Consider the following 122,821-nt stretch of genomic DNA (forward strand, 5'->3'; position numbering starts at 1 on the left):
CACATGGATAATTGTGTTTATACACTGTTGGGATATCTGAGCCACAGTTTGTGCATTAAACAGGATGAAGCAAGTGGAGAAGGCAATAAACTGCAGGAAAAGTCAGACTATATTCTGTCCTATGTATGTCCTCATTGCTCATAAAACACAGTAGACTGTGTACTGGAGCCCCTGTGACTGGCAATTAAGAGCAGGAAACGGCCTTGTAGTTGCTCAATTTGTATACAATGTCTCCCTTATAACGCATTGTAGAAATGTATTCGTTTGAAAAACAGCTCTCAAGGGCCAGGAAACAGTAAAATTGATCTATAATGCTTGACACATTACAGCCTTGTGTATCCTTGGAGTCTCCCCCATCAAGATGAGAGAAGACAGTAGAAGAAGAAGAACTATGACACAATGTGTAAAACAAAACAATAGGAAATGAATTTAAAAAATGGGACTTACTGGAAATTGTAGATTAAGATGTTACTTTTCTCATCCAATGAGTGGTGGAACTGGTACTGATGGACACAAGTCTCACTGATTATAGGCCATTTTTACAGCAGTGTGAAAGGTGCAGGAACACTGATGATGGTTACATTTCAATGAAATCCTCCAGGGTCCAAAATTTCTACCAGGTGCACCATATAATGAACCATTATGAATAACCATGACATGGCTGTGTAGCCGATTTTGTTTATTACCAGTGTGCCATTTTCAGGGCAGTCTGTGGTGCACATACACCAGCTGGCCTGCTAAAAATGAAACCCATCAAAGTTACCTCAACCAATGTGGAAAAACCACAGAGTGCAACAAATATAATTTCTGATTCAACCAAGTACACGTCGTTTATGAGAACATTCTGTCAGCAGCATATTGTTAATTCTGTCGTGTTCCTTGTATTGTGTAATAGACCTTTTAACCCCGTACGTCATTTACCAACAAAGGATTGTGATTGTTACTGTGACAGAAAACATGTGAAACAGACTTTTTGAGCAGCGTAGTTAGCCTAGTTGTTCAGTGTTTGATTTTATTACCAGTTTACAATAAATAAACTTATGTAAAATGGTCTATTAATACCTCATGCTGCACTCCCAGATTAAATGAGACTAGGCAAAAACTATATTTTCTCATGCTGTTAGAGACATATAACATCAGTGGGCTTAACCTTATCTAAACCATGGTTTTGTTTTTAATTATGATGAGCTGAGATACTGGATGTCAAATTGATGTGGATACAAAATTATAGTTTGAGCCTTTGAGGCTTCTAAACCTTTTCTGCTTTTATGTAATTTTGCTGTCTGAATAATCGCTGCTCCTCTGAATCTTGTCCTTGTTTCTTTATCGTTCCCCAATGAATCAAATTCAAAGAACCTTTTTCTCTGCTTGTCAGAGCTGCAAAAGCACAGGTGGAACAAATAACATTAATGATGTCTCCATTGCAGCAATTATTGCAGTAATTGACGTTATTAGTTACACCTGCATTCGACAAGTTGAGTGTCTATTCAACTTTATTCTACATTTTTCTTTTTTAATACTGTTTTTATTGATTATATATTTATTTTTTCCATGACACAGCCTCACTGGGTGATGGCTCCTACTTACCATTCACATACCCATACATATTTATACTACTGTCCATCCATTTATCAAATCTATAGTTTATCCATATACCACAGTTTATACTGCATATCTGATGGGCGTACTTCCAGCTGTTTATCGTGTATGTGCAATCTCACTATTGCCATTACTTGTATATACAGTAGCATATGTTACTGTATATGTTAGTATTTGTACTACTCATATTACCTCTTCATTGTTTATTCTCACTCTCTTTCTCTCTCTCTCTCTCTTTGTTTTTTATTGTGTAATGCAAGATTACAACATTGTAATTGTAATATTAGCAGGTCTCGAGCATGATTCAGATCTTTGCAACACACACAGTCCATTAAAATAAATGGAATCGGTAGCTGTCTAGGTAAAAATACATAAATAATATCTGAATAGATGGACCAAAACATTTAGAAACAAATAAGGGTATGGTCCTTTAAATGTAACTTGAAAACGTTCAACACCTGTAGCAGATATTGGCTTCATGATTTAAAAAAAAAAACAAAAACATAATATAATCAAACAAAAATATCAGACTTGTTTTGTATTTGCCTGAAAATTTCCCTGAAAATAAATTCTAAATTCTTCTTCCCTGAAATAATTGTCTGTGCCGCTGCACCATATGGTCAGCCCCATCATCTGACCAAATGAATACGCAGTTAAAGGGGTTTGACGGGATGGAGGAGGTAACTTGTTCATAAATAATGCACTGCTTCTCATACATGTGAATGATGTAATGGTTCAAGTCTGCTGCTGATTTGGCGTAGATCTCTGACTTGCCGCCTTGCGCCATGTGCTCAGTCACCGGTTCCCCAACGATGCGAGGATAATCCTAATTTGGGGGAGAAAAGGCACACAAGAGTGAGTATACAAAACCGGATTCTAAAAATGAGTGAAAATGTATCTGACGCAGAGCTAGAAGCTATTTTCCTCCAGCTATTTACAGCGAAAGGCAGGTGGAGTAGTGCGCTTTGGGAATGGAAGGGAGGAGAGCATCCTTCCCCGTTGTTCTCGCTGCGTGGGCAAAGTTGCTTATTTGGACACACTCCTGCTGTGATCCTGGTCTGGGTCACTGCTGTATATGTGTGTATGTTTGAGTATGAAATGGGATGTGGTCTGGTGATGGGCTTACAAGTATCTCAGTCTGTCAGGCGAACACCACGCGTCCAGGCGAGGTGGAGAAAAAAAAAGCAGAGGAGGAGGGGGACAGCTGAGGCAGACAATGCGGTTTTGCGATGCGTTTATTCCTCCGTACAAATGACACCCACGTCCACATCCACGAAAACATGGTGTGCCGAAGATGTGTGAGAAGAAGTCTTCGTGATTTGTCTATTTTTTCTGTATTTCTTTTGCCGCATTGAACAAATTCCTCCACGTTTTGACTGAGAACAGAATTAGAGATGAAATTTCCAATAGAAAACCCGAGGAAACAAGTTAACTGGGACCCTGAACAAGGTTGGTAAACACTGCCTTATTATTGTCTCATGATTTTGGACATTTGCCATTTAATAGCACTCCAAATCTCAGCAACATCTCATGGAGATGCCTGAGACACAATAAATTACACCAGGCTACCCTATTCGCCGGCTTTAACAGTTTGCACATTGATTATTGATTATTTTGCTTATTTCACTTCGTGTTTTCTCTCATTTGTGTGTTTATAGTTTGCATAAATTCGCCTTAACATGAGACAAAGCGTTTTGGGGGTTATTTCTTTGTTTTTTTTTTGTCTTGCTCCATCCTCCCTGTGCTCAGCTGTGGCGGGCAGCGCTGCTGGAAGCGGAGCTACTACTGCGTAAAGCGCGCAGGAATATCCAGCGTGAAACCGGAAAACGATCAAAACAAAAGGATGTAACGTTGTTGCCTAAAAAATAATGTGGCACGAGATTTTAAGATTTCTCGACCAGGCAAGAATTACATGCAAAAAGTAAATTAGAATCGAAATGAATCTTCTTTGTTTTGAGATGTAGTTTGATATACTTTATTTTGAAATTGATTTCTTCCGGAAGTCCTCTGTTATTCAAACTGACTTGACACTTAATTTTGAGGCTCAGCTGGTGAGTTAAACGCCTACAACCTGCCACAGGGAATAAATGAGCCAAGGGCCAACCCAAAATTCAGCCTCATATTTATTCTTACTACACTTAGTTTTACATTTTGGAGCTTTTGTGCAGCTGACATACTGAAATGTTGACAAACTGAAGTCCCATCACAGCTGTGCCCCACTAAAGAGTTTGTTAACCTAAATGGTTGATGCAAGATTTCATGGCCATCATCAATATCCTCATCATAACTCATATAATTTATCCATTCTTTTTTCTTTTTTTTAAAGGGTAAATTGAGGGATATATATTTGATGCACCTGATTCTCTGGTGAACATTTCCTGTGCTTTGGCCAGACATTCTGGAGACAGAGAGTGTTAGCTGAGAGAGGGAGAGAGCGAGAGAGAGGATCAGATAGTATCTGATAAAAACTGCTGCTTTCCTCTCAGGCCTTATTTAATTTGCAAAAATCAATATGGAGCATATTCAGTGCTGGAAAAGCATTTTAGATTGATGAAATTTGAAACGCAAACAGTTTTGGTTTCACCTCTATGGTTTAAGATGAAGATATAGACTTCGATCATAAACATTATTTTTATCCTGTTGGGTTTTTTTTTTATCACTCGGCTTTCACAATGTATTGCTGCTGCCGACCTGCTCCACAGAGCTGATTTATTCAATTTCACTCACTCACTCAAGATGAGATGGAAATAATGTCTTAATAAGGCTAGTTATGGACTTTGCAGTTCATTCACCAGCAGGCGACTGCACATGACTGCACCAAAGATGTCAGCGTAGTGTCATAGTTCTTAATTTATCAAATTCATCCCATCTTCTAAAAATAGCCACAGCCACCGCCCCTTAAATGCAAATACTGTAAATTGAAAGTGGCAGTTTTGCGCCTTCCCAAGCACGGGACACCACTTTGCTGTTATTGATTCACTCATGATACAGGAATTAAGTAACAAGATTCATAGCTCCTGGATGATAGAGAGAGAGAGAGACACTTCCTGGACGTCCTTGACTCATCAGGGTGGGGTGTGTGCGTGTTTTAGTGCATACATTTTGCTCAGCATATCCCATAAGTGATACTATCCCATTAAACAAAAGATTCCATCCCCCCAAACAAATCAATTTCTTATTCGTACCTTCTAGAGTTGCAGCATTGTAGACAACAGGCTCCACCCATGGCTCGGAGGCACGCCATCCGATCCGAGAGAGACGGGGGCATGAGGGGTGAAGGCCAGAGCTCTGAATAGCTTATACAATACTTCATACACATTGGAATCTAAATTTGGCTACCTCCAAGGTGCTGCTTGCCACTTGGTTGACCTGCCCCAGCGCACTTGCATTTATTATAAAAACCCCATCCTGAAGCCAATGACTGAAAGTGGCACTTATCCCTCTCTTACAGTCTATTAGAAAAATTGAATTCTAAGAGGGCAAAGAGGGCATTTCAATTTTCCTTCACCCAGCAGTATTGTAAACATGTATAGCTGTGAAGTGGTGTGTGTCTGTGAAGTCTTCAGGAAATCATTTGATTAATACCCCGAAATCAGGATGGTTCTCTTTGTTTTTCATTCATCACATTCATTTAATCAAAATGTTTTCTGCATTAGCGATTAAGCCAGTAGCTGTGGACTTCTGAGGCTCCATTTCACAGGACTAATGGCTTTTAGGAAACAGAAAATAAATTCTCAGCATGGCGAGATGTTGAGATGACAGAGAGTCACGGTGCAGCTTTGACACCGCTGTAGGCTGGATAACAGATAGCGGATAACATTTTTGCTGATAGCTTTGAGTGTCTGCTTTGTGGAGAGCCCTTCATTAGCTCAGAGTAATCGAAGAAAATCACCCTTTAATGCTTTAATGCAGGAGGTCATAGATTTTCGATGTGTGGATGTGTGGTGTTTGCAAAGCGATGTTCGGGTGCTGAGTCCAAAGCTGCAGAGTGACTCGTGCTTCACAACCTGGGACTTGCAATGCTGTAATGCTGCCTTTAAAATGAGTTTCTTTATTACATTTAGAAAAAGTACAATTTCTTGAGCACTTCCTCATGTATATACTGCGAGTTGGTTATTAATTTAAATACCTCTGTATCTGATGAAGAGCCAGTTTGGGATTAAAGCACTGAAAATATGTAGTGTTGTACTTCTCTGTGTTAGTCTTTAGGAAGAGGAAATCTTCTACAAACTAGTTTCCCTTTGCTGTTACTGCATGAAAGCCACATGAAAGCTTAAAGGTGGGAGAAAACAATGAAATGATCTCGTTGATCCATGTATTCATATTCATCATTTTCTTATTATTGCTACAGACTGGTTATCACAGACCAGGATCTCAAAACCCATTAGCACTGGAAATGCCTTGTGTAATTGTGTCAAACCAGGGAAAACAACATTTCAGAAGATTGTTTGTCACATTTTTTCGGAGCCAGTTTGTCAGTTTTTTATTTGCTTAAAATGATTTGAATCACGTCCAGAAGGCAGACTTGCTGCCTCAAACACTAAGCTAAATAAAACATGAATTAATCTCCTTTTTCCTCTCACTCTTCCCTAGTGGCGGTCCAGACCAATTTGGTCCCTCCCAAAAAGGTCCAGTCTGGCATGGCGAAGTCCAGTCTGGTCCAGGCCAGCGTGGCCACCATGCAGAACCCCATGGGCTATGACCCTAAAGCAAACGGTCACTGCCCCCTGCCACGCCTATCCATCTCCTCCCGCTCTGCAAGCGTGGTGGCCAGCATGGATACCAGCTTCGACGGCACGGCTGCGGCACTCCACTCAGTGATGAAGTGGAAGACGGTGCTGGCAGTGTTCATCGTTGTCGTTCTCTACCTGGTTTGTGGAGGTCTGGCATTCAATGCACTGGAGCAGCCGTTTGAGAGCGACCAGAAAACCAGCATCACTCTGGAGAAGGCTTCGTTCCTGGAGAGACACCCCTGTGTCACTCCTAATGAGCTGGAGGCGCTGATCAAGGTGAGTTATGAAAGTGAAGATGGAGTTTTAGATAAAGTGAGACATGGTATTCACATTTATTTAAGTTATGTCACAGAGTTATGGCTCCGTTTTCTCCTTCCAGCTGCCCAGACAGCCTTGGAATAGTACATCACTTTTGTAGAACCTATTCATCACCAACAGATTAGTTTGTAAGAGGATAGGAAGATTAAAAATTAAACGAAAACGATCTGTTGAGTAATACCAAGTGTCATTCAATTTGATTGGGTAGATAGAAGGAAGAAAGTCAGTGAACTGACCTTTATAGCTGCAGTTTTCTAGATGGTGATTGCTATCAGGGGTAATCATGGGTTTTCCGTGTAATTAATTCTGGTATCATTAGCTTGTCACATCATCTTGAAAAGATAATGTCGGAAAAGAACCCTTTGATTACAGTCCATGAAGTGGCCAGTGTCCATCTGTATTTGTATTTTACTATTAAGTTAAAAAAACTCAACTTAATGTGGGTATTTTTCAGTTTTACAGAGCTTTATAGAGAGTTTTAGTGTATTGTTTAGCTGTCTGGCCAACTGCTTTACCATTTTGGTTCACCCTTACTGCTCACAGACAGATGTTTTCAAAGGAAATCCATTGTACATTACATTCTCAGCAGCAAACAGCAGACAGATACCGGAAGGAAACAGCTATTTTCCTCAGGAGTTGGTAGAGACCAAAAACTAAAGCTAAAATGAGTGAATGTTCACCAGGTCGCCAGAAACACGACTCCAGATGAAATATAATATTCGTACCCCATAAGGGAAGAAAAAAACAGTTATAGCAGGTGTCATTACATCACTGAAGTGTGGCACCTGGTCATATATGGATGCTTATGACATCTGTACCAGTTCTGTTCATTAATAAAGATAATTACATGTGGTTAAAGCTCTGAAAAAACTAGTGGACCATTGAGCATTTGGCTCATTTACTGTACCCAAAGTCACAAATGAACTCCCATGCTCAACCTCTTGTATTGGTTACCTGTTTTCTCCTCATGAATGTGTATTCATGGTTCTAGGCATCATAATTAAAGATTATGTAAGCACAGCTGTTTAGTTATTATTGCTGCAGAGACAGATGCAAACTTTTTAGATGCTGCTGTCAGCTTCAGTCATATTTAATACAACTCAGCCACTCTGCACCCCTGTTCAAAGTTTGTACTCTGGACTCGATACATATGCATGTGGGTGGGTTGGATTCGCCCACTTTTCTTTATTTACTTTAAATTTTACTGGGTTTAAGCTAACATTGAACCAAGTCACAACATTCTTACTAAATGAGTGTTGTACATTACACTAATAATGCTAATTTAAAGCTTTTTTTGTTGCTGCAATCTCATTAGGTTTCTTCACGCTGTGTTGACGAGTCAATGAATCGATTGTATAATGACTACAGCACCATCAGAAGATACACCCCCTACTTCCTGCCCCCTGGTTGTTGACAGTTGATGGGTAAATGTCATGAGCAGACTTAGAGGCAGGTCCATCCTTTAGCAGGAAGTACAATAATACCTTCAGGGTCACCACAGACATACCCATAATTCTCAGTGACACTTCGCACATGGTGGCAAACACACGACATACTTGCACATGCAGGTTTATGTTACATAACGGTGCATTAAAGTAATCTCGTAGAAAAGGGCAAATAACTCTTTGTCCTAAGATGTTTATCCTAATAGAAAATGGTCAATCACTGAGACCTTTATGTTGTATACGCAATTACTTAGAGTGGAAAATAGTGAATTGTAAGCTCTATATTGATTTTGTTGTGTCTTCAATCCACATGTAAACAAATAGTAATGGCAGCAAAAAAAAAGAAGACCTACATCTTTAATTACAGTAGCACAGTAGGTTGTTTAGAGCTATAGATTTTGTAACTGAGTATATCTGAATACCCTTAGTAATAAATGTTTCAGTGCAGTATAAAATTCCAGAGCGATGCTTTAACAACACCCACACGTTTTAAATAAGGAAACTAGCTCACGGACACAACAGCACTGTTGCTTTTACTGTAAAAAACATCTGAAGCCAAGTTTATCTGTCAACATTGTGTGTGATATATGTTCTATTTTAAGAAGAAATCCAGTACGACTTAAGTAACTGACCTGATCTGATATTTAATAATCGGTATAACACTCCATCAAAGACTGACCGAAATACATAAAATTAATTAAATGAAATGCGGCATCTATACAAATGAATAATTTTGTGGCAGAGCTCTCACGTGTGAACCAGGATAAAATGGCCTGTTAGTTGATTCAGCATTGTATTTCAACCAATATCTGGGTGAACTGAACCAGATAATGAGCAAATTGTGAAAAAAAATCCCATCAGATCACGACTTGACTGTGCATTTTACAATGTCTTTTTTTTTTACGGTGTCAGCCACTTTATAACGCAGGGTACGGCGACACTTTACACCGCTCACTGATATTACATCTAGAATTACAGGTCAAGACTTAGGGTCACTACATCAAACTGACATGTACAACTAGAAGCGGGATTGGAAAATGATTTGAGGCGTGTCAGTGTGTTGCTGGCTGAGTGGAAAGTTTGATTTGTGAGGGAGAACGGTGATATAAAAAAAGGGGGCGACTAAGATCAGTCAAAAATTCCATTGCAGAAGATGTTGACAAAGAAAAGAGAAGGACATTATCTGTCAATATGAGTTATTTTCTTTGGAGTTTAAAGATTTATAACATGAGGACCAAATGTCAAATACCCATCTCAATAACAAGATCACCTATTTAGCAGTATTCTACAGAGAGCATGAGGAAATATAGTGGATGCAATGCAAACTATATGAACCAAAAAGAATCTTTTTGGGATAATGTGCTTTATAGGTTTTTCTTATGTAATCAGAGAATAGTAAATAGAACATTCACAGTAGTGCCACAGTGAGTTGCACTGGTTCTGTTTAGCTTGAAATAACCCCAAAGAGAGAACCAACCACATGGCATTTGGTGTGCTCCATTTTCCACTAGAATGGCTCCATTTGATGTGAGCTTCTTCAGCACTGCTCCAGTGAATATTGGACTGCCTATCTGTCTCTTTCTCCTCCTCCACACCCACCTCTGTTATTTTATTCCTCCTCAGACTCTCATCCTTTCCTCTCCCTCTTACCTTGCAGTGTTCAGCCTTTGAGCCAAAAAAGTGCTATCATGAGTACGAAAGAAAAGAAATCAATGGCAGTATTTCCTAAGGAGATGTGTGGAAATAAAAACCTTTAGCATGGTGTGCCAGGGGTCCGGAGGGAATCAATTATTCATTGCACAGGCCAGCAGTCACAGACCTCCTTCTGCAAAGTAGCACTAGTAGCAGCAGCTGAGTCATCTGTGAAGACCGTCTCCTGGACAAATGATCAGATTCAGAGATGAGATAATGTAGCGTGTCTCACCAGCAACTGAAGGCTAGCAACTTATTTGACCATATCAAGTTTCACAGAACCCATTCATGAAATTTTTATTATTTAAATACAACTTTCATGTCCATACGCTAAATACTAAGCTACCACAAGCAGTTAGTTATCTAACTTTGCATAAAGACTGGAAACACAGGGAAACAGCTCTGTGCAAAAGTAACAAAATCCACAAAATGGCACCTCTAAAATGCAAAACATATACTATTATTTTGTTTGTTTCACACAAAAACCAAAATATAAAAATTACATTTTTTGTTCCATATTATTTTTTTGGGTGGGTGCGGTGAGTGTTGCTGAGTGTAGTGTGTCCCAAAATTCCTAATAATTTCATTAAATCCGAAGAAATAATATTGATCTCTCAGTCTACTTAGTTTGTTATGGTGGCACTTCACCCCCAAGCATTGCAAAAACACTGAATATCATGGCATGTGTGAAGCTCATACTGATGAATAGCGCTATTTTTATTCGGGTGTCACAAGAAAAGGCCTTCAGGACATGCTGCTTCACAAGTACTCCATCAAAGAGTCTGTCCATTATCGGTTTGTTCGTGCTATGTCAAGCTTGTCACTCAGACAAAAATCTTCTGTGGCAACACAGCAGTGGTTACTCACTGTTTGGTGGAGGAGTTGACAGAAAAATGGCAACCTTGGGAAGTGTGTGTGCGAGTGAATAGGACATGTGAGACGGAAGAAGACGATGTATTGGAGAAAAGTTTGCTCCACAGCATGTGCTGGCTTAATGTCTGTGTCCTTACTCGTCTGTTGACCTCTTCGTATCTGCTTCAGCATCTGTGCTGTCCACCTACCCACTGTGCGCCCACAAAGACTGCAGACCTAATTGGCTCTCCCTACGCTGTAGGAATGACTCACTCTGTGGCACGATGCGAAGCCATGCTGTTATTGACACCAGTCAAGCCTCATTTATTGATGATTCACTTACCTTCAAATAAACCTTTTTAAACCTTTATGAGCTACCTGCAGTAAAAGTACGTCAGGACACGCAACCAACACCGTCATCATGCTTTTATAACATGAATTACATGATTTTTAGTGGATTTAAAAGAAAAACGGAAATGATTTATAGCTGTTTGTGAGAAGAGCTGTCAAAGTTAGGCTGCTTTAATTAAATGCTACAGTGACTAATGATGACTCAGCTCCTCAGGTGTCCACACAACGTGCAGCAACTAATGAAAAATTCTATAAATATCGACAAACATGTACAGTCTGCAAATGTCTCAACACGAGATACTGTCAGTGCAGTGGTGGAATATAACTAATTTAATTAATTACATTTTCTGTTAATTTATACTTCTCCACTATGTGTCAGAGGGAAGTTCTGCGCTTTTTACCCCACTTTATTTTTTTTTCTGTGGGATTTATATACAAAATCAACCAAAAGTTGCCTATTTAAAATTAGATCCTCCTTTGACGCAAAATAAAAATGCAGCTTACATGTTAATGCATTAGTAATAACACAATACTGTAATACTAACATGAAAGGGAAATAATATTAACACCACCTCAAGTTACAACCTCCATAGTTAACATACAGTTCTTCACTAGCGTGTTCTTTAAAACCAAACATTATTATGTTTGCAAAAATAGAATTAATGGTTGATCTGTTGTACTGGATTGCATTTGATTTTAATGATTAGACCTTAATGTCAAAACAAAACCACAAGCAGGCAGTGCTCACTTCACAAACAGTTCTCATCAGCCTTATATATGATGACCCTGAGTCTTCCTCTTTGGCAGCCATTTGTGCAGCTTTAATGTTTCAAGGTGGTCGGGGTAATGCTATGGATATTACTGATGGTGAAAGTGCTGCAGAGGAAAGCACTTGGCAGAGACTCGCAGTGAGGGTGGATGAAGGAAAGCGTGAAGCACCATGCTGGCTGGATTACGGCTGCCGCCTGCTGTGGGGTGGAAAGAAACACTGAGAGGATAAAGATCTGCAGTAAGTTAACTTGCTCTCTAATGACCCTGCAGTGTGGAAAATAAAAAGACACATTAGAGGAAAAGAGTCCGTCACGATTGTGTGTCTGCAAGAATGTGCAGAGCCTGCACGAAACAAAAACACCATTTGTCGTTCTAATTAACAGGTTGCAACACGAATCAGAGTCACCATCCTCGCGCCTCAAAAGTGCACGCGGAGAAGGAGGATTTTCCACATCTCTAATGCAGCGTGAACTTGGCTGTGAAAAAGGCGAGAGACAAAAATAGAACTTCAAGTATTCAGAAACATTGTGAGACTATTTATAGCTCTCCCTTGACTCCAGAATTAGGTTATTTGGGGTTTATTTCATAATTACTTATTTGATTTTGCCCCTATAAATGAGCTGTGTCTGCTGAAATTGATGAAATAGCATTACTGTAATTGGCTAATTTTGGATACAAAAATCTGTCTTATTAGAGGGGCTGGAGATGAGGTAGTCACATGCAACATTATGAGTAGGCATGTGCATGGATGCGTATTGAAGTGGTCCTTCACTCTGTCTGCTTTGAAATGTGTGTCACAAGTGTTGATACATATTTTATTAGATGAACGTGCATCTCACTAACAGCTTGCATGGATAGATTGGGGGGTTGCTCTGAATGTAGAAACTGCACGTCATATCCCATCAGGAATGTCGGTAAAAGCTCTGAAGCTACTCCTTCACAATGACTTTTGTACCATGAGCACAGAGGCAAAATTAATACTATACACTTCCAAGGAGATGAGAAAAAAAAATCACACAAATAAGGAATTTAGAAAGAACGCAAATGGCTACATAATGGAGCACAGAGGGAGATCAGTGAGAATAATGATGCAGTAAATGTGGAGCATTGTGGCTTCTTAATGTTTTCCCACCACTACGCAAATGTCGGGATAAAGAAAAGCATGGGGGACTAGAGAAAAAGGCTGACACTGAAGAAAAGAGAGATAAAGGTCTCTCCGCTGCGAGTGAAAGTCTATGTAGATTTAGTCATTGTGAACTGTAAAAACATGCAAATTGGGTAAGAATGCTGAGTGGAGAAACAGCTACGTGAAGAAGCAGACAGTGAATAATTTGAGCAGATCTTGTGCTGGATGTTGTGCATACACTTACTGTACCTTATGTCCACAGGAGGAGTGTTTACACATATTGATATTATAATGCTGTTTTTTTTTCCATGTGCATAATAAAACAGTGGCCATGTATTGCAGAATTTTTACTCGCATTTCATTAAATATAGAAAACCATGCTTGAAAATAGGGATTCCCAACTTGGGAGTAAGGAAATACAGTCTGCTCCAAAATGCTATACACATGTTTTTCTAATTTCCTTTTATTTTCGGCTATTTTTCCTGAGAGTTACTGCAGTTTTACATCGTTAGAGCTCCAATAAAGCAAAGAAAATGACACTTTGGTTGAGCTAGTCTCAGCCGGCAGCCGGCAGGCTGAGACTAGGGGGAGACGTGGGTTTGCTTGGAGACATTACCTCATTTTAAGGGGTCACAAGCCAACTTGAAAGTGAATACTGCTCTGGATATCTATGGCTGAAACTATGTATACATCATAATATAAACGTATGCATAGTGTTAAAATAATCAAATTAAATTAAAGTTTTAATTAAAGGTTATTGGTGTAATTAATTCAGACACAATAAGATGATATGATTGCAATATCATGATATGAATTCACTGCAAGATACAGTAATATTAAACTGATTGAGTTAATAAACTCCATCCACTTCCTGTGTTATTACAGCTTCATGAGTCCAGGGTTAATTAAATTCTCTTCTCCATTACTCATATCCCCGTCCATTACTCAGGACCCTCCCAGCGCTCTTTCTTCTCCTCTCTCAGTCTCTTTTCTCTTTTATCAGATAGCATGACCTTCCAGGTCGATCTGGAGATAGTCACACTCAATCCATTCGCAGTTACCGCACAAGTGTTATGCAATCAGTGGTGGTGGGGAGGTCGCACACACACGAACACACATAACACCTGTACACAGAAACCCATAAACATTGGCCGGAGGTGGGTTAACGTGCTCACACTCTTCATGCTATCACGACACGTGTGTTTGTTGTGTTGCCATCAGCCGAGCTGGCACGCAGTCATGACCTTGAATTCCTCTGTTTACTGTTGTAATTCATACGTTTTGCTCTTTTCAGCATGCCATAGATGCTGTGAGTGCAGGAGTGAGTCCGATTGGAAACACGTCCTACAATTCCAGTTACTGGGACCTGGGCAGTGCCTTCTTCTTCGCTGGAACTGTCATCACAACCATAGGTAAAGTTTCAAACAATCCACTTGTTAATACTCTAATAACAGTTAAATCTGTCATTGATGACAGTCAAAACAACAACTACAACATCCAGTCTATTGGATAAAGTTACATTAAATATAGCTTTAGTCATAGTCTAGATAAAATGAACTAAAATATCAAATTATCAGTTGTATTTCGAGCCACGTCTGCCCTGTCACTCTGCCACATGAGGAGAGGAGAAGGGGATGCTACAAAAAAAATTCTGGAAATTATCACAGTTTCTACCCAATCAAATAAAAATGTCCCCATTTAGAAAAAAATATATATATGGTTGCTTATGTTTATGAATGAAGTTCAACTCATTTATATTAAATGTAATTGTTAGTTTCATAATTTAATGTAATCTGATTTTTTTTCCATTTAAGACATTATTTCTTCAATGATAGTGTTATTTTTTTTAATTAAAAAATATTAAAGTATTAAAAATGATTAAATAGTACATCACTATAATGAGTTGAGTTTAAATACTTTTGTAAAATATTTTATAAATAACTCTTAAATGATCATTTAATTTATTAATTTGATATCATCTGTTTGTGTAATACTGTGTACTATTTTTATTATTTTATTTATTTAGTATATCATATTGGACACTTTGAGGCTTCATAGAAACCCATCCAAACTGGTAACACTTATACAAAATTTGTAGTCTTGTCTACAAGGCAAAATGCTTCACCAAACCACAACATGAATTAATAAATGCAAGATTAACGGACTTTAGAGGGAATTTATGCTTTCAGTCTCTTCAACAATGTTTTCAAATTATAAATCTTTATTAAACTGTGGATATCCTTTCCTCTTATTGCTGGCATAAGGTGAGTTTTACAAAGCAGTGAGCTGGTGATAAATGAAGCAAAACAGTTCAATTCAATTTTATTTAGATAGCGCAGAATAATAACAGAACCTGTCTGATCACACTTTGCTTATAGAGCAGCACAAGGCCGTACGCTTTATAATATTATTTACAGAGACTCAACAATTCCCAATCCAGAGCCACAGTGGGATTTAGCAACCTGTGAAGCATCAGCATCATTAAGGATGCTGACAAAACAGATACCGCTGACAGAGATAATGTGCTTTTATCTTATGTCAAAGTCTGACTACAGTAGTTTCTCCTTTCCACTTGTGAGGCTTTATTTGCTTTTATCTGACACACATGTTATTAACAATTTCCGATACTAAATAATTTTTAAATGAAAGAGAAAAACCTGGAAGCTTTGATCAAATTACACCATTTACAGTAGGCTCAATTTAGGAGCCACAGCTCCAACATCAAAGCCGGTGCATTAAAATTTCTGATTTCTCTCTATTAGCTGAATGTTCCTTCATTTAAAGTGAAAAAATACAGTGTCCCTGGTGCAGTGTTGTTATGGTGCAGTCCAGAGATTAATTAACTATGCCGTTTGCTAATATGCTGCTGAGGAGTGGCTTTATTTACTTCACTACCCTCATATATTATTAGGAAACATCAGAAGTTATAAGACAGACCTCCGTCTTCAAATGACAAAACATTCACAAATACTGCATTTGTTTTGTAATCACTTTAAATAAAAATGTTTTTTTTTTGTGAGTCCTATTGTGAGAAAATCAAAAAACAGCAGAAGAAAGAAAGTTGAAGTAAACATGCTACAGATGCATGATTTTAATATTTAATAAAGAATAAGAACACGCTGTATGCTTTGTCCCCTGCCTTGCTACTTCATTGTATTGTCACTGTAGGGCCATAATTAATGCAATCATCTCTGAGGGGAACCTAATTGTTGTCTCTCTAGGAACTTATTTACCACTGCCCCCTGTCACGGGTACTAAGAGGCATTACATAAGAGCTTCAGTTAATTACGTTGCATAAGAAAGTCTTCATTGTCTTCTTCTGTTTCACATTTTAATCCTCCACATCCCCTGCCTCCCCCTCACCGCGTCTTCTCTGCTTTCCTTCGCATTGCTCGTTTTTTTGTCACTCATTCGCTTGTTCTCTTTATCTCATTTTTCTTTTTTTTGTGTGTGTGTGTGTGTTTTCCTTGACATGACAGGTTATGGAAACATAGCTCCGAGCACGGAGGGAGGGAAAATCTTTTGCATCCTTTATGCCATATTTGGCATCCCTCTCTTTGGTTTCTTGTTGGCGGGGATTGGAGACCAGCTGGGGACCATCTTCGTGAAAAGCATCTTGAGAGTTGAAAAAATATTCAGGGTGAGTTTTAAGAATTACAATTAATTGCATTTTCTTTGTTTATGTTGTAATACAGTAGTACTCCGTCTTTAATATATACAATTTTTTGCAACTGGATATTTGGACATATCGGATTTGTTACACTATCACTCTGATATGACCTTGTTTAATTCCTTTTTTTATTAGCAAAAACACAAACAGATCAGCCAGACTAAGATCAGAGTGACGTCAACCATCCTGTTCATCCTGGCCGGCTGCATCGTTTTTGTCACCATCCCTGCTGTCATCTTCCAACACATCGAGGGCTGGACCACACTGGAGGCCATCTACTTTGTTGTGATCACTCTAACCACAGTGGGAATAGGAGACTATGTTGCAGGTAGAAAGATGGTTGTTCTGTCTGCACTGTAGATGAATCATTTCATGATCACGACTTAGCTTTGACCATACTGGTATTTTTTCCACTTCCCCTCCAGGTGGAAACAGTACGATTGACTACAGGAAGTGGTACAAGCCTCTGGTGTGGTTCTGGATATTGGTGGGTTTGGCGTACTTTGCGGCTGTGCTCAGCATGATTGGAGACTGGCTCCGACTACTGTCTAAAAAGACCAAAGAGGAGGTGGGGCTCATTTAATTACACCACTCAGTATTACATTAGAGAGGTAGAAAATAAAAGGTCACTCAGCTGCTGCCTCCCCTCTGTTTTCTGTTTACATTGTATAATTGCTCTGTGTTCAAGGTAGCAAGGTGTTCAAGATGTGAAGCTCTTTCACAGAAGTACAAAGAGACAATCAATTGATGTATAGGTGTTCCAGGCTAAAAAAACTAACAAAAAAAAATGTACGTATTTCTCTAAAGCACTGATATCAGGACTGTGTGGTTATGGTTTGAACACATTTGCCCAACATTGCTGCATACGTAAGCAAACAACCTCACAACTGGCATTACACTAACATCACCTTTTCCCAGATCACTTCAGAACTGAGAGAAAAACTGAAATCTGTCATGCGAAATCAGCAAAACTGTTCCAGCTTTGTCAGAACGTTTTGTCGTCATTGAGTGTGTTTACATGCTCGATGATATCCTGGACTTATCCTGAACATATTTGGGATATTGCATAACTTTGTTACTGAGTTCCTTAAATGTGATCTTAACAATATCCAGGTTTCTGATCACCTGCCTGCAGGTGTGTCACCATCTCAGCTACTATTCTCCACACCAACAAAAAAACCTTCTGAAACCAGAAAGAGGTGTTTGCATCTTGCAGTTTCCTGGTTACTCCAGGGTGAACATCCAAGTTTCTGAAACCAGAATAAGCTACATGCATAAAGTGTAACAAGGATATGCAAAAAACCCAACCAGGACCCCACTCATGCTAAAAAAGGTGATTGATAAATTGGTTTTTCAAGGCCTTTAAGAAAGTGTAACACAATAACATGATGTCTTACTGCTGCAGATTGTACCCATATGCTTGCTAATCCTCTCCTTACCGTGCTCTTGTCACAGGTTGGGGAGATTAAAGCTCATGCAGCTGAATGGAAAGCAAATGTTCGAGCAGAGTTCCGTGAAACGCGGCGGCGTCTGAGCGTTGAGATCCATGACAAGCTCCAGCGGGCTGCCACCATCCGCAGCATGGAGCGCCGTCAGCTTGGCCTGGAGCAGCGAGCTCACTCCTTGGACATGCTGTCTCCAGAGAAGCGTGCCTTGTTTGCCAGCCTGGATGCTGGCCGCTTCAAGACTTCGTCCCAGGAGAGCATTGACACCAAGCTCAACAACCTGAGGCAGAAGGGGGCTTGTGAGCCATACGAACAGGGGAGTGAGCAAACTCAACAGACAGCGTCTTCCTCAGAGGAGAATCTCTTCAACCTGCGCTTTGGATCCCTCAACAAGCTGGCCAGACGCAACAAGAACCGTGAGCTGCGGAGGAACATTACTGAAGACGCACGACGGGCAAGCCTAGGCATAAACAATGGCAATGTCATGCTGGGTGAGGAGAGGACAGAAGAAGAAGAAGAAGACGGGGAACCAGATGAGGAGAGCGGAGAAAGAAAAGAGGGAAACACCAGTCTGACAAACCTGTCACAGTACACGAAGGAGCGCGCCAAGTTGAATGGGTTCATATCAGTAGAGGCCAAAGATGAAGAAAATGATTAGATACTGAATGGAAGAGCACTTCAGAGACAGAAACAGAGTGACAGATACAGAGACAGATACACAGAACAAGAGTGCATGGTCCTTTGAGATGTCAAGAAATGTGCCTTGCTGTTTCCTATGCTTAGATTGGAACTGCTCCCAGGAAATTCAGTCATCGTGCCATAGCCATGGGAAGAAAATGTGTTGCCAAAAATGAATGAATTGAAGAGACAGAAGAGGCTGTATTTAAATACCTCATATTGGATGTTACTGTGGAACGGGCTACTTAAGAACTTTTCTACAGGAGCCATCTTTTCAACCCAGATGAATCTTATGAGACACTTGGGCAACAGCTGTCCGCTAATGTTGGATCTTTTTTTTAACAGTGTGGGCAGGACTTCCCGAGAGCTAGCTTCATGTCATCCATCTTCAGAAACATTATCGATCTCCGCCTTGTCATCTCATACTGTGGTAGCTATTTTTAGCTCAGTGGCCTCTTTGCTACAAAGGGATTTCCACGCTTATTGAATGGAGGGTGGGAGGTTGTGTTTCTGCTGGATCAATAGACAATACGAGCATTTACCTTGCTGACATGTACAATTATTCCTACGTGGTATGTGACTTTGAAAATGTAGCCCTAGGGCATAAACTACTGCATACTAAAAGCTTATAAAAACAAACTACTCTCATTTATTGTGCATGGTTATTAAAACACAACCATAGCAGTTAATTGACATAAACTAACCCGAAAGCTTGGAATTACAGCTGTACTAATGTTCCTTTTTCGTTTTAATAAAATCAAATGTACTGCTTTCATTCGTATTTGATGAAAAAAAAAAACTGTTAGTGTCAGTAATGATTGGCATCATTTTCTGAATTGTGTATCAACACTGAATTCACCTGACAGACACACGTTTAATCACCTTTGGCCATGAGATTGTCAGCAATGTTTTTTTTTATATGACATTTATTTTTTATCACAAATGTTTTGACACTGCTTAAATGACTTTTTAATTCATGAATGTGATGATGTTTGATTTTGTACTCACCAAGCATGTTTGCATCTGTGTTTTCTCCTTTTTATATCAGCCAAGCACTTGAGTTGAATTTTCCATTGAACTGTAAAATACGAACTATGAAATATGTCATGTTTTTCTTTTTCCTTTATGTTTTCTCAATGTGTTTTCCTTTAGTTCCAGGAGGCAGGGGCGTCTGACTGTGGGTTAAAAATGGACTGAGTATACAGGGCCCTCACGTGATGATGGCCCACAGAGATACTAGAATGAATAGCCATTGTACAGAGTTCAAAGTATTGTGCTACGCTCCTGCCTAAAGTTTTACTGACACATGACCATTTTTAAACTTTATTTACATTTTACAAACAGGCACTGACAATACTAATTTAAGTTTTACAGAATTAAAAGACATCACTAGCGTGCACTGCACTGCATGCATTTCTAGAGCTGAACTAGACACACACACACACACACACACACACACACACACACACACTGGTTGTACTTGTAACCTGTTGTTTATCTGATATGAATATCATTAACCTTTCCATGACCATGACCTGTGAGCGATTGTGTTGTGTACAGTTTATTTTATGAACAGATCACATTAAATGTAGTGAGTGCCTTTTTCCAGATAATAAACATGAAAAAAAAAGAAATTTAAAAAGGTGGTAGTTGCTATATTCCTATACCAGCATTAACATAATATGTCATTACACAAAGGTGGTGTATTGGAAGAACATGGAAATTATATTCCAGAATTAAAGCCATCATATGACTTATCATAATAGAAAAAGCACAGGTGTTACTGATAACAGTCACATTAATAACATTCATTCGATTTAATTGGCCAGTAAATCTTGACTGTGTGACCTCAAACCGAAGAAGCTAAATGGAATTCATACATCATTAATTTTATTATTCATGCATGTACGATTCTCACTGTGAGATGTCATGACATGTCTCCCGAACATACAGGCTTCTTTTCATTAAGAGGCCAGTTGCTCTTCATGGGGTTTAAACACAAATTCATCAAAGTCTTCTGGAGCATGTTCAGTAGTCAAAGATGTTTTTTGATGTTCTCACTGAACTGTGTTTGTAAGGGTTGGCCGAGCGGTGGATGAAGAAGGTGCCACATGTCCTTGGTCTTCAAAGCTAACATAGCCTCAGATACGGCTACACAACACACAATAAAAGAATTGTGCAATTGTAAAATGGCCTAACCACAAACCTAGAACATACGGCCTAGGTTACATTTACATGTAGCAATACGTACTACTCACAAGTGACAATTCTAGAGGGGAGTAGATTTAGCATGTCCAGGTGTTGGTAGTTTCATGATCCAAACTATTAAAAATATGCTAAATACTACTACGTACTACGTGGTACTACTAGCCCGGGAACCAGATGAATCTGTAAGCTTATTTATGAATTGATAAGTACTTAATGATGTCACAATGTTTCTAATGGTCTGAATTTGTCACCAATTATGTGACCAAAGCATCACCTCTCTCACACTTTAATTTATTTTTATCCCTTTCCTTTCCTTTTCCTTTTCACTCCTCTCAAAATTTTTGCCTAACCAGTCTTTTAAATATACATCAGTGTGAATTTGCCTTGATGCAGCTTTTGGGTAATTAAATGACAGAATACATTATTATGTGAGTGATTCCCAGCGTGTTGCCCCAGAGCCTAAAGGTTTTAAAATCTGTGCATGGCTAGCTTGGAGCCACAGTCACGTGTGTCACAGTGTGTGTATGGCACTCAGGAAAAAGACCCAGCTGACGGCACCACAAAAGAAATTAGTCAGGAAGGCAGGTCAGTAAAAGCAGAGCTATAAATTGCATGTAATGGAAAAGGTGTGTGTGTGTGTGTGTGTGTGTGTGTGTGTGTGTGTGTGTGTGTGTGTAGATTTTTCCTTCAAGGTGGATGTGACCTCCACCTCCCTCCTCTCTTTTCCTTTTGTCTGTGTCTCAAAATCTTTCTGTCCATCTTTATCTCTGTCCATCCCCTACACACAATGAACCAACCTGGGATTTCATCCTCACAGATTGGTTTACAGTCATTAAAAGTCTGGTCGAGCTGGCCTTACTTACAGGATACCGAAAAAACAATCGCTTGACAAACATGTCTATAAAGCATTGAGTGCTGCATCTAAATGTTGTAAAAGTATTTTTTTTTACCATTTAAATTACAGCAATATTCACATATACAACCGAAGAACTATATCTTGATGAAAATAAGCACTTTTGTGCCTTAAAACTAATTATCATTTAAAGTATCTGCCTCATTATGTGCAGTGTGTACAGTTATCATGGACATACAAAATAAAATTGCAAACATATTTCAATATAATGCCATACATCATCACTGAAAACAGGCCCCGAGGTAATCAACACCTCAATAACACGGTGTCAGTGAAAACTGAAAAAGAAGCTGTTGCAGTGGGTTGCACAGGTGCATCTAATTAACTGGTATCAGCGTGTGAAGGAGCTGATTTTAGGTTCATGTTGCTTTGAGGCAACAGAAAACCCTATTTGACCCCCACACATTTCACATTGTATCATACCTGTTCCTGATTGTTTTAATAAGGGGTTGAAGTGGGTATAATAATATGGCATTTTGGGGTAGGAGTAAACTTTCAGAATAAGAATGTGTGGGAATCTTTAAAGATATTTTAAAACACGCTTTTTTCCTTTCTGTTTATGTACTGTGATTATTTTATTTGAATCTGTGTGGAATTTATTGGTAACATGTACCAGTAGACTGGAACAGCAAATATACTTATATTTGGCATACATGTCCACTTGCAACAAAGTTAAAGTAAGAAACTTGGAGGCGTCAGATCACTCTTTGAGACTCTTTGCAAACTGCGCCCACATCTGCTGCTCTCATTGCACAATTATCTCCCACAGGACCTGTGTCCTTCTCTTTGCTGTTTACTTGTTTGCGTTCCTCACTTTCTGTGTACTTTCACATCATCTTACTCCCTTGTCTTTCTTCCCCCTAGTGAAAGACGTTTGCTTCCTTCCTTTCCAGTGATTTTCTGTTATTTCCCCTCCCCTTGTGTCTCTATCTGTCTTGTCTGTCTCTCTCTGTATATGTTTGTCGCTGGGCATGGCCTCCCATTTCCATCACACCTGCCTAATTACCTCAGCACCTGTGCCTCATCTACCAATAAACCTCTGCTGCATAAAAAACAGATTCAACCTTCCAGACTCCACCAGATAATTCAGTCTCTCTTCTTGCAACAATGCTATGGGCAGCTCAGTAGCCTATGTTGTAACTTTGCTCTTGTGTGACTTGTCTAATTGTGATCTCCTTGTGCTCCAGGAAAAATGCTCTCTGCCATCCTCCTACCACATTTAGCTCTGTCTTGTCTTCACACCTGCACCCTTGGACTGTGCCGTGCATGTTCCCTTTGTGAAAGCAATAAACTGCTTAAACATGATTAATTCTCCGGTTGTTTGCACACTGAGTCCAGTACATAACAGTTATTTATCTATCTCTATGAAGTGTCTTATTGTACATCCTGCAGAGCTGAAAAGTAAGATGGAAGAGTTTGACCTTGATGGCTGAGACTGCTGTATAAATAAGTGGTGTTTACTTTTCTGTTCATTAACTTAAATGATCAAAACCTTCAAAGTTAGCTCAGACTGCATCTGTCTGCATTTTTAAGTGCAGTTTTTCCTGAGAAAGCAGGGAATTAGAGCGGGGGATGACATGGAGCAAAGGGCCAAAATCGAACTCTGGGCTGCTGCAGCAAGGACTAAACCTTCATACGTGGGTAGCTTAAATTAAAACTGAATATACAAAATGTATATCCATACCTCTCTGATGCTGAAAGGCATCTCTTTTGGCTTTTTTTCCCCGAGCATGCTCACAGTTAAGGAAACATTAACAGGAGTGTTGTAGCTTTACAGCCCTTTCCCCCATTAGAGAATGGTGTAATTTACCCCAAAGGCATGTTGCAGAATGACAAATCCATCATATTGTTTAAGAATGTGAATGAATGAGAACGAAAGCTTGTGTGTCCAGCATGAATGGGCACACATCCTAATCCTACCATGTCTACAAGTGATATTAAATAAAAGCAATCTCAGTGAAGGTGGCCACAGCCACAACAGAAACTCATCCCCTCTCCTCCTTTTATGTTGAGGGATGAAGGGCTTTAAACCAATTTGCTGTTTGCTGTTTCCTGTTGCAAATAGTGAATCCTGCCCACTCTCACTTCCCTTTTTAAACAAGTTCAATTTGACCATGAATCACCAATGAGGAAGGCTTCTGTGCAGGCTAACTCATCCCCTGTGTTGGTGCATCTCCAGTCATGCATAAAGCTTACATGTAGCAGTTAAATTCTTAGACAGAAATTGAACTTGGCTTCCTCTTGTTAAAATTAGATCTCACACCATTACTCATTTGCAGAGAACTTTGACCTACAAAGTAGCGTGACTCACAGAGGCTAGAGGTGGGATTGACGTTCTGTTTTCTTTAAAAAAATCCAGATGGAGGAAGTGTTGGAGGACCTATTTTAGGTAAACCATGAAACTGAAAAAACTCAGTGCCTTTCAAAGGTTTACAAGAAGGAGAGCAGAATGGAAGTTGTGTGATCTAAAGATGTTCAGACCCTGCCTATGTGCCATCACCTACAGTCTGCTAACAATCCTATAACTTCACCAACTGTATCAGTAACACAACTGAACATGTTTTTGGGTTTTTCCCTCTGATGTCCTCCAGCTGTTCGCCCTCAGCTGTCAGAGGCTCTTGCTGGATGGTGAAGTAAACTGCTGCTTTAGTTGTGTGCTTGCTGTGTGTGCAGATGGAGAATGACACCAGAATGGGCACCAGAACTGGCGCTTGGTGAGCAACTTTTACTTCAAAAATCCAAAATATTCTTTACTCCTTTATGAACCATGATGTCACCTTTTAGAAAATGTAATGTCATCTAATACATCCAAGTTAATCTCAAACATCACTGCATTATAATGCCAATAGGTCCTATCCTCCTTTAAGTGATTAGAATTTCCTCACATTTAAAATTTTGAGAGGCTGTTGCCAGAACAAGTTCTTGTGAGGAAGAGGGAGAAGTGTGAAAGTGCTGAGAGCGATAGGGAGGATAATGAAGAGGAAAAGTTGGAGAGTGTCAGACAGTCATCCGGAGGAGCGCAGCATGCTTCACATCAACAGGAGACGGATGTAAAGACTGCCTGACAATGTTCCTGACAGTTGAGATAGTGAAGTGAAGAGAGGTGTGATGTGATGTCATCCATACCAGTCAAGAGAAACTGACAAATCAAGTACATCACATGACAGTGAAGTACCACAGAGGGCTTCAGTTCAGACCAGGAGTTGGATTTGAAGAAGATTACTAGACTACAGTAAAATTGTTTTATTAAAAATTAACATTTGTAAGGGTGTGCCTATGGGTCAAACACTGTAATTGCCACATCTCTAGTTCCATTCTGGCTGGAGCTTATTTATTTATTTATTTATTTATTTACTTATTTATTTTCCTTCATTTCCTCCCCCTAAACTGTGCACAATTAAAAAAAAATAAATAAATAAATAAAAATGGAGGAAATAAACGATTGACAAAGATGCATTACTGACATTTACTGTATTTTCCTCCACATTGATGCAGATTTAAAGAGGAAATAGGCACAAATTTGCTCTGGAGCTAAATCGGACCATATTATATTGTACAGTTATCATGAAACTGTGACACTGTTTTATAAGCTACAAGATCTGTTGCCCGTAGTGTAAAAACAACCCTTGGTTAATTATTTAGTTAAGACACAAACAAACTTTCCACCTTTCACTTCAAAAATGAAATGTATTCTTTGGTCTAAATGTAATATAAGCTAACCGTTATTGAGACAATAATTTTAGGAAAATGAAACTCCATTATGAACTATGATTGTTTTTTTTTTTGTTACGTTGTTAGAAAATTGAAAATATCATCTAATACATAAGACAAAAACTTCCCATCTCAAAAATTACACTACCTACGAGCCTTGTCTTAAAAGTTTCAATATGAAACAGCACTAAAAACAATTAATTTACTGTACACAGATTAATCATATTGATGGAGCGATGCAGCAAAACTCTGCAGTGATCTCTGCTTGATGTTGTTATGTCTGAGTCAGACAAGTGGGAGAGACACAAGTGAAAGGCAGTGGGACAGTCTGGATTATATATATTGTAAAATAGCTGGGGAGAGAAGTGGGTTGCGGAAAGCAGATTTAGTGGCAGGAGGAAAATCAGGATGGAAATCATTACTGTTACATTTTTACTGCAGCAAATCCAGTTTATAGTTAGTAGGAGGAAATTGCCCAGTGTAAATAAAACCATACTGTCAACCTGCTTTATTCACAGAACTACAGTAAATACAGTAAAACTATGAGTGATACAGTGATTCTATTCTTATTTACATTACAAATTACTTATGTAATGTCGTTACCACACAACTGCTATATTTGTTCATCCGTTTCCATATTTAGCACGTGTCTGTGTGATTTTTCTGTGCAGCACGTGTACAGTACTGTATGTGTACATAACACTGTCTGTTCCCACAGCCTGCCTGCCAACATCCAGCACCGGTCACAGCTGCCAGAGCTGGGATTGGCCAAAATGTAGCTGCATCGTGAGCTTTTATTGACAAGATAACATGAATAACCTGGTCAAAAGATTGAACTTTTATGTTGTCCATAACCAACAATTTGACTTTGAACACAGACTCACTCTTGCACTATGCAAGCTGAGGATCTATTATGTGTGTGAATACAGTGGGATCACCAGTGTAGATTACAATCTTATTCATTCATCACGCCTGAGAGGGAGCAGACACTCACACACGAGCCACTGCTGATACTTCAACGTCCAGATAGAGGCTAGAATTGACTGACTGACAAAACCTATTGATCCTCAGTTACTTCTATCTCCAGAATCGAGTGTGCTTTACATATAAAGAAGTCTGTCTGTTAAAAAGTCAAGGACAGTGGAAGGTGAGAGGTGAGAAGACGGGTGTTTAGATGGGCTCTAAAGTCCCTATGTTCTGCTGATGCAAGTCATTCAGTGTTAGGTGATGCATATTATTTGACATGGATGGATGGAGGTAAGAATGAGGCGGGACAAGGACTCACATGGAAGAGCACATGTCCTTCCCAGCCTTAACGGAATCACGCATTTTAAATACCTGAGGGGGAAAAAAACGTGACATGCAAAATCTTGCATGTTTGCCCACCCTTGAGGATGTCATATTGTTCACCTGCACTGTTCTCACAGTTACATATAGGGACCTCCTCACCTAAAAGGTTATGTGTGTGTGAGTGTGTTTAGCACACACATTCAGCCGTCCATCAGGAAATAAGCAAGAGTTGAGGCACAGCAGCTGCTGGAGGACATCAATGGGAAAAAAACAGAAAACATTTTCGCAATAAAATATGATGTATTTTCACCAAAATGAGTGAAATATTTGCTGTGAAGCATTTCATACTTCTTGCTGGTGATCGTATCCGGGGTTCATTCATACACACATTCGTACAGTCAGGGCACTGGCTGCCATGCAAGGTGCAAACTGCTTATCAGAAAGCAGCTAATCACATTCACACACACTCACACACCAATGGCAAAGCCTTCAGGAGCAATATGGGGCTCAGTACCTCACCCAAGGACACTTCAACATGCATACTGGAGGAGCTGGGGATTGAAAGACCAATCTCCCGATTAGAAAATCACCTGCTCCACCTCCTGAAGCCCTTACATGGTTACATATTTCAAAGTTACATAGAGTAAGAGGGCGCAGAGTAGGAATGACTGACACCATTCATCTGATCACAATGATTTTATTATCAAGTTTATTGTAGAAAAGTTAAACAGTGTTGAACTTCAAACTAAAGACAACTTGGTTATGGCATACATGAATTTCTCTGTTAGGTGTAGGCAGCACAAAAAAGTTAAACGGTGAAGACAGCTTGCTGCACTTCCATATTTGTCCACTAGAGAGCTTCAGATATCTACCTTAGACCAGAAACTCAAAGCACTTGATATTTCTGTGAACATATGACAAGACACAACCCCACAGATACACTTTTTATCAGCTTTTTAAAATAATAGTACTTCATGCAATAATCATCAGAATCAAAAGTCTGTCTCTTATGACTTTTATTCCTCCTCGAGGATAAAGAACATTTTCTTCACAGAAAACACTGAACTCAAACATATTTATTTTCTACTCAAAACTTATTCAAATGATTAAGGCATCACATTTGATTAAAGTCCTATATGTTCTTTTTTTGACATGTTTAGAGAAGGTTTCACACACACTGTCAGTGTTTGACAAATACTCTTGGAACAGGCCTTTGAGGTTTAACATTGTGAAAACTGATTGGTACTGTATGTGCCTACCACATTGCTATTAGTTCATTGTTGTGGTTTGTTTACAATGGTTGCTCTAAATCTTGATCTGTCTCTTGTAATACATTACATTTGAGCCCATACTGTAGCTGTGCCTATCTGCTGTTTGGTGCTGAGCAGGTAGTATACAGTTTTAAGTGTAACTCATAGACCGGGCATCTAGAAGTAACTATTCACATTGTTACATTGTTTCGAAATATAGATTATAGATGCTTTTAAAGTCCTCCGCTTAAAAATGTGTTTCACTTACTACTGACTTGGCCCCCACTGTGCAAAACGATATGCGTGATAAGTTTTACAACAAGGCTGCTTGTCTGAGTTTAAGACTTGTCCATACAAGAATGATTTTATGGCCTCACAACTATTTTGAAAACAAATTGAAGCTGTGCTGTAGTAGCTGAACTTTTAAAATGAACGTTTGCATTTTTATTTTTATAGATTTGGGACTTTCTGAAAGAATCAGACACATATTATTATTCAAATCAAAGAGTATTTTTACATGTTAAACATCCATGTGTTCATTAGCTCTGCTTGGGGCAGAGTGCCACAGACAAGGTATCATAAAGCTTTGAGAGACAGACAAACTGGCCTTTTAATGAGAGTTGTTGTCAATAAGAAGAACATAGAACGCAGCCTACTTTATCCTATAACAGCAAATAACTTTTGCAATAACTGTAATGTTTACCACAAAGTTATTGCAATATATAGACCTGTATCTTTTTTTTTTTTTTTTAACTACACCACACCATCTTTGCTTCTCTTCTTTACCTGGAAGAAGAGCACAACCTGATTGACATTTGCCTTCCCTGTTCTAGTAATGAAGCAATAAAGGAGAGGGTCTGCAAGACAGTTGAGGGTGGAGATCGCTATGCTGATCTTGTATGGGTATAGGAGCCACGCAACCTTCCTGCAGTCATCCAGTAGGGTGCGGAGAAGTATAACAATGTGGATAGGTCCAAAGCAAAACAAAAGGGAGAGCAGAACTACTGTCAGTATCTTTGAAATCCGCTTACGTTCCTGTTCCTCTGTGGCCTGGTTGGATTTCACTGCCTTACAGATCCCCCAGGTGGAAAACACCACCAGGAGAACGGGAACAATAAAGCCCAGGATGACACGTGCTACATTAACCCGAGCCAGGTTCTCTGACACCGGGAGGAATACATCAAAGCATACTGAAAACTTGTTGTTCTCATAGTATGAGTCCTCCCAGGTGATGGTGGTGGCATTGAAACAGGCCACCAACACCCAAATGGCAACGCTAACCACTGCTGCAGTGCCAAGTTTCCTCAAGTAAGCATATTTTAATGGGTAAACCACCGCCAAGTAGCGGTCAACAGCAATGCAGCAGAGGAGGGCATCGCTGGTGTAGAAGTTAGTGAAAAGAAGGTAGACTGATAGCACACAAACATAGCCTCCGTGGTCCCAAACTCCTTTCCACAGGAAGTCCAACCACAGAGAAAGGCCGATAGTGAAGGTCAGGTCGCTCAGGGCCAGGTTGAATAGATACACGCCAAGCTCATTCTTCTGTCTAATGTGCTGCCAGGACACGTACAGGGAAAAAGCGTTGGACGGGATGGAAGTGATGATGATAGTCAGGTAGAAAAACAGAAATGGCTTCCTTCTGGATGCGTTGTCAACCGAGTAACATTCTGAATGATCAGTAGCCAGGGTTACGTTTTCCATTGCAGATGTGGTGTTTATTTGCTCACACCTTGTAGAGAAACAAGGAACGCAATAAGGAAGGGATACAACAATGCATAGAAATACTTTAAAGGGGCACTCATGCAACACATTAAGTATAGTTTTCTTGTAAGGAAATGCTATTCTGCCTGTGAAAACAGTTAAATGATGTATCATGTAGCTGCAGTTAAAGAAAATCTATTCAAAGAAGTCTAGGATTAATTGTTTTTGGGGTTTGACCTATGTTTGAGACGTAGGGATATCTCACAAAAACAACTAGTCTAAGTCTAATGAGAGCATACCAACTTTAAGTGACATACTTTACTGCTATCCCTTTTAAAGTACCACTTTAGTTTAGAGTTTTGCTCTTTTAAGCAAATGAATCCCACATTGCTTTAACTTACTGTCAAATCTTGAGATTTGTTTCCACTTTCCAGGCAACTTTTTGTTTGAAAATTGGCTTGCAACTAACTTATTAACTTGTCCAGATTAGTAAACCAATACTGTGGGCATATAATCTACTTTATTTTGTGTCAACATATGATATTTTCTTACTGTCATCGCTCAGAATAGTTGGCCTAAATTTACAGTGTATCTAGTCCCAAATGTCTGATGATGCACTTTTTTTGAATTCACCATCCAGGAGGTCATTTCACAACACATCCTGCTAAAAATTCGGTACCACATGACTGCAATGTAATGAAAAGACTTCAACCACAAACACAATAAATATTTAAGGAAAATAATAAACTCAGTTTAGCACATAGGAAAGGTCTACTTACATTTTATTGAGTCAATTCAGTCCAAATTCTCCATTACATCCATTATACTGACATTAAAATGCAGAGAGAAATTACACAGTAGTCATCCACTGCCTAAATCAACCAGCCTGAAAAAACAGGAAGAGTCAGCAGCTGCCTCCTTGTTGTCCCTGACTACCGTATGTCATTTACTGGGTGACAGGCCATAACAGAACAAATTATCAGTGTTAGGAGATGTCAGATTTAATATGGGTGCTGAGTCTATATGAGGCTGATTGACTTTATGTTTGGTGTGTAAATATAGTCATGAACTAGTAAAGGTGATGCTGATTATTGTCTGATAAAGGAATATGTTTCCATAGCGTAGTTATGATGTTATGGCTGACCCTATATGCTCATAAAAGATAGGTACACACATATTTAATCTGTCTGCCTTTAAAAACAATACCTACGTGTCCATATGTACATTGGAAGAGTTATTTGTTGCTGTAATTGTTCCTCCCAACCATATGGTCACAGAGATATTTTCATGTAAATGATTGGGGACTAAATCCACAATCCTCATTCTGTGTAAAACTGAATTCAAAATTCATCAAAAGTTAATGAGTCTTCAGCAAAGTCAGACAAATAAAGTTTTACTGTCCCTCTGCCATGACTCAGAAAACAAAACACTGTCAGGAAATGCTGTGCTGAAAAGACCAATATCCCTTTTTAATTTACAAAACAGTGCTCCAGAAAGGACAAAGTAGATACATTTATTATTGTTATCATTATTACAACTCATAATTTCTTCAGTAGAACTTAAACATTCAGTAAGAAATAAATATAAATGTAAGCTTATTTACACCACGGCTGATCATAGTAATAACAATATAAGAGAGATGATTTGTCCAATAAAACTTAAACACAAGATTATTTTTGATATTTCTTGTCAGGCAGCATTCAGCCCCAGCAACCTTAATAAAGGTAGAGCAGTTGATATGTAGACGTGAAAAACAGACAAAAAACAAACAAACAAAAAAAACACTTGCTTCTAAGCTGCAACTCAGATGAGTTTATCAAAACTATAAGTCTGAAAAGTGAAGCAAAAATTACCTTTCTAAATCATTTTTTAACCATTTGATACAGAGGTTATCTTAGCAACAGTAAAGAGATACCAGCAGTTACTATTCATCAGGCTACTGTGACTTTGAATAGTAGTGAAAAGCAACAGATTATAGACACATGCAAATGAATGTGTGTAAATACAGATGTGTGAATATCAGGATTACATTAGTTCAGCATCAAAATATCACAGTCAGATGAGTTTATCAAAACCTGTTTGTTAACCATTTGATTTGCAGGTTTAAAATGAACATTCAGTTGTTAGGAAATTGACTTAATTCTATTTGAACTCTCTGCCGACTCTCTGCTCCATCTCAAACTCATAAAACCTTGCCTACCTTTGTCAAGAGTTTTCCTAACCTCTTTCTTAGCACTCTCACTGATTAAGCAGTATATTATAGGATCCAGTGTACTGTTCAAGGTAGTTGTGGCAACTGTGACCAGGTACGGATCTCTGAGCCTTGCGGCCCAAATGCAGGTCCCGGGCTCCAGTATAGCCCTGAGCAGCATGACGGTCTGATAGGGCACAAAAGCCACTATGTAGGTTAGAAGAAGGAAAAACAACAGCAGTCCCACTTTCCTGCGCTCCTCTGCCAAGATGGATGGGCTCTGTCGGAGTGAATGCATGATCTGCTGAAAGCAAAAGGCCATGATGAAGACAGGGACCAAGAAACCCAAGATGACTCGTATAAAGGCAAGGTTGGCATCTTCTCGTGTCATGGGTATTCGCTCCTGACACAGGTTTCTTGAGGAGAAAGCTTGTAGTGCCCCTGTGTGGTGAAGCAATGTAATGTGGATGAAAATCTCCAAAGTCAAAACAGCAATGCTCACACATGCTGCAGTCCGCACCTCTCGGACACAGTGGAAGTGGAGAGGATGGACCACTGCCAGGTAGCGATCAACAGAGATGCAGCAAAGGAGGCCTGAGCCAAAGTAAAAGCTGTTGTACATGATCACAGCAACTAAACTGCAGAGACCATTTATAGGCCTGTTCAAGGCCAGCTCAATCCACACAGGCAGAGTGATTGTGTAGAGCAGGTCAGAGATGGACAGGCTGATGAGGTAGACCGCAATGTTGTTCCCATTCCTCATCAGCATCCAGGCTACATACAGAGACAGGCAATTAGCCGGAAAGCCCACGATAAAAAAAAGAGAATATGCGGTTGGATACATATTCTTTTCCACCGAGGATTCCACAGTACAGGAGGTACTTGTGTTTGTCTGGTTAAAAAGAGCAGTGTCCATCCTCGCTTGGCGATGACCAAACCACAAATGTGAATATGAATGAAAGCTCTGTGTTGTGTTGAACTGAGAGAAATGCAAATAGTTTCAGTGAAGGCCGTACCAAAAATGAAAATGACAACCAATGAAATTTGAGACATGATGTACCCAAAGATGAAACTTTTTGTAGGAAATAAATAGGGAAAAAAATACTTTCAACAGGTGATTAGATCTACATGTTCCTGTAAACATGAAAACACAGCAACATCCAGTGTAGGTGATAGGTGACTATTTTGCTCAAGGGCACACACTACTACTTATTTCTAGGATTAACTTAGCAGTGGTAGAAAGTATCTAAGCAAATTCACTCAAGTACTATACTGACATTCAATTCTGAAGTACTACATTTTACTTCTTGTTACTACATTTCAGAAGAAGCTGCTGTACTTAACAGGAAAGTCACGAGTGGTTTCCAAACTAAAAAACTGTCAATGACTAAGCTGTTTTTGAGTTGCCAACTTTTTGGCTGGTTGGTTGGTTTGGTTTGACCCAACCAAGAGAATGGCTAAAATATTACCAAAACACTCGGTTATTCCCTGTCACATTGCCTTGCTTCTTTTATATTGCTGTTAATAATTGTATAAATGTGTATCCTCAATAAGAAGGAACTGTTTAACTGTAAGTTCATTTGTAGGTCAGCAAAAGATGAAACCATATATTTTTCCTGTTAAAGGTTCTCAGTTGATACACACAGGTTATTTTAGCAACAGTGACGTTCACACTGTAACGAGATACCGGCAGTTATTATTCATCAGGCTACTGTGACTTTGAATAGTACTGAAAAGCAACAGATTGTGTACACACATGCAAATAAATGTGTGTAAATACAGAAGAAACAGTGTGTAAATATCAGGGTTACATTTGTTTAGCATCAAAATATCACAGTCAGATAGGTTTATCAAAACTTTAAGTCTTAAAGTGAAGCGAGAATTACCTTTTTAAATAATTTGTTAACCATTTGTTTTTAGGAAACTGACTTAATTCTATTTGAACTCTCTGCCAACTCTCTGCTCCATTTTAAACTCATAAAACCTTGCCTACCTTTGTCAAGAGTTTTCCTAACCTCTTTCTTAGCACTCTCACTAATTAAGCAGTATATTATAGGATCCAGTGTACTGTTCAAGGTAGTTGTGGCAACTGTGACCAGGTACGGATCTCTGAGCCTTGCGGTCCAAATGCAGGTCCCGGGCTTCAGTATAGCCCTGAGCAGCATGATGGTCTGAAAGGGCACAAAAGGTAGGCTAGAAGAAGGAAAAACAACAGCAGTCCCACTTTCCTGCACTCTGCTGAAAGCAAAAGGTCATGATGAGGACAGGGACCAAGAAACCCAAGATAACTCGTATAAGGGCAAGGTTGGCATCTTCTTGTGTCATGGGTATTCGCTCCTCATATAGGTTTCTTGAGGAGAAAGCTTGTAGTGCCTCTATGTTGGCAAGCAATGGAATGTGGATAAAAATCTCCAAAGTCAAAACAGCAATGCTCACACATGCTGCAGTCCGCACCTCTTGGACACAGTCAGAATAACACCATGCCAAAATACGGAGAATCAGATTCAGACAAATATCCACATACATGCATGAAGATCTTACCATTAAAGTGTCACATTAAAACGTCCACTGTGTAACATTAACAGGCTCTCATTGTTGAGCCTTGTAATGTCATATTTCTACAGTAGCCCAAAACAGACTTTTTGTTGTTGTTAATACTATAGGCTAGAACCTCACTGTTCAAAACCACTAAATCCCATACTAGACCATTGTGGTTACACAAAGACACTAAGTCTGTTTCCATCCCTTTTGAACATTACTTCCAATAACACAATCTCATAATGCTGTCTAAATACGGTTAGGGCCTATGTTAGGGAGTGTTATAATGGCATATCCAGAAATTACAGTCTCATATCCTCTAAAGTTGTGGTACAAAATGTCAACAGGACTCCGGCAATATCAATTTTATTTATCAAGCACATTTCAATACATAAAAAACTTTAAGAACAGTCTAGTAGAGATGGAATCATGGGAGGAGTCATAGGACTAACGTTAGCTTTGTTGTGATACAGAAGCCTACAGTATGTTGCAACTATATGTAAAGTAGACATGCCCTGATGGTAACGAAGTACTTTTTACTTTTAGTACTATCATTGCAGTTCCAGTGTAAAACCTGCTCATATAATCATTCCCACCAACCCTCCATCACTTAATAACAAAAAAGGGAAAACATAGCGAGGATGACCAGGATGAGCAAAGTTCTGACCTGCATCAAAAGACCCCAACACAGTAAGAAGTGTAGTGTGTAGCATACACCTGTGCTATAGCTACAATATAAAGGGGTATATTATGTCTTAAATTCACCCATGGCAAACGGTGGTTCAATGTGTATACAAGCACAATGTGGGTATAACGTTTTTTTTTTAATTTTACTTCCAGAAAACAACAGTTCCTCATATAATTATAATAAAAAACTTGCTTTAAAAAAAAATCACAATCCTGCAGATCAGGTTGAGACATCCACAGATTTAACACTTCTCTTCAGGCTTGAGTGTGCAGAGGTCATGTTGAAAGTCACTCAACTGCACCACTGCCTGAAGGTGTCTCTGACTGTTTTCCAGAAGTTCTTTCCTACAAAGACGTAGAGGATGGGATTGAGAACACTGTTGAAAAGGGCTAAGTACATGAAAATGTGGGAGCAGATGCTAAAGCTTTGGATGTTCAATGACAGGATCCCAGCTCTCCAGAGCATTCCTGCCATCCTAAGCAGGTGGAACGGCAACAGGCAGATCAGAAAAGCCAGGAGGACTGCTAGCAATAGTTTGGTGGCCTTGTGGTCTATTCTCTGGCCGTTTAACTCCTCCAGAAACTGATTATTCAGAGCTTTAATAATCCTGACAGTGCAGTAGGAAATAATGAACATGGGGATGATAAAGGGCAGAGTCCTTATCACATTAAACACCAACCGTGTATGTTCACTTTCATATTTAAGAATGCATGAAGTACATTCATTCTCATATCTTAGTCCCCTGTAGTGTATTGTGGGGGCACTCAGGAGTAAGCCCAAACCCCACACCAGCAGACAGCCCAGTTTAGCACATTTTCGGCTACGCATTCTGTTAAGGGACATTGTATGCACCAGTGCCAAATAGCGATCTATGCTAATCAGAACGAGGAAGTAGATGCTACAATAGACATTCATATGAATGCCCGTGTTGACGAATTTGCACATGAACAGACCAAAAGTCCATCTATAGTTCCTGGATACGTTGACAGCCCAGAAGGGCAAACAAGTCATGAGCATAAGGTCAGTAGCAGCCAGGTTGCTCAAGTAGATCTCAGCCACGGTGCAGGGCTTCTTAGGGAGGCAGAAAACCAGCATAACAAACACATTAAACACAATCCCCAGCACAGAGATGACCAGGATATAAACCGGCACGGCGGTGATGATCCATCCTGATTCCGGTCCTGGAGAACAATTAGTTATTGTTGTGTTGTTTTGGGCTCCATGTATAGCCTCACTGAAGTTAGTGGGGATGCTACGGAGAAACAAAGGAAGGCAAACAAGATAAAACATTAAAAATACAATTAAAGGTAACATTTTGTCATATTCATACATTAACACTAAACACGATGAAATACTAAGTTAAGGCTGTGAAATATTGAATTCTGAGTCACGCGTGATGCTGAAATAGTTTAATGCAGTTCCCAGGGAAATTGATGGTGGTACAGTAAAATGTTGGCTGGTACACCACTGTGGTAGTACTTGTTTTGCATGTCTTGTTGTTTGCTGGTTGTTTGTTTTTTTGTTTATTGTGTAGGTTGTAAGATACTTCCGTCTGTTTGTCGTGCTTTGCCCTTTCTACTCTAATTCTGTAGTATATATTACACTTTTCTGCTGCTGTACTAAGTGGATTTCCCCGTTTGTAGGATAAGTAAAGTATAATCTAATCTAATCTTAAATTAGACAGGTTTAGACAAGATTTGAAATAGTTTAATGCAGTTTACAGGGAAATTGATAGTGTACAGTAAAATGGTGGCTGGTACACCACTGTGGTAGCTCATTCAGTACTTGTTTTGCATGTCTGTTGTTTGCTGGTTGTTTTATCTTAAATTAGACAGGTTTAGACAAGACTTGAGTTCTCATGAAACTCTGCAAGTCAAAACGTGACCATAACGAATCCTAGGTTTAGAAGACACTTATACATTTATATTTATATTTTATTTATAGACATAAATTCAGTTGGGGAGGCATGAAAACTATCTGAGTTATGTTTTTGTAAACAAAAAAATGAGCAATTCCTGTTGAGCATAACACTGAATGCTCTGGTATTTATTACTTAAGGTACTTAAGACATAATATTAAAAGCAGTTGCAGGAAAGGCTGTTCTTTGTCTACTAGTAACACCACAAAATAATTTTTCCACCTTTTTCCACTGAATTTGTCAAATACAGCATTTTCTTGTGTTTTACTATATAGCACCTAAACTTACTTAATATTTACTTATTTACCAACATTTGCAAACATTAGTGTTCTAATTCTTTCTTCAATTCTCTATATTATATATTATACAGATCTTCCTGCACTAAACACTTTGAGACAAATAACAGTGAGAGATCTGCAATGTTGATTTAGACATGTTGGAACAACAAAAGTATTTGGTTTCAGTTAAGCAGGTTGTGTCTGTATAATGCCTACATTCAACCCTTTTCTGTTTGAGATAGCCTTTTTAAAGTATGTTTTTATTCAATAATAAAAAAGGAATATACAAACCAAACAAAGCTCATGCATACCTTGTAGGCAGAAAAGTCATTGTTCCTTCAGATATAAGTCCATGTGTAACATGTCCAAGATACAGTACACCGTTCCAGTGCCTTCTGCTACTCTTTGACTCTGACTTACTGTCTGTAAGGAACTGATACTGACAAGCATTTAACTGGCATCACTTTCATGTGCTGTATTGCCCTCCCCTCCCTTCTCCCTGTCCCTATCTTCAAGTTAAATTGTCACATACACTGAACAAAAATATAAAACACTTTTGTTTTTGCTCCCATTTTTCATTAGCGGAACTCAAAGATCTAAAACATTTTCTATATACACAAAATAACAATTTCTCTCAAATATTGTTCACAAGTCTGTGATATCACTATCACTTCTATATATACATTGATCTAGAGTATCTCAAACATGCTCAGTGGGTGGCATGTCCGGTGAGTATGCTGTTCATGCAGAAACTGGGATGTTTTCAGCTTCCAGGAATTGTGGACAGATCCTTGCAAGATGGGGCCGTGCATTATCATACTGCAACATGAGGTGATGGTCGTGGAGGAATGGCACTACAATGGGCTTTAGGATCTCGTCACGGTATCTCTGTGCATTCACAATGCCATCAATAAAATGCACCTATGTTCGTCGTCCATTATATACGCCTGCCCATACCATAACCCCACCGTCACCATGGGCCACTCGATCCACAACATTGACATCAGAAAACTGGTCACCCACACAGGCTGTCTGCCATTTGCCCTTAGTTGGAAATTCCACAGTAAAAATTAGAATATGTGTTTTTTTTCTACTGAGAGCTATTACAGGGGTAAACAATTTATCCACTGGGATGATGATGTTCTGTTGAAATGTCAACAGTCCCTGGGGACAGCTGTGCTAAAAATGAAGATATCATCCAGTGCTTTTTTTTTTTTTTCTTCAGTGTTGAATTTTGACACAGGATCAATCCAAAGATTAAAGAGTATCTGAAAGTTTGTAGGGCTGATGAGATCTACATGTTCATGTAATCAGGAAAATGCTGCTCCCCCAGTGATATTAAGACAGTCACGGTATCTGTGTGCATTCACAATGCCATCAATAAAATGCACCTGTGTTCGTCGTCCATTATATACGCCTGCCCATACCATAACCCCACCGTCACCATGGGCCACTTGATCCACAACATTGACATCAGAAAACTGGTCACCCACACGACGCCACACACACTGTCTGCTATCTGCCCTTAACAGTGAAAACCGGGATTCATCCGTGAAGAGAACACGTCTCCAACGTGCCAGACGCCATCGAATGTGAGCATTTGCCCACTCAAGTCAGTTACCCCGAGATCGAGACCCCGATGAGGACGACGAGCATGCAGATGAACTTCCCTGAGACGGTTTCTGACAGTTTGTGCAGAATTCTTTGGTTATGCAAACTGATTGTTGCAGCAGCTGTCCGAGTGGCTGGTCTCAGATGATCTTGGAGGTGAACATGCTGGATGTGGAGGTCCTGGGCTGGTGTGGTTACACGTGGTGTGGTTACACCACGTGTAACCACACCACTGCTTGGGATTCTCACTTAGTCAGTTTTCCCCTGCAGTGAAGGAGTGTCCATAGTACTGACATAAAGCAGTGTGTCCTGAATGAGAAGAAACTCTAAATGTATTTAACTTTATTGAAAGAGTGGTCAGAAGTAAAATCATTTTGGGAAAGTATAATGCAGGCCATTTCCTGGATGGTGGGTAAGAATCTCCCCCTGCAAGTGATGAAAGACTGACATGAATACACTGTCACCTCACAGCAAGAAGCTGAACCTGTGTGCAGTTTGCATATTTTCCCCGCGTCTGCGTGGGTTCTCTCCGGGTAGTCCGGCTTCCTCCTACAGTCCGAAAACATGCACTTAACAGGTTAACTAGTAACTCTAAATTGATCATAGGTGTGAATGTGAGTGTGAATGGTTGTTTGTCTCTATGTGCCCTGTGATGAACTGGCGACTTGCCCAGGGTGTACCCTGCCTCTGGCCCGGTGTCAGCTGGGATCGGCTCTAGTCCCCACGACCCTAGTGAGGATAAGCATTTACAGATGATGTATGTACTGTATGTATTTATGTATGTAGTTTCATTTTTATTAAAATCTGAAAAGCTTTTCTAGAAATGTTAAAAGATGAGAACATTGCAATATTTTGAAAATCATCACTATTGCTGCTTTTAGTTATTTGATTTTCAATTTATTTAATTTATTATATTTTATTTCCATTTGTATAATCTTTATTTAATACTTTTATTGTATAACACTTTTCTGCATTAATTTTTTTTGTATAAGATTTTCCATGGCTTTTGTTCTCCTTTACATACATTATTTATTGTTGTTGTAGCCTCAATAAAATACTGTTAACAAGAAAAAAACTTTATTGCAAAAGGCAAGAAAGATCCTCAGCCACACATCATGAAGTCACACAGCTGTACGTTTATTTGTAGGTCAGAAAAAGACTTTTCCATTTATGCCACTCCATTAAAGTTTCACAGTTGATATGCAGAGGTTGTCTCAGCAACAGTGACATGTTCACACTGTAAAGAGACACCGGCATGACTGTGTAAGTCACTATTCTTCAGTCTAGTGTGACTTTGAATCATAAATATAGTGGGAAAGCAATAAAATCTACAGGCATGCAAATATGCAGTGTGATAGTAACTTAATAGATAGGCTGACATTTGTTTAGCATCAGACACATAGTCACAGGCACACAGACGAGCATGAACATATTACCATGAAAGTGTCATACTGAAAGATATACTGTATAATATTTAGGAAGATACATTGGTAGAAATTCAATATATATTAATTTGTATGTTTTCAGTGTGTATAATCACCAAGCCCTTTATCTACAGAGAGCAGGTCCTCTTACATAGACTCTAGATTTCACCATAGTAGTTTCTCCTACACGCTTGGAAGAGATATTTAGATGAAAAAAAATCAGTAAAAGCTCACTGCCACAAAATTCTACACTAGACTTTTACGTCTGTTTCCATCTCTTGAACTTCCATCATCTTAGTTTGTGTTCATAAAACACAATCTCATAGTGCTGTCTAAATATGTAGCAGTGTAATTATTGTGTTAAGTCTGAAAGCATTTCTGATGAACTGATTAAACAGTTAGGTCCTAAGTAATTGAATGGCACATCCGGGACTTTGAGTCTCATATCCTATAAAGTTGCTCCCTATGTGGTACAACATGTCAACAGGATGGTGATGGCAATTCTATTTATAGAGCATATGTCATTACATCAACGCAGTGTGCTGTACATTATAATCCAAAATGTACAAATATGAGCATAAACATGTCAATGTATGAAAAAAAGAACAAAAAAACAACAACCAAAAACTTCAAGACAATGAAACAGAACCCCCCACCAGATCCCACATACACCCACAGATACATAGTAGCTAATAATTTGCCTGCATTTTTAGCCTGCCTGAATGTGGACATAGCTGTGACAGACCACAAGCAGCTTGAGAGCAGGAAAAGCTAGTTATACAAGCCTGCAAATGTAGGAGTGTAAATTGTTGGTTTGTATTTGTTTAGCATCAAGATATAACAAGACGGTCAGAGTAACACCATATGAAAACACACATCAAACCAGACACCATAGACATGCACACAAAGCACGAACATCTTAGTAAATATTTGCAGTTACACAGAAACACTTTCCTGTCATCACACATTTCCATCTCTTCTTGTACATTACTTCCTTAATTGTGTCATTAGTTCAGCAGGATAATACACAAGCTGTTAGTGCTTTTAAATTATGTAGCAGTGTTATTATTGTGTCAAATAGAGGTAAGAGAGGCCAGATGCAGTAATTTGAGCCTCATATCTGAATATATGAGCAGAGAATGTCAACAAGATGTCAAATCCATTTGCCATCTAAATATGTCCATACCAGTGCTATAGCCGTTGTATCATTAGCCACTGTCACTAGCTACAGTCATGCTGAAGATCTGATCTGGGCAATCGGCCGTTCATTTTTGTGCTTCTCATCAGGCTTGAGCGTACGGAGGTCATGTTTAAAGTCATTTTACGTCTTTGCTGCTTGAAGAGTTCCTTAACTTTCTTCTGGAAGTTCTTTCCTACAATGACGTAGAGGATGGGGTTGAGAACACTGTTGAAGAAGGCTAAGTACATGAAAATGTGGGAGCAGATGCTAAAGCTTTGGATGTTCAATGACAGGATCCCAGCTCTCCAGAGCATTCCTGCCATCCTAAGCAGGTGGAATGGCAACCAGCAGATCAGAAAAGCCAGAAGGACTGCCAACATCAGATTGGTGGCCTTGTGGTCTGTTGTCTGGCTGTTTGACTGCTCCAGAAACCGATTTCTCAAAGAGTTAATAATCCTGACAGTGCAGTAGGAAATAATAGAAATAGGTATGATAAAGCTGAATGTAATCAGCAGTGCCTCAAACACTAACTGTGTATGTTCACTTTCATATTTAAGAATGCATGAAGTACATTCATTCTCATATTTTAGTACCCTGTAGTGTATTGTGGGGGCACTCAGGAGTAAGCCCAAACCCCACACCAGCAGACAGCCCAGTTTAGCACATTTTCGGCTACGCATTCTGTTAAGGGACATTGTATGCACCAGTGCCAAATAGCGATCTATGCTAATCAGAACGAGGAAGTAGATGCTACAATAGACATTCATATGAATGCCCGTGTTGACGAATTTGCACATGAACAGACCAAAAGTCCATCTATAGTTCCTGGATACGTTGACAGCCCAGAAGGGCAAACAAGTCATGAGCATAAGGTCAGTAGCAGCCAGGTTGCTCAAGTAGATCTCAGCCTTGGTGCAGGGCTTCTTATGGAGGCAGAAAACCAGCATAACAAACACATTAAACACAATCCCCAGCACAGAGATGACCAGGATATAAACCGGCACGACAGTGGCGATCCATCCTGGTTCTTGTCCTGGAGAACAATTAGTTATTGTTGTGTTGTTTTGGGCTCCAAATATAGCCTCACTGAAGTTAGTGGGGATGCTACAGAAAAAAAAGGAAGGCAAACAACAGACAAAACATTAAAATAAATAACTGAGGGAAAAGTTTTCTTTTCAAAGGTTAAACAATGGATTCTGGCTAACACTTAAGTTAACAGTTAACACTGGGTTTCACCAGTTTAATGCAGTTGTAAGAGATTGAGTTGATTTTGGATAAAAAGATGGTGGGAAAATAAACAGTAGGCTCAACATGAATCAGTTTTATAGTGATCTTATCTGGTTCACGACTGGGTTTGCTCTTCGAATTAAATAGCTAAGTGACATGACTGTTGTGGTCTGGACAGGAATATCCATGATGTGACACTGTAAATATCTAACAGTGCCAATTAATGGGCTGTTTTGTTTCAATTTTCAGGACTTTAACTTCTTGTTCTATGTTAATGGATGTTAAATGCTGATTTCAGACGACACCATTTCAGATACCCATTGTGGAGTTATGCTTTCGTGGCACGGCAGGGCAAAGAAAAAGGGGGATTGACATGCAGCAGAGGGTCCACACTGGATTCAAACCTGGGCTTAACCCTAACCTGAACATGTAATCAAAGCAACCCAACAACTGTTTGATTGATTTGACCAAAAGTGCACAAAAAGTATAAAACAACAAAGTATGATATCAAATTATTGACTGACATACAAGTCCTTCATATAACCATCATCCAGCACTAAACATGTTGAGACAAATAGTGCCGATATTTCTGGCTCACATTCATTCCTAATGGCAAAAGCCGAATGCCATTTAGATTTTGACATGTTGGAACAACAAAAATATTTGGTGTATTTTAAACCAGTTGTGCCTGTATCAAATCAAAATGAAACCCTTTTCTGTTGGTTTTCTGTCGTTGATGAGCTTTGTTAATGATAGTGAATAGATAGAATAATAATAAAACAAAGAAAAAGGTAAAATGCAAACCAACTAAATGCATACTACATTTGCATCATGCATACCTTGTAGGCGGAAGAGTCATTTCTCCTTTAGATGTAAGTCCAGATGTAAAATCTCCAGAGACAGTACACTGTTCCAGTGCAGTACTGTCTAACTCTGACTCTGACTCTCTGTCTTTAAGGAACAAGGTAAACGATATTAGTGACCTCAGACAGATTCTTGGAAATGTTGTTGGCATGTCTCCTCCCCTAATTTTTTTTGTTTTGTCATCTTCCTTCAGCATTACACACACACAACACGGCTCATTTGAAGCACAGACTAAACAGTTCTCACCACAAAGTCAAGTTCTCTTTAAAGACATACTTAATACATACATACATAATTAATTAATAAACCTCTACTTGCGGTCAGTTAATTAACAATGTTTCTGTTTGGAACATTAACCTTGATCAGGTTAAATAGTATTTATAATGTTTCACATTGTGCACTGAAAATGTAATTAAGTGTTCACAAGGACAATGCCCACATTTTGAAACTAAACTCTTTATGATTCACCATTCAGGTAAAACAACATGGTGGTAATCTGACAAGTGTTAGGTGCAGTTGAACGCAAACCATTCCCAATAATTATATAATGTTTTTGTTGTTGGTTATTCTGTGGTTACATTTATTAATGATAAGCTCAGGCAGTGGAGAGAAAGTGCACAAGACTTCAAGATATGTTATGCTAAAATATGTATTGAAGCTTGGACTAAGAGAATGAAAAATCAATCAGTTTGGGAGAAGTTGGCTTGTGTTGGCTGTTTACATATCTGTTGTGTCTATAGAGGTATATCCTCTAACCCAAGTGTCAGACGCGGTGGCTTGGAAAAGAAGCCAATGGTAAAGTATAAAAATTGCTTGCATGTTTATAGCCCAGTACAAAAACTTCATAACTTGCCTGAGAGTCATTCTTTTGAATCCAGTGATAGTTGCCGGTACATACATTTAAAGCCCTGATTATAGACCAGTTTTGTTCATATTATTATTATTATGGAATCCTCTCGGCTTTTATCATTATTATGCAACACCGTCAGCTGAGAGAAAAAGAAAATGTACTGTACTCTCTGTGTACAGACATGTGCGCACAGTTTATAAACCATGCTGTTAGATTTATAATTCCAGCCCACCTATTTTTAAAGCTTGATACCACACATGGTATAATATAATGCAAGTTTATTTTCTTGTTGTAGTTTTAGCATTATATACCATGTGTGGTATTGTTTGTATGTTGTTTACACATGTGGTCGGGTAAATGGCATCCATCCATACATACATACAGGGTCGTGGGGGCCTGGAGCTTGTCCTAACTGGCTTTGAGGAAGTGGTATTATAACTATTTTAATTTCATTTATATTGGTTCCTTAGTAAAAATGTACAAGGACACGTAACTCTTCACATATTACATTACTTTACAAAATCTTTCGGATAGTTTCAGCATCCTGTCATGTTGGGTCACTTGAAAACAACAGAACCATTGTGTTACCAATGTTACTGTCAACAGTCCTAAAGCCATCTGTAAAGAAATATTTGATAATTGAGTGATTCATCAAATGTAAAATCACTTTCAGTTTCTAATGTTAAATGGAGGCAAGATAGCTTGGAGTCTTTTCAGTGCTAAAGTTCCTCTTTGTGTTACTATCTTCCTACTGTGACTCTTTCTACTGTAAACTAAAACTATCTATGGAAGCAAGAGGAAATATTGAGCTAAAAAGACCAATAACCCCTTTAAAGCACATTTGGGAATGTAGTATTGCATTAAAATGGACTTGGAAAAATGTGAAACTATACTTAAAGCAATAATGCACCAGATAAAACAAACCAGAGGAGGCTATTTTAAATTTCTTTTGTTGAACTTAAATAATCAATGTAGAAATCAGTTAAAACAAGTAATATTTCAACACAATTCAACATAAGTTATAGATTAATTAAAAATCAGACAAACAGAGAATATGTTGGCAGGAAACTGGAGGCTTAGGGCACAAAGACCACCCTGTACGTTAGAAGAATGAAATACAACAGCAGTACAACTTGTCATGGGTAGTTGCTCCTCAAGCATTATCTTGAGGACAAAGCGTGTAGCGCCCCTGTGTGGTCAAGCAAAGTAATGAGGATGTTAAAATCCAAAGACCAAACATAGCCACATAGAGATCAACAAATATGCAGCAAAGGAGGCCTGAGCCAACATAAAATCTGTTGTACGTGATCACAGCAACAAGGAGACCACCCACAGTCCTCTACAAGGCCAACTCAAACTTTACACACAGACACAGGCAGTAAGTTGTGAGTTTTTTTTCTTCAGTGTTGAAATTTGATACAGGATCAACCCAAAGACTAAAGAGTATCTGGAAGTTTGTAGGGCTGATGAGATCTACATGTTCATGTAATCAGTGGAAAATGCTGTGCTTTATTGTGTCAGTATTAATAATCAAATATATGATAGTATCTGTCATTAGGACAATTCTTCTGTATATTATTTGATCCTTTGTATTTTGCAGGGGATAGTCCTGTAGTCCAGTCTATGTCCAGAGATGACAGTCTATGACAGACAGTGATATAAACAATACATTTGACTGCTTGGGATTCTCACTCCCTTGCAGTGAGGGATAAGTGCTTACATTTCAGGTCACTTTTATTTTAAAATAAAGTGGGGCCATATTGACTGCTGTTGCCAGATCATGCTGAAGAAAATACACAATTGCCAAAATTGGCGCCTACGTTGATATAATCATATATTTAGCAGATCATTATCAATCATATTTTGTTTTGTGCTGATGATGAGACTAAATGAGTGAGTGTGTGTGCTCTGCTGTCCATAGTACTGACATAAAGCAGTGTGTCCTGAATGAGAAGGAACTCTCAATTTATTTAACTTTATTGAAAGAGTGGTCAGTACCCTGCAAGTGATGAAAGACTGACATATCAATATATGTCAGGGAAAATAATTTTATTATTTTATAATGAATTAATTGATAATTTTGGGGCAGCACGCTGCTGCAGTGGTTAGCACTGTCGCCTCACAGCAAAAAGCTGAACCTGTGTGCAGTTTGCATGTTTTCCCCGCGTCTGCGTGGGTTCTCTCTGGCTACTCCGGCTTCCTCCTACAGTCCAAAAACATGCACTTAACAGGTAATTGGTAACTCTAAATTGGCTGTAGGTGTGAATGTGAGTGTGAATGGTTGTTTGTCTCTATGTGCCCTGTGATGAACTGGCGACTTGCCCAGGGTGTACCCTGCCTCTCGCCCAATGTCAGCTGGGATAGGCTCCAGCCTATTTTATTTTCGTTCTTATCCTCTTTATTTTATACTTTATTGTATTACATACATTATTTATTGTTGTTGTAGCCTCAATAAAATACTGTTAAAAAGAAAAAAGGCAAGAAAGATCCTCAGCCACACATCATGAAGTCACACAGCTGTACGTTTATTTGTAGGTCAGAAAAAGACTTTTCCATTTATGCCACTCCATTAAAGTTTTACAGTTGATATGCAGAGGTTGTCTCAGCAACAGTGACATGTTCACACTGTAAAGAGATACCGGCATGACTGTGTAAGTCACTATTCTTCAGTCTAGTGTGACTTTAAATCATAAATATAGTGAGAAAAGCAACAAAATCTACAGGCATGCAAATATGCAGTGTGATAGTAACGTAATAGATAGGCTGACATTTGTTTAGCATCAGACACATAGTCACAGGCACACAGACGAGCATGAACATATTACCATGAAAGTGTCATACTGAAAGATATACTGTATAATATTTAGGAGGATATATGGGTAGAAATTCAATATATATATATTCATTTGTATGTTTTCAGTGTGTATAATCACCAAGCCCTTTATCTACAGAGAGCAGGTCATCTTACATAGACTCTAGATTTCACCATAGTAGTTTCTCCTACACGCTTGGAAGAGATATTTAGATGAAAAAAGTAATGCAGTGCAGTAATTTGAGCCCTTATATCTGAGTATATGAGTAGAGAATGTCAACAAGATGCTGATCTTTTTCTTTCATGTGTTGATGTTAATAAACACAACAGAATGCTGATATGTGGCCATATATTGTCACCTGTGATCATGTCTTGTTTTCCTTTTCCACTCTGGGTCACACAGTCCATGAAAGATACCCTAGACACTCATAATCCTGTAGATCAGCATTCGTCATCCGTTTTTGTGCTTCTCGTCAGGCTTGAGTGTACGGAGGTCATGTTTAAAGTCATTTTACGTCTTTGCTGCTTGAAGACTTCCTTAGCTTTGTTCTGGAAGTTCTTTCCTACAATGACGTAGAGGATGGGGTTGAGAACACTGTTGAAGAAGGCTAAGTACATGAAAATGTGGGAGCAGATGCTAAAGCTTTGGATGTTCAATGACAGGATCCCAGCTCTCCAGAGCATTCCTGCCATCCTAAGCAGGTGGAATGGCAACCAGCAGATCAGAAAAGCCAGAAGGACTGCCAACATCAGATTGGTGGCCTTGTGGTCTGTTGTCTGGCTGTTTGACTGCTCCAGAAACCGATTTCTCAAAGAGTTAATAATCCTGACAGTGCAGTAGGAAATAATAGAAATAGGTAAGATAAAGCTGAATGTAATCAGCAGTGCCTCAAACACTAACTGTGTATGTTCACTTTCATATTTAAGAATGCATGAAGTACATTCATTCTCATATTTTAGTCTCCTGTAGTGTATTGTGGGGGCACTCAGGAGTAAGCCCAAACCCCACACCAGCAGACAGCCCAGTTTAGCACATTTTCGGGTACGCATTCTGTTAAGGGACATTGTATGCACCAGTGCCAAATAGCGATCTATGCTAATCAGAACGAGGAAGTAGATGCTACAATAGACATTCATATGAATGCCCGTGTTGACGAATTTGCACATGAACAGACCAAAAGTCCATCTATAGTTCCTGGATACGTTGACAGCCCAGAAGGGCAAACAAGTCATGAGCATAAGGTCAGTAGCAGCCAGGTTGCTCAAGTAGATCTCAGCCTTGGTGCAGGGCTTCTTATGGAGGCAGAAAACCAGCATAACAAACACATTAAACACAATCCCCAGCACAGAGATGACCAGGATATAAACTGGCACGACAGTGACGATCCATCCTGATTCCGGTCCTGGAGAACAATTAGTTGTGTTGTTTTGGGCTCCATGTATAGCCTCACTGAAGTTAGCAGGGATGCTACAGAAAAAAAAGGAAGGCAAACAACAGACAAAACATTAAAATAAATAACTGAGGGAAAAGTTTTCTTTAAAAATGTGTTAAGCTCATAACAGGGAACACTATGAAACAATGGACTCTGGCTGACACTAAAGTTAACAGTTAACACTGGGTTTCACCAGTTTAGTGCAGTTGTAAGAGATTGAGTTGATTTTGGATAAAAAGATGGTGGGAAAATAAACAGTAGCCTCAACATGAATCAGTTTTATAGTGATCTTATCTGGTTCACGACTGGGTTTGCTCTTCAAATTAAATAGCTAAGTGACATGACTGTTGTGGTCTGGACAGGAATATCCATGATGTAACACTGTAAATATCTAACAGTGCCAATTAATGGGCTGTTTTGTTGCAATTTTCAGGACTTTTTCTTCTATCTTAATGGATGTTAAATGCTGATTTCAGACGACACCATTTCAGATACCCATTGTGGAGTTATGCTTTCTTAGCACGGCAGGGCAAAGAAAAAGGGGATTGACATGCAGCAAAGGGTCCACACTGGATTCAAACCTGGGCTTAACCCTAACCTGAACATGAAATCAAAGCAACTCAACAACTGTTTGATTGATTTGACCAAAAGTGCACAAAAAGTATAAAACAACAAAGTATGTCATTGTATTATTGACTGACATACAAGTCCTTCATATAATGATTCTGATTCTGATAAATAACAGTAAGTAAGTGGCAGCTTCTTTGACAATAAGTTAGAGAACATGCTGCTGGCCACGAGGCTCACGGCACTGATACTGAACTGTTATCTTGCTGCGTTCAATCCAGCTGAAGACGTTTGTTACATGTCAACAACAGTCTAAAAAGCAATCACCATCCAGCACTAAACATGTTGAGTCAAATGGTGCCGATATTTCTGGCTCACATTCATTCCTAATGGCAAAACCTAGATGCTGTTTAGACGTTGGAACAACAAAAATATTTGGTGTATTTTAAACCAGTTGTGCCTGTATCAAGTCAAAATGAAACCCTTTTCTGTTGGTTTTCTGTCGTTGATGAGCTTTGTTAATGATAGTGAATAGATAGAATAATAATAAAAACAAAGAAAAAGGTAAAATGCAAACCAACTAAATGCATACTACATTTGCATCATGCATACCTTGTAGGTGGAAGAGTCATTTCTCCTTTAAATATAAGTCCAGATGTAAAATCTCCAGAGACAGTACACTGTTCCAGTGCAGTACTGTCTAACTCTGACGCTGACTCTCTGTCTTTAAGGAGCAAGAAAAACGATATTAGTGACCTCAGACAGATCCTTGGAAATACCACTGGCATGTCTCCTCCCCCTGATTTGCCTTTTCCATCTTCCTGCAGCATTGCACACACAGCACGGCTCCTTTGAAGCACAGAGACTGAACAGTTCTCACCACAACAGTTCTCAACGCAACTTACTGCTGAGAGTCATACAGGTTGTGTGTGTCAGAAGAGCCACGGTGAGGGTTCAACTTGCGACTGCAGAGGTTGGCAAGGGAGAGGGGGGCGAGGGATAGACTGATCCCAGGCCACACAACACCAAATAAATTGTATTTCATTCCTAGAATTAACATAGACCTATATACCTACATGTAATTAATTGGGTTATGTGAAAAATGAAAAAAAAAAAAAAATCTACGTGATCTCACGTGATTGACGGGCGAACTGACAGTGTTGGCAAAGGTATAGTGGTTAATGATGTCGAGTCTTCATCATGGACCAAAGTAAAAAACCAAAGAAGCCATCAGGTGCCCAGTTTAGAAAACCAAGAAAAGAAGAAGAGGAGAAGAGGGGCAAAAAGATAAAGGTGTGCAGATATCTGTGAGTGACAGCAGCTATAGGCTGTTTATTAGCCTCTTGCCAATATATCTATTAGCCACAGAAGATGACTGGATTTGGTTGTATTTAGTTTTGCTGAACTAGCAACTATTAGAATTGACATCACGTCATGCAACTGATTTCACCCATACCTAGTCTGGTTTGTGTTTGTAACACAAGTGCAGATTCACACAGACGTCCTGACTGTGGAATTTTTTATTACTGTACACTATATGCTAACTTAAACAACTTCTAATATACATTGACATGGCATTTTGTAAGCTACATGTGATATAGCTTTTTAAATCATTTGTAGAATGTAATGCTTAGTTTATAGGATGTTAACAAATGTTATTAAAATTATGTTATGTATTGACATATTCCCAATAATTATATAATGTTTTTGTTGTTGGTCTAGATATGTTATGCTAAAATATTTACTGAAGCTTGGACTAAGAGAATGAAAAATCAATACATTTATCATTGCATAATACCGCCTCAGTTCTAACGAAGTTTGCAGGAAGTTGATTTTTGGCTTCGGTTTGTTGCTGTCTATATATCTGTTGTGTCCCTAGAGTCATACCCTGTAACCCAAGTAGCTCAATCCATTGGGACTTGGTTTGGGAACCGGAAGGTAGCCGCTTCAAGTCCTGCATGGTCCCGCCGCCCATCACTCCACCATCTCTCCCCAAAATTGCATGTCTATGCCTTGTACTGCATGTGTGTGTATCTGAGTTAAAATGCATGTAAAGAGTGTGGGATTAATAAAAGTATATCTTCTTCTAAGTGTCAGATGCGGTGGCTGGGAAAAGAAAGTATAAAAATTACTATGTTTATAGCCTAGTACAAAAAACGGCTCAAAATCTGTTGCTCTGGCTGTCGTCATTCAAGGTCTGACGCAGACAAGTTGGGGCCATTTTTTGGATGTTGTTGATATATGGCTTTTGATGTGTGCAAGTGAAGGCATGACATACTTTTGTCATGACTGAATAGAGTAAGGAAGAAGGAATACTCACACTGTTGTCTGTGTGCCAGTATTTATTTTGAGAGGGTCCAACCCTAGAGCAAATAAAAAAGGGAATTAAGGAAAACTGGTGTTGGACGTGTGTGTACTGTTTTATAAATCAGATTATACAACAGTTAGTTACAACCATGTAATTTGATTAGACAAGAGGTATTCCATGAGTGCTGATAAAAGCACTAGGAATTTTAACTTTGTATGTATCACTCTGCTTAACAGATTAACTTTACTTTAATGGTCATCATCAGCGTTGGTTGGAGGATCAGATACATGTTTAATTAAAAACAGACTTTTGGCTGTTACCAAAGTAATTACCTGGTTTTCTTGTTTTTAAGGGAAAAAAAAGACAAGAAAAAGACTTTCTGTATTTTCACCAAAGTGAATGTCAACAAACCCCTATTTCACTTGTTGCTAAATAAAAAGGAAACATAAACAAAAATGTGCATGATGCAAAGTTGTCCTGCAGTAACTTGTACGATCACGCAAGTAGCCAGCACTCAAGTGTTCAGGAAATGTCTTGTTTGGCAGCAGTGCAGATTTAGTCCAGTTGTTCTTATTTCTGTCAGGTATTACCAAAGTCAGTATGCTTCATTTTCTGTGGACCATGAACATTTATTTTAAAAAACAAAACAACATTAGCACACCTTAAAAGTTGTTACCGTATTTTTGTTCTATCTCTGATGATCATCACAAAGAAATGTTCACCAAAAACTCACATTCCTTATAACTTCATAATTTGCCTGAATCATTCTTTTGAATCCAGTGATAGTTGCTGGCACATACATGGGTAAACTGAATCTGCCAATAGATAAATTTATACTTTTTAACTGTGCCAATTTTATAAAACAGGGTTTTGAGCCCTGTTTATAGACCAGTTTTGGTCACATTTTATTATTATTTTATATTATTATTATTTATTATTATTTATTATTTATTATTTTTATTATTATGGAACCCCCTTGCAGGCCATTTCCGGATGGGGGTAAGAATGTCCCTTGCATGTGATGAAAAACTGACATATCAATATATGTCAGTCTTAGAGGGAAAAAATTTTAATAATCATTAATCATTTCATTAATTTAAAATTATTCATTATTTTTGGGCAGCATGCTGGTGCAGTGGTTAGCACTGACGCCTCACAGCAAGAAGCTGAACCTGTGTACAGTTTGCATGTTTTCCCCGTGTCTGCATGGGTTCTCTCCGGGTACTCGGCTTCCTCCTACAGTCCGAAAACATGCACTTAACAGGTTATTGGAAACCTTTCCTAGAAATTTTAAAAGATGAGAACATTGCAATATTTTGAAAATCATCACTACTACTGCTTTTAGTTATTTGATTTTCAATTTATTTAATGTATTGTATTTTATTTTTTATTTTCTTTCTTATCATCTTTATTTTATACTTTATTGTATAACATACTTTTCTGCATTCATTTTTTTTGTATAAAATTTTAAATAGCTTTTGTTCTCCTTTACATACATTATTTATTGTTGTTGTAGCCTCAATAAAATACCGTTAAAAAGAAAAAAGGCAAGAAAGATCCTCAGCCACACATCATGAAGTCACACAGCTGTAAGTTTATTTGTAGGTCAGAAAAAGACTTTTCCATTTATGCCATTCCATTAAAGTTTCACAGTTGATATGCAGAGGTTGTCTCAGCAACAGTGACATGTTCACACTGTAAAGAGACACCGGCATGACTGTGTAAGTCACTATTCTTCAGTCTAGTGTGACTTTGAATCATAAATATAGTGAGAAAAGCAACAAAATCTATAGGCATGCACATATGCAGTGTGATAGTAACTTAATAGATAGGCTGACATTTGTTTAGCATCAGACACACACACAGCACAATTCAATATATATTCATTTGTATGTTTTCAGTGTGTATAATCACCAAAAATGAAGGATTATGCTGTTTTCTTTACCATAGAATAAGCCCTTTATCTACAGAGAGCAGATCCTCTTACATAGACTTTAGATTTCACCATAGTAGTTTCTCCTAAACGCTTGGAAGAGATATTTAGATAAAAAAAAGTAATGCAGTGCAGTAATTTGAGCCTCATATCTGAGTCTGTTTCCATCTCTTGAACTTCCATCATCTTTGTGTTCATAAAACACAATCTCATAGTGCTGTCTAAATATGTAGCAGTGTAATTATTGTGTTAAGTCTGAAAGCATTTCTGATGACTTTGAGTCCAGTTAGGTCCTAAGTAACTGAATGGCACATCCGAGACTTTGAGTCTCGTATCCTAAAGTTGCTCCCTATGTGGTACAACATGTCAACAGGATGGTGATGGCAATTCTATTTATAGAGCATATGTCATTACATCAACTCAGTGTGCTGTACATTATAATCCAAAATGTACAAATATGAGCATAAACATGTCAATGTATGAAAAAAGAACAAAAAAACAACAACCAAAAACTTCAAGACAATGAAACAGAACCCCCCACCAGATCCCACATACATCTACAGATACATAGTAGCTAATAATTTGCCTGCATTTTTAGCCTGCCTGAATGTGGACATAGCTGTGACAGACCACAAGCAGCTTGAGAGCAGGAAAAGCTAGTTATACAAGCCTGCAAATGTAGGAGTGTAAATTGTTGGTTTGTATTTGTTTAGCATCAAGATATAACAAGACGGTCAGAGTAACACCATATGAAAACACACATGAAATCAGACACCATAGACATGCACACAAAGCACGAACATCTTAGTAAATATTTGCGGTTACACAGAAACACTTTCCTGTCATCACACATTTCCATCTCTTCTTGTACATTACTTCCTTAATTGTGTCATTAGTTCAGCAGGATAATACACAAGCTGTTAGTGCTTTTAAATTATGTAGCAGTGTTATTATTGTGTCAAATAGAGGTAAGAGAGGCCAGATGCAGTAATTTGAGCCTCATATCTGAATATATGAGCAGAGAATGTCAACAAGATGTCAAATCCATTTGCCATCTAAATATGTCCATACCAGTGCTATAGCCGTTGTATCATTAGCCACTGTCACTACCTACAGTCATGCTGAAGATCTGATCTGGGCAATCGGCCGTTCGTTTTTGTGCTTCTCGTCAGGCTTGAGCGTACGGAGGTCATGTTTAAAGTCATTTTACGTCTTTGCTGCTTGAAGACTTCCTTAACTTTCTTCTGGAAGTTCTTTCCTACAATGACGTAGAGGATGGGGTTGAGAACACTGTTGAAGAAGGCTAAGTACATGACAATGTGGGAGCAGATGCTAAAGCTTTGGATGTTCAATGACAGGATCCCAGCTCTCCAGAGCATTCCTGCCGTCTTATACAGGTGGAATGGCAACCAGCAGATCAGAAAAGCCAGAAGGACTGCCAACATCAGATTGGTGGCCTTGTGGTCTGTTGTCTGGCTGTTTGACTGCTCCAGAAACCGATTTCTCAAAGAGTTAATAATCCTGACAGTGCAGTAGGAAATAATAGAAATAGGTATGATAAAGCTGAATGTAATCAGTAGTGCCTCAAACACCAACTGTGTATTACCTTCATAGTTAAGAATGCATGTAGTACAATTATTCTCATATTTTAGTACCCTGTAGTGTATTGTGGGGGCACTCAGGAGTAAGCCCAAACCCCACACCAGCAGACAGCCCAGTTTAGCACATTTTCGGGTACGCATTATGTTAAGGGACATTGTATGCACCAGTGCCAAATAGCGATCTATGCTAATCAGAACGAGGAAGTAGATGCTACAATAGACATTCATATTAATGCCCGTGTTGACGAATTTGCACATGAAGGGACCAAAAGTCCATCTATAGTTCCTGGATACGTTGACAGCCCAGAAGGGCAAACAAGTCATGAGCATAAGGTCAGTAGCAGCCAGGTTACTCAAGTAGATCTCAGCCACAGTGCAGGGCTTCTTATGGAGGCAGAAAACCAGCATAACAAACACATTAAACACAATCCCCAGCACAGAGATGACCAGGATATAAACCGGCACGACAGTGGCGATCCATCCTGGTTCTTGTCCTGGAGAACAATTAGTTATTGTTGTGTTGTTTTGGGCTCCATATATAGCCTCACTGAAGTTAGCAGGGATGCTACAGAAAAAAAAAAGGAAGGCAAACAACAGACCAAACATTAAAATAAATAACTGGGGGAAATTTTTCTTTAAAAATGTGTTAAGCTCATAACAGGGAACACTATGAAACAATGGACTCTGGCTAACACTAAATGCATTAGCAAAACACAAAGTTATAGCAATTTCTCCTTGTGTAGTACACCTGAAACTCTGATACTAAAAGTGCCAAAGACATAATATTAAAATAGCTGATTTGACTACCAATAACACAGCAGCCTTTTTCCCAATTGTATGTATTTGCTGTGGTTCAAGTGCAACTTTTTATTCTGTATTATAATTAACCACTTAAACTTGCTTAAACTTTCTTGTTCCTCAACCACATTTCCAGCCAGTATAGTGTTAAATTCTTTCTCTGATTCTCTATCTATGTCTCAGTGTAGTACAAATAACCATATGGGCTCAAATATGTGCCATTGCAATTACTACTGCCCTACCACGGCAATTGCTGCTGTTATGGGCATTTACTTTTATTTTACAAAACAGTCGTCAGAGTTGTATAAGACTTGCTGGCATTTCCATTATGTGATTTCTGCATTAATTTGCAAGGTTTTCATTTCCATTATGTGATTTCTGCATTAATTTGCAAGGTTTTCTTAATTTATCTCTCAACCGTTGCTGCTGTGTGGCGCAGCTGCCACTGACCTGCCACGGCAGCTACTGCTGCTTTACAGATTCAAATTCAGTTTCTGGTGGCACATTTAAGCCCATACACCCAGTGCAGTTTTAAATACTTGCCATACTGTTCTTAATATCCGTCTAAAAAGCAATCACCATCCAGCACTAAACATGTTGACACAAGTACCAAAATTTCTGGCTCACATTCATTTCTAATGAGAAAAGCCAGATGCCGTAATTATTTTAACATGTTGGAACAACAAAAATATTTGGTGTAATTTGAACCAGCTGTGCCTGTATCATGTCAAAAGGAAACCTGTTTCTGTTGGTTTTCTGTCGTTAATGAGCTTTTGTTAATGATAATGAATAGATAGTGTTGCGGTCCTCTGCAGTACTAATTGTTTGGCTTTGGTTGAGAACAGCAGATGCCAGTCTATCTCAACACTGTGGTGGCCAGGGTCGAAGAGACCTATTGCTGCCTTCTTAGACATAATAGATATCTTGCCGTTGGCGGTCCAATCTGCGTAAATAGACATCTGTGTCTCCAGACTAGAATATGCTGACAATAACACCTGCATGAATAAAAACATTCTCTTTGACTAATTCTGGGCGTATAGTATTTGTGGTGTTATCTTGGGGTTTAAAGTCGATCCACCAGGATTAGTTGGGCAGAATGTGAGACCGACTCAGGCACTTCTGATGAACTTTGAGAGTGTCTCTAATTCTCCTTGGCCAAGAGTCAATAAATATACAGCATAAGACATCAGAGGCTCCTGAACACTTTCTTCCTTCCTGACCTCACCATTGACCATTGACTTCAGCAATTTCTCCACAACAGATATAATATAATAATTAATAATAATAATAATAATAATAATAATAAAACAAAGAAAAAGGTAAAATGCAAACCAACTAAATGCATACTACTTTGCATCATGCATACCTTGTAGGCAGAAGAGTCATTTCTCCTTTAGATGTAAGTCCAGATGTAAAATCTCCAAATATAGTACACTGTTCCAGTGCAGTACTGTCTAACTCTGACTCTGACTCTCTGTCTTTAAGGAGCAAGAAAAACGATATTAGTGACCTCAGACAGATCCTTGGAAATGTCACTGGCATGTCTCCTCCCCCTCATTTGCTTTTTCCATCTTCCTGCAGCCTTGCACACACAGCACGGCTCCTTTGAAGCACAGAGACTGAACAGTTCTCACCACAAAGCCAAGTTCTCTTTATTAAAGACATACTTATGTTTTAAATACAGTTTCAATAAACTTCCACTTGCGGTCAGTTAATTAACAACATTTCTGTTTGGAACATTAACCTTGATCAGGTTAAATAGTATTTATAATGTTTCACATTGTGCACTCAAAATGTAATTTTGTAATAACAAGGACAATGCCCACATTTGGAACTAAATTCTTCATGATTCACCATTCAGGTAAAATACCACGGTGGTAATCTGACAAGTGTTAGGTACAGTTGAACGCAAACCATTCCCAATAATAATATAATGTTTTTGTTGTTGGTTATTTTGTGGCTACATTCATTAATGGTAAGTTCAGAGAAAGTGCACAAGAGTTCAAGATATGTTATGCTAAAATAGTAACTGAAACTTGGACTAAGAGAATGAAAAATCAAAACATTTATCATTGCATCATACCGCCTCAGTTCTCACGAAGTTTGTAGGCACTTCGTTTTTGGCTTCGGTTAGTTGCCGCAATGGTTTCCACTTGGCTGTTTACATATCTGTCGTGTCCATAGAGACATATCCTCTAAACCAAGTGTCGGATGCGGTGGCTGGGAACAGAAGCCAGTGTCAAGGTATAATTTTGTGAGCGTGGCCTATCAGCAGCACAAGCCTGCACTATCGTGACTGGGACTGAGGAGCTCAGCTAACAAAAGCTAATTAGCAGCAAGATGCCTCCCTTTTCCACGGATGATTACCACAAACTGCTCCAGAAGATAGCAGTACTGGAAACTAAAATTCATCGGCTCGAAGTGAACGTGGAGGTAAATGGACAATGTGGGAATGAAACCACTCTGCCACTGCCCCAAAATAGTGAGAAAAAGCAGGCTAACAGAAAGCTAATTAGCACCACAAAGACGCAGCAGGAGCCAGGTGTAAATGGCACTAAATCAACAACTCCTTTCTGGAACTTTCTTGGTGCAAAGCCCAGGCATCACAAATTGCCTCCCTCAGATATGGGAAGACGGTTAACAGGCAGAACCCAGCACCCGGAGACTTATGATGACACTGAGTGGCCTGCACTGCCATCAAACAGGAATGCATCTTCAACCCCGCTACCAAGGAGAAAACAACCATGGACTGGAAGTACAACAAAAACAAAGAGCAAATCACCCCAAGACACAGGGATTCTACTAGAGAACAGATTTGCTCCACTTTCCCAAAATCCTGACTCCCCAAAAGAAAGCTCATCTTCCAGCGCAAGAGAAAGGTATGAAGCTAAATCATATGCTAAAAGGCCACAGAAAGAGCTAACGACTGGGCCTGAAACTCTGATAGTGGGTGACGGAGCTGTGGGTGAGATAAAACGCTTTTGCAGCAAGAAAAACACCAAAGTACTCTGTTTTACCAAAGATATGGTGTCTGATATTTCAAAGAAGATCCTGAAGATTGCTACTGATCATCCAACAGTTAAATCACTCATCATACACACAGGAGCCCTCGATGTTGTGAAGCAACAGTCGGAGGTATTAAAACGGGACTTTGTTGATCTGATGAAGAGAGTCCAATGCCTAAATACTGAGGTGTTTTTCAGTGGACCTCTACCAACAGTTCGGCGAGGAGATGAGCGATTCAGCAGGCTGATGATGCTAAACAGATGGCTCAAAGATACATGTGCTACTCAATCAATAAACTTTATTGACAATTTCAACATCTTTTGGGAACGCAGGCACCTCTTTAAGGCAGATGGATTTTGCCTTAACAAATCAGGAGTACAGCTGCTAAGCTCCAACATTTTTTATTTTCTGCGTCAGACACCAGCAGCCACTGCCAAGGACCAAAGACAAGACAATCCAAAACAACAGATAAGGCGGCGCTCTGGTGAGGGCGCTGAGATTAGGACTGAACAGGGAGGACAGCAGACCCAGAAAGAACCGGCAACATCATTATTCTCACCCCAACAAGTGGAGTCTCCCCCAGCCCCAACAGGGGACACTCAACCTCCACCCCCCCAGACCCCACCCAGCCCCCAACTCTCTCCATTCAGTCTGGACGACTCCCCACTTCTGGATTTCACAGACAGGATGAAGAGTCTTGTCAATATGGGAATCCAATTAACACCACGCCAAAATCCCCTATTTTCTCCCCTTAAGCTACCACACCGTCCAGCCCCACCTATTCCACCTCGGAAACAACCCTCGACTAAAAGTCACCGAGCCCCCCCACCTCCTTTGAATCATCATATCTGTGAGTCTGACTGATATGTGCCGGGTCCAGGCTGCAATACTGATATAAATAATCTTCACCAGGAAAAGTCAGGGCCCTATGGAGTTCAGATACCCTTCTCAATCCCTGTGATGACAGGTAACAGAAAAGTGGTTAAACTGATGAGAAATAAAAAGGGTTCATTTAAATCTGCCAATCTACTGAGTATAGCATGTCAACCACGAAACTTACCAGTGTCTCCTGTTATCCCCACAAGGATAGCCCTACTCAATATCAGATCACTAGTCAACAAACCACTGATAGTAAATGACATGATTATGACCTATAATCTAGACTTTTTACTTCTTAGTGAAACATGGCTGACTGAATGTAGTTGTGCTACCATTCTTAATGAGGCAGCGCCAACAAATTACAGTTTTATGAGTAAGAGTCGAAATGGCAAGAAGGGCGGGGGTGTTGCTGCCATTTTCAAATCAGTATTTCAGTGCAAGGACATTACATTTGGTGATTTTAGTTCTTTTGAATATCTCTGTTTTTTAATGAAGGGTGATCCAAAAGTCCTTTTTCTAATCATTTATAGACCACCAAGGTACTCAGGAAAATTTATTGATGAGTTTGCTGATCTGATGTCAGTTATCTGCACTGACTACAACTTTTTTATCGTAACTGGGGATTTTAACATTCACATAGACAACAACATGGATACTAATGCCAAAGACTTCTGTTCTCTACTTGACACCTTTGGCCTTGTCCAACACGTCAAAGGGCCCACACACACTCGGGGACACACTCTAGATCTGGTTATCTCTAAAGGTGTTGACATTTCTTCTGTTGTTGTTAAGGACTTGGCTCTTTCTGATCATTTCTGTGTGTTCTTTGACTTACAGATAATTCCAAACATTCAGATAACCTCTGTGTCTGTTAGGAAAAGGTACATAAACGAGAATACTAGTGCTAAGTTTATGGAGGCTATAGCAATGTCACCAACTGTGAGTGCAGAGACAGTTGATGAACTCCTGGATAATTTCAACTGGAAAATCTCAAATGTCATGGATGCTGTTGCACCTATTAAAACTAAGATGACCTTGAGTAGACAGAGATCACCATGGAGGAACACTATGATGGTAAAGGCATTGAAAACAGAATGCAGGAAAGCAGAGCGTAAATGGAGAAAAACTAAACTCCAAATTCACCACGACCTCTACAAACAAAGTCTCAGTAATTTCAACCATGAGTTAATCAAGGCTAGACAGCAACACTTCTCTAAAATTATTAATAAAAACATCAACAACACTCGCACTCTGTTTGCTATAGTTGATAAGCTTACAAACCCCCCAAAAGAGATAGTTTCAGAACTCTCTTCAAAAGAAAAATGCAATGAATTTGCTCACTTTTTCGATGAAAAAATCAAATCTTTAAGGTTAAATATCAACACAAATCTACAAAATGATAAAGTGACGCAATCCCTAAAACCGCCTAGGAATGAATCAACTGTGATGTCAGAATTTAATACAGTTGATCAAAAAAACATAGAAGAAACAGTTCAGCATCTTAAATCATCGACATGCTGTCTTGACACAATGCCATCTGACTTTTTTAAAGCTATTGTAAAATCTGTCCAAACAGATCTGCAGCAAATAATAAATTGCTCACTTCAATCAGGCACGTTTCCTAAACCCCTAAAAGTAGCTGCCATCAAGCCACTCTTAAAAAAGCGAACGCTGGATACTTTCAAGTTAACCAACTACAGACCTGTCTCAAATCTTCCTTTTATAGCCAAGATTGTTGAGAAAGTGGTTTTTAATCAACTCAGTAATTACTTGAACTCCAGTGGACTTTTTGACAAATTTCAATCAGGTTTTCGAGCTCACCACAGTACAGAAACAGCTCTTATTAGAGTGTTAAATGACATAAGGTTGAACACTGACTCAGGCAAAGTATCAGTTCTGGTCCTGCTGGATCTCAGTGCTGCGTTTGACACTGTGGATCACAGCATACTGCTGAACAGATTGGAAACATGGGCAGGACTCCGTGGAACAGTCCTAGAATGGTTCAGGTCCTACTTGGAGGAACGGAGTTATTTTGTGACCATTGGAAGTAATCAATCAGATCGAGTGGCTATGACATGTGGGGTTCCTCAGGGGTCAGTTCTTGGACCCCTTTTGTTCAGCCTATATATGCTGCCTTTGGGTCAAATTCTGCAGAATTCTAATGTCAACTATCATAGTTATGCAGATGACACACAGATATATCTTGCGCTGTCCCCAGATGACTGCAGTCCTATAGAGTCATTGTGTAACTGTCTAGAGCAAGTCAAAAATTGGATGAACCAAAATTTTCTTCAGTTAAATCAAGAAAAAACTGAGGTCATTGTTTTTGGCAATAAAGAGAAGAGGGTTGCTGTCAGTAAACACCTTGAGTTACTGTCTCTAAAAACTAAAGACCAAGTCCGAAACCTTGGCGTGTTGATAGACTCAGATCTGACCTTCAACAGTCACATAAAATCAGTCACCAAAACAGCCTTCTACCAACTTAAGAACATATCCAGAGTTAAGGGCTTTATGTCCCAAACAGATCAGGAGAAGCTGATCCATGCTTTCATCTCCAGTAGACTTGACTACTGTAATGGTCTTTTGACTGGACTCCCCCAAAAAAGTATCAAACAGCTGCAGCTCATTCAGAACGCAGCAGCTCGAGTTTTGACCAGAACAAAGAGATCAGAACACATCACCCCAGTTCTTAAGTCTTTACACTGGCTCCCAGTTAGCCACAGAATAGATTTTAAAGTTCTGCTACTAGTTTACAAATCACTGAATGGTTTAGGCCCACAATACATAAACGAAATGTTAGTAGAATATAGACCCAGTAGGGCTCTGAGATCTACTGACTCAGGTCAGATAGTGGAGCACAGAGTTCAAACCAGACACGGTGAAGCAGCATTTAGCAGTTATGCTGCTCACAACTGGAACAAACTACCAGCAGGACTGAAATCAGCCCCAACTCTTAGCACTTTTAAATCCAGGTTAAAAACTTTTCTATTTTCACGTGCTTATGGCTGAGCTCTTTTGAAGAACTTTTAAAGAATTTTTAATCATAATCCAGTGATTCGCTTAATGTTTTAAATTGTTTTCAAATTTGCTATTCTAATGATTTTAAATGACATTCTGATGTTTTTAATTAAATTTTCTTCTCTTTTTAATTTTTTATTTCTATTGCTATTGCTTGTCTTAATGTCAAATGTTTTTCCTTGCCTCTGTAAAGCACTATGAATTGCCTTGTGTACGAATTGTGCTATACAAATAAACTTGCCTTGCCTTGCCTTGCCTTGCCTTGCCTTGCCTTGCCTTGCCTATAAATAGTTGCAATTCCCTGAGCCACTTGAAGGTGGATTCAGAACAAGTCAATCTCCATAAGCACCTTACAAATATCCAACATCAGAGCAATAATAAACATGGTTATAACCCAGTACGAAGCAAAGGGGGGAATAGACTGTGGAGGCACAGAAAATGGGCCATCCGGAGATGGTTGGTGGAGAGCAGGCAAGCAGGTTTATGGCAAGAGGTGATGATGGTGATGGACCTAAGCACAAGAGGATCAGAGGTTAGTAACGGGCTAGGAAACCAACAAGAAACCAATAGTTAAGGAGGTCCGAACGTAGACTACCACATGTGGCTGAACAAACGATCTGACAAGGCGTGGAAGGAAGGCCAGGGTTTATATGCAGTTGAGGTGATGAATTGATGGAAGGAAGGTGAGCTGAAGAATGGCAGGTGTGCTTCATCCGTGATTATCCAGGAGGGACCAGGGAAATGTGCCACGCACACAACACACAAACACAGAGACTAACAAGAAGAGACTGACAAGTCAGCACAAGAAACACAAAGGTGGGGAAACAAGGGGTAACACAGGGAATCAACAGTCACGACTGCTATCGTGACATTCCTATTGTGTTTAATAAATAATTTAACTTTAAAGCATTTGGTTTACACTTTTTTCAAACAAGGGAAGATATATTACATAGGCTGAGTCATTGCTGTCTTGCACATCTGTCACGAGTGCTGTACAGACATACAGAGAAAACCTATATATTTCTCTGTTGGCATTGGATATACCAATTTCTAAATCCTCTCTGATACACATGATTCAGTAGTGTTCCGCAAACTGACTATGTCTTCCTTGGAAAGTGAAAGTGTGGCATGCTTTTATTATGACTGAATGTAATAAGGAAGAAGGAATGCTCATGCAGTTGTCTGTGTGCCAGTATTTATTTTGAGAGGGTCCAACCTTATGAGCAAATAAAAAGGGTAATTAAGGAAAACTGGTGTTGGATGTGTGTGTGTGTATTGTTCTATAAATCTGATTATACAACAGTTAGTTATACTATAACAAGTAATGTGATTAGACAAGAGGTATTCCATGAGTGCTGATAAACTTTATGTATCACTCTGCTTAACAGATTAACTTTACTTTAATGGTCATCATCAGTGTTGGTTGGCGGATCAGATACATGACTAATTAAAAACAGACTTTTGGCTGTTACCAAAGTAACTACCCAGTTTTCAAGAAAAAGACATTGTGTATTTTAACTAAAGCGAATGTCAACAAACTCTTATTCAGTTGGCCTGCAATAACTTGTATGTTCGCACAAGTAGCCAGCACTCAAGTGTTCAGGAAATGTCTTGTTTGGCAGCAGTCCAGATTTAGTCCAGTTGTTCTTATCTGTGTCAGGTATTACCAAAGTCAGTATGCTTCATTTTCTGTGGACCATGAACATTTATTTTAAAAAACAAAACAACATTAGCACACCTTAAAAGTTGTTACCATATTTCCGTTCTATCTATCTCTGATGATCATCACAAAGAAATGTTCACAAAAAACTCACATTTCTTATAACTTCATAACTTGCCTGAATCATTCTTTTGAATCCAGTGATAGTTGCTGGGACATTGGGTCAGCTGAGATAGAAAAAAAGTGTATATCTGTGCTCTCTGTGTATAAACGTGTGCACAGTATATAAACCATGCTCTCAGATGTATAATCCCAGTCAAATGTAAAATCATTTTCAGTTTCTAATGGTAATGGAGGCAAGATAGCTCCAGCTACTTTCAACCCCACCAACACTATTCTATTGTCAATCTGATTGTGGCACAATGACACTCAACATCAAGAGGGAACCAGTGTCACAAATGCAGCGGTGGGGTATTTGCCAAAATGCAGTTAAAATGAATCTGTGCTGTCAAGACAAATTATAATAATAACACACATATATATATATATATATATATTATCTACATATGTGTATTTTACAGAGGGTTTTAGTCTTGAGTATTTTCAAAGAGACAATAAAAGGCGTAGCAAGCTGAGGAAATGGCATGAGCAAGAATAACAAGATTAAACCAGGCCAGAGCAAAGTAATTAACTCTGGTTGTGGAAACAAGTCAAGTTTGAACATGAAGCAGACCAGTTGGCTGACACATGTTATACACTACATGACATTGCTTACTTAGATTTACTTTCGTTTGTTAGATGTCAAGCAAGAAACTTTGCACATTAAAATTTTCAATAATACAATCAGTACAGTAACTATCCACACCCAACTGTAATGTCACTGAGACACTGTGGAGTATTGTTTCATTTATGCAGTAAGGTAAGAACCACTGGCAAACTTTGGCAAAGACAAGACTTTTAGATTAAGACCCTGCCAGAGTTATACTCAATAATGTATGCAATTTAAAGTGTGCAAAAATGAAATACTCAAAAGTGATAATGTGAGTCTGCTCTGACTGAACAATGTTTTTATGTTTTATTTTTTGTTTTAAGGAGAGCTGTCATGTCTTAGCATTCAGGATTAATGTTTTTATCATTTATTATAGTATGTCAGCTGTTCATTTGAGTTAATTACACAAATTATCCTGTAGTAATGAGTACTGATATCAAAGAGAAACTTACATAACATGCATTTACATGCCAAGATGTACTACACAATGTAGATGTACACAATGTACACCCGTGGTGCACAGGTGGCAGAGTGTAAATTGTGGAGTCAAGATAAAAAAACAACAACAACAAAAGACAGTCGAAGACAAATAAATGGCTAAAAAAAAGGCTGGTTTTGATTTGCATGTTTAACATTAAAACATCCAAAGTAAGCAACAGTAATGCAATGTAACAGCTCACAGAGACAGATCCTGTTTACAAGTGTTTTTGTGGGTGTTGTAAACTGTGCCTCCATTGCTTTTCCAGATTATGTCCATTATCTCTGATTCTGTCCATTACTTGCGCACATCCTCTGATAGTGTTGTTTAACCATGTGAGAGCATTATTATTGTGTTTCATGAAATAACAATTTGTGACTCATATCCTGCATTTCCATATGGAGCAACAGAAGTTGAGCATATAATTATCATATCACTCTTAATAATCATTAAGAGTCACAACATATCATTTCCACTAAAAATGACCACAGTCCTAATTTGCTCTGCTCTGTTAATGTAAGTTGACACAACAGAACGTTGATATGTTGTCATGTCTGATCCTCTGCGATGATATTTAGTCCTCCTGTAGATGGCACTAACTTTCCTCCTAAAGGACTGTCCTGAGAGGACATAAAGCAGTGGGTTCAAAGTACTGTTGAGAAAGGCCAGGTATACTGAAACCTGTGCTCCTATATCGAGTGTGTGGAACCACAGCATCTCATCCAATGCTTTGATGTCACAGAGAATGTCAAGGAAGGTGAATACTTGGAATGGACCCCAACACAGTAAGAAAAATAGTGTGACAGCATACACCAGTATTGTGGCCTTTGTATTATTAATATAATGAAAACTCTCCTCCCTCTGTGCTAAAGCCTTGATTATGTTGGCACTGCTGAAGACAATGACCAGAAAAGGGAGTGCAAAGCCCATTACGTTCATCAGAATCTGACTGGCCAACTTCCAAGAGCTCCCGTGATTGTAATCTAGTATACAGGCCATTATCTGAAACTCCTCAATAAACTTCACCTTTCTGTGGACAATGGTTGGTGTGCTCAGTAAGATTCCTAATATCCACAGGATGAAACAAATCACTTTGGCATAAAGTTTCCGTCTCAGCCATCTTGCCTTCATGGTCTTAACAAGTGCCAGGTAACGGTCAACACTAATCATGACCAGGGTGTAGCTGCTCGTGTAGAAATTGATGGTGATGATGGAGTTGACCATTTTACATAAGGCATCTCCGTATGGCCATTCAAAGTCGTTGAGGATGTTCATCGCCCAGAAGGGGAGGCCACACAAAAGGATAAAGTCAGCCAGTGCTAGGTTGCTTAGGTAGATCTCCGCTACAGTCAGTCGATCCTTATGGAGGAAGTACACCATCAGGACAAAGCTGTTAAAGAGAAGGCCCAACAGGGATAAGGTGAAGATGTATGGTGGGACGATAGTGTGGACCATTTCCCATTCTGCAGAGGTTGGAGTCTCTGATGGTTCGGATGGGAGGGGTGTACTGGAGTTTTCAGACCATGGGTTCACATTCATGATTGGCACCAAAAACTTGGAAACAAGATAAAAAATAAAAAAAAAGATACATAACTGTTTTGTAAAATGCTGGTAAATGCAAAATTATTTGTTTTGAAACCCTTATTGCTATTTGACTTTGACAACCACTGCACCAGAGATTAAAGCTGAATATGTACATTTAATCATTTCATAATTTACATTAATCTGTCCATTATCTGTAACCACTTATCCTCATCAGGGTCACAGAGGGCTGGAGCATATCCCAGCTGACTCTGGGCGAGAGGCGGGGTACACCCTGTACGAGTCGCCAGCTCATCACAGGGCTCATAGAGACAAACTAACATTGACACTCACATTCACACCTACGGCCAATTTAGAGTGACCAATTAAGTGCATATCTTTGGACTGTGGGAAGAAGCTGGAGTACCCGGAGAGATCTCACACAGACACGGAGAGAACATACAAACTCTACACAGAAAGGACCCAGCTTACATTCAATACAATAAATAAATCATGTTGTGAAATTATATTTAAAAAAAATCCAAGATATTTCACATAGTGACATGATTATTCATGATAAACAGGTACATTCGATTAAAATCCCTTTAGTTTAATGTCTGTAACGTGTATTGTTTTCATGTAGTACCCTTTATCCTTTCATTAAAATAAAGGACAGAACTAACCAATAAGAAATATGACAAGAAATTATGTTAGTGTAAGTTCTTACCATATATTTCATGTTCCTCCTACGTTCAAAAAAGAAATAATGAAAAAGGCCATCTGCTAAAAAACGGTTCATCTTTGTGCGCTGAGCTGAGCTCCTGGTAAGACAGCAAACTAGAGGAGAGGTCTGCTACAACCAGATTTGTATAAAGAACTGCAGTCTTCCACACCCTTTGCCAAGGTAATGTATCAACTTGTTTATCAAACTGTCGAGATATGGTCCACACATGTACTATGGTTAAACATACTGCAAAGCACCAAATATGTTGGAGGGAAGAAAAAAAACGCAGCAAGTTTGACTCACTGTCTACAGTTTTATCTGCAGACTTAAGAAAAGAAAGAATTACTTTATTATTACCAATTTTATTTTAAAATTGTATTCTTTAAAGGAGGTATTGTCTCATTACTTGGAAAGTAGAAGAATTTGTGTGATACTAATTTGTATTTTCAACATTGCTCAAGGCCAATGGAAAGATTATCTCACTGCATTACTGTATAAAAAAATTGTGTAAATGTGGTCTAATATCTTTGACTAATAGGATTATTGCTTGTTTATACAGTCTGCAGATCCTCTGCCTATGCTTTGGTGTTCAGATATCAGTACCTAACTAATTCATGAACATCCTACTATTCATCATCAAGATTTTGTGTATAAGTAATAAAAACAGGTTTATCCTGATGCTTGTTTGTATAATCCTGTCCATTACACGTCATCCTAACTCAAGCAGATACAATTGAAACAATAACAATGTTGAAATATGGCTTAAAACTAAATAACAATCAAATTGGATAGAATACAAAATATAAACAGTATTTTGTGTGTTATCTAAAACTCAGTGATTGAGGCTGGGGCATGCCTTTTATGGTCAAAATTAAAAGCAACACATTTGACTCAAGCAGTGAGTAAAGACAACATTCTGAGTGTGAATCTGGGTCATTGACACCCAGTATAAACAACTTTCTTATCAAACCAGACACTCCATCCATCTAATTGTTATAGATGACACTTTATTGAAGACAATAACACTAAGTCAAAGTTCAGGATTTCACTCTATTATACTACAGTGACAGGCTAATACACAATGACTGATTGATTACTTCAGATGTTTTCCTTATGTTGGAATAAGAGCCAGTTTCAGTTTCAACACATCAAACCTTTCAAGAAAACTTTATCAAACACATTAAGCTTTACTAAGACCATCAACCTTGGCTTTATTTAGCCACAGCAAAATAAGTGGAAGTGGAAGTGGAACAGGTCTGAATGGCTACTTCAATAACAATCGGAAATTATGGTATCAAGATTAAGACTGCACAACACATTACAGAGGCAGACATCACACAAATGAAAATAATCAGCTCTGGAGGTTATTTATCTCAAACAAAACAGTGGAACTATACAATTTCATATGAAATATTTTACAACCTTTATGCTCTTACATCTAGAATATATTTTATACTTAAAATACCAGTGTTTAAAAAAATATATAGAGAGAGCTCGAAGATTGTTTCTGCTTTCATAAGCTTACAGACATGAGAGTGGCACTGACCTTATCTAACCCTAAAAGAAAACAAAGGAGCATGTCTCCCAAAATGTTGAAACAATTTCTTTATATGGTAAGTGAGTAACTGTGTGACAGTAAGTCTAGACATAGAAACCAATTGCATGCTTAATAAACAGATTTCTTTAACAGTGGTTTTTGGTCAAAGCTTTAAATGCATAGATACATTTAGATTTTGGTACTCTCGGTTTGTTTAGTTGAGTTAAGATTAGCATTGGAATGACCAGACTTCCTCCATTGCTGCTTCCTTCTGCACAGCAGAAGTCTAAACACTTCCCTTGCCCTCTGCTTAAAGTGTTTTCCCACAATCACATACAGGAAAGGATTCAATGAGCTATTACTATAGCCAAAGTAAGTAGCTAACTGGTTGCCAATGTCCAATACGTACGCCCATGTACATCCAGAGATGATCCCGTAGTGATCCAAGGTATCCAAGAAGATCAAGATCTGATAGGGCAGCCAAGAGAGAACGAACACAGCCAGAACAACAAGAACGAGGTATGCTGCCTTCCTTTCCACGCTGCCTCTGCTGCCTTTTTTCATCTTCTGGCTGCTCCGAAGGACTTTAGTGATGTGGTAACTACAGTAGGATACAATGGGAACAGGGATAAGGAAGCCTACTATGCTGACAGTCATGTTGTAGCGTAGTCTCCAACCTTCATGGGGATACGCTAGGTAGCATGCGTCTATGCCCAGATGAGGGAAGAACTGAACAGAGCGGAAGAGGATAGCAGGGAAGCTGAGCAAGACCCCAGCAACCCAGATACTGAAGCAAATCCCACGTGCCCAGAATGCCCGTCTCTCCCTCCCCTGGCTTAGGGGTCTAGTGAGGGCCAGGTATCTGTCCAAGCTAACAAGCGTAAGAAACAGCACGCTGCAATAATAATTCATCCCAATGACAATGTTGATAAGCTGGCACATGAGCTCCCCAAACCTCCAGTGGAACTTGTCGATAATGGTTGCAACCCAAAAGGGCAGGCATGAAACCATGAGCAGATCAGCTGCTGCCAGGTTGCTCAGGTAGATGTCGGCCACAGAGCTGCGCCGCTTCTGGAGACAGAATACACAAAGCACAAAGGAGTTGCCGATCACTCCAAGAAAACAGATGATGGACATGTAGGCAGGCTGCATGGTATAAACCCAATCCCATGCATCTGTATGGTTGCAGAAAATCTCAGCACTCTCCATAGGTAACCTAGTTGCTGATCACTGTGAGAGCTGTTTCACAGTACCAAGGATTTAACAGGTAGAAAAATAAGGGTGTGTTCCAAACTGATACATATACCAGTAAAACCTTTTAACTGTGTCAACACAGGTTTAAGGAATGTGTTGCTACCTTCATGTTATGATTTGAGTTTCAAAGTGTGGGGGGATAATAGATTTAATGGAGTGTGGATAATGGTTTATCAGTCAGAGCACACAGCACACATACTGTCGTCTAAAACGCGGGTCTTGGCAACGGATATAGAATGTAGCATGTCAGAAAATGCCTGAAAAGCCTTGGCCTTCTCTTCCTCCTACTATGTTTACAATCTCAACACTGTCCGACAGAGTCGACAGAGCTGGTTTGATAGACTTTGATGTTTTAGTAATCTCTGTTATCAGCCGGAGACAAAAGATAAAAAGAGTCAAATTTATAAGATCTGATGTCTCTGTAAGAGACAAACAAAAACACAGATAACTACTAATGCCGAATCTGGAGAGACGCTGAGCCTTGCACTGCCATCTTGGTTCAATCATTGACTGCTGGCTGTACCTTTGTATTTAGACTACAGACATGAGAGTGACTTCTACGGCCCATAAGGGGCCTCAAGTTGACTTTGTGCAGAGTCCACTTGTGGTGCAGAAATTTACCAGACTTCAGTGATTTAATTAGCCATGATTCATTGTAATACGGATATGACATATTTTATTCCAACTGAATATTATGAATGTGCTCATCAGCTCATCACCTCAGCAGTAAAATCTACCCTGGGTCAACTCCCACTGGTCTGGTCTGGTCTGGTCTGGTACAGTAATAGTCTAGCACAGTCAAGTTTCTAGTGTTCTCTAGTTTTTTGTGATGTATTATGTTGACTCCAAGGCGGTTGCTAACTGTATTTTCCTTTGTGCTCCAGGACTACTCCTCATCTGTCTGCTTTCTCTGCTACTCTCTTGTGCAATTCCATCACGCTCACACCATCCAATCTCACTCCTTAAATCTCTGCCAACACCAGCCATCCCATCTAATCTGAATATTCCCAATAAATCTGTTTTATCTGTTTCGTAGTCCTTGTTCTATGCTTGGGTCCACCTTTTGAGCTGAAACCTAAAACAGCAATAGGTTATTGGGTGACTGTATAATGGTAAGTCATGACAAAAGACAACAACTGCACTTCTTTAACAGCTTTTTTTGGTCAAACCTTTCTCTATATGTTATACAACTTAAAATTATGCTGTATAGTAAAGTATGCTGTATATATACCATACTGATTCCTCAACACAAATTAATTTAAATCTCATTTTGCAGAACCATTTCAACAAAGAAGAATATATATTCCAGGTTTGAAAAACTAGTGAAAAGTGGTAGCATAATCTTGAAAGGGAGACAGAAATACATAGAACGAGGTCAAACTGTGTATTTTTGAAGTAACTTTGTCTGCCTGCATGTTTTTTGTTCCACAACAATTTCCATTCTTGGCACTGGTGGTAAAGCCTGACTCCTAACAAAGGTTTCCTGTTTGGCATGACATGCCTTCATTTTGGGGATAACTAGGGGTGCACCCTTGCCCACAGCCCACAGTGAGTCAACACTAAGCCATTAAATGCTGGTGTGGAGAGAAATGTATAATGAGACAACTGATGTCCATACAGCCAACAAAAATGAGCATGTTTCTGTGTCACCACTGGAAACTCTTTTACAGAATCCTGTTTTTAACTCTGCAGACAGATGATTCAGAAACATCAGAAAACACTTAGCAAGCAGTTGTTGGGGATTTCTACTTTTTGGTTTTTGTGCTCAATTTGACATTTAAATGCATTGTAAAGATTCACAACATCCATAAAACCATATATATGTTTTATTTGAAGGATTATTTATTTACAGACAAAAACAAATACTGGTACTATTTACAGTCTGAGTTATCAGCAATACAAGACCGAGTATGAAAACTGTATTTACATAAAGCAACCAGGCTAATTTAGATCACATCAACTGTACATTCAAAATACTGATGCTCACCAATGTTTGTAACAAAGGGTATTAAAGCTGTGGTGGAACTTGTAAAGCAGGAAAAATAATTGCATGTGGCCAGTTTTTCCAGCTTATCATATACTTTAACATGGTTGAGACACAATAACACTTAGCGACCTGTAACACCTTCTCCAGGAAGGAACATTTATTCCAGTCTTTTATGGCCTCACACAATAATGTCTCATCAAAGAATAATTTCAGGAAGCGTGATTTGGTCCCATTACAACAGAGTTACAAACCTAATCAATCATCATTTACATTGTAGCAAGACAATTACTGTTACTAAAGTTACTGTTTATGACAGTTTCTACAAAGTCTGTTTATGAGAAGAGCTGTGCTTTTGAAGGTTGAATTTCATGCCAAAGTCTTCAGTGTAGAGGATTGGTTTGAACGTGTAGACTCAGAAGACGCCGTTTTCTTATTGCTCCACTGCTTAAAAACTTCACGAACTTTTTTCCGGAAGTTCTTTCCCACAATGACGTAGAGGATGGGGTTGAGAACACTGTTAAAGAAGGCTAAGTAGGTGAAGACCTGGTTGCAGATATCTAGGACAGTATTGAGGTGACAACCTTCCAGGACCTTAGCTCGTAACAGCACGTCCAGGGTGGTGACCAAGTGGAATGGCACCCAGCAGATGAGGAATGCCAGGAGGACCACCAGCACCAGTGTGGTGGCCTTCTGTTCTGTTTTCTCAGCATTGAACCTCTCTACTGCCTGGATCTTCAAAGCCTGAATAATCTTGATAGTGCAGAATGAGATAACTGAAATGGGGATGACGAAGCTAACAACAACCAACATCCCATCACAGAACAGTTCTACCGCGTGGTTTGGGTATTCCAGAAAGCAAGCATGGACACCGTACTCAGGGAAGTGTTCCACTTTCCTGAAGATGAGGGTGGGGACACTCAAGAGCAATCCAAAACCCCACACCAGTAGACAGCCCAGTTTGGCATATTTTGGCCTACGCATTCTACCATGAGACATCGTATGCACCAGTGCCACATAGCGATCCATGCTAACCAGAACGAGGAAGTAGATGCTGCAGTAGGCGTTCATCTTAATGCCCAGAGTGGCAGCTTTGCACATGAACAGACCAAAAGGCCAGTCGAAATTGTTGTAAATGTTTACAGCCCAGAAAGGTAAACAGGACAGCAGAACAACATCAGCAGCAGCCAGGTTGCTCAAGTAGATCTCAGGCACGGTGCAGGCTTTCTTGTGGAGGCAGAAGACCATCAGGACAAACACATTAAAAACAATTCCCAGCACTGTAATGATCAGGATATACACTGGCTGACTGCTGCTGAGCCATTCCCAGGCATCCGTTTCAGGACAGGCAGTGCCATTGGTGTTGTTTTGGTCTCCATATAAAGCTGTGGTGCTAAAGTCTGGAATGCTGTGTAGAATATAAAGCAAGGACAATTAAACACTGAAACAGTTTCGCATTTTGTGAAAAATAGATCAACACTGTTCTCAAGAACTGCATCGATACTGCCACCTAACTCATCAGAGAGAAAATCATTTAATAAAATGTTGAACTATTCCTTTAAACAAACAATACTATTAGAATAAAGGCAACATATAGTACAGAAATGCATTTAAACTATTCTTATTTTGCACTTTTAAGAACATTTTGTTGACTTTGATGCTATTACAACAATACATACAATACTGTATGTCTAAAAGTATGTCTAAAAACAGCCATTGGCATGTTTTGTCAGTGGTTTCATTTGTTGTCAGGATTTTAAAATGTACTTGTACTGCTTCTTATTTTAAAGCAGTGAACTTTCTACTGCACTAAAATAACATAAGCTACCACACTAACATAATATAACAGTTTCCTATAGTGATTGATTCTCTGCAAACAGCTGATCATTAGCTAAGCTCTTTGAGCGCCAACTACGCAATTACTGTTTCCTGCATTTCTATTTTTACATGCAGTGTTTGCCATGTGCCATGCAATAATGAGCAACAGGCTTAGCTCTGTACATCCTAATTTGCCTGGGGTTGTGTGATATTATCTTACTTATAAGAGAACTGGTTTTACAAATATACTGTATTTTCAACACACGTGAAAATCTTTTGGAGTATACAGTATTAAGAATCAATAGAAATGAATAGAGCAGCAAGTTGAGAGTGTGGCAGAAGAATTAATTTTGTTGCTGTAAGTATAAGATGCCTTCTCCATGTCAGCCAATTGAATCTATATGCAGCCACTGTCAACTGTAACAGTCTTTAGTATATCTCCTAATGATGCACTGCAGTCAATGTCATTTTAGTTAAAATATTATTGTTATTTTTGGTGTGTCAGGAGAGCACAAAAATACATTTTATCAAAATTTATATACAAAAAAAGAAACACAGTGACTGCTCACTGATGTGTAACATGTGTTTATAGAATGAGATGTTAAAAACAATATACTTCTACAGGTAGGGGCAATTCTTTCATCTCCTTGAATTTAGTTGGGCTGTATTTCACTGTTCCTTCCAATGTGTATCCAGATTTTTGACAGAATATGATTATACAGCCCAACACTTCTTCAACTTATCATATGTTTAGGAATAGATAATGTATCATTTCTAATGTGAAATATTTCACAATATATCAACCAAATGAAGATCATAGATACCTTGTAGTTGGAGTCATTCTTCCTGAGTCTGTGCAGATGTGAAATGTCCAGATGCTTGCCTACACGGCTCCAGTGCCTCCCTTTCTCTAGTCGGTCTGTCTGTGACTCGCACTCTTAAAGGAAACTGTAATTAAACTGATGTCAGACTAAACGTCATACTTCAGTCTGCATGCTGCATTTCTCTCTCTCTCCTGTCTGTCCCCTGTCCATCTCACTCTCACTGCTCGCTCTCTCAGGTCTGAATTCTGAGAGTCTGAATGAAAGGCTAAGCTTAATATATACCATTTTATACTAGTATTTGGGTAACCTGTCTGCATGTCATGTATTTATTGTGTATTTTTATTTTGTATTATATATTCTAAAAATGATTTGTTTCTTGTACACTGTATATTGCTCTTGTAAAGCATTTTGTTATGTTGACTGTGTAAAGCACTATACAAATAAAATCTACCTACCTACCTTTGTTGTGGTTGTGATTTGACATACTTTATATGTAGTTCCTTGGTGTTTTATGATTGGATAAAGATCTGTGGGATGGCAAATGTGTTCAGATATGCATAATAATTCCAGCCTATACTGCAGATGTTCAAGGATTTTGGGCCTGTAGCATAAGTCTGGAAAAACCCAGCTGTGCTTTTAATCATAAAATGATTACTTTTTTTGTAGTATGCAGCCACTTGAGCTGAGAGTTATGGATTTAAAAAACTGTAAAACCTGTACTACGTGAACTATAGTAAACAGTTCACCTGATTGGGAATAAAACCCCACAAATACAGAACGATACGTTTCTTTTCATTTAGTTTGAACAGATCGTAGTTCAAGACAGACATTGATGGGGCCAGTGGCCAACACGCACTTTCCCACAAAGCAATAGGTTACAATGTAAAACTGAAAAGCATCCAAACAATTATGTATTGCACAATGGTGGAGCAAGACTTACCACATACCCTCATTGTGTTGTCCACAACTTTCTTTCTTTTGCTGTTGTAGCTGACCGGGAAACCCAAATTGTTCCCATTTCATTTGCAATCACAACTGTGGGACTCACACGCCAATCATTTTGTTGTGCTACACTTAGCACATGTTGGTTGTATGGCAGAACTCTTGTACAGTGTAAACATGTGTACACTATGTATGCACAGCCTTAGTGTGAAAGTACAACATTATTGACAATAGAAACAACACCAAAGTGTCATATCTGAGAGATTCTTGGATACATAAACATCTGATAAGTATTGCTTATCTTAGTATAAGTATTGCTTGGTCTATGTCGAAAGGTGCTTAATGTTATAGAGAAGAGATGTTCATGCACGCTCACTGTGCATTAGAGACAAATCGATCTATTTACTGCACTGCACTGTATTTAATTAGAGTGTTATTATCGTACCTAACACAACCAGACTTATGTTTTTCTGGGAAAACCATCTGTCCCTGCAAACATGTTCGGGCACTGCATGAAAACATTTGACTAGGTGTTACCCTTACCTTTAAAGAACCTTTATTTTATAGTGACAGGAAGGCAGGGGGAGAGAGAGAGAGAGAGAGAGAGAGAGGGGTGATGACATGCAGCAAAGGGCTTAATCAAACCTTACCAGGTGAACCTCCAGGGCGCTTCCATGATTTGTGTGAGAGAATAAAATGATTGTCACTGCATCACATAAACAATTTGCGAGCACTGCTTCCTATATGTTACCTAAGAAGTGGTTGAATGCTACCATTAGCTGCTGTTGTCTAACAGGGGATGAATGGGTTATAAAATGTGTTTTAATATGACTGAATGTCCCTCCAAATTTCCACCTAGAAGCAACAAAAGTACACACAGTGTACCGCTGTTTATACACTTTATTTTTTTTAGAACAATGAGCCTTTGGAGTATTTCTGAGCTTTTGTTTTAGGGTCATCAGCCAAATGGGCTTTTAGTCTAGTGAGACATTTTGTGGACCATTTGGGTTTCGGAATAATGGAATAATAACTGGAATGACAGACAGTCCCTGACGTGGCATGCTTGCCTATTCATTGCTGCTCTCCGTCTTTCTTGTATTGTGTAACTCAGACCCTCCCACCCACGTTATGTCAATACTGACCCTCCAGTCTCTTCCTGATCTAACAAACGAAGATTTATAATTGACAAATGACACAATCAGATTATCTACACTGTGCTCAAATAGACGCGTGTGTCCGTGTCTGGTGGTTGAATCATCAAGTCTGTAATTATTAGTTCCTATCTCGACTCAGTAATCTCAGAGACAGCATTAGGTAAACAACATTGCACTTTGCAACTGCACTAAGAAAAACTATATTTCACAAAGCAGTTAAATAGAACTTGCACTTTAAACCAAAAGACCATTTTTCAAGTTAGCGCTGATTAGAACAGAACAATGGCTTAAAAGCAGCCAGTAATCTGTAAAAACAGAGCTCATGTGTCATGTTCATATGATTAACGTGATTCATGTGCAGTTTAGTGCATGACTGTGATTGCAAGCTTCCTTGAAATCATGTTGCAATGATGAATTTTATTTTTGCCACTTCCTGTTTGTCCTGAACACACTCAAACATCGAAGAACACACTCGTGATGTTTTGCAATGGATATCTTAAAAGTGTAACTGTTATTACAACTGAACACTCATACCAGACAAACAATTAGATTAGGTAAAGGCCCATAATCTGAGTGGTGACCTCCATTAGGTGGTGTTGAGCCGCATTTTATAATAATGGTGCATTTTGTAATAAACGTCCAAAATGTAATAACTTTTTCATTTCATTTTGTAATAAAGCCGCATTTTGTAATAAACTGACGCATTTTGTAATAAACTGCCCCAACGCATTTTGTAATAAATTTTGCCGCATTATGTAATAAGTTATTACATTTTGACAAGATTATTACACAATGCACTTGCAACTTTTTTATTTTCTAGGAAATGTAATAACATGGTGCATTATGTAATAACAATTCTAAAGCATAGTTTATTTGTTTGTTAATTGTATTTTATTTTACTTTAAAGTATTTGTAAAAGCTAGGCCTATTATTAGTATCACTGTATTAGCCTAGTAGCAGTACTTAGCGATTACTATCAGTACACTATTCAAAGGTTGCATTAACAGAGAATATTATGTAAATTGCAGATTTTTTGCATTTGGTAATAATCTTGTCAAAATGTAATAACTTATTACATATTGCGGAAAAATGTATTACAAAATGCGTTGGGGCAGTTTATTACAAAATGCGGCAATTTATTACAAAATGCGGCTTTATTACAAAATGAAATGAAAAAGTTATTACATTTTGGACGTTTATTACAAAATGCGGCTCAACAGGTGGCAGCCCTGTATCCAGGCTAAAGATAGCATACAGATTTCCAGTTGGTTCTGGTGCCATTATCTCAGCCACTATTTGTTTCCCATGATGTGTTGTAGCAGGTGTCACACCGCGGTAAGGTCAAGTTGGGTTTTTGTTCTGTCTCATCATTTCCTGTTTTATTTTGATATTTACCTGCCCTCTCGTTTCAGGTCACTTGCCCTTCCTCATGTGTCACCGGTCTGATTGTCTTCCCCGCCCTGATTGTTTCCACCTGTTTCCCATTACCCTGTGTATATCTTGTCTGCGTCTCCCTTTGTCCTGTGCCAAAGTGTTTCGTCTTCCGATTGTGCACCAAAGCTGTTTCCAAGCCTTGCCACAGTCATAGTGTTTAGCGAGTTTTTGTTTTCTCCTCGATTGAGTGATTTTTTTTTGTTGTAAATTCTTCGTCTAGCCTTTTTTGTTTCCTAGTGTTTAGTGTTGTTGTGTTTTTCAGCCTCCTTTGGAGCACTTTCAGTTAATGTTTTGCATATTTTGATAACCTTTTCATAAAGTAGTTTAGAGTTTTTCCTCCTTTGGAGTGATTTTTTGTTTTCCCTAGTTTAGGCCTGTTTTCATAGCCTGCCATAGCCTCACTATGTCGAGGGTTTTTTTGTTATATCAAATAACCTGAGTCCTGTTTTGAGTCCGGCCTGACAGCAGGTTGCCTGTCATACAATCTAATAACAGCAAAGTAAACGAGACTTCCTGTTGCTGCCACAAAGATTTCCTCCTTTATTCATTCACCTGTTTCTTGAAATGATAAGAATAAAAAGTCACGTCTTATTTGATGCATGCTTCTATTCACTTGTATGATTAAATGGTCCAATGTACCAATTAGAGTATTGTGTAGTACTGACACTTTTCCAAAACATTTCCTTCAAAACAAATGCATACCCAGGAAAACTGAATATCCAAGCAATAAAACAAAAGTAGTTATCAACGACTTCACGAGAAATGATGGAAGTCATGTCATGTGTGTCTGTTGCCATTAGAAACACTGAGATTCATATCAACCTATTTTAGTTTTTGATCTGGCATTTCCTCTTGTTGCTTTGACAAATTCAGCTCCTCAACAGACTTTACGTCACTTGCTGTCACTTGTTTATTCATACCATTTGAAAGAATATTTAGTCTTCTGCCAGATTCCTCCCACATCTGCATGCCTTTCAGGTCATTTGGGTTCACATGTAACACATCGTCAGTGAAAGTTTGAAATGACAAAGTAAAAAAAAAAAAAGTCCTCAATTTCGCAGGACAGACATGCTCACTTAAAGTTTTTTTTTTTGTCTTTTCAAAAAATGCCTTTTTCTTGCAGCTATTCTGATTTGTGTTCACATATAGAGATAAGTCTTGAGATCCACTGTGGCATGTTGCTTTAAGGACATGGATGAAGACTTGATCTGGGCCCCTTATTTCCTAGTTGAATAACAATTGATCCACAACTTCCCCCATCGATATACGTTTGAATCAATGAAATACCTGACAAAATGAAAATAGGAGGCAGACTGTGTGCATTTTATGTGATCAAATGTTGATTTCTTTACTCCAAGCATCCGAGATTTTGTCTAAAATTAGAGGTGTGACTTGTTATAACTGAAGTAATTACTTCACTAGTAATTAGTGCAATGAAGGCTACATTTGGCCCTTAATAGACTGAATATTAAACAGTTAACCAAGGTAAAAAAGGAAAGACTTAGAAAATATTAGAAACATTCCCACAGCACTTCTAATAACTGCTCCAGTCACAAAATCTATTGCACAAACTGTCAGGTTAAGATAAGTAATCTTTCTTTGAGAAATGTTCTACAGCAAACAGTTTTATTTATTGTGTTGTTTTGACAAAATGATCTGCACTGTTGCTGTCCAAAAATAACTCAGTGGTTTTACCAACCATTCAGCAACAGAAGTAAAGCCAATAAAAAACACTGATGTAAGGAGTTTTATTGCGGTTTGTCATTTGAAGTCGTGTGCATGTTTCTGTTTTCTTTTTGCAAGATATTATTGGTTGGTGGAGAACTAAATTTAAAGTTAAATGATGTAGCTTGTCTCTATTGTGCTGCAGACCGCTTTCATTAGAAATAATTGTCTGTTGAACATAAAAAAAAACACAGTTAAATGTTGACAGTAAGGCCTGTGGTTTATCATGGCAAGCCAGTGCATTGTTTCTGGAGACAAAATGCCGTTTGGTTTTTATAAAATATGATTTTCCAGTGATACAAGCACCACAAACAAAATTCCATTGTGTTGGGGGTGGCAACGGAGGTCTTTTGGAGGTGGTTAGCGGTCAAAACCGAAGCCAATAAGTGAAACAATATCATGTGTTTTTTTGTAATATGACCCCTGAAAGCACTATGTGTAAGTTCAAACATAGCGAACATGAGCTCTAACAGCCTTGTCACTTTAACTTAATGTGTGTGATTTAAACCTCTCCCCTGGCTCAATGATTCATACATTTATAGAGATACAGTGTATGTATCTTTTACACTGTAGACTTAAAAGTAATTTATCATAGCAAACCAAAAGGTGCTTAATCATAAGAACAGACTACGAATCTGTCTTCTGCTGTTAGTTATGTCTCAGTGGTGTGTAATGAGGTATATTAAAAAAAAGTGTCTGGACGAGGGGGCGACAAGTCTCAGGCTCCAAAATACTCAGCTCATTTCCTGTCTCCTTCTGCTTGTCTCTTTAAGTTTTTTCCAGTCTCTAAGTTCCACTTCTCTGTAAAGATCCCACCTACATCCCTCACTGTTTCATAACTCCACAGAGTTTTCAGGACAAGACATGTTGTATAACTCATCTAATGTTTTAATAGTTTTCCAGTAAAATCTGGGACTTTTTAAAAGGCAAGTGAGTAAACGTTTGATGGTTTCTGCAGGGTGTAACACTGGAAGTGATCCAGATCCTGGGCTCTTTGACAAGCTGCTGTGCCATTTCTCCAGAAAGCAAAGTGAAATTCAGTCCCTGCTTTGCATATTCCTGGCAGATAATACGCAGACCACTTAATCTCGCTGTATTTACTTTTAAAGAGATAGAGACTGTAAAATGAGTAATTTCTGGACAAGGTGAGAGAGGTTATCTATATCCTGCTTCATATTTTGTTCTCTATTTGCTTAAAAATAAAGGCTAAGGGAATTGAGAAAATTAAACACGAGTTCATATAAATAGCATCACATCCCTTTTTTTGTATTAAAAAACAACCCTCACAAGACAGTGTGTAATACACTGAGTCACCTACTGGTGAGTAGACAGTCCTAATGTCTGAGATTTTGTGTTTACATTATGGGATTTATCGGACACGTCAGAACAGATAAAAACATCTTACTTTTCACAGGATATCTGCCTTTTATGGTGAAAGAAATGTGTTTATGAGCAACTGAGAGCTTACATTCTGGGTTGTGTTTTAATAGTTTAGAGAAGTACTTTGAGCCGAGAGGTAAACTACGTGGGAGAAACAACTCGACTAAATGAATATTTGATCATTGAGCTGCACACAGGATGAGTAATTGTGGTTACAATTACGAATTATGAAACCACATAACATCTGCGTAGGTATCCACTTTATCGACATTTGCATCTGTTATTGGGAAATAAGATTGTGCAATGCATCACCAAAACTGAAGCTTTTATATGCTGGGAAACAATCTGAGCAAATCCTTCTGTCTTACTTCTATCGGTTTTATTATAGGAGAACTCAGCTCCTGCTTCTGACATTAAAGGAATATCTGATGAATATAAATTAAAAGGAGGGTTCCTGGTTCGAGTCTTTCTGTTTGGAGTTTGCATGTACTACCTGTGTCCGCATGGGTTTTCTCTGCGTACTCTGGGTAAATTGCCCATAGGTGCCCGACCGTGACCTAGAAGAGGATAAGCTGTTAGAGATAATAGATGGATAGTTGGATGTTAGATAAACAGATACCAGACATGTCTTGTCTTGGAAGGTTGACTATAGTGTCTTCTTTATTCTGATGCCGACTGACAGACTACATGACCAATGTTAGCCTCACAGGGACAAAATAGATGACTGCTTGTTTTACTGAACAGCTCTGACAGATGCTTACAGAGAGAATTGCTACTACATATCACTCTTTATGACTGAAACATCTTATGTGTCTTATGTACCATATCAGTATAAAAAGGAAACATTAAATAAAATTGACCTAAAATTCCATATTTAAAAAAATAATAATCCGGACAGAAGCTCTCATACCATGACCATAAAGTATTTCGTTCAAACCATTTTTCTTAGGAGCCCCACAGCACTTTGTGTCAAACTAGACACTGAACAGTCTCTTTCCACATGCTGTTGCGCTTATGAATGTTTGTGTTATAGAGCAATGACCTGCTGTACTTGTACACAAAGACACACACAGCTTTCAGGCGCTCTGCTCCCCAGCTCTGGGACTCTTTACCCCCCGTCATAAGGAACATCAGCTCACTCTCAGAATTCAGGTCTGCACTCAAAACCCACCTGTTTAAAATAGTTTTTTCCATCTGATTCATTTTTTTCACCTGTTTTTAATGTTGTATTCTTGTAATTTGATACTTTTATGGTTCTTTTTGTTTGTTTCTGTTATTTGCTGTCTACTCTTATTTATTGTAAGGTGTCCTTGGGTGACAGAAAGGCACCTATGAAATAAAATGTATTATTATTATTAAAATCACACTCTTCATAGTATTTGTATGTAAATATCTCTCATACTTGCACTTTGCCAATAAAGTTGATTCTAATTGAACAGTACTGTATAAAGTCTCTCTGAAAGAATTTGATATGGCGCCCTCTTCTGGGTGAAATATAAAATACACAAATACTAGAGAGGCCAACCAGCCCTCTTCTTTTGAAAACTTGCACATGATGATTTCTGTATAAAATCTATTAGCATACACTCTACCTTACCTTTAAAAAGGTCCAGTGTGTACGATTTCTATTTATAGAATATAACAGTAAATTGTTGTGTTTTTGTTACACTGCAGACTCTTTCAATGGAGAGCCTTTCACATCGTTTCACACATTTCACACTACCACTGTAGTTTCACCTTCACGCTAGGAAGGAGATCGCAAGGTGTTGGGGGTTGTAATGAACAACTTCAACTAAATCCTACACACTGCTCCTTTAAGCAGTGACGATACATTTACTCAATTAATAATAATACATTTATTTAAAAGCACTTTTCAAGGTACTCAGACACTTTACATAAGAACATCGAATCATCAAAACAATATGAGATAGTACTCTAAAAACACAATAGACTGAGCTATGGTCTCAGAGATTTGAAGGTGGGCAAGTCAGTACAGTCACGGATGTGTTTGAAATATCTCTGAATTCTAATAGAGTAGAAGTATGAAGTGAAAATTGTTGATATAAGTACAAATATCTTTAAACTGTAATTACAGTCAGTACATTTTCTACCACTAAAATACATAACAATTTTAACATTGACCTGGACTACTTGTTGTAAACTTCAGTTTAGATCATTGTTTTACTTAGGCAGTGTTTTAAATGCAGAGCACAGTATATTTCACAATGTGGTAGTGCTACTTTAAGTTATGAAGAGCCCTGAATGCACCACTGCCTTTAAGTCACACAGAAATGACCTCACAGGTGTCATAAATCATAAATAGGACTGTAGATATAAGAATTGCCAAGAACAGAAAACTGTCTCGCTGGCACACTTGCCAAGGTTTCATAGTGAACTAGAGATGACAAAGATCAGCATCGATCAATCTCTTCTCTGCTCTGAGAGAACACCTGTCAGACATTCATCACCTCACAAAGAAACGGAAAGAGATTTCCACTGTTAATCCCGATCCTTTTCCTTCCCATTCTCTTACATTTGTGCTCTTCTCAATCATCCTGTCATTTTCTGTCAGCCTGTGCATCTGTCTATCTGTCTCTTTACTTGTCTTGCTCCCTCCCTGTTCAATGCATCCGGCATTAGCCCCCAGAGTAGTTTCCACTTTAATTTTTGGCCATGTAAGTGAGCTTCCAACTGTGCCTGCCAATGGGTGCGTAGGGCAATTGAAATGATACATGTCAGTCTCCATGGTGACAGGCTGCACGTTCTGCATGCTGATAGCCAAAACATTCCCAGTGTAGTGACAGAGCTCTGACAGTGGTCTGTTAAAGGGTGGGGAAAGTATTCCCAGGATTTCTTCAGTTCTTTCTGAGAAATTTCCAGGGAAGCCATTTATAATCCTGAAGGCACAAACCCTACTGACTTTTGTACTCAGCTGACATGCTTCACATCGCTGACAGCACGTAGACACACCGCAATTTTTGTACTCTGAATACACCCAATAAAGAGTGTAGAGAGTAAATACTGTATAAATCTAAATTACGTGATAAAAAATGAAAGTCATATTAAAGAAATAATAACAGCAATATGCTTTATATGTTAGAGATTTGGCTCAGGGCCCAGGTAGGCAGAACTGTATCCATCTTTTTCAAAGGGCACCTTCCTCATAAATTCCTCTCTCTTTCTAAGGATGTTTTCTATATAAAATGACAGCCCGAGACAGATACTTTGTCTGTCTCCCTGCGTCACAGAAGAGTGTGTGTGAGAGAGAGAAAGGGAGAAAGAGACCCAGCCATCTATTCTACAGCAATACTAAATCAAAAGAATAGGGCTCCTTTTGGATGACGGGTGGTGCTGAGTTCCCATCATGGAGTAACAGTAATGAAGCATTTTCACTGAGGCTGCTGCAGCATCAGGGGGTGGTGGAGCCCCACAGGATTGCATTAAAGATTCTCTGTTCCCTGTCACAATTGGCACACTATTTACCACCCCAATGTGACTGGAGGTAGAAAGGGAATCCTAATGCAGAAATGGATTACATGTGACTTCTGCCTCCATCTTGTGTCCTAACAAATGACAACTGGACTAAAGTAGTGAGCAGAAAAGCTTTCAAATATGGGAGGGTAACAACAACAACAACAAATTTAATCTTATTGAGGATACGTATAATAACTCAACTAGTCTGTGTCAGTTTTTGCTTATAGTTTTCGTTCATATCCCGTCACGAATGATTCAGCTTACAGGGCTTATCTTTTTTAATTGTTCTGATTACTCAGGGTTATAAGTGTTGTTCCGTGAGCTCCTCATGTGAGGATAATAGCAGAATAGACAAGCCTCTGTAATGAGCAGCATCATTAGTGTGTGTTTGCGTGTGAGAAAGAAAGGTGGAAAGAAGAACACCCAAGAAAACCAGAAATGGCTGCCACAAGGCAAAGGTGCTGTCCAAATCCATTACAGCCTGCTGTTGCTATGGCAGCAGCCCACCTAAAATCCTTTTCTCATCTTCCCTCTTATGCTATCAAGAGGCAATAACACAATGACAGTTGGTAAAGATTCTCTGTTATTGTGATGACAGCTGTCAGTTACTGTCAGTAACTACTGGACTGGAGAATAAAACTTCTTCCCACTTGTGCACTTAAGCTGTTAACATAAGAAACAAAGTTCATTACAGATGATGCAAACAAAGTTAGATTCATGTTATGAGGCAGAGTGTTGATCCGATGAGAACAAACACTCTTTCTTCTTCTTGGAAAGCGATCCCAAGCAGGAAGCATTGCAATCAAAAGTCCATTATTGACTCAGATAACAACTTAATCCTATGAGTCAGAAAAATGAATTAACATTAATCTGCAGCAAACAAATGTATCTCCATTATCTTCCCTCTGTTGTGGTCTGCTTCCATTAGCTCATTCACCTGGGGACAGCATTAAACTTTTGACGTCAGCTCCCTGCTGCACAACCAGGCCGATGTCTTGATACCCTGACTAATGGTAACATCACTTGGAAAAATACTGTCCAGGGAATTTAATTCTGTGTCTAGAGTATCTGGTGAAGCGCAAAAGTTAGAAAACTGTAAAATCAGGTTAGGACCCAAACAGACCAAGTTAACTTTTTAAGAGCAGTCCAGTAGGTCAACTTCTGGTCAGCAGGTAGGTCTGTCAGCTGTTTACGATTAAGCTTACAGTGTGTACAGTTAAAAAGAACTTTATAGTGAGACTAACATATTTTAGTTTAGCCATAAGCCAAAGCTCCTTAATCTCACAGTAAAGTTGGCCTTTTGACCTTTGGTCATGTTTGCCATGTGGTTGTCTGTAGTCACAGCTTCTTAAAACTTATATACTTATAGATGTTTCTATGTGTTTCAAAGAAGGTTAAGTTTATAAGATTTTGGGGGCTCTACTTATAGAATATAGCAGAAACTGAATATAATATTCATAAGAAGTTTGAAGTTGTGATAATAAGAATGGTTACGTTTTTGTTACCTTAGAACGAGCCTCCTATGACAACAGATGCCACAGGTTCTTTTCCGTGGACTCTGCCATGTGCTAACCTGCCATGTTTCTACTGTGGCCCAGAGTAGTCAAACTAACCACCGGCTCTAGCCGCCTTTCGCGTTTTTCTGTGGCCACTATTCTGTAGTTTCTTCTTCACAGTAGGAAGGAGAAGGTGAGGTGACCGGTCGCAATCAGCAACTACACCACCAGATGCCACTAAATCCTACACACTGGTCCCTAACCCATGAAGACATATTTTCATTATTATCACAACTGTGTTTTGTCATTAATTATCTGTTTATATCTCCCTTTATGTGCACAGAGTACAGTATGAGTTGCAGCTGTTGATAAACTTTTGTTTACATCACAGCTTGTCATAAACCATGTATTAAATGTTTGTGTACTGCTTATGAATGCTAAATGGGGACATTATAGCATTCTTGATAAGGTATAGAAATGCTATGTTCCTTTTTTTCAGATTTTTAGATTAAAGGTGATTAGATGCTGGTTCTCTCCTAAGACAGCCTGGTGATTGATCATCCCTAAAGTTTGTGTAATCGTATTATAGTCAGTGTGACATTAGTGTAAAATAACTGCAAACTAGGACACCAAGTGAGAGTACAAGATACTCCACAACACTGTCTGTAACATGTATTTGTTTTTAATTTCTGCAGGATTTTGCAGGATTCTGTCTTCGCTGATGGATAAGTGTGTGTTGAAGCTCCTGCTGATACCGAGGAGCTCCAATATAACTCATTCCCTCACACACCCACACACACACTGTAAGCACAGACACTCGCAGGCTGTGATAGACATCCTTTCCTCTCCTCTTGCTGTTGCAATGCCTTGTCACAAATATCAGTTTGGTGTTACTGTACTTGCATATTTATGTGACACATTATATAGATGGTAACTTATAGCTATTGTTAAGGCTAGGAATAAGTATATACCCCTACTGTATGTTCCCATGTGTCTCTGAAGTGACAGTTTGACAAGATGTGTCTAAGCGGCTTGGCATATATTAGCATACCCAGCACCTCATCACCAAGCTGTCACTCTCGACTGGACAGGAGTTGGGCTGAAGTGTTAAAGACTCGGGGGCAACAGAGGAGCTGCAGAAAAACCTCTACTTACATCATCCTGCTTCACACTTTCTCCTCCAATCTCTTCCTTTCCTTGTCTTTTCTCTTCTCATACTTTCAGACTGATTGATCTTATCCTGGCTTTGAATTAACAACATTATCCATTATTCACAGGCACCACCAGCCCCATCTTCCACAGATCATTTAAATGAAGTCTTATCCACTATAGATTTCTCCCAAACCATAACCTTTAAGTCTAATAATTAGCATGTATTAGCATAGATTAGCCCAGGCAAGGTCAATGGTTATCCATTTCATCGTGCTCATTCTGAGAGAATTTCTCAAGGCTCCCTTGCCTCGAGAAGTCAGCAGCTATAGTGAGGCCCCTGGGACGTTTTTTTCACAATTGAGTCGCTAGATTGGATAAAAAAGGAAAGGCACAAAGAAGCAGCAGAAGCAATGTGAAGGTTGTTCAAAGATCATGTGCAGCCGACTTCACTTCCAGCTCCATCCTCTCTACTGGGGAGGATCAGAAAGGCCCAAAGCGAATTTGTGGGGAACTAATCTACAAATTATGAAACAAAGCTTCCTTCCTCAGTGTTGAACGGCTGTAAGATGAGCAGTAGAGTTTCAAGGAATCACTAATGTGATCTCTAAATGTTTTTAACATCACTTCACAGGGATTTGCGACCAGAAACTTTTTCAGAGTAATCCAGTAATGCTTGATATGATTGCTACAGTTATAAATGCGCCTGTAATGCTGTGGCTCTCAGTAAAGGTGAGGCTTTGATGTTGGTAGAAAATCACTTAATTACTCATTACTCAAGTAAGAGAAATGTTGGCTTCTTCTTTGGTTTTGAGGTTTAGTTGATTTGGTCCAGACTGAAGATTTCAAAGATGACTGGGTGCCATAAAACATTAATGGTCCCCAGAGGATGAATTCTAACGATCCCCCGACTCTTCTCTTTTCCTCCTTCAGGTTGACATTTTTAGTTTTACCAAGTATTACCGAAACATTGCATAGTTAACCATGGTTCCTATTGCATGAAGCAAAATGACCTTTTCTCTAGTGTGACCAGTGGGTCAAAATGTTCACTTCTATATCTCAACATCTACTGTGCTCCCAAAAAATTTGATACAGACAGACATCCATATCTAGCTTTGAAAAGATTTGCAATCTTTGGTAGTCTCTTAATTTTTGGTGTAGTACCACCATCAGGTCATTTCTTGTCTGGTACTTTTGGTTAGTGCTACTTACCAAATCTCAGCATGCTAAGGCACCAAACTAAAATGATGAATAACCATTATGCTGGAACTGATTTCAAACTATAAGATTAAGGTAAATAACCCATGTTTCTTTAAAAGGTCCAGTGTGTAGGACTTAGTGGCACCTAGCAGTGAAGTTGTAGATTGCAACCAAATGAATACTATTCCACGTCTCACCTTCTCCTTTCAAGCATGTAGGAAAAACTCTGGCTGCAAATTCACATAAAAAGCAAAAGACCATATCTAGATCAGTGTTTGGTTTGTCTTTTCTGTGCTACTGTACAGAAATGGTCTTACTGTAGATGTAAAAGGTTCTTATTTTCAGGTGATTATACAGTAATAGAAACATACTAATGAATACTGTATTCCATTTCTGCCAGTAAATACTCCTAAAACTTACACTGGGTCTTTAATTAGATATACATTCAGCAAAATGAGTATGAAGACAGAGAGCAATGGAGGGGTGCTAGAGTCCATACAGAAGTGAGCCCAGGTGGCTTCTAAACAACTTGTGCCTGTGTCAAAATAACAGATGGTGCCATCCAAGCTTCGCATCAATCTTACCTGGTGGCTCAGCAGCAACTGGTGATGTCTGTCATTGGGCTGGCTACACCAGGAGCAATGCCAGGTGATTCAGGCGGAGAAAAGATGGAGCTAAAACACCTTCTCGCATGATCAAGCACTGTACACAATGCAAAAAGTTGCATTTAGCCAACAACGTTTCCAATTAATCATTCTTCACTTGACATTCAAGGTCCAGATGAACTGTTTCTGTGGACATGTGCGCTTGAACAGAGGAAAAACAAAATGCATTCATACAGAAATTTTAATAGCATATGTCTTTACAAAAGGAGCATTGTGTATGTGGTTTACAACATGTCTAAATACAGTATTTCTACCTCAACCATTTAATAAAAATAAGAGGCTTTAAAAGTCCTTCTTTAAACATTGTACAAGAACACTCATAATAACAGAGAATAGACTATAGTGTTTCTGAATGTCTCCTTACATGGGTACAGTTGATACAGTAAGCTAGTATTGTAATCTGCAGTGTATGAACATGTATGTTGTTTACAGGACAGGCTTGTATCTTTTTAAACTAAAGCACACCAATACTATCTTCCAAATCCCAGATGAAATAGAAGTTACTGAAAAAAAGAGTTCTCTCTTTCTATTTCTCTTTCTGTCTAAAAATATAGATCCATTTGTCAAGTAAAGAAAAACCAATAAACAGACATAAAAAAAGCAACTTGCTGACTTTAAATTCACATTTGAAAAAACAAAAGGATTAACATTTTTATCGGTTTCTCTTGTCTTAGCTTGCTGTCTTAAAACATGGCAATAAAACTGTAAGCAAAGCACAAATAATTAGCTAAGTTGAAAGATTCAATGGTTACCAGATGTAATATTTGTGTAAATGCAGTGTTGTGATTGTCTTTATGTGAAAGCAATTATTTAATGCTCACAGAAAAAAAAAGCAAAAATTGTATCTGTGACTGCAGGTTATTGTCTGTGTTGAGTCTCACAATAAAAGCTGTTGTTCCCAATTAGGACGAGAATTAGTTGCCATGGAGACAGCTGCCTCCAGACTCCACAGTAACACAAAACTAATTTACTGAACTGAACTGAACACATTTAGAGGAGCAGCTCCATATATAAAGTTTCTTTTCAAAATAAGGCATCCTTTCCCCACTCACATTAGTATACGTTTATCACAACGTTCACCAGAGATCTGATGGGTGTTCAATGACTTTTGAGCACATACATCTACCACTTTTACATCTGCTTTCACATGTCTGTAATATCAGGAATCTATCATCTGTTGTTGACTAGTTCTGAGGAATAAAAAGTACTTTTACAAGCTGTACTTTAAGAAAATAAATAAACAACTACAAAAATCAGGTGCAGTAAGTAAAGCAGGCTATGTCATCTTGCAATTCAATTTGTGCTTTTTAAACTGTATTTTGTTAACATCTGTAGATAATATCCAAACATAACTGAACAGACCATGACAATACAATTAGATTTCCTAATAATCCCTGGTGAATATTACTGTAGGTATTTGACAATAAGACCATTCATTTCAAAGGGGTTGACTTAGTTTTACAACACACATCTAATTATAAAGTCATTATCAAGTTAGCATTGCGGAAACCATTTTTATTAGGTTAAAAAAATTAGGTTAATGATATTCAGTGTCATATTCTTTGTTTCCTGTGAGTAAAATCGTTAGAAACATACATGGGTGATCAGTGTCCATACAATGTTTCATCCACAAATCAGTCCTCAAATGGGCTCGAACATCCTGAGCCTCACGGCTGCCTGACATGGAAGTATCCCAGGACTTTCTAAATGTTTTAACATTCACTGTCTCTGTTCAGCCGCATAATTAAACAGCACTGCCCTAAATTGCTAAGCAACAATCTTGTGGATGTTTTAGATGGCCCAAATCAACCTGAATCTTAAGCCTCATTTAATCTCCTTTCTCATGTCTGCATTATAAGTGAGGGTGTTGTCTGAGGAGAGACATGAAAACAAACTTAGGCTAAAAAAAAAGAAAAAAAAAAGTTAATTTGATTCTTGCTTGAGAGCACAGGTCTGGGGGCAGTGCAGGTTTCTGTTTTTAACAAACACAAAAGCCTCTTTTCAAACTTGCAGTTGTGGCATCCAAAAAAAGCTCGGTCCAGATAAACACAGCCAACTGTTTCCCTCTGATGAAGAAATATAGTAGTATATATGTCACTGTCTAGTATCACAACTTCAACATCCTTATGGGACCAAACTGATCCAACGGCCAAGTGCGAGGGAGAGAGAGAAACAGAGAGAGGAGAGAGAGATACATAAAGAAAGAGTATGTGTGTCTGTCTACAAATTTGGTCTCACTCTGGGGTCCAGATATCCGGAAAAAGCAGGATGTGTGTGTATGTCTGTGTGTCTTTGTAAGCATATGTTCATCAGAAAGTGCAGGCGTAGACAACACCCACCACCACAATGTTTCCAATGGTGGCGACGATCGCGATCCAGAGCCAGATGGCGTCACTTGACATTGACTGTGACTCTTCCTGCTGGCCGTGTACCGAGGCGGCTGAGGCAGCGGCGTGGACACTGGCCGAAGAGTTGAAGAGTGAGTGCTCGCCACTGTAGTCGTCATTGGGCGATGAGTCCATGAAGGCTCCCGTCATGACTGGGATCTAGGAGAGAAAGTAAGTAGGTTAATGTATGTTTAGATTTTTTGGCATTTCAGGTCAACCTGCTGAAGAAGATAGTGAGAGGAGAAGTGGAGACATTTCATATCAAGCGTTTCATTCTGGCTTTTCCCACTGTCTACTAGGCCAGTACCCACTAAGGACACTGAGGATATGATGTCATGTTTTAGCAACCTAAATGGGAGTTACATACTGAGTATTATTGATCTTCATCTATATTTAAATTTGACAAATTTTGGACTAAGTTATAAATATTAAGTTTGTATCTGTCAGAATGTTATTCCTGGCAGTATGGAGAGAGGTTTGAGAGAGCATTTTAACGTTTATGTTGGGAAAATGGTGAATCCTCAATATATGGGTCAGTAAAATTCATTAAACTGTCATTTTAAGTTTGGTTGAACTTAAAATGTCCCTGCTGACTTAAAAATATAAGTTAATTTATTTTAACTTTAACATTGACAGAAGTTAGTGATTTGCTTTTCATTTCGAGTCAGTCAGTAGCCGCTCCTACAGAACCATTTTGGACCAGAGTTTATACAAACCCAGCATGTGGGGCTGCTATTCATTATTATGAAACTAAATAACCATGACTTACAGTATCTTAACATGTACTGTACTGTATAGGCCTACAAAGCAAGGACCTATTCATCAAGTCTGTTTTCTTTAACATCAGCTATAAAAAATAAAAAAAAGAGGGTGTCTGGAGATTTTAACTCAAAATAAGTCAAAGGACTTCAAGAAGTCTGAAAATAATAAACAGACATTTTAAGTTGAATTACCTTGAAAGTAAGATTGAGGATGTGAGTTTGTGAGGCTGTAAGTTAACTGACATTTGAGCTTGCAGAAAATACAACTGAATATCTAACCAACAAAACAAACAGGAATAAAAAATTTTTTTTTGTGGAATCCACTGGAGGGAGCTTCATGACCTCATGGGTGCTCCTATACACAGACTCATGACCTCAGTACTCTTTCATTTCATTTTGAGGGTTTGCTTGCTAAAAAAGAATTAATCATTTAACCTCGATAACAACAAACATGACATTACATTCATAGTGCAGTGCGTCTAACCTCCAAGAAAAATCTTGCCTTTCCTGACAATCATAGCACGCCAGAATCGCTCTTATTGGTCATGTATTAGTAAGTCTGAGTGCTATATTAAAATAAATGAGAGGTAACTGTATCACGACATCATTAGTAAAAGGTTGCGAGGTTTCCCACACAGACATGCAGAGCCCCACTCTGTTTCACACGCCGCTGGGTGTGTATGTGTGTGTGTCTTTGCATATGTGTGTGTTCAGAAAGTAGTGCTTGATTAACATGGAATGAATATTTCAGATGTGGCAAGTGAAAATGATTTATTGCTTTGGACAATCGGAGCCCTGTGAAGGTTAGCCATTAGAGCAGAAGCAACTGAATGTTCTCGTGTGTGTGTGTTTGTGTGCGAATATTTTTACTTGTGTGTGTGTGTGTGTCTCCATAGCAGGGTATATGATTGGGGAAATGCATGAGAGACCCTCGCTTAGACTGAAAAACAGACTGTGCTAAAGATGTTGAAAAACAATGCTAAAAATACCTCGGAGGGATGTTGAGCGCTCACATACACAGAAATTCTCTCTTGCTTGCTCATTTGCTCACCTTCACTTTTCTCCCTCTCTCCCTCTCTCTCTCTCTCTTATGTACACATGGGCTAATGCACAAAGACGTTAACATACACATAGATACTTCAGGTCTTCCCTCGCACAGGGGAAAACACTGTTTAGAAAGCATTGTGCTGCTCTCTGTTCATTGGCTCCTGGTGGTGAATAATGACATGACACAGCCTGTGGAATGCCTGCTGTTCACATGAGCATGATGGAGGCAGACAGGCATGCATGAAGTCCAGCAACCTGGGTCTCCCTGCCCCCCAACTAAGCCACTGTAACTGCTGATTCCTCCTGCTACAAAACCTCATATGTACCTTTCATCCTTTTTAACATTTCTTTTTTCTGTTATGAGCAGATCTGTAACGGAAAGTGATGCACACGTCACATGTATGTGTTAGGTTGTCGGAAATGATCAGAGAAGAGTGAGAAGAGTAATGTCTGCAGACTGATTCCAAACCACGTAAATACTACAATGGACAATATTTCAATTCCCTTTGAATTTTCTGTATGTTTAAAAATGGTCACCACATCCATACTGCAGCAAAAGGCTGTTTAAAACATCAAAGTAAGTCAATAGTTCTGTCATTTATATGAAAGGAAACATTCAAATATTGTACACAATCAAACATAAATATACATTATATTTTCCATTCCCATATTGTTGAGACTATGTGGACTGCTATTGACGAGAAGCTATTTTTTAATTTTATATTCTTGATTCAGATACCAGTTCATGAACATTTCTATAGGAATACATGATGACAGCATCTGTTTTAGGACAGAAAAAAAATCTGTTTTACATCATCACCTTATAAAATGAATCCTTGAACTCCTAAAATTAATATCCTATCTTAGAAAAAAGAGGAACCGTGCATAAATTTAATAAAAAAAATTTTAAAAAATCAAATATCTAAAAGGTCTTATCTGAGATTGTCATTAACAGATGTTTTATTGCCCATTATTTATTGCTCATATGATGATCCAAGGACTATACTATCAAAAATCTGAGCTGTCTTTTAAGACAGGAACCTTTTTTGTGGTTGATTTTATTTAACAGGCGATGGAGTTCTTTGTTTACATTGTTATGTAAGAAATTATGTTTGTGCTAAACCCAGCATTTTTGGTCTCTGTGAGCTGGGCACCTGTATGTGCATGGTACAAAAATAAAAAATTGAAAAGCTGAAAAAACAGGAATAAAAAAATCCTTAATATTTAACCTACCCTCCAGTTCTGAAGAGAGATGCAATGGACCAACTCCAAGAAGTGTTCCCAGAAATAACCTTTCTCTGACGTGGATGTTGATCTGCATGAGGAACTCAAGCTCAAGCTCCTTTGAAAGAGCTGACTGACCTTTCTCATTGACATGTTGCTGATTTGTTTTATTTATTTTTAAGTCACACCCACTGTGATCTCTTGATTCCACAAAGTTGAAATCCTTATCCTACATTCAAAAGCTGCATCTAGTTTGATCTTAAGTTTAGCCGGACGAGAACTGAAGCTCAACCCTGTCTGCAGTGACTCATTGTCCAGAGGAGTGAGCTGTTTGCATATATGTAGAAGTGTACTGAATAAAATGAAGTGGATACCGGGAGCATGTGTGGAAATGTTTTAGTAGTAAGCCTGGATCTAAATATTTGATTGCCTGAGTTCACTATTTTTTTTATCTATATACATGTAGATATGTGTTTCGGTTACATCTCAGATGTATATCATCGTTCTTGATGATGGATGGATGGATGGATGGATAGAAGACTTGCCCCCAATCCCATGTGGATCGTGCACATGGGGTTAGTACAGCAAGCGGTTGAGCACTAATGGAAAGGAGGGAAATATAGACTTGAAGAAGAAGCATCCCAAAGCATCTGAGCACTTATGTGGGCACTGCAGGTCATCCCCTAAGCATTACTGCCAGTAAAAACCCCATGCTTGTTGACATGAAGCACACGGATGAATGACTTGAGTAATTATATGACTGACCAAAGTTTCCTGGAAACCATACGCATACCATACACACAGCATAACAGTAAACTCGTGACTAAGTGGCCACAACAACCACATCCACATGGAAAGCTTGGTAATTTCAGTAAGTGTGTTAAAATTCACAATAACTTGCTCTTAGGTCTTTTGCATCACATTTCTTCTTCAGTGTGGCAGCTCTGAAGGGCATCAGCTGCACATTTCTGCTTGTTACTCTTCTGCATTACAACCCCATTGTACTGGAGCAGTGGCAGATGTCTCAGCAAAACTATCTGCATGGTGAAATATCAGTAAAGGTAAGTGAAAAACCAAGATTTTTGTAGTTTAGCCATTTAAAACTACCATTTGACCTTTACATTTTCAACTGGAGAATTGTATTCATCAATGTTCAGTTCAGTCAGTGGAGAGAAAGTGCGAGGAGTCCAGGATGTCTTACGCTGAAAGGTTTATTGAAGCTTGGCCAAGGAAATTGGAGGATTTTCAATACACTTGTCATGACATGATGCCGCCTCAATTCTGAAGAAGCTGCCCTCTCTGGCTCGTCTATATAGCCTGCACAATAGTGCCACAAATATTCTATGTCCACACTTCTACGCCGTATACCTACCTGTTGTGTCGAGTGAGGCAGCTCTATCCTTTGACGTCTGTTACCATAGCAATGATCAGAAGGGTGCCGGCTTTCCTAAACACAAGCCTACAGCTGCCCTGTACAGTACTGTGTTTACAGTTCACAGTATGTCAAGGAGAGAAGCCAGTGTTCCCAAAGCTATATAAGATTTAACACTGTCCCCAGTGACCTCAAGACATATGCTTGACCCTGTGAAAACCCCATATGTGGCATGCTAGAATATAAAACCTCACATAAACCCATCAGTATTCTCCATTTCTTAGGTTTGATGTAGTAGAAGATGAGTGAAATACATAGATTACACATAAACTGATCCATTCAATTTTGTGAAATAATCTGTAAAACAACTTCCTTCCATTAACCAACACCAGAGAAATATCCTGACTTGCATATTTCACAACTACTTGACTGTGAGCGATGCCTACACCTGTGCAATACTGCACACAGCAAATACCCCAATCTGTGTTCACGATACAGTGAAGTTCTTTTCATTGGATGACCCCTCTGCTCTCACAGCTTTGATTTATTCGTCGCAGCTGTTCCCAGAGCCGTGCCATCGTAGAAGGATGATCACAGTAATTGTGAAATAGAAAGCACTGTAATTACCTCCTGTGGGATGTCGCAACCAGTAAGTGCTCAGTGAAATGGCTTTGGAACAAACAAGCAAAACCCAAATAAAGGTCTTTGGCTAGTGGTGAAACGAAAACATAGCTAACCGCAGAAGCACTCAAGCATGGCGGTTAAGACGAAATCAGAGAGTACAAGTCGTTTTTTATTTGCTCAAGGATATTATAAGGGCAGTCTTAAATCTAGGTCAATATTTGTGTCCTCATGGAGAACAAACTTGAAGGTGAGAGAATAAACTGTATTGGAGAAAACAAAGCACAGAGGCGGACCCCTGCTGTGCAAAGGAAGGACTTTGTGTGTTCACATAACACGCACAATCAATGAGAACACACAGCTGATGATTTCCTCAACTGTCACAACCATCTTCGCTCTGTTGACTACAGCCCTGTTGTTGATGTCACTGCGGGATTCACATTTGTCTCCAGGTAATGTCTTCTTTGTTTTTTTTATTTTTATCCGACATTGTTTTAAAATCTTATTTCAGCCAAGGTGCAGATCAATGTAGAACATGAAGACACACAAGATTTTTGCCTCTGGATTTATTTGATTTTGATGCGAACAAAACTCACAGCTCTAATTTTAACAATCTTTTTAAAGACGTGTTCTCTCTCCGGGGCAGGTCAAAAAGTTTTACCCCTCACAGTACTACACAGTAGTGTTAATGACGAACAGTTTAGTTGGATCTGTTTAATCATCAGCGCTGTACAGATCCTCTGTTCAGGAATCTTAGATGTATCACTGACTGGAAAATTAACTCATGCACGCTGCAGCATTTTGGAAAAAAAAGATGTATCAAGTATGACAGTATGACATTGTGACAGTGACGATATGAGCACCCTAAAATTGAAGCAGTTAAATGGAATCCAGCCATCACTAATCTTATTATTCACACCTGTATTTTTCCTATTGCGACGTTTCAAAATGTCTTCTATAAAAAAACGGGCCCATCCTGTCCAAACAAGGCTTTTTCTTTTCAGCCGTCTGAAAGCAGTGCACGGTGTCTCACACAGCCGCCGCCGCTGAAACACACACAGAGGTAATTGCACACAGATGTTACTTCTTGTTCTGACGTGCTCGCTGCTCTCTCGCTGCCTCAATGCTCAATCACCAGTCTGCTGCTACAGGTGTGAATCACTTTGCACATTAAAACATCACAGTGATTGGTTAACGCACAAGCTCATTTAGTTCAAACAAACAAACTAACAAAATCAAATAGTTTGTAACCTCACAGCATGGAAATCTGAAGAGATAATAACATCTAAATCGATGTAAGTGTCACATGGATAAGATGGTCTTCTCACAGTGGTGGTGTAAAGAATCACTGTAGATTAGTCGTATATTAATATATTAGATTTAATTCACATGTGGACTCGGGAAAAATAATCAAATTGGATACATACCGCACTAGGCTGTCTCCCTTCCTGCCTGGTGTACAAAAACATGAGCAGTATCCAAAAATCAGTAATGCATATATACATTAATACTGTAGAATCTACAGTATTAGTGTATATATGCATTACTGATTTTTGTCTACAGTGATCTACAGTGTAGATCACTCAATAGAGAGCTTTGACATGTATAAATTATTGTTATTTTGTCATCAATGACAGGTGTGATGTCAAAAATGCTGACACGCTGTGGGATTGTTAGCAGAAAGCAGTGTATGTGCCATGCCATTTGAATTTTATGTGGCATACATCTCACACTCTATTATTGGACTCCATGTATAAATAGGTAGTGATTTCAGACAGACAGTCGTGCACTGTGCAGGATTTCTCTCTTGCAGGGCTGTTTCAGCTCTCAGCTAAACTAGAGCAAACACTGAATCTCCAAAGAACTGAACCAAATTTCCTCTGTAGCTGCTTTCTTATGCCTTATATTAAAACTTAGATGAGGGTTTGTTTAGTTTAGTCTTTGATTTCTTTGCAAAAAGTTGCAGCTGCACAAAGTTTCAACACCTGAAATGACTCAAAGGAGGGATAAGAAATGTCAGTTGTTTGACAGTGTGTCTTATCATAACCTACTGCACATACAATTCAGAACACCACAGATCAGGGAAATAAATAAAATGGGATTACAGTCTCTTACATGTAGCTTGCAGGAAAAAAAGTAGCCACTCCTATATAATAGCTTGTACTTGAAAACAATAGATTTGGTCTGTACCATACTATATACCTCATCTCGTCATAAATCTGGCTGGAGATTTACAGAGGTTTTAAGGAGGCTTGTTCACCCGCACAGACATGGTGAGACCTCTAGTTCCAGGCCTGGTTCCTGCTGGTCAGATTTACAGCTGCGCTTTCATTGATTTTCCTCGTCTCAGCAGCCCAGCAGCATTTTTTAATAAATCTTAGAACTCAGTGGAACAAGTGTAGCCCAAGTGATCCCCGCTTGACACCCTGGTCAGTCTGTCAGCTCTGTGGAAATTGTGTAGCACAGGAGAAAGTTTATTATACGTCTTTGATATAATGAATGATAAATGTCTCACCTTCATTTTTCTTTTCACAGTGCTGTACCTAACCTCAACATGATTGTTGCTCGATGACATATGCTGCTAATTAGTAGTTGTATGATGACTTCAAATTTGAGAAGAAATTAAACTCCAGATGATCACATGGGCAAGAATTTTCTATTGTCCTAGTGCCTGACTCTTGACATGTCTAACACTAGTGTCAGTATCTGCCTGATTCTAGCTCTGTCCGGCACACGAAGGGTTTGGGGTTTATTCTGGAATGGGTGATTATTTTATCACGTGTAGTGTGTCATTGTGGATGACAACCAATACCCCATTTAGGGCACTCTACCACATCCAGACCAAAAGACATGAATTTTTGCCCTCCATATCAAACTCCATGGCATGCACAAGGAATGATGTTATTGGTGCTGCGAGGTGGAACTGAGAAGCAGAGGCGAGGTCACCATTGCCTTTTCTTTACTTTTCAGGCTTTCCCAAACACAAGACAGCCAGCGTCATGCACACAGCAAGTTTGTTTACATTGTTGATTCCTACGTCAGTCCCTAGCATCTCTTTCCCACACGTCATTAAAGATAATAGCACGAGATTATTGGCTGGAGAACAACGTGTAGTTTGTCACGTCTCTTGCCTTTGACAAAGCAAGAATATGTATGTCTCCATAATCATTAAAGCTGACACAGTAACCATTGTAACAGAATAAATATTATGTATTCTGACCCTGGCATAAGTGTCCAAGTCTGTCATCTGTGATTTGTTACTTCCCAGCTGCAAAGACTCAGCTGACAGGGGAATGAAGAAAGAAATCCTAAAAGTAAACATAACAACTGTCGGCAGTGTCTAGAAATGTCCCAGACAAACAGAGACAGAGGTTGAGGAATAAGTGAAACCATTTTGAAGATAAGAGTTTGTCTTTAATCTTGCAGAAGTTGAACTGACTGCAACTGTTTTCTTGCCAAAAACAAGAAATTGAGAAGCTCAAATAGCAAATCTCAAGCTCAAATTTCTAACCTTTTCCATAAGTATTCTATTTTATATCCTCCAATAATATTATGGTGACATTAAGATTGTACTGCTGTACTTCAAGTCATGCTTTATTATTTACACACTTAGTCTAAACCTGTGAGTCTCCAACAAGTCTTCCAAACTCGATTTTCTAGAGTTTGAGTGTTTCAAACAACTACTATAGAGGGGGAAATCATTCAGGATTTTTAACATAAGGTTGCTGAATTAATACATGCACATAAATTGCAAGAGTTATGACATGTAACATTTCTTTTGGTGGCTTCAAAGAAACTATGGTCTATAACTCAACTAACAGGTCAATTAATCATGAAAAAGCTGCTCTCCCTCTGCCAAATCCCTGCACTAAAAGACATCACTGGCATATTTAACCTTGATTCATGAACTCTTCATCTTCATTCTGAGATACTTTTCAAAATCTACAGAAAAATGCTTTTTCACCAAAGCCTGGGGCCATTTATTATTCACAGAAGCAGATATTTTAAATATGCATGAACTGTATTATGTGCAGCATGTGTTTTAAGGTACAGTTTACACCAAAGAACACGTCATGCTAGAGCAACAGAGATTTCTTGCTGTGCAATGTCTGTGCACACCACTTTAAAATCTCCATGCAGAGTCTGCTCATGTATTTTACATTGTGAGCAATTTCAATTAAAACACACCCGATGGAGTCGCATGTTACCTTTTTCATGTTCAGTGGCGGTTGCTAGTTATGATGAGCCCCGGTGGAAATTTTTGACTGAGCCAAGAAACATACAAGCAGTCATGTGAGAAAACAGTAAACAGACTTTATTCATGGCAGAATAAAGTCTGTTCACTGGTCTGTTGCTGATCTGATAATGATCTAATACTGTATCACCGCAGGTATATAACAAAAGAGAATTAACAAAAGAAACCATGTCTTTGGTTATTTTCCATTTTAATCTATATCATTAATAATATTGTAGCCAGGGAGGTGATTGTCATTATCAATAGATGCTTAATTATTTAATTACTTAGTTTTTTGTTGTCAGTTTTATTATCATTTACATTTACATGTCAGGCTGAACATTTGAGTGTTTGTGAGATATTTCTGGAAATTCCAAATAAAAGTTCCCACGAGTTTCTGTTGCTGGTCATTTCTCTAAAAACATGTTTCGTCATTCCTTCTGTGGAAGAGACTAAAATAAAAGGAAAAGATGGAAGTGAGGGGAACATAGATGCATGTTAAGGAAAAATGACCTGTTGCACACAGCAGAAAATACACAGCTGGACTTAATAATAGCTGAATTGCATTAAGGAGAGGTCCTGAGGGTTGAGAGTTCATCAGGAAGAATCAGATCACCTGTGCAGATTACAGATTACCCTATATAAGCTTGAGGCCATCAGGCTCTCTCTGTTTGTCTCCCCTGACTTTCATGCACTTGTTGTATATGGACTTTTTTTGTTCAACTTCCTCTCTAATAAGTGAAATGCATCTATGTAAATGTTTTGATTCGAAAATATTGCATCAGAAGTTGCAAAAAATCTAATCCTTAAGACCAACCTTGTAAACAACCCAGTCTAAATGAACATATCGTGTTTTTTGACAGGCAAAAAAAAAACAAAAAAAAAAAATAGCTTTTTATAATTGAAGATTATTTCAGATTTTCTACTTCAAATGAGTGTTCTTCACCTCACCATGATTAAATATAACAGTATTATTTCTTAAAGTAATTTCATCACCTTGCATGGAAATGATGACTGGAGAGTTGGTGAAAATGAATCTTAGTGTAGCAGATTGTTAAAAAAAAAAGTGTGTGTGAAGATAAAATCAAATCAAACTACAGCTTCTAATCATGTACCTTTTTTTTATAGCATATGTTTTATGTAATCAAATCACAGTCAAATCACTGTCGTTATTAAACCTGATGGGGAGGTTCAGTATCTGGGGAGCTTTTCACAAATTGTGTAAGCTGCCTGAGTGGGAGAAAAAAGATCAATGCACTCTCTGTGCGTCTGTTGCTGGCGTCAGCCTCCCCTACGGCTCCATCCATGCCTGCTCGTTCACTGTGCAATATAGATACATTTCAGGCGTAGCGATGGAAGCCCTTAATTGAATCTCCACTCATGTAAGACTTAGTTCAGAGTGAGGTGCAGCAGGGTCTGGCCCTGCTTTCCACCCACTATTAATACACAGAGCAGGCAGAAACGTCCCCCAATCCACTTTGATCTCTGAAGTGCAAAGCAGACTGCAATGAAATGAAGAAAGGTCTTTCGCCACTATCTAACAGATGACGAGTATCTTTTCCTCAGGGCCACTCTTGCTCTGTGATTTACGGTGCTGCTCTGTTCTGCTATACATTCTGTAGACTATTGCCATTTATAAATAATCAGTAGAGATGATGATCATGACAAATTGTGATGGCTGTGCAAATTACTCCCATGGTCAGCCACTCTGGGGATGAAAAGCTCTGGTGTCTAGCTCAGCTATCGACTAAATCTTTTGTTTTTTTTCTTAAATTTCCACATTTTTACCAATCGAAGATGATTACCTTCATTGATCGCTCAATGGGGATTTTTTTTTTTAACTCAAGTTCTACATGTGAGAGTATAAAGTAAAGATAGGCAGCCATGTAGAGGCACCCTGTGAGCAGTTAGGGCTTCAGTACCTTGCTCAAGGACACCTTGTTAGTGCCCAGGAGGTGAAATGGCACCTCTCCAGCTACTATACTTTGGTCAGTGCTGGACTTGGACTAGCTGCCCATCAGTTCCTAAGCCAAGTCCAGACGGACTGAGCTACTACCAACTTATAGTACAAAAACATTTTTAACAGCATTAAATGCAAGTTTCAGTACAGAGAGATGTTTCCCGTTACAGTTAAGGAAGTAAAGGATGAATATATCAGTGCTTAACAATGCTGGTTGTCATGTTCTCTGTACGCTATTCTCAGCATCTCACTGATTATGCGCTTCCTTTGGTTTGTGATGAAGGAGAAAACTGCTGTTTGAAGGTTCCAATACATTAAGCTCTATTAGCAGGAACACAATGTTGGCAGAGAGCTAAAAGCAAAATTAAAGTACGTCTCCCTCACTTGAAATGTGAATAACCGTACAGAAGTGACAGTGTCTGTAATATTAACAAAAAGGCAGCCTAAGCATTACAGTCCTCTAACCTCAAATTCACCTCATCACTTTTCTCACTTCAAAACCCTACAAGGTTGAGAAGAGATCTGCGCTCTCTTCTAACCCCAACGACGCCTCCAGGTGTCGTGGTTCAGTTTTGGATGCGAGACTGCACCGCTTCATCTCTTTTAGCTCTCTCTGCTCTGACCTTGTCATCACTGGTCTCAAATCTCTTGCCTCCTGGCTCCCGCGAGGCTGCAATGACTTCACAACAGCAGAGTCACTCTTCATCTCATGTAGTCATCTCTCCAAGAAGTAAAACACCTCTTGTCATGCTTTCCTTTTGGAATTAATTCATCTTGACTCATTGCATTTGTTCTAAGATCTCTCTTTACTGTAGCTCTTAATTTCTTTTTCCTCTGACTTTGCTGTAAATTTTCAGTGGTTAAAAGGAAACCCTACGAGGGACTACAGCTGACTCTTGCTCCTTCTTATGGCATGCATGTAATATGAATGATTACAGTTATTGTGAACTGCTCATTTTAACAGCATTTAGACATATGTGCTTACTGTTCTGCTCAGTGCATTGTATTTGAAATAGTTTATTAAATATATAGTTTGGCAAACTTTTTATTAGGTTTTAAAAAGACAAACCTTGGGTTAAACACTGCACAAGCCTTGATTGACTATCTGACCTTTTTAATAGGCCTAAAAAGGTCAGCACTCATTAGGTGTTGGCAAACTTTGTCCACTAACTTTCCTTTATAATGTTATAATTCTGCGTGTGTGGAATATATTACCATAATAAACAAAACCGTAGGTATGAAAATCACTCTTCTGGTCAATCAACCAATGCAGTGTGTGTGTCAACGTTCAGCTAGTGCTGCAGTCCCCTCTGAACCACTACTCTTTATGTCAGATATAAATTAAGCATAACACGTTTGAATTCCTCAGAGCCTTCAGCCTGTATTGTTTTTTTTTTTAACATAAGAGTGCCCTTACAATTATTTTCCCCTTGTACTGTTCCTCTTGTGTAATAGCCTGCTTGCTGCTGTCAAACTGTCAATCACGTGAAGAAACATGATTAATTATCCCCTCCGTTAAAGCGAAGAAGTTGTTCGAAAAGCTGTATCGCACTCCCATACTAATACTAAGCAGGTTTTTAGTATGTATTTCTGTTCACAATGAGTATTCTCAAAAGTCAGTATGCATAATCACATCTGCCCGATTTTCCCACAATACAATGCACAAGCGAGAAAGTAATGGTGAAGCAGCAGTTTTTGGAAAAACACTCACCACCTCCTGCTCTAATTGAACTTATTCTGGTGTGACTCCAAATCAGACCTAATGAAAGCTTTTGTGATGGTAGATTTTTGAATAAATTCAGATCGATTATTTCTCTTTGTCAACACAAGATAAGACTAATAAATTTACAAGACTCAGTTAAGTGCTTGCTGTCAGTCTGAAATTACTGTAGGTCGGTGTGGCCTCATAACGCAAGATGACATTATTCAAACCTGTCAGTGAGTGGATCAGAACTAAAAAGCAATAATGGATGATTGTTGTCCTTAGTATATACTATATACAGTATGTATATGTATGTAGTATTGAATTGGGACTTGAGTTTAAACACTGTTCATTTTTTTATTAACTATTAACTGAGACCAAACGCAAACTCCGTAGCTGGGAAATTAGGCCAACGAAATGAAGTACTAAAAACTGTAATTCTTTGAGCGGCTGATTGAGACAGGCCCCAGAAGTGAGTAAAACTCCATAAGTAGCCATATTAAAATGCCCAACTTCACAGCAGAAATAAACATATTTACAGCCTGGTTCAAAAAAGGGTTTTGGTCTCTATAGCTAATTTCCCTGTTCATGACAACTATATGAGGGGGTGATGATCTACGTCTTTGCCGATATTTAGATTAACCACAACGGAAGAAGCAGTATATACCCAACATGCTGACGGCCAGTCGGAAACCTACGGGTGACGTAACACATGCTCTGTCCATACTCTACACTGTCATTGACTGTCCATTAAAATACTCATCACAACCTACTGGATAACAAATGGGTCTGATGTGAAAACTACTCAAATATTCATTCTAATTGTAATGCGGCACATTCGTGGCATTCGCCAATTTTGTCATTGTTAGAATCGTCTTAGGAATGAGTCATGAACAGAGTCAACTTTGACTTTCCATGACTTTCACACAAGGACATTATTTAGCATCTAACCTCACGTTGAATCATTCCCTCTTTATTTCAGTCACAGCACAGTGCCGCTCTGATGACTATCAACATTTTTTAATTGGTTTGGGTCCTCTAATACCGCTGTGCTGACACTGCTAAACGCGATTGCTTCCTGTTGTGAAATTCTTCTTCTTACTCTTTGAAACTTGCTCACAAACAGGGCGTTCGTTGATTATGCCAATGATGACATACGCACAGCTGCTCGCGCCTCAGGTGCCATGGAACAAGCAACTTACAAGTTTTGTCCTGTTAGGAGTTTTGGGAATTGACGATGAACACTACAAGCAAACCTCAGATTATTATTGCATGAGGCCTATGTTGAAGCCATGATCAACTCCATTGTTTCTATAGTGTGTAGATTGCCATGAGCATAACAACACAAACGATGTTAAACGAAATTGGCATGTCAGTGCTTATACTGGTGTAGCTGCTACAGCTGTATACCGCTGCAGGTTGGCATCAGCATTTATGAATGATTACTGTATGTATTTTCCCTGTGGGAGGAGTTGGGCGAGTGGGGGTGCTATGAATTTGTCACGCGAGTGCCATGTTGGCCTAGTTACGGTGTTTTCAGATAGTGTAACAGTTCAGCAGTGCTCCCTGTCTCTACATGCCCTCAGTCTAGAATTATTATGATTTTTACAGTATGTGCCCGTCCATGTGTGCATGTATGGTATGAGGCATGAGGCAAAGACATGTTTGTTTAGGGTTAATGTGCCAAAACACATGCACACAACAGCTAAATCGTATGTGAATTATTCCTTTTGCAAAGGCAGATTCCTAATTCATCTGATTTTACGCATTTATACATGAAAAAAATCACACTTGCACTTTAAGTTACCGTGTTTTGGACCTTCTGTCCATAAATTACAGCTGTAAATAAATTGATTCCCGTGTCTTTCACACTGAGATGGATATTTATTACAAGAAGCAATGAGGTGGGTGACAGGCACAGAGGCTTGCCTGTTTACAGTTGTGTTTGTGTGTAAACTGAGAACGTCACGTAGAGGCAAACAAGACTCAGGGGTGAAATTAATCAGCTACAGTGTACTTGATTAATAATTGCAGCAATAAACAATATAATTGCTTTTTAAAGGTGCTTTTATGTTTCACACACTGTAATCCTACACTGGCATCAACCCTGTAGAGGCTGCGTAATGCTTACCAGGTGGATACCGAATGGATACGTGACATACAGCGCACACCAGATCATTGTTTCACTACAGGTTGCAACATGGAGAAGCTCAATACTCATTAATGGAGTAACATGCCTGAAATCATGATTAACAAGCTGAAAAGTAGCTCAGGGGTAGAGCAACACAGAGACCGTATATCCATATGCACTGGTGAGATCAAAGCATGGTGAGGACTGAAACTGTGGCAAATACAACAGTATGGTATTTAGCTCAAACACAACACAGCATCTGCAAAGAAAGGCTTGAAGCTGTGAATTGATTCACAACTCCATGTAAGCGTCATAAAAAATTCAGCATTTTAAGAAAAATCTAAGTAAGTGTACTTCTCTACCGCTCATGCATACCAGCGGGCATTCCAAATGATTTCCATAAGTAATACAACCGACTGTACTGTAAGTGCTTGATTCATCATCTGGGCATTAAAGTTGCATGCACCCGAAATGAGAAGGTCACAGTAAGATTTGCTTTATATAAAACATCATCAGAGCTGTGGCGTATAAACCGAGCCTTGGCAAAAATAGCTGCTATAAATCTGGGGATGTAAAATATCAGTAGCTGATTGAAGACAATAGCAGTAGCAGATTGTCATTCAGAATGAGGGAGGGATGCGATTTACATATTGAGGAGTTCATCAGCAGGGAAATTGAAACTAGTCCATTTGTATCTTAAATTATCGGCATATGACACAAATGAGCTATGAGACTGAAGTACAGTAATTGAGTTCTTATAGTGAGGGTGTCACATAATCCCAGATAATTAGATGCTGTGCAGATCGTCATATTGTTCTTGAGTTCTGGTTTAGTAAAGGTACAACCTCAGCTTGTTTGCTGATTGAACAAGCGGAGGGTGTCACTGAAAGAAAGTGAGAAAGGCCTGTGTGCATGCTGTGTCATTAGTTTCAGGGTAGGTTTCTTTGAGTAAACTCAAGGTCAGGCTCAAAGAGTAAGGCCTGTTGAAACGGATCAAATAAAAATCAGGTGTTGCTGCTGGTATTATATTATAGAGGCGTTGTTTTCAAGTCACTAGGGTTTTAAAGCTTGAGGGCAAAACTGACAAACTGAAGAAATTCTGCACGAGGAATTGTGTCGTCTAAAAATAGAAAACAATCTGAAAACTGCTTTCAAATGACGTCAGAGGAATTTCTGTTCAAACCAACAAGAAATCGTTCTTTCCTCGCTTGTTCTTTTTGTACACAAAGCGGTGATTTACTGAAATTGCACCCAGGGATGAAAACCATTTTAACTGACATCTCCTTGCAACCTGGAGAAGCTGTGCAAGAGACTTGCAACACAACACACTTATATGGTTTTATTACTTTATGTTTAGCATGCTAACGATTGCAAAAATGCATAATGATCCTAATAAATTACAGCAGACGTGGTAATGTTTAACTACAAACATAATTCATCACTGCTTCCTACTTTAATAGTGTATAATCAGCTGCTGCCATTCAGCATTTGCCAGCCTTCACCAGAGCAGAGCAGCCACTCATTGTTTAACTCTCATAATTTCTTAGTCTCCTTTTCATCAAACGAACTGATCATGAGCTGAATTTGAATTATATGTATAACTTAATGGCACAAATGCCAGAATGGGGCTATTCATAAGATGAAAAGGCAATATTAATCAAAGTTTCACTCCAAATCAAAGCTCAGATTTATTCATAAACATATCAATAGAAGAGATAAAGCTGCTTAGAAATTATTTCAGGATGGGTTGAGAATAGATTATTTATGTAGGAATATATAATTCATGCTGAATATCAGAGGGACAGTTATATAGGAAGCATCATGCAGTTAGGGGGTTAGGTCTATCAGGGAAAGATGTTATTACTTCATACTTGGCTGTCACAGTCCATTAAGTCTCCCTTTCATTCTCCCCAGGACTTATTTCAATATGCAATCACTCATTTCAGGTGCAACAGCTGCGAGGTGTTTGCCTCTACAATACAAACATGTTGAGATAAGATAGCATGGAGACGCTGGGTTTGGGAAATTACAGTAAGCATTATTTTCATCAATCATTGTAGTCTGTCAACTGTCCCACAGTTTAGTAACTGGTCGATAAACCCTGCCTTTAATTACTGTTGCTGTGGTTGTCAAGATTTCTGTTATTGCAGTGCAGTTATTGTTATTACAGTGATAATGGTGGTTAAAGTAATTTTTCAAAGTGTGGGTCCATTTCAGACAGATGTAGACACAAGCTGGCTTGTTATTTCCAGCCAGCGATTCAATTTTTATAGCTGGAATAACAAAACTTTCTTTTCCCCTTTCCCTCTTTCTCCCTGCCTGGCCAACATGAAATGTACCATTTTTATTTCATATGCATTTACTGATATTGATGCATGACCCAATTACACTACTATCACAACACTTTATCATGTTGCTTCATTATATTTTAATATTTTTACCAACAATCATCTGCAGTACTGTCTCTTTCAGTTTCCCTTTTTCTTTGCATTTATATCATGTTTCTCCCCCTGAGTTTACTAGCTAGATACAAACAGTGGCAACACCAGTCTAGATTTTGCAACCTTGCTTTGCTGTCTGACTTTAAAAAGCTGACTCTTTTTAAAACTCCAAAAAGACATCTTAAAGGTCAGGTGGATTTAGTTGGCTCTATTTACACAATATGGCAGAAATGGAATTTAATCTGTGAAACTATGTTATCATTCGTACATAATCACCTAACGGCCAAATTCCTTCGGATATGAATGCACAATGCACATTGTGTGGCGTGGCCGGCAGAATTAATTGTGGCCTTTCTAGTCAATGTTTCAAACCCCAACGGTCCTGCTGCAATCTGTTTCAGAAGCATCCCAGAAGCAGGTCTCTGTTTGGCTCTGTGGAAAATGTTTGCGCATACTAACGTAGTGGCATCCAGGCAGTGCGGATATTCTATTTATGAACGGAGCTTTTTGTAATGTCGGTATGAATGCCCTAGATTTGGTAGTAATGCTAGTTAGCCAGGCATGCTCACCTTTGCAGCTTATTTTAGAGAAGACAAACTCTGTTGTGATTAAAAAAAATAAGTAAACCACCATCCAAACATTTTATACACAACCTCATATAGACTGCTTCTACTTAAAGCTTGACAGGCCTGCTTAGGTACCATGCCAGTGGACAATCGCTGTTCAGGGGATGGATTTAATAAATTTGGTTACGAGGCTGTTTAGCACCTGCTTCAACAGATTATCAGAGCCAAAAATGGAGAACTGCGATTCCCTGGTGGTTAGCCAATTGTTCCCATTGAGAGCAAAAATATTTCTCACTTAACCAAGAATAGACTCAACCTGGGGCTGCATTTACAGTAACATGACCACCTGCAGCGGCACTGGCTCTACTCTACTATCAGCAACAGCCTGAACACAGACTGCTATTTTTAACAAGTGTTTGGTTTGATTACGGGGTGGATGACATAAAAATCATTCAGCCAAAGCAAACCTCCTACCAAACTGCTGCACATTGTGTTTGTTTTGAATGTTCCTGCCTCCAGTCAGGAACAGATGCTTAACAGAGTCTGCTGGAGTCCAGTTTTCTGTGTTCTCCCAACGTGAAAAACATCCATCAAATGAGGGTAAACTACAGAGTGGTCCTGCTGTAAAGAGTCTGACTTTAACCTTCAACCCAGCAGTGAAAATCCTCTATTAATCAAGCATCTTCATAACTTTAAGTTTTTTTTATGTATGACTGTTTTCTGAATGCTACTGTCTGTGAGTACACACAGAAACGCACACAAAAACAATTTACGCTCATTGTGGTTTGATTGATATCTGAACAATGACAGAATATACATATGAGAGGATAAAATGTGCAGATAAACAAAGTATGAACAACACTGAAATGAAAAGTCTTCAGTTCCTTAAACACCTCTTCCGGGAACGCTGCTGAAAATGCAGCCTTACAAAGACATTCACCTGCTTTCCATCTGTTTAAATCATTGATTTTTCTTGTAAGTATAGCTCCTTCTAATTGGTTTAACGTGATTGTTATTTTTACCTGTTTACAACGCTGCAGGGTCATAAAAGTGGAAGGAGGCTGAGAATTGGGGCTGTTGCAAGGTTTCACTATCTCAAGACTACAGCTTTCATATAAAACCAATTGCTGAAAAAGCAGACAAAAGACCAGAGGGGAAATGAAGTATTAGAGATGAAAAGGCTTGGTTTGCCGTTATTACTCTCCAAATAAACCTCCACCATAGAGACCTTGAGAATTATTTTTTAAAAGGGACAGTCTGGGTGTGAGGAATGCACAGTGAGATAACATGATTATGTAATTGAATTTTTTATGCAATCGAGAACAAAGATCGTCTTGATATAGGCCTTGTGGCGTCTGCTATTTCGGAAAATATGTTTAATAGGAGAATAATCTCATCTGAACTATTCAACTTGCATATCTGCATATCGGCAGGAAAAGTAATGCACAAACAAGTCTTCTTGCTATCTCTCCTCCTCTCCGTTCTCCCATCTTATGCCACTAAAATCACAGTTAATCTGGTCCAACCTTTTTCTTTTGACCTTAAAATCGAAGAGGCAATTTAGCAAAAATCTCCTCTGTTTACATCGACTTCTTGGCAGTTATTATATTGTCCTATCATTTGGCACCGATGTTACATCAAAGTCCATATGCCTGATCTGTCTGATCGTGCTCTGGGTGCTGTGGGTAAAGACAGACGACTCTGTTTGCATTGAGGCTGTCAACCAACTCCCTCCATCCTCATCCTTTCACTCTCATTTGTCCTTGCTAACACAAGCTGAGATGGACAACCCTGTCAGGTAGAATGACTCAGAGCCACAGCTTCACTGAATAAGTAATTGAGTAATGAGAAATGCTGATGGCCTGTCATAAGATGACAAAACATCTCAAGTGAAAATATGGAAGCCGACCTAAAGGGTCTCATTGTCCAGACGTAATTAATGGAAAGGAAAGGAAGTACATAGAGGTTTTTTGCCTGGAGCACATTTTAAAGGAAGGTCTACGCATGCATGCAAATCTGTACATGAGAGAATAAGTAAAAGGCCAAGACCGGTGGGTCACTGTAGATGGAACCTTCAGGATTTTGCTGCCATGTGTGGCAGATGTGTCAGCTGAACCAGTTGGCAAAATGCCTAGGCTGGCTCTGGAGACTGTCTGCAACACGTCAGACTTGACCTCAACATCAGTTAGCAACCAGAGAAGACACTGAGCTCATTTCTTATGCCTAAACATCTGCCATTTCAACAGTGACATCATGCACAAGGAAAGATCCCAATAGTTGGTCTGGAAAAAGATTTATAAGTGTGTGCAAGTTAAAATAAATCTTAATATCCATATGTAAGGATTTAAAGAGGTTAAATGAAACATTTCTCAGTTCACTATTAGAAATGCTAAAGAACAAATCGCCTCATTGCCCTCAGATTAGTATTCAAAAGCTTCTCTGTGATTGTCACCTATTAATCCGTGTTTTGCAATGCTTGAGGATGCCACCACTTTCAACCTAATGAAGTATGGCCTTTTTCATTTCAAGCCAGTGAGGCATCGCTGCCAAATGCAAATCATCCACCAAACACAAAAGCGCGCACATTGTTCTGCAGAGAGCTATTTAGCATGTTGCTGCGATCGTACAAACCCATTTTAACAAAACGAACGGTGACAAATGCAGCCAAACAATGGCCAATTATGTTACCAGTCTGAAGTATAATGGTGTACACATGATGCATTGTCTTGGAAGATGTTTTTCCGTAGCGTAGTTTCTTATAGATGTATACCAGTAATGAGTTTAATGTGTTCTCTTCAAATACACTGCAGCAATAACAACCAGTACACTCCCACCCTCCTACTGTACCAAACTACTCATTCGTCACCCTCTGCTACAGGGAGAAAATCAGTAAGCAATTCCTGAGTTGGAGTTCTTTAAAAAACTTTCTCTGTCTTTAGGAGCGAACAGTTATGGCAGCATCCGTCATCTTTTAGAGACAAAGTGATGGCAAAGGCCCAGTGATTTGCAGGCTGCAGAGCTACACTGAGATGAATGGGCAAAAAATCATCCATTGTGAAGTCAATCTTCAAAACTCTAGGGACATTTGCCTGACTTCATTCACAGTCGCCATTACAGAGTGACTCAGAGCACTCGAATGAATTGCACCTCCAGTATAATTAGCCATTAGCTGTCTGAAAGACCTGCATTCTTGATAAGGTATAAGGATGCTAGGGGGGGAAATGGTAAACTGGAAGAGCAGCAAAAAGCATGAGGGCATGGGGTCATGGGGAGCTGGAAACAAACCAGACCCTCATTCAACCCAGATGGTTGTCCTCTTCAGAAAACTGTTCACATTATTCTGCCATCTGCAGTTGGTTTCAATTGCTTTCAGTTGCTTTGGCAACCACGACTAGTAGCAACTTTAAATCCACCATTTTGTCACATCTGTACCTCACTAAGCATTTGCAAGAATCATTTATCTTATCTCCAAATTCCCTTTGTTTTGTAATTTAGTAGGATTTGTTTTGCCAAAATAGCCAACGTTCTATGGATAATATTTTAAGTAACTGTTCATTTTCTGTTGGGCTGGCATCCTGATGGACCAGGTTTTTGCAAATATATTTTTTTATAAAACTCCTGTGTAATATTTTGTCTTAATTTAATGTTGAAAAAGTAAAGTATAACTTCTTACCTATTTAACAGAATATTGTTTAAACCACTGACTTTAGCTGTGTCTTTACCAGAGATTGCAAATAGACTTATTGTGAGTCAGATACACCCTTAACTTCGTCCTGTTAACACCGAGCACTGCTGAATTTTGGAGGTTATTAGATAGGTTATTAGTCAGCTAAATCAACATAAATATTGTCAACACATCCTGGACAGTAAAGTCTTAAGCAAAGCAGTCGGGGTGGAAATACGCCTGGCTAGACTGTGTATTTTACTCTGACCACCTTTACTCTTGTATTTGGGCTCACAAATCATACTGTGAAGTATTTCTTATCACAAGTTAATACTTTCTTATCAAGGATTCAAAACGCTAACAGAGATTTTTTTATTTTTTTTTCCCCACCAACTGCAGGGTGTGAGGGTGAGCATGCTGTTTGGTACTAGTGAGACAATGAAATATGATCCATGAAGTCCAGTTTGACTAATGTGTTTCAAGTCTTACCAGATTCCAAAACACTGAACATTGATTTGTGGTACTCAGGTGGAATTTTGACTGGACTTGGAAACTCTGAAACAGAACTCTGGAAAGTTATCACAGCAGCAACTATTTTATCTCCGGGCATGGCGAAACACAAATAAGGGGTGAACAGGGCATTCTTCTCTGATGATAGTGAACTGAACATAATTGGGTTTTGGACTGTTGGCTGGACTAAAGACAAATGAAACATCGCCATCAGATCTGAGCACCTTCACAGCTTTATTTTATAGACTACTAGACAATTAATCCTAAAAATGATATGTATTTCTACCAAATTAAATACATTGTGTCGAACTTTTACTGACAATAGGCCTACATTGTTTGTGGAACAATGTAGCATTAGTCAGCCTATACATTTGTGAATTAATTTTCTCATTTACCGCACTAATACATTTGGACAACACATTTCGTCTAACTTGTGCTAATGGTATTTTTTCTGACTTGTGATCATTAACTGTGTTCAATACTGTTTACCATTTCAAAGTTGCTTGCATCAAAGACTTCAAAGGCCTCCTTGTGTTTCACCTTTACTGTGAATGTGTACCACACAGCTTTCTGCATGTGGTGCTATGCATTTACCCACATGATCATGGTAGAAGAAACACTGGCACCAAAGTCCCCAGCTGCAGCTGAGTGGTTTCAACTCTGTGGTATTCAACTATTCCCAGTTGTGAATATGAGTAACTGACTGCCCACAGAAACTCCTTAAGGCTGACAGTATCTGCCTCCTTCACTGTGCTGCTGTCAGCTGCTGTAATCCTGGTTCCTGTGCACAGCTGCCAAAGTTTCCAGAGACACAAGATCAAAATAAGTCCTTGAATGCATCGTGTTGCCATATTATAAATTATTAGACTGGTTTTGACCATTTTAACTCACTAAAACTTTGCACAGTGATGGAATGAATCATGCTTTGATGTTATTACTCCACCTCTATTTCAATCAGGTCATATTGAACAAAAAAAAAAAAAAAAAAGTATCCTCAGATGGCTTCACGCGCTGATGCGTTTCTATTTAGGGGTCTGATTTAAAAAGATCTAAGAGCATTTGGGATAGTCTGGCCCACAACAACAGCTATTGGCAGCAAAGATAACTCTCCAAACCATTTAATAGGAGATGCACAGGAAATGGCAAAGTAGATGGCACCAGACAAACCGTAAGCAGCCAGACACTGAGCGAGGGGGGTGGGTGGAAGGGTAGTCTGCTCCAGTCAGCTCCTAATGAAAACAAACCTCATGTCCAGAACAGATGCACAGTAATACATGTTCTATATAAAGCCAAAATCAGTGGGCCTATTCCAAAGTATTCAAAGCTGCTGCTAGAAATAAAATAAAAATGAAATGTAATAAGTAGAAGTTGTATTCTTTTTGTCTGTCATTCATCGCATGTCAAAGTCATGCATCAACTCTGAAGTTTGAAAGGATAACTGCATCAAAACTAATGTTGCCATACTGTAAACAGAGGATACATATCACACAACAACACAGTTTGTTCTTTTAGCAATATTATGGTTTTCTAGTTAAGAAAAACAACGTATTATTTTTTTGATTATTAGTGTTCAGATATATTCAAAAATGATGCTGATGAACTTGTTGACCGGCCACGCCCATGAAATCAATAGACAAACGGAGCAAAAAGTTCAGACGAGTCAAACATCTTCGGACAAACAGGAGGAGAAACGTCTCACCTGCGCAGCCATGAATGACAGATCCATACTGTTGCTGCGTTCAAACCAACGCACTCAGTGAAAGATGCAAACGTGCGTTGTTTTTTCTCTTATTCCCCGATAGAGCATTTGCCTTCCTCCTCTTCTTCTTTTTCTTCTTCTTTTTTCTTTTTTTTTTAACTCTGGATCCACGGGCTTTGCAAGTTGACGGACTTCACGTGAGAAGCATGTCGAAGATGGAGAATCAAATTTTTTTTTTTTTTTTTTTTTTGGTGTTCGTTTGTTTTTGTTTTTAAAGGAGGAAGAGGAGGAAATGAGGGGGATGTAACAAGAGAGCAGGGACAGACGCTGAGCAGACGGAGAGATGGAGAGATGTGGATGCGAGAGGCGGCATGAGAGTGAGAGAGAGAGGCGGAGGAGGAGGCGGTGGAGCTGGACTGTCACATAAGGATGGGGGTGCAAGTCTCTCTCTATCCATCTCTCCGTCTCTCTTTCTTTCCGTGCCCTCCCTTTGTTTGCATTTTTCTCTCTGCTTCTTTGTGTCTTATTCGCTTGTCAGTCTTTTTTTTTTCCCCTATACAACTATCGTATTGAAATTTGCACTATATGTGGAGGTGCATGTTGTGTAAATTGATGCTGTGTACACCTCTGTCCATGTTCTCCTGCCTATTTTTGATCTGAGGCTGTTTTTTTTTTTTCACACTGTAGTTTCAGTTACCTCCAGTTCTAATATATTCTCGGACAGCATCTAAAAATGTAAACACACATCTTGTTTCCAAAGCCATATTTAAAAATGTATATCATTATATGAAAATCTAAAATATTAATAACATAACTTATTAAGAAAACGTTTGTGTCATACAAATTGTTAATGGACATTTCCAGCTTTCAACTTGGATTAGGAAGAGTCGCAACTTGAGAAATGGGTTTTTTATTTGTTGGACATTAAATGTCTTTTGCTTACTTGCTCAGGCTTAATAAATCAGAAGTAAATTTCTTTTCTGGGTGCATCTTTTGCCTTTTGATATCAAAAGATGCCCTATCAAACAAATGCAGGTTCAATTTTGGGAAATCTCAATGCTGCAGCATGCAAAGATTGCAGACACAATTGTGTTTTTCCAGCTGTGCAGCAACAGTTTAGGGTTAGGACTATTTGTGTCTTAACATGAGCCCTCATGTACAAAGCCAAGTCCATGCAGACATGGTGTGGAAGAATTTGACTGGTCTGCACATCACAGCCCTGGCATCAATTCTGTGGAATACCATTAGGAAGGAATGGCACTGACTGTGAGCCAAACCTCATCGCCCAACATCAGTTTCTGAACTCAGCTAATGCTCTTGTGGCTAATATGGAGTAAACCTCTGCAACCAGACTCAAAAATCCATGTTATGCCTGATTGTGTCTATAATCGTACAGGAACACAGCAGATGTGTGACTGTCATGTTCACAGGTAAATTGAATATGTCAATAGCAAAGTTGAGAGCATGTGCACTTGTGTTTCGTTCTCTAGATCCTTCCCAAGGCTTCATTGAAAACTTGCAACCTAAAACTAATGACACATTCTTGAATTAACTAGGCCGGCAGAATAAAGGATGCTGCTATTATTCATTGGAGAGTCTCTTCAAAAAGCCAATTAACAAGCTCTACTTACAGTGTGAAGAGTGATTAATTTAATGGTGACCTGGCCTTCACTGCGCATACTAAAAATCATTCCTCGGTTGAGTAACACCACAGTCTACATACAAAGCAGTTTCAAAGAGCAAACAGTGGACTTGCTTGCACTTAAACTTCCTCTGGGTCAAGTATCACAGACATTTAAGGCTATTTGTTCCCTCTATAATTTAGGTTTAAATAAATCTATTTACTCAAACAAAAATACACTTATTTTCCCATCCAGACACAATAGTATTTGCAACAATTAAGGTCCTTGGAGTTATGAGGGAGGAATACTGATCTAACCAGGCTCGTGTTAACATCCTTGAAGCCTGATCTCATGTTGAGTGTTTGATAGTTTACCACAACCTCTGCCACGGAGGAGATGAAGCAAATCTCCAAGATCAGCAGTTAAGTCTTACTCTGCTTTTTTTTGCTGAGCAGGCACACATAACATCCAGTCCAATCCTACAATGTGGAATATTACACTGCACTCAATTCACATGGTCGCTTCCAGTTTCTGAGAACAAATCTGTATGTTTCTTTATTATTTTTTGTATTACTTTTGTGTATTAGCTTTATAGACTATACTACTGATGTGTATAGTCATAACACGAAGAGTGCTGCACCCTATGTTGATATTAAAGTATCCATGAGGTCTAAATCAATGTCTATAGTGCTGTGTCACCTACATCAGTATCTCCAGTATGTCATTTTGTGGGTATTTTCTAGTGTTCGTAATGGCGTATTAAGAGTTTAGATTGTCCTGAAAAATGCTGAATTAATGTTTGTGATGGGTATATACTAATTTTGCATCCAATGAAAAGCTTTCCTTCTAATGATGCTGCTGGAGCAGAGTAATTCCTAGCGTCTGTGTTGTGCCTCACTAGTTTAGGCATCACTCATTACTGTATAAATTAATACAACTCATTAAAATCACAAGGCTTAAAGTTATGCATAATTAATTAAGAGCATAGCCACTTTGATTGACAGGTGCTTTGTTTAAGCAACCAGGCGTCATTCAGCCCGCCTCGGCTCCACCCAGACGGCATGCCTTTGCCCATTTTTGAATTCGTGGGGAGCCGTGGATATATGAATATACATCCATGATTTATACAGTTTTATGTTCCATCCATAGCTGCTTGTTTTATAGGAAATATGTAAATATATGGAAGCAATAAGCACCCTGATGTTCTATCGGTTCACGGTTATTTAATCAATCCACCAAAATAGACAACTTCAATCAACTCACCACTCTCTGCCTCTTAAACACAGTCCGATAGGGAAATCATTGAGACCTTCAAAAACAATGATAAATCTCTTCATATATGTTACACCAGCAAAAGGATTGCAGCATGCTTTATATCAGGTTTTATTGATTGTATCTACATATGCAGCGAGAGCAGCAAGTTGTGCAAAATTCAACTCATGGAAAGCAAAGTTTGCGATCCTTTTTATTGGAAGAACTGACTGAACTGTGCACTTCTTATGTTTGAAAACAAGATTTATTTTACAGCTGGTAAAGGTCTAAATGATTTCCCCACTGGGCTGTGTTTAGGAAGCTGCAGCAGAGTGGTAAATTTCTCAAAACTTAATTTATCATTGTGCTGTATGGGAAAAACCTCTTTGAAGAGTCCTTGACTGAAAAACAGTACTTTAACGTGATGTTTAGGTTTCAGCAGACAAGGAATTTCATGTTAAATTGTTTAGTAGTAATGCCTCACTTTGAGGATCTTCATATTTCTTAAAACCAGACGGTGGAACACTTTGCCTCGAGTGACTCAGTGATCTGGTTAGCAAAGCAGCACATATCCATTTCCCCACTGATGCTGTGATTTATTAGTGGCAGCATATCTTGGGATTGAGTTTACTGACAGAATTAGCTTTTGAAATTAGACTGATTAATGTTCCAATACTGGTGTAATGCATGGTGGAGTTAGTAATGTTTTTTTAATCATTAACCTAAATGCTGTAACTCGTACTTTTCCAAGAGTGAAATCGGGTGAAGACATTTTCTAGTTAAACTTTCTTTTTGTTGTTTCGTTCTGCAGATATGGTAAAACATACAGGTTTTCGTTTTATATGCATCTTTTTAGGCTATTTAGGAGTATTTTGACAAGGGATAAGAAAAAATAATTCAGTTTTAATGTTTCTAGATGTTAATGAATAATAAATGACTGTAAACAGCTGATGTCAGTTTTTATGTGTCAAATGAGTGACGTGAATCACCTCAGGTTATACCTTTTTCAGTAAGCACAGAATAATCAAGTATTTTGGGTTACTAAAAGTGCATCCTGATTTTCTTGAAAAATTATGGCTTTATTCTAGGAATCTCGTAAAATCTTTGATCTTTGTCTTGTAAAATGACATATTTTTTATTCAGTTTGTGTGCCTCTTGTAATATTATGGTTTATACTCGGAATCTTTCCAAATCTTTGTCATTTATTCATCTTTTGAAGCTATTTTCTATTTACTCCATTGTGATGATTAGAATGAATATCCATCTTAAAAACAGAGCATTTTTATGACAAGAGAAGAAGAAATGTTGATGAACTTGGTCTCACATTGGTCTCACTTCATCACTCCAGCAATCTGTAATCATGGTGCCTGGCAAGTTACCATCTTTGTTGCATAACTACCAACAAGAACAAGACATCAACAACAGCTTCACAGCCACACTAGATGCTCCATCACCTTTGCTGTGCTTTAAAAGCAATAAAAATTGCAACTTAAGCATCACCTACACTAACATTCAGTTTACTCCGACTGTGTATCTCTGTGGTTCTTTGACTCTGTGACAAACCAATCTGTTCTGCAGCCTCTTTCATTTTGTTATGGACATGCCACTGGGCATTCACTGGCCCCAACAGTGTGATCTTGGTTAAAAAATAGATTAACAAGCGTCAAACTGTGTATTGTCATGTTACAATATTCCAGGTTGATGCTAATGAGTTGGAATAATGCCATGCCACCTACTAGGGTGGCCTGCTCCACATTTATGAATCCCTGTAGTGTGACTGATGTGGTCTGTCACCCAGGCCTACATTCCCCAGAATGTGAATGTTTGTTTGTGTGTTTTTATGTATTCATGTGTATGCTTGTATGGGTGGATTCTTGGGAGATCTGTCATGCTCTTTGATTAATCCTAAATACCCTTAATCGTTGGGGGGGGGACTTTTGTTATAATTTAGGCTCTGACAGCTGTGTGTCAGAACCTATGAATAACATTACAGCTGTTGAAAATCTATGCATAATCAATCAAGAAGCAGTATGTCATGCATCAAATAGGGGGATTTTGAGTCAAAACCACATGGGAAACAATTTATGAGAACGACCCCCACATCCTTCCCACACACACGCACACGCCGGTTTATTATTTGTGAAGGAAGATATGACTACATTCGTGCTCCTCCTCCCACACGCCTGCACACAAACACAACATGCCACTCTCACACTTCTCATGTGCTGTATAAGCTCTTTTCTCGGCTTGTGCCCTCACTGTACAGTACGTCTTAGTTTGCCTCTTTTCAACTGATGCATAGCCAACAAGGCAGGTGATTCATAATTAATGTTCAGCTGAATATATTGAATTTCATCATGTGTGTATTTCACCATGGGTAACCCACAGAGATGCAGTCTTAACATTGCTTTACACACCATGTTTCCTTTTACATTTCTCACATGAGCTGCCTGCAAGTTTATATTTCATTCTACCTTTTGAAATTGATAGCTTATAAGTTGTGTGACCATCTATCATCAAGGGACCCTTTTTTGTTTCCACTTGGTTTGGTTTTCATCAACAATACAGATTGAGAAGACGTTGTGATAAGCCTCTCTGTGCATCTGCCAACCACATCTGCTCTGGCTAAATTAATGCATTTCAACCATATCACACTCCAAAATTGCCTCTTTGACAGCTGTTGTTATTGGCCAGTCAGATGTGATAAAGCACATTGGTACCAGATGAACAGTATGTGCTATTGTTCTGGATAAAAATGTACGGTCCCTGGCTGTATTTCTTAATGCCCACAGGTAAAAGACAGGTGTGTGTGTGTTTGCATCATGCTCTCAGTGGATATTTGCTGAATGTGACCAGCATATTTCTACAGTATTTATGTGTATCACAGTTTTTATTATTACCTAAAGCTACTATGCGTAGAATTTGTTATGGGATTACAGCTTCTATTAAAATATCCATACCACATATGTTATTGCATGTAGAAAAATACCTTTGAACATGTGACGCTTTAGGCAATAGTCTTTCTGACACCACTGAGGGTCTCCAAAGTAATAAATCGTCAAAATATGCACACAGTGACTTTAACCATGTGTGCTTTATTATTCAGTTCTTCGAAGATCAAAGCCAGCCATGCACAACTGTGCTGCTGGAGCAAACTGAAACATGTATTTGTAAAAAAAATTTAAAAAAAATAAAAAATCCTGCAAAAGTAAACTTTCTTGTTAAAGGACCAGTTTGCTTCCGGCACCTTGTTCGTCCCTCCGAAGTCACACCATGGCATATAGGGTGAATGTGGTTGAACGTGGATGAACACTAATCATTTGTTTTTATATTTATATTTATATTTCAAGTATGAGGCCGCTTTTGGCTACTGCGGCCCCCATCTCTGGAACAGCCTGCCTATGGATCTGAGGGACTGCACCTCTGGACATATCTAAGACATATCTCTTTAGCCAGGCTTTTACCTAAGGTGCCATTCACTGCTGAATTTTTATGTCCTGATCACTCCCTGTTACTTTTATCTCTGGTTCTTATTTACTCTACAGGTCATATCTACTTTTACTG

General features: G+C 38.8%; 11 protein-coding genes across 14 annotated transcripts; 1 reads left to right on the plus strand and 10 right to left on the minus strand.

Annotated features, from left to right (window-relative positions):
- Positions 1 to 2,167: 2,167 nt before the first annotated feature.
- kcnk10b (potassium channel, subfamily K, member 10b) lies at positions 2,168 to 20,454 on the plus strand. 4 transcript variants are annotated; one of them, XM_027274513.1, is made up of 8 exons: positions 2,168 to 2,279; positions 2,361 to 2,454; positions 6,193 to 6,608; positions 14,182 to 14,299; positions 16,367 to 16,527; positions 16,693 to 16,885; positions 16,983 to 17,125; positions 18,013 to 20,453. In XM_027274513.1, coding segments are annotated over exons 2-8 (1,680 nt in total). In that variant the 5' UTR covers positions 2,168 to 2,279; positions 2,361 to 2,453; the 3' UTR covers positions 18,661 to 20,453. The 4 variants fall into 4 exon arrangements, with proteins under 4 accessions (XP_027130314.1, XP_019112832.1, XP_027130315.1 ...); XM_019257287.2 differs by having other exon boundaries at positions 2,175 to 2,454; XM_027274514.1 differs by lacking the exon at positions 2,361 to 2,454 and having other exon boundaries at positions 2,183 to 2,279.
- Positions 20,455 to 27,544: 7,090 nt separating this feature from the next.
- On the minus strand, positions 27,545 to 30,625 carry LOC104924155 (psychosine receptor). The gene is made up of 2 exons (XM_019257313.2): positions 30,533 to 30,625; positions 27,545 to 29,781 (listed from the first exon to the last, which is right to left on the minus strand). Coding segments are annotated over exons 1-2 (978 nt in total). The 5' UTR covers positions 30,535 to 30,625; the 3' UTR covers positions 27,545 to 28,805.
- A 1,183-nt stretch (positions 30,626 to 31,808) lies between these two features.
- Positions 31,809 to 32,713, minus strand: LOC109138082 (G-protein coupled receptor 4). Its single transcript, XM_027275070.1, has 2 exons — positions 31,954 to 32,713; positions 31,809 to 31,828 (listed from the first exon to the last, which is right to left on the minus strand). Exons 1-2 carry the CDS (start codon positions 32,711 to 32,713, stop codon positions 31,809 to 31,811), a joined length of 780 nt encoding a protein of 259 aa, XP_027130871.1.
- A 2,715-nt stretch (positions 32,714 to 35,428) lies between these two features.
- On the minus strand, positions 35,429 to 37,771 carry LOC109138083 (B2 bradykinin receptor-like). Its single transcript, XM_027275254.1, has 2 exons — positions 37,678 to 37,771; positions 35,429 to 36,422 (listed from the first exon to the last, which is right to left on the minus strand). Exons 1-2 carry the CDS (start codon positions 37,695 to 37,697, stop codon positions 35,462 to 35,464), a joined length of 981 nt encoding a protein of 326 aa, XP_027131055.1. The 5' UTR covers positions 37,698 to 37,771; the 3' UTR covers positions 35,429 to 35,461.
- A 2,322-nt stretch (positions 37,772 to 40,093) lies between these two features.
- On the minus strand, positions 40,094 to 43,766 carry LOC113744632 (B2 bradykinin receptor-like). The gene is made up of 2 exons (XM_027275253.1): positions 43,648 to 43,766; positions 40,094 to 42,685 (listed from the first exon to the last, which is right to left on the minus strand). Exons 1-2 carry the CDS (start codon positions 43,665 to 43,667, stop codon positions 41,623 to 41,625), a joined length of 1,083 nt encoding a protein of 360 aa, XP_027131054.1. The 5' UTR covers positions 43,668 to 43,766; the 3' UTR covers positions 40,094 to 41,622.
- A 3,270-nt stretch (positions 43,767 to 47,036) lies between these two features.
- Positions 47,037 to 50,304, minus strand: LOC109138074 (B2 bradykinin receptor-like). The gene is made up of 3 exons (XM_027275252.1): positions 50,240 to 50,304; positions 49,947 to 50,058; positions 47,037 to 48,802 (listed from the first exon to the last, which is right to left on the minus strand). Exons 1-3 carry the CDS (start codon positions 50,250 to 50,252, stop codon positions 47,776 to 47,778), a joined length of 1,152 nt encoding a protein of 383 aa, XP_027131053.1. The 5' UTR covers positions 50,253 to 50,304; the 3' UTR covers positions 47,037 to 47,775.
- A 3,567-nt stretch (positions 50,305 to 53,871) lies between these two features.
- Positions 53,872 to 57,473, minus strand: LOC104924151 (B2 bradykinin receptor-like). The gene is made up of 2 exons (XM_019257286.2): positions 57,341 to 57,473; positions 53,872 to 55,741 (listed from the first exon to the last, which is right to left on the minus strand). Exons 1-2 carry the CDS (start codon positions 57,358 to 57,360, stop codon positions 54,682 to 54,684), a joined length of 1,080 nt encoding a protein of 359 aa, XP_019112831.2. The 5' UTR covers positions 57,361 to 57,473; the 3' UTR covers positions 53,872 to 54,681.
- Positions 57,474 to 65,125: 7,652 nt separating this feature from the next.
- bdkrb1 (bradykinin receptor B1) lies at positions 65,126 to 68,153 on the minus strand. Its single transcript, XM_010748196.3, has 2 exons — positions 68,033 to 68,153; positions 65,126 to 67,338 (listed from the first exon to the last, which is right to left on the minus strand). Exons 1-2 carry the CDS (start codon positions 68,102 to 68,104, stop codon positions 66,241 to 66,243), a joined length of 1,170 nt encoding a protein of 389 aa, XP_010746498.3. The 5' UTR covers positions 68,105 to 68,153; the 3' UTR covers positions 65,126 to 66,240.
- A 1,375-nt stretch (positions 68,154 to 69,528) lies between these two features.
- LOC104932869 (B2 bradykinin receptor) lies at positions 69,529 to 70,718 on the minus strand. The gene has a single exon (XM_010748194.2). The coding sequence runs from the start codon at positions 70,716 to 70,718 to the stop codon at positions 69,756 to 69,758; it is 963 nt and encodes a 320-aa protein (XP_010746496.1). The 3' UTR covers positions 69,529 to 69,755.
- Positions 70,719 to 72,631: 1,913 nt separating this feature from the next.
- LOC104932866 (B2 bradykinin receptor) lies at positions 72,632 to 75,704 on the minus strand. The gene is made up of 2 exons (XM_010748191.3): positions 75,447 to 75,704; positions 72,632 to 74,212 (listed from the first exon to the last, which is right to left on the minus strand). The coding sequence occupies exons 1-2, from the start codon at positions 75,461 to 75,463 to the stop codon at positions 73,174 to 73,176; spliced, it is 1,056 nt and encodes a 351-aa protein (XP_010746493.1). The 5' UTR covers positions 75,464 to 75,704; the 3' UTR covers positions 72,632 to 73,173.
- Positions 75,705 to 90,228: 14,524 nt separating this feature from the next.
- LOC104932865 (uncharacterized protein C14orf132) lies at positions 90,229 to 117,062 on the minus strand. Its single transcript, XM_019257292.2, has 2 exons — positions 116,385 to 117,062; positions 90,229 to 92,611 (listed from the first exon to the last, which is right to left on the minus strand). Exons 1-2 carry the CDS (start codon positions 116,409 to 116,411, stop codon positions 92,375 to 92,377), a joined length of 264 nt encoding a protein of 87 aa, XP_019112837.1. The 5' UTR covers positions 116,412 to 117,062; the 3' UTR covers positions 90,229 to 92,374.
- Between the last annotated feature and the right edge of the window lie 5,759 nt (positions 117,063 to 122,821).

This window comes from Larimichthys crocea, chromosome XXIV (genome assembly GCF_000972845.2).
Source record: "Larimichthys crocea isolate SSNF chromosome XXIV, L_crocea_2.0, whole genome shotgun sequence".
NCBI lineage: Eukaryota > Metazoa > Chordata > Actinopteri > Sciaenidae > Larimichthys > Larimichthys crocea.

Coding starts and splice junctions, on each gene's coding strand:
- LOC109138082 (XM_027275070.1), bottom strand. CDS start 32,713: ATGCTGATGAGGAATGGGAACAACATTGCGGTCTACCTCATCAGCCTG. Junction 31,829..31,953: donor TAGGAAAACTCTTGACAAAG/GTAGGCAAGGTT, acceptor GTTAACAAACAG/GTTTTGATAAACTCATCTGA.
- LOC104932869 (XM_010748194.2), bottom strand. CDS start 70,718: ATGCAGCCTGCCTACATGTCCATCATCTGTTTTCTTGGAGTGATCGGC.
- kcnk10b (XM_010737402.3), top strand. CDS start 2,994: ATGAAATTTCCAATAGAAAACCCGAGGAAACAAGTTAACTGGGACCCT. Junction 3,049..6,192: donor TAACTGGGACCCTGAACAAG/GTTGGTAAACAC, acceptor ACTCTTCCCTAG/TGGCGGTCCAGACCAATTTG. Junction 17,126..18,012: donor CTAAAAAGACCAAAGAGGAG/GTGGGGCTCATT, acceptor CTCTTGTCACAG/GTTGGGGAGATTAAAGCTCA.
- LOC113744632 (XM_027275253.1), bottom strand. CDS start 43,667: ATGACTCTTCCGCCTACAAG. Junction 42,686..43,647: donor ATGACTCTTCCGCCTACAAG/GTATGCATGATG, acceptor TTTTTTCTGTAG/CATCCCCACTAACTTCAGTG.
- LOC109138074 (XM_027275252.1), bottom strand. Junction 48,803..49,946: donor ATGACTCTTCCACCTACAAG/GTATGCATGATG, acceptor TTTTTTCTGTAG/CATCCCTGCTAACTTCAGTG.
- bdkrb1 (XM_010748196.3), bottom strand. CDS start 68,104: ATGAACCGTTTTTTAGCAGATGGCCTTTTTCATTATTTCTTTTTTGAA. Junction 67,339..68,032: donor GGAGGAACATGAAATATATG/GTAAGAACTTAC, acceptor CTTGTTTCCAAG/TTTTTGGTGCCAATCATGAA.
- LOC104932865 (XM_019257292.2), bottom strand. CDS start 116,411: ATGGATCTGTCATTCATGGCTGCGCAG. Junction 92,612..116,384: donor TGTCATTCATGGCTGCGCAG/GTGAGACGTTTC, acceptor TTTCTCTCCTAG/ATCCCAGTCATGACGGGAGC.
- LOC104924151 (XM_019257286.2), bottom strand. CDS start 57,360: ATGACTCTTCTGCCTACAAG. Junction 55,742..57,340: donor ATGACTCTTCTGCCTACAAG/GTATGCATGATG, acceptor TTTTTTCTGTAG/CATCCCTGCTAACTTCAGTG.
- LOC109138083 (XM_027275254.1), bottom strand. CDS start 37,697: ATGACTTTTCTGCCTACAAG. Junction 36,423..37,677: donor ATGACTTTTCTGCCTACAAG/GTATGCATGAGC, acceptor GTTTCTCCGTAG/CATCCCCACTAACTTCAGTG.